General features: G+C 36.3%; 1 protein-coding gene across 1 annotated transcript; it reads right to left on the bottom strand.

The window, feature by feature from the left end:
* Positions 1–25030: 25030 nt before the first annotated feature.
* On the bottom strand, positions 25031–141934 carry ABCB5 (ATP binding cassette subfamily B member 5). Its single transcript, XM_026507252.1, has 27 exons — positions 141882–141934; positions 138455–138509; positions 136732–136882; positions 131606–131660; positions 123798–123989; positions 123540–123711; positions 121250–121374; positions 120992–121169; positions 119595–119708; positions 119177–119287; positions 109875–110000; positions 108269–108472; positions 99488–99658; positions 84330–84491; positions 79587–79721; positions 68570–68713; positions 67535–67639; positions 67280–67357; positions 60799–60882; positions 53722–53925; positions 50342–50442; positions 49335–49475; positions 38890–39046; positions 36157–36354; positions 32074–32280; positions 26927–27073; positions 25031–25228 (listed from the first exon to the last, which is right to left on the bottom strand). Exons 1-27 carry the CDS (start codon positions 141932–141934, stop codon positions 25031–25033), a joined length of 3768 nt encoding a protein of 1255 aa, XP_026363037.1.
* Between the last annotated feature and the right edge of the window lie 2245 nt (positions 141935–144179).

Raw genomic sequence — 144179 nt, 5'->3', positions numbered from 1 at the left:
ACAGCCACCAAAGAAAAGGAAGGTTAAACCTTAATCTATTTACTAGGCTATTGTTCATAGGTGTCAATGATGCCAATAAAAAAATATTGTCTTGTTATGTCTAAGTGCATTTAAGCAATGAGTGTTTCTTGAGCCATACTTTGAAACATAAAATACTTTAAATGTTGATTGATGTTATATCAAACTATTTCACTATTAGATTAATATTATTATTTTGAATCAAATTGAATAAAAAGTTAGTGTGTTCAGATTCTTCTAAGTTTAGCTTCTTTCTTTCTGTTTGCATTCTCTCCACCCCAAGTTCAGTCTTGGTGTACTTCTTGACCTGAAAAATTTCCATTGAAATTTCTATAAAGTCATTATTATCCATAGCAACAGAAGTGAAAATACAGAGTGCTATGAATATTGTAAACTCAGAAGAAAAAAAACTATTAGGGATAACAGATTTTAGAATAATGCAGTTTGTACCCTAGTAGCAGACTGCCTTAATCCTGTTGTCTCTGCAGGTACTTGAGACCTCCAGTCCCTATGGTTTTAGGCAAGCAAGGTTAGCCCTGATTCTTTGGTATACTATAGCTCTAAATAATGGTTTAAAAAAGTAAAATAGTCTCTTTCTGTCACTTTCTTCCTAGGAATAACACGCAGAACACAGTTTAAGTGTTGTTTCTTTTTTATTGAAAGTTGCAATGCTGAGGGATTCGGAGAAAGCGGCTCTGAAGGAGTTAAATGTAGTGGCAGGTAAGAGGAAAGCTGCTTGGTACATTTATAATATAAGTTGCATTACATACAGAATCACATTTGATTTCAGAAGTGGGTAATGACAAGGAGAGATATTGTCTGGAAGATGTCTTTTGGGGGTAGTTGAAGGGGGACAGCTTGCAAACTTTCACTTTTCTCCTTCCCCTCCTCCTCCCACTTCTAGCTCTGGTTTATTTTGTTTTGATGGTTATTGAGCAGTATTTCTAGAATCACTTTGTGGAGGGTGGGCACGGTTCCTTTCTGGGGATGAACATCCTCTTTTCGGAGGACAGAAGATAAGTTGCAAAATTGTGATTTCTCTCTGCTTTGTCTGTGGTAAAGCACTTCTTAAGAGTGCCTGAAGGCTCACACAAATGAAGCCTAAGGCTGGATCTCACTTTGAACCAAGAGACAAGCTTCCAGTCTTCAGATCAAGGTAGAGTTAAACTAGTTGTTGACCCAGAGGTCAGGCCAGCTTTATCAGTGCACCCTCCAGAGACTGGAACCGGGCTATGGCTCAACCCTCATTTCTGTGGATCTGTCTCATTTCTTCCCCAAACTTTCTTCCCTGCCTTGCTTTATCCTTTGCTGGTTCAATTTTTTTTTCTCTCTCTCTTTCTCTCTCTGATCTCCTTCATCTTAGGGACATGCCCGTGACTTGTTGAAATTGGACTATCAACAAAAATATTTTATGCTAGAAGCTTAATTTAAGCCAATGTGATGAGTTACTCTCCCTTATCAACTGATATTAGAAAAAGTTCTTGGATGGTTTTGCCTTCCTTCAACTTTATTCTTACCCCAATCTTGGTATAACTTCCCAACTGGGCTTCCCTTGGGAAGAGAATGCTGAAATTAAAAATTAAAGACAAGCAGGTGATGAGACTGTACTCCTGAGTGGGCAGATCGATAATTCTGCCATCAACATTTTCCTCTCCCTGCGGATTTTTGGTGAGATTACTGAATGGAACGTTACAGAAGTCCTGTGGAGGAATTTCTTTGAATTAAATATTTTATTTTGTAGGATTAGCTCAAAGGTCAGATGCTCTTTTAGGTTGGTAAATTAAGGCAGAAAATTTAGAGGAACAAAATTGTAGATGTGATTATTCTCTGGTTGCCTAAGGTGTTGGAGATAGATATTATAATGAAAGAAGTTCTACATTTTGCTCAATTTTTCATATGAATAGCCTCAAAGAGGGGTTAATTTGATGTAGGTATTTTGAAGAAACTGGGGTTTTTATATTCCTGCTGCTTTTTATGCTTCTGTCCAGACAGGCATTATTTCTCCCGGCACCCGTAAGAAAAACTCAGGTATGATCAACGCTTTCTTTTTTAAAAAATATGATTTCCACAGTTGCCTGCTTTTCTTTATTTAAAAAGTAACCCAGCAGATTAATTCTATCACTGTATCTAGAAAAAACAAAATTGTGTTAAGTAAGGAATGAGAAGGAGTGAGGTGTAGAGTAATGGTGTACTCATTTTTGAGTTAGGACTGTCTCTGGGTGGCATCTTTTGAGGACTTTGCTTGTTATACAATTGTTGCTGTTGTTTAAAAATAAGATTCAGAATTTGCTTGCGCCCTATTTGTTTCCTGCTTCCGGATTAAAGGAAAGCCGGTAATTCCTTGCTATCCTGGGCTTCGGCGGCTGCGGTTTAAGGGGATGCGCGTCAGTGGCCATCTCTTTAAGTTCACTGCATTCCCGGTGCGCAGAAGTGTTGATTTGCTATAGCGTGGGGGAGGGGAGGAAATCTATTTTCTTTGGTCCCTGGGCGCGTGTTTAATTTAATTTAATTTTCTGCAGAGTCTCCTGGCGGTGAGGAAGCAGCCTTATACACTTAGCTTTGGTTCCTAAGGACTGTCGGGGCTTCCAGAGCTCTAGGGACAGCGAGGAGAGCCTGGGGTGATTGAGAGCCAGTAATAAAGCGCCCGCTCAAAGCTGCCGCTTTTCACTGCTGTTCTAAAGCCATTCTTTCAAGCCCATCTAGGGGGGCTTCCTTTAAGCCCACTCCCTAACTTTGCTTCTCAGGCAAGCACTTCTTGCTGCGCGGGAGGGAACGGCGGAGGCGCCCTCTGCTTTCCTTGCAGGGCTCTTAGCTGAGGTCTGGGCTACCTAAAGTTTTCCTCATTCTCTTTTTCTGTGAACTCAGGGGGAGGTTTTGAACCCGGGAGAATTTCCCAGCCTTTCTGAACTCTACCTCCCCTTTCCTCCTCGCTCCTTGACGAGCCGGCTGCTCTCAGAAAGACCCCCTGAGATCCCCCGGAAAGGGCTTGGATCCGGCGAGCTACATCGTCCACTCCGGCGTTGCAGCGAAGGGTGGGGCCGCAGTCTGGGATCTCCCCGCGAGCCCCAGCCTCCGCCCGCTGTCCCCCGGGTGCTGCAGGCCGGAGCCGCCGGCGTAGCGCCGTTGCACACAAAGGCGTAGCGGGCGCCTCCGCTGGCTGCACGGACAACGAGCGCCACCAAGCGCCCCGGGCTCGCTCTGCAGCGCGCCGAGCGCCTGACTTGCCGTCCCGACTCCGCCGGCGCTTCCCGGAGCCTCTGGCCTTGCACGAACCGACCGTGGGAATCGCGGCGGTGAGACTCCCCGGAGCTCACCTCCCTGATCTCTAAAGGCGCTCGGGTCAGAGCGGGGTGGGGAATTGCCTTTCCTTTCCTTGCTTTCCAAATTCTCAGCATCCGCGAGCTCCTGGACCTCGCGGCCTTTCTGTCCCACCCCATCCCGGGGTGGCACGCCCTGCGCTGCGTCCTGCCAGTGCCACCAGGGCCTTCCGCGGCAAGGACGGGCCCGGGTCGTTCTAACCAGACTTGTTTGGATTTCTCTTAGCGACGTCTGCCTGACCTTCTTCACCTTCAGTGTTCTTTTCTTGGCCAAACTGCGGTACTCACTCGCACCCGCCCCCATCCCTCGCCGAGTTCTACAAAGTGCAGCATCCTCCTTCCTTGGGAAGTTTTAGTCTTGTCATTTTATTATTGGTTTGCCAGGCTCAAATCAAGGAACTCCGCACCTTTACCCATAATGTTACCATAAAGGAAGCAAAACCATGTCTGATTGGCTGTGGCAAAACAAAACAAAACAAAATGCCCTTTTTAATTTCGGGAGTCAAAGAACTCCTAGTATAGCCACCTCACTGACTACTTAGGGGGAACATTAGATAGATAGATAGATAGATAGATAGATAGATGATAGATAGATAGATAGATAGATAGATGATAGATGATAGATATAGAAATAGTTATAGCTATAGATTTAAAAATAGATCTATTGAAAGAGAGGGGGGAGAGAGAGAGAGAATCATTGTACCTGTTGAACAATACTCAACTTTTCTTTACCACTTTGCACCTAAAACCTAACAACTTCTCTCAGGATTTCTTCTCCCTCTTTGCCTCTTGACCCTTTGGGCAGCTAGATATTTGGGGAGTACTAGCAACATCCTCCAGGCCCTATATTTTGGTGACAACTGAAGGAAAGGAAGGACAAGAGCACCCTTTAAAGGGCTTTATTTGGAGAATGTACCTGCAGCTCCATGAGCAGCCTGAGGAAAAGAGCCTGCTCCTGGTAAACCTTTTACCGCTCCTCTCTTAGGCGCTTCTAGGGCTTGGACCCTCGTCTTGGAAGTTCATCCTACAGGTTTGGATCCATGTAGGCTGGAGGTATGCCAAGGATTAAACTTGGCACTTATCGATGGTTATGCATGCGCCATTTCTATGCATTTAAGGCACCCTGTGATGCTGCTGCTCCATAAACATCTTCCTCATCGCTTATATCCAGGGAGTTCTCAGAGCAGCACACCTGCGCATGATCTGGCTCCAGCCTCCTAGCGCCTGTGGTTAAATCCACCAACTCAGTTAACCAGTATCTCCGTAGCGGGTAAAGCAGGGGAAGACCTATCAGGTCTGCAGAGAGGGCCTCGAGTACCAAGCCCCTACAGCCTCCGATATAGAAGCATTCTGGCCGCCAGAAGCTCCAGGATATACTTGACGCGACCACCTCTGGAGCTGCCACTACCCTCCTCCCTCAAACTAGCCGGTGACTCGAGCCCATGTTCCCACCCCTCTCTCCGGGGTCCGGAAAGCCAGGAAGCGCTGGAATGCTTCGTTCTCTCACCCTATTGTGCCTAGGTGTTGCAAACCACTGGAGGACAGAGCTTTGCGCTTTGATCTCATGTCCCAGTCATTCTTTAGCACAGAGGGGTGAGTTTAAATTAAATTTCTTTCTTTACTGATAAGTTCTAATGGGCCTCAGAAGGTGAATAATTATGCAGTAACATTTCATGGGTTGTTGGAGTGGGAATTCCCACTGCGCTGTCACCAGGAACAGAACTTCCCGGTTTGCTCAATGCTAAATGAAGCTTCTCAAGTAAGCTACAAGTGTCTTTCAGATCTCGGGGCAAATGATAGCCCTTCCCTGCTCTCACCTTTCTTGCGCCTACAAAGCAGTTTGTCCTCACATTTTTCCATGTAAATTTATTTGTGATTTAAAAATACTTAAAAAAAAATCTCTACTAAAGATCTTATATTTTAAGGTTAGAAAATATTTACCTTGATGATTAAATATGTGTTCCTATTAAGACAAAGTTCACACTGATGAAAGCTGGGACCACATTTTCCAGGAAAGAGGGCAGATGAGCCACCTGGGACTTGTCTCCGAATATCTGAACTTAGTTTTGCCATTTCTCTTCACTTATTTTAGTGAATTAGGCTTTTTTTCCCCTTGAATCCTGAGAAAAAGGGTTAAACTTGGAGCTGCCCCAATCAGTGTTCTGAACCTATCTAGTTTGCAAGTTCAGAAATGGACTTTTCATGGGGGGGGGGGCGGGGGTAGGTTTAAAAAAAAACAAAACACCTTCACTACTTTATTCAAAATAGTCATCTACCTATTAGAAAATGTGAACTTAATTTTTAAGATTTTAGTTTTTAATTCCCCCTCAAGATATTGAGAAACAACATCAATGGTTTGAATATTTAAATGGATGATAGCATTTGATACTCAGAAGGAAATCAGACTCAAACTAAATCAAAGAAATCTAAATTTGTAATTTAAAAGCACAATGGAACTCTTTATTGTTTTGTTTTTTAAAGAAAATCCTTTCTACCCCATTCACATCAGTGTTTCATTGCATCGCATTTTCCGTGTTTACCTTTCTTCCCTTTAAATTTCTTTCTTTAAATGAATTAAGCTCCCACAAGCTTTAAGATTTCTAAATCAACACATAGAAATTGGAGCCTGCTTATCAAGTTTTCACTTTTCTTTTGGCAACTAATTTGAAAGGGCCCAAACAATGAGTTGATTTACATTATGCTCATTTCACTCTGTACTCTATGTGAATGTTGAAAAAAACCTCAATAATTCACCTAGGGTTATCTTTACGTCTTTGAGGGAACTGATCCTTCCAGCTTTAAGTTTTAGCCACTCCATTTTAAGCAATGAAATAGAAGAAAGAAAGTAGATGTTTTTCCCCCCTAGAGTTCAGATGATTGTGTAGTTCAGTTGAAAGTAAAGGATTTGTACTGTGCAATTTTGCACCCAATTTAATGTCCCTAATTATGCAGGTACCCTATCATCAGGTTTCCTATCATTTCAGGAAGTTTTGTGCTCATTCTTCTACACTGATCAATGCTTCATTTCTCTCCTACATACCTATCCCTTATTTTGGCTTTTTTTTTTTCCCCTTTCAATTTAACAAAGAATGGCCTTTGTAAGGGAGGGAGAACCTGGTGGCAGGTGGAAATGTATGTAAATGATATTCACATTGATTTAGTAATGTTTTAAAAATATTATGTTATAAAAATGCTCTTAAATAGAATTTGTCTATAGATATATAAAGTTTCTATTTAAAAAATAAAGTTTCTATTTTGGGGAAAATAATCCTTTTAATAACATTAAATTGTATCTCTCCCACTTTAATAAGGTTCTTGTAGGTAACAATTCAGTAGCTTTTGTACTGTGAGGAAAATTAAATTTGCTCTTTCTTCTAATAAATAACTATTTGGCTTAAAGCTGCAGTAGTTAAGTTTGAGTAAGGTACACATATATTTTATATCCTATGCCTTCAATAGTGACATATTTTAGCTCATTATCATAATTGAATGTTGTGATAGTAATGAACAGAGAGCAGTAAAATAACCTTGTAAATATTTTGGCAACAGAACATCATATATTCTTCAGTTGCATATACTTTGTAGAAAGCATATGATATAATTTGTTTAGTATATGATATAATTATTAAATGTGAACATACTTTGCTTAGTGATATGTTTACTTGAGTGTTTTAGTATGTATATCTAGGAAAATCAGAATCAGTGAAGTGTTCCGTTCTTAAAATTCCACCTGTTGTTTTGCAGAGAAAATTTTAGTTTCATAGGAGGAGTGTAATGGTGGCCCCTTTTGCAAAGAAATGGTATTTATATCTGTGAAGTTGTTTTGGAACTCCTCATATTATTTCATAGTCCTAAAGCAGTGGCATGGTTCTTTTTATTTCATTTATTAAACTTTCCATTTTGAAATAATTTTAGATTTATAGAAAAATTATAAAAATAGTACTGTGAGTTCTGGTAGTTTTCCCTATTGTTATCATTTTACATTACTATGGTATATTTGTCAAACCTAAGAAATCGATATTGGTATATAATTTTTTTAAAAATAAAGAATGAAAGTCAACAGATGTTTCAGGGCACATCAGTCTGGCAGATTGTGGTTTAGAAAAATGCTGACCTCTTTTTGGTCAGTTTGCCTATGCAGATGCTATGTAAGAGTAAGGTACATAGAAAGCTATTCCTCAGGGATATGCCTTTAAAGTATAGTTTCTTAGAATGAAAGTTTTTATGTCTTTCATGGTTAATTAAGATATAAGAAAACACAACTAGCTCAGTTTTTTTTTTTCATGTATGGAAGCATCAGATTAAATTTTGAATGTTTGACAGTTTTACTTCAGATTATCAAAAATTTATTCTTAGCAGTGTTTTATTTGTAGCCTAGACCTATTTTTTATTCTACAGTTTAGAATGATTTATTTACTCATTATTATTGTCCTTAATGTAGTAACTACAAAATACAAGTAATCTAATGATTCTATTTATTCCCACAATATTTTTCACGTTAAATTTTAGGGTTATTTTTGCTAAGGAACTAGTTTGTCATAGTATAGAAAGCTTTAAAACCTAATGGTTGTCTTTTTTCTTTTTTAAAACACAGATAAATGTATCTCCTACAGGAGCAATACATTTGCATGGGTTTTTGTCCTAAGTAAGATTATAAGGAGTTTCATTAAAAAAAAAAAAAGGAAAGTATTCTTTATTTAGAATGTATTTTTACTATACCTGGGGGTGCCAGATGAAATACGGGATACACAGTGAAATGTGAATTTTAGATAACAAATAATTTTTTAGTAGTCATATGCTCCATGCAATATTTGCAACACACTTATACTAAACATGATTTGTTGTTTTTTTGAAATTCAATTTAACTGGATGTCCTGATTTTTCATCTTTTCAAATGAAATGTATGTATCCATAAAGACAAAGCTAAAAAAAAAGACAATATAAAAAACAAAATAACTTGCGCCTATTCATGGAAATGCTAAGAACAAAATGAAATTAGGATTTACTTGTTACCTGCAGGGTGAAATTATAAAATCGATTTTCCTATTGCTCTTTTGTGTTTCTTATTTTTTAACTCATTTGGCTTCATTCTGAGTTATTCTTACACATTTAGAATACTATTACTATCCTGCGTTCTAAGATACTGTATTTAGCTAGCTTTCGAGAAAGTATTATTATGCTGATGTTTGCTGGTCATTATCTCCACACTTATTTGTAATATTAATACTACAAAAAAGGGGTTATCTTTAAAAATCCTAATTTCTACTCATTAGATCCTTGCAGTTGAGACCCTGTACTGAAGTTTTGCTCATGTAAGTTCTATTCCCTAGGTACTTTACGCCCATGTCCTGGTTTAACTCTGATTTAATTAAACTGCACAAACATGGACACCTATTATTTCTAGAAGTCATCTATAAGTCGTAGCAGCAATACTGTATATCAAATTCCCTTGCTAAGTATTCCATAAATTATAACTAAAGAATCAGAAGTTAAAGTTCTCTATCCTGGGAGGGTTTGTATTTCCTTCTGTGGAAGCATTGCTATAGGAAATAGAGGTAATATCCACGAATCTGTTCATGACATTTTCTCTTAATATAATAGTTTTCTTTCTTGTGGTTCAATTTTGCCATTAATTTTCCTAACAATTCCTTGTCTTTTGATAATTTTTTTATGATTATCCCCAGAAATGATGGCTAAAATTCTGTGTAGATTATATATAATAAAGGCTAATAAGGGGTGAGGAAGAGAACGATCCTGGCAACTAAGGTTTATCTATCTTGCCTTCACACAGCTCAGAAAGTAAAAACAATATTAACAGGCCATGTATAGCAATCAGATAAATCATTAAAAACAATATATATAGTCTTTTATCTATAAACAGGAAATTTATCAAGGACCCAGAGCTTAAAAAGTAGCCGCCTCTTAGATTCTGCTTTCACTAGGCAGCACAGTTATTACTTGTGAGGGTTCAGAGAAACTGTTAAGTGGGAAGTTTAGGAGAACTTATTTTGGAGGCTGCCTTGATGAGCATACCTTGGAAAATTAAATTGTTAGTAGGTTCCTACAAACCGTTCTACTTTTTTGTCCTTCTTCATTTTGTTTTATAAAGCCAATTCATTTTTTAAAATATAAAATATTTTAAAAAATATGATTACCTAATCTCTGAGTTCTAAGAGACGCAGTCACCAGCAAGTGCAAATTTGTCAAATCATATTACCTGCATTCTAATTCACATACTTTCCATTTCAATGAAATTTTTAAAATTCATTTCTTTGGAGACAGTTAGATGCTCACTGAAGATATTCGAGAAAGCACAAGAAATTGTGAAGCAGAGGAAACAAATAACCTTAACCCTACTTCTGAGATGTAACAATTGTCTTTTTTTATAATCTTTTTTCCTATGTGATTTTTTTTCTTACATATGTGTACCTTGCTTTTTTCCCTGCTAATATTAAAATAAATTTCCCTCACTATTAAAAATTTTGTGCAAACATAATTTTAAATGGTAGTAAAATACTGTATGGGTCGCATATATCAAAATTTTACCTGCTTCCCTAATACTGGGCATTTAGTTGTTTCCAAATGATTGAACATCCTTATGCACATTTTGTTCTAATTTCTGATTATTTCCTTAGGATACTAGAGGAGAAAGGAATTATTGAGGAATAAAAACATTTTAAAGGCTTTGGATAGAGGGATACCTGGCCAGCTCAGTTGGAAGAACATACAACTCTTGATCTGGGGGTTGTGAGTTCAAGCCCCACCCAAATGTAGCAATTACATACATAAATACATACATACATAAAAAAAAAATAAAGGTTCTAGATAGAGATTACCAGATTATTGTCCTGGAAGTATGTAGCAGTTTATACTCCAGGAAACGGGGGTTGAAAGAATCAGCCTTGAATGCACTGAATTTTTAAACTTTGTTCAATTAATAAGGAAGAGGGGTGCCTGGGTGGTGCAGCGGTTAAGCGTCTGCCTTCGGCTCAGGGCGTGATCCCAGCGTTGTGGGATTGAGCCCCACATCAGGCTCTTCCGCTGTGAGCCTGCTTCTTCCTCTCCCACTCCCCCTGCTTGTGTTCCCTCTCTCACTGGCTATCTCTATCTCTGTCAAATAAATAAATAAAATCTTAAAAAAAAAGAATTATAAAAAAATTAATAAGGAAGAAATAAATTTTATCATTGCTTTAATTTGCAAATTTTAGATTCCTAAACTTTTTTCCATGTGTTTATTTGCTATTTTAATTTCCTTTGTTATGAATTATCCTTCTTTTTTTTAAATTTTTTTTATTTTTTAAAGATTTTATTTATTTATGTGACAGAGAGACAGCCAGCGAGAGAGGGAACACAGCAGGGGGAGTGGGAGAGGAAGAAGCAGGCTCATAGCGGAAGAGCCTGATGTGGGACTCGATCCTGGATCACCAGGATCACGCCCTGAGCCGAAGGCAGACGCTTTAACGACTGCGCTACCCAGGCGCCCCTGAATTATCCTTCTATCTTTATACCCTTTTTTGTTTATTTTAAAGATTTTTGAGAGAGAGAAAGCACAAATGGGGGAAGGGGCAGAGGGAGAAGGAGAGGGACAAGCAGACTCTCCACTGAACATGGAACCCCACCTGGGGCTCCATCCCAGGACCTTGAGGTTGTGCAGAAGTCAGCCCCTTAACTGACTGAGCCACCCACGCACCCCCCCACGATTATACCCCTTTTTGAATGAGAGTCCACTTGACTGCAAAATGGGGCAGATGGTCTGGGCCAACGGAGAACATTCTGGGGGAAAAAGTGCTGGCTCTGGAAGCAGAAAGTCTCTTCAAGACTTCATACCATACAGTTTACTTAAACTAGGATTTGAAAATTGGTTTTCTTTTATTAGTACTAGATTAACAACAGGAAGTGGCAGAATGGAACCTTATTTATGCTATCATTTTACAGAAGAATTTTGGGAAAACAACCAGTTCTATTTCCCAACTACGAATGGACATTGGTTTGCACTGTCACGTGGTACAAAAATATAGTTTCAGTTGAACATGTTAGTTAGCTATAACTGGTTGAAAAGTAAAAACAGATTCAATCAATAAGTTTATAGTAGAGGGGCGCCTGGGTGGCTTAGTTGCTTACATGGCTGACTCTTGATTTCAGCACAGGTCATGATCTCAGAGTGGCAAATGGAGCCCTGCCTCAGTTGGGCTCCATGCTCAGTGGGGAGTCTGCTGGAGATTCTTTCTCTCCGCTTCCCCTGCCCCTTCCCTCTGCTTGTGTGCACTCTCTCTCTCTCTAAATAAATAAAATCTTCAAAAAAATAAGTTTATAGGATAACCAAAAAAATAGCTTAAGATTTTCATAGTTTATTAATTGAATTAGCCAGATGTTTTGGCCTCTGGATGCATGAAGCCAAAGAACTGACCTTTAAAGAGAGTTCCCTCATTCATGGTCATCATAGATAACCCTGATTCGAATGAGCTGTGATAGCTAGACAAAAAGATCTTTTTAAAAATTTTAATACTTTATGGACATTGGAGAAATAGTGTCCAAGATTAAAGTCTGTTTTACTCAATTACTTATTAATTCTAAGTTTTTAAAGTTTCTTACATAATTCTAAATGAGAGTTATTCTTTAGAAAGCTTGAAGTTTGGGGCGCCTGGGTGGCTCAGTCGTTAAGCGTCTGCCTTTGGCTCAGGGCGTGATCCCGGCGTTCTGGGATCGAGCCCTGCATCAGGCTCCTCCGCTGGTAGCCTGCTTCTTCCTCTCCCACTCCCCCTGCTTGTGTTCCCTCTCTTGCTGGCTGTCTCTCTGTCAAATAAATAAATAAAATCTTAAAAAAAAAAAAGAAAGAAAGCTTGAAGTTTCATAATACGTAGGTGACATGTACATTCACACTTGAAAGAAATGCTTAAATACAACCACTAACAAGTCTTTGACTCTTGAGGCACCTGGCTGGCTCAGTTGGTAGAGCATATGACTTGATCTCAACGATGTGAGTTCAAGCCTTATGCTGGGTGTAGAGATTACTTAAAAATAAAATCTTAAGAAAAAATAGTCTTAAACTCTTGAGTTCTTGGAGGAGGAAAGAAGAAGACGGTGAGTAGGTTGAACATACATCGTATCTCTAATACAGCTTCAACTTATAGTACAGATAACAGTATGTTATAGTGATATTTTAAATGATATATTTGCTTTTGTTCAAAAATTTAAAAAGTCAAATCAACAAATACTAAATGCCTACTTTGTGTTCTACTAGAACTTTGGGTTAAAAATAAGCTTTGAGCATGATCATGAATCATAGCCATAATTTGAGAACTTACTTATAATTGTAAAACAAAAGTAAAATATTCCTTGAGTTCTTTCTTTAAGGGAAAAATTATGATTTGAAAAAAAAAATCACCCCCTCACCCTGCCCTTATGACTCTAAAATTAACTATTTAAAAATTTAACAATATGTAGGCATTATAGAAAATGCTCAACGTGTATTAAAATAACTTAAACCTTGGTGTGTGAGTATATATGTATTTACCAGGAATTAAGCCCAATGTATTTGCATCTCAAATTGTTATGTGGGGACAGAGATTAATTTAGTTCGTTCTCTAATACAGTTTTTTTTTTTTTAAGATTATTTATTTATTTATCTGACAGAGAGAGAGACAGCAAGAGAGTGAACACAAGCAGGGGGAGTGGGAGAGGAAGAAGCAGGCCTCCCGCTGAGCCCAATGTGGGGTTGGATCCCAGGACCCTGGGAGCCAAAGGCAGATGCCTAAGGAGTGAGCTACCCAGGTGCTCCTGTCCTCCAAATAGTTACTTGATTATTAAGTAGATTTAAATATTCTGCTGTGTATAACAAACTAAGGGAGCTCACTGATGGTGCTGAATCAATTTAGAAAAGTAATAGCTCTTTCTTTTAACTATATACAGAAATTTCCAAACACACTAAAAAGAGACCAAAACGATGAGGACAAGAGAGTGTGCCTTTTTAAAACTGTAGTGCAATAGAGAAAGTAAGTTAACACTTACCGGACTCATTTAATTGTTCTCTCTATGCTCAAGCTTATAACTTTTATTCATGAATTCTATATATAAAAAGACTGGGGTTTTTTGGTCTGGAACAATGTTTTTCAACTTTTTTGTTGGTTGTTGTTTTTTGGTTAACTCCTTTGAGACTCTGATGTAGGCTATGGATCTTATCTTAAAAATATGCTCATCATACTTCTCTGATGCCTATAAATGGACCTTAAATTTAGAGTTAGAGGTATACTCTGACATCCTTAGTTTGTATGCTCTACTAAAATGTTACACATTTTAGGAAGAATTTCACTTGAGTAAATTAAAGAAAGTGTCTTTTATCTTTGGTTCTGTCATCAAGATTGATAAAAATTAACATGAAGAAAGGAGAAGGGTTGGGGGTTGGGGCGCCTGGGTGGCTCAGTCAGTGAAGCGTCTCCCTTTGGCTCAGGTCACGATGCGTGGCCCTGGGATTGCCCTGGGACTGAGTCCTGCATGGGGCTCCCTGCCCGGCAGGGAGCCTACTTCTCCCTCTTCCTCTGCCCCTCCCCCCTGCTCGTGTGCACTGTCAAATAAATAAATAAAATCTAAAAAAAAAAAAAGGAAGTGTTAACTGTTGCCTATCAGAATGTGGAGTTTCCATTTTACAATGTGAAGGTTCCAATTTTAACAAAGGAGCAACTTGAAATACATAAGAGGTGGGATGTGGTGTTGTCCCTCACGTTTCAGAAGTATACGATCAAAATTTTGTGATGTTTGTACTTCTCATGCTTGTTCTCTATATGCTGCGTTTGTGATATAATTTAGTAGTGAATCTCCAGATGTTTTAATTTTCTCTAAGTTCGTGTCATAAAGCCTGCCAATATGGAAATATATAGATTTTTATAGTTCGTCATTAAATTTAAATTTCAAAACCCCAGTTTTAAAACAATTCATTATTTGAGGCAGTAGTTATTTTAGAATATTTGCAAAGTCATTTGTATGAATAGCAGCCTGAGTATAGTTAAGCAAACCTGACCACTTTTAATGACTCCCCTTAGCCAACACTTTACTCAATGCATAGGTTATTACTTTTTTCAGTTACATTTGTAAATCTGTCTTGGTTTCTGCATGATACAGCTGTCAAGATCTTTTTTTATCTTAACCAAAGAAAGGAATGATGCATCAGCAAGTGGGTTGCAAGTGGAACAAAAGAGTTATGATAAACACCCTGAAAATAAAGATAGCAGGGATGATTCAACAATGAGAGACAATCTTTGTAGATACGAGGGCCTAATCTTCTCATACACTCTGTGTGTGTGTGTGTGTGTGTGTGTGTGTGTGTGTGTGTGTGGTGTGTATGGCGTGTGCAGGGGAAGACTGAAGGGTTGTGGGGAAAATGTGCTATTGCTGGAGCAGCTGTATTTCTAACTCTTCCAGTAATTGGGTTGTGTACAAGAATTTTTCAGAGTGTGGGTGGGCAGAAAAAATCCAGCTTCACATTAGAATGTTAACCAAAGAGGCACCACGTACCTTTGTATTTTTGTAGTGTAAGGAGGAGGCAAATAGCAAGTTTTTCCTATGCAAATAGTCAAAAGTACCTTACCATTTCCAATTCCATCTTAGCAGGATAACGAGCTAGCTGAGTGTGGGCTATGGAATCAGATTTTCTGGGCGGAATCCTCATTCTGTCACTTCATTGGTGTTTGACCTTGGGAAGGTTCCTTAATTACTCTGTGCCTCACTTTCCTTAGTAAAATTTGAATAATAATAGAACGTATCCTAGCGTCGGTAAGCTAATACCTTTAAGGCTCAACCACAGTGCCTGACAGAGGAGTGCTCAATGAATGTGAACTTCTTTTTAGTAGTTTTAGCTTACTTTGTTATTGATCTATTACTGTTACTACTAATAACAGGAGCATTTCATTTTATAATGGAAGACACTTACCTTCTCTTTGTTCTTTTGGAGGTTTTCTCCTTTCTCTATACTTGGGAATCCTGCTGACCTTGCTGTTCTTCTTGATGACTCCACTCTTGCTCCTGCGTTCCTTTGGTGTCCTTGTACAAACCATCTGTGAGAGCCAGGCCTTTTCTTTTTGGCTAATATGTCACTTATTAACCCTTCTCTTCTCAGGGCACTTAGCTCCAGGAAATCAGGGACTAAAGGAATTTATGAAACTAATGTAGGCAAAGGTATAATTCTGCCTGAACTGACGCTGTGGAACTAGGAATTTAATTGAAATTTGTACCTCTTTTTGTAGGTTTTCTGAGGATACGATGGTGGAATATTTTCCCCTTCCATTTCTAAGCTGGTCTCTAAGAGCATATTTCATTTTTTATCATTTGGGTGTTTTCAAATTTTTTTCTTCTTTCTTTAGTTTTTTCTTTTTCTTTCTCACTTTTTTTTTTTTTTTTTTTTTTTTGCTTCACAGTTGTCCAGAATGTTTTGGTAATTTAACAACGTCAAACCTTTTCTAAGAATCTTTTCTTGACTTTCAACTGGGCAGAAAATATTTTAGCCATGTATTATACTACTGTGATGTAGTAAAGTTGGTGATCAAACAAAATACCTCCATTCAATAACAAACTTTACTTGGCTTATAAAGAATAGCATTCCATCATTTATACCTACAGAAACACAGATCAGTTTACTTGACTATTCTTTCCGTCAGTCTAGTAATGGAACAGTAATTGCATTCATTATATTTTTTTACATCTAATGTCTAACTTTTGCTTTTCTGAAATTTCAATAAACTTCTTCTTTAAATAGATCCTCAAGCAGTTAAAAGGAAAAATATTTTAGTATGACTAAACTGAACCTTGATAATTGAGTATAAATCATTAAGAAAACATGCCCAACAAATTTAGTTACATTGGTGATGCCTTTTAACTTATTTCCACAGACACTATAATCAAAGATACTATGCTTTTGTCCAAGAAGAGTGTCTCTTAAAATTTTTTTTTTGCTTGGAATTCTAATATTTCTGTAATTTTGCCCAGGTAAAAAGCATCCAAATCCACAATACCTAGACATGTAAGTAAACACTAAAGGAAAAACAGATCTCATACGTTGGGCTGAATTCAGTGTTCTTCCAGTGGTGTGGACGTACAAAGTATTTTTAGGGTGTGGCTAGTTAATTTTATTAGACCATGTAACTGCTTGGGTCCTCACAATGACCCAATGTACTCCTGTGAGCAATGACTGCACACTCCATTCAGCTAGCCATCTTTCTGAATTAACTGTAGACAAAAGTCCTTGGGGCTGTGATTGAGACTTTAGACTCTGGAGTTAGACAAGGGTATGAATCCTAGAGTCTAAGACTCAACAAGTTACTTACTTTCTTTAAGCTTCTGTTTTCTTCTCTTTAAAGAGAGATAATAATAATAATCAATGCCATTATAGGGGCGCCTGGGTGGCTCAGTCGTTAAGCCTCTGCCTTCGGCTCAGGGCGTGATCCCGGCGTTATGGGATTGAGCCCCACATCAGGCTCCTCTGCTGGAAGCCTGCTTCTTCCTCTCCCACTCCCCCTGCTTGTGTTCCCTCTCTCGCTGGTTGTCTCTCTCCCTGTCAAATAAATAAATAAAAAATCTTAAAAAAAAATAATGCCATTATAAAATTGATATGAGGACTAATGAGATAACTAGTGCTTGTCCCATACCTATGTGAAAAATTTCAAAAAATGATAGCTCATGAGAAGCAGTAGTTTAAAATGGTTTTAGGAAAATTCAAAAGTGCACTGGGTCAAAAGTGTGTGAAAGCTCATATAGTTACAGTATGAAGGATGCTGTTTTTATTTGCTAGTGCATAAAGTTATTTAGTGGAAAGAGAATAAGGTTAAGAAAGTAGAACTTAGTATAAACTTCTATTTAATAAATCTAATCTTAGCATAAGAGGAAATAGCAGCAATAGCAGAATCCAGTAGCAAGAGTAAAGAGAGAAGGACAAACACATTCTAAATCCTGGACTAGCAATGAATATAGGTAGCATGCTGTGATGGAAAAAGCACAGTGCTTGGAGGCAAGATATGTGAGTTTCTGCTCTCTCATCAACACATAATGATGATGTTGGACTGGATGTTTTCAGGGTTTTATTCAAGCTGTTAATGTAAATCTGAAAAATTATATGTGGAACAAATGTTTAAATAGGCTATTTAAATGTTTAAATAGAGAGTTTAAATAGTAGGCTGAGTAATGGCCTCCCAAAAGTGCACACATCCTCATTCCTGGAAACTGTGAATGTCACAGGGGCTACCTTACATGTCAAAAGGGACTAGAATCTTGAGATGGGAACATTATCCTGGATTTTCTATATGTGCCCAACAAAATCACAAGGGACCTTATACGAGAGGAAGGTCAGAGACAGATGTGACAAAGGAAGCTCGAGATCAGAGAGAGGTAGTCCAAAAAACATGGGAAGCTTCTAGAAGTTGGAAAAGAACAAGGGACAGATTTGTCCCCAGAGCCCCAGAGACTGATTTTAGACTTTTGACTCTGGAACCATAAGATAGTAAATCCGTGTTATTTTAACAATAAGTTTATGGTAGTTTGTTATGGCAGCAGTAGGAAACAAGCAATGGAAAAGTAATACAAGCTTTATCAGTGTGGTTTTGCTAAAAGGAGGCAAATTGTGTTACTTGAGGTACTATGTAGAGACATTTGGTGATCTGTGTTTTTTATATATATTATAATTATGGCTTTTAAATGAACTTGTTGGTTTAATTTATTTAATTTTGAAATAATTTTTTTATTTTGTTTTTTTAAAGATTTTATTTATTTGAGCAAGAGGGAGAGCACGATTGGGAGTGGGGAAGGGCAGAGGGAGAGGGTGAAGCAGACTCTCTGCTGAGCAGGGAGCTGGATGTGCGGCTTAATCTCAGGACTCCGAGATCATGACCGGAACCAAAGGCAGACACTTAACTGACTGAGCCACCCAGGCGCCCCAATAATTTGATACTTGACTGTACAATTGCCAAATTCCTTTTCCTTGTGGGCCAAATTTCCCACAAGACGTTTATCTATATTACAACACATTCCCTAGTCTTGAGGACTTCCTGGTCTTAGGAAAACACTGATTTCTGCCAGCCATGATTCATAGCCTAAACTTATGCAGACTGACCTCAATCCAAACCTGGCTAAGCATCCTTGCCCTCTGCTTGTCTTTTACCTTTGGGATTGGATACAGTTACAAGAGATAAGAATGAAGCACTACTTTTGAAAGGGGTGGGGGCAGTACCTGTACATACCTGGCCTAGAAAGTCCTAAATGCAGTGAAGGCAACTGACCAGAGGTCAGGATCCATCAGAATCATCCTCTAAATGTTAGTATGTTACAGTAGCCCTCAGCCCTCACCACATTCTATCCTTTGTATCATCCTTCATTCCTAGGAGAGAGAGCTAGCTGTTCAGTGAGTCTTAAAAAAAACTGAAACACTAACGAGGGTACCCATGGAATACAAACAATTTAGCAAGGGTACAGTATGGCATAGATGCTACTGAAAAGAAAAAACACCATGTCACATCTGTTCTATAACTAACCCAACTGATCCACTTTATATCTTACCACTCCTTAAAATAAGCTATAGTGTGTTTTTATGTTAAGTCAACTTAGTTTTATGTTAAGTCAAATTGGGTCATAGCTAATAACCTGGTTTTTAGCTTACTCAATGTGTTAGTTTAATAGTATATACAGAGAGCTTTGGATATGACCTACTGTATGAAAATGTTTCCCATTAGTGTCCACCTATGTATTCATCGTTTCAATTCTGAGCTCTTATTCCAAAAGGTTTGTGAGGTGGAATCATTGGTTGATTAGAAAGTTCACTCATAAGAACAAGTCAAGGGAAGACACTGGGAGAACTTAAAGTGAAAGAATGAGGATAGAGTCATTGGGAGACAGTTTTCAAGCCTTTATTAATTTTTCTACCATTAATAATAATTACCAAATTATTTCAAAATTAAATAAATTAAACCAACTCATGTACCATAATAAAAGACTAAAATTAAGTAAAGTTAACTAAATTAAAATTAAAATTATCATATGAATGGAAATAAAATGTTTTTATGGACTTACACTAGCTTAGAATAGAAGTAAACTATCTAGTGGGTCACCAATGACTGAAAATACTCATGACAAGATGGCATGATGTGGTTGTCGAAGCAAAAACAATTTGCAGCCCACCAGGTCATCTTTTCAGTAAATGTGTGTGCCTCATTTTAGTATCAGTAATGCATACCTGTTTTGAAAGCTGTCTTCAAGAACTGAATCACCTAGCGTTTATTGTATCTAAGGCACTGTAAGAAGATAATGCATCTTAAATTTGCTGATTTGGTGCCCTGAATAATGTGGCATTCATTACTCAAAGACCTTAAATAAATGTCAAGTTGTGAACTACAAACCTAAACATATTATTATTTAATAATTAATTTATAAGGACTTTAATGAGTGATTTAAAATTTAAAAATTAGATTTGAATCTGCTGAAGTACCTTTTCTTTATTTTTTTAAAGATAAATTCTCAATCCCTAATTTAGCTTCTTTTTGTTATAGAACACCTGCTTTAAAATATAGGGATTAAATAGACTTATAAAATTGATAATGTATGTGTACATGATCATTCATTTTGAAAAAATTATTACAAGTGTCCCCAAAATCCTGAGCTCATCAAAGTAAAAAATTCTATAGCTGATTGGAATAATTTTGGGGACAAGGTGCTTTGAGTCCTTTAAAAGTAGTGTTTTAATTAAAATGATATATTTTAAAATCATTTAAAGAACAATACAGCAATTTTATACTTTTAAATTGTGTCAGTCCCCAAAAGCAGCTGATCTCTACTTACTTTCCACCTTTAATAGCTGATTACCCCACAGATCCTTATAAACTGTCTGGGACACCAATTCTTAGCATGGTTGCTGGTTCTGGTGAGGGAAGAGACTTTGAGAGAATGATGCCTATGGAGTGTCCTTTAAAATCCTTTGTAATAAAACATGAATAAAAATTAGGTGGGGCTATTAATTAGATAGGAAGGTGTTTTATTGACATCTGTAGGTATGACCATGGGATTGGTGTTGACAGGTTATAGGGGAAAGTAGGCATTGCATGTACAAGCATACCTTGGAGATATTGCAAATTTCATTCCAGATCACTGCAATAAAGCAAATGTCACAATAAAGTGAGTCAAATGAATTTTTTGGTTTCCCAGCACATATAAAAGTTATGTTAACACTACAATGTAGTCTATTAAATGTGCAATGGCATTATTTTTTAAAAAGCCCCACAATGTACATCCTTAATTTAAAAAATACTTTATTCCTAAAAAATGCTAGCCATCATTTGAGCTTTCAGCAAGGCATAATCTCTTTGCTGGCGGAGGGTTCTGCCTGGATGATGATGGCTGCTGACCGATCAGCCTGTGGTTGATGAAGTTGCGGTGGCTATGGCAATTTCTTAGAGTAAGACAATAGTGAAGTTTGCTGATTCAATGGACATTTCCTTTCATGAACAATTTCTCTGTAGCATGTGATGCTGTTTGATAGCATTTTACCCACAGAACTTCTTTCAAAATCGGAGTCAATCCTCTCAAATGCTGCAGTTTTATCAACAAAGTTTATGCAATATTTTAAAACCTTTCTTGTCATTTCAACAATCGTAGATTCCATCTCAAGAAACCGCTTTCTTTTCTTATCCATTTGAAGCAATTTCTCATCCATTCAAGTTTTATCATAAGATTGCAGCCATTCAGTCCCATCTTCAGGCTCCACATCTAGTTCTAGTTCTCTTGCTGTTTCCACCATATCTGCAGTTACTTCCTCCACTGAAGTCTTGAACCCCTCCACACAATGCATGAGGGCTGGAATCGACTTTTTCCAAACCCCTGTTCATGTTGATATTTTGACCTGTTCCCATGTATCACAAATGTTCTTAATAGAATCTAGAATGGTGAGTCCTTTTCAGAAGATTTTCCATTCACTTTGACCAGAATTATCAGAGGAAGCACTATGTATGGCAGCTACAGCCTTATGAAATGTATTTCTTAAATAATAAGACTTGAAAGTTGAAATTACTCCTTGCTCCATGGGGCTGCAGAATAGATGCTTTGTTAACAAACATGAAAACAACATTTATCTTATTGTACATCTCCATCAGAGCCCTTGGGTGACTAGGTGCATTGTCAGTGAGTGGTAATATTTTGAAAGAATTTTTTTTTCCCTAGCAGTAGGTCTCAACAGTGGGCTTAAAATATTCAGTAAACCATATTGTAGCCAGATGTTCTTGTCATCTAGGCTTTGTTATTCCACTTATGGAGCACAGGCAGAGTAGATTTGGCATAATTCTTATGGATCCTAGGATTTTCAAAATGGCAAATGAGCACTAACTTCAAGTCACCCATTAGCTTCGTTAGCCTCTAACAAGAGTCAGTCTGTGAAGCCAGCCTGTGAAGCCAGGCATTGACTTCTCTCTAGTCATGAAAGTCCTATATGGCGTGTTCTCCCAATATAAGGCCGTTTCATTTATATTAGAAATCTGTTGTTTAGTAGATACCTTCATTAATTATCTGAGCTAGAGCTTCTGGATAACTTGCTGTACATTCTATATTAGCCCTGCTGTTTCACCTTGCATTTTTTTCTCTTTTTTTTGAGAGAGAAAGAGAGAGAGAGAGCGCGTGCGAGAGAGAGAGAGAGAGAGAGAGAGAGAGAGAGAGGGAGAGAGAGAGGAGGGAGCAGGGAAAGGGCAGAGGGATAGCGAGAGAGAGAGTATCTTAAGCAGGCTCCATGCTCAGCATGGAGCCCAGTACAGGGCTTAATGTCAGGACCCTGAGATCATGACCTGAGCCAAAATCAAAATCAGACACTTAACCAACTGAGCCATCCAGTGACCCCTCACCTTGCAGTTTTGTGTTATAGAGAAAATCTTTTCTTTAAAGATTTTATTTATTTATTTGACAGAGAGAGAGACAGCCAGCTAGAGAGGGAACACAGTCAGGGGGAGTGGGAGAGGAAGAAGCAGGCTATCAGCGAAGGAGCCTGATGTGGGGCTCGATCCCAGAACGCCAGGATCACGCCCTGAGCCGAAGGCAGACGCTTAACGACTGAGCCACCCAGGTGCCCCCAAGATGGCCTCTTTTCTTAAGCCTCATGAACCAACAACCTCTGCTAGTTTCCAACTTCTTCTGCAGCTTCCTCAGGCTTCATAGAATTGAAGAGACTTAGGGCCTTGCTCTGGATTAGGCTCTGGTTTCAGGGAATGTTGTAGCTGGTGTGATCTTCTATCCAGAATACTAAAATTTCCTCTGTAAGTCTGTTTCACTTCTTTATCATTTGTGTGTTCATTGGAGTAGAACTTTTAATTTCCTTCAAGAATTTTTCCTTTGCATTCCCAACTTGGCTAACTGGTTCAAGAGGCCTAGCTTTTGGTCTTTCATAACTTTCAACATGTCTTCACTAAGCTTAATCATTTCTAGCTTTTGGTTTAGAGTGAGACATGGGTGACTTTTCCTTTCACTTGAACATTTATAGCCATTGTAGGGTTACTGGACTAATTTCAGTATTGTGTCTCAGGGATTAGGGGGGCTTGAGGAGAGGGAAAGAGATGGGGGAATGGCCAGTAGGTGAGGCAGTTAGAACACACACATCTATCAATTTAAATTTACCATCTTAATGCGTGTAGTTTGTGGTGACCCAAAACAATTACAATAGCAACATCAAAGATCACTGATCGCAGATTACCATAACAAATAATAATAATAATAATGATGATGATGATGATGATGATGATGAAAAAGTTTGAAATGTTTCGAGAATTACAAAAATGTGACTCAGAGACAGGAAGTGAGCAAACGCTATTAAAAAATGGCACTGATAGACTTGCTAAATGCAGGGTTGTCACAAATCTTCAGTTTGTAAGAAATGCAATATCGAGGGGTGCCTGGCTTGCTTAGTTGGTAGAACATATGACTCTTGATCTTAGGGTTGTGAGTTCAAGACCCACATTGGGCGTGGAGTCTACTTTAAAAAATGAATTGCAATATCGAAGTGCAATAAAGCAAAACTATAAAATAAGGTATGCCTGTATTTGCTAATCTAGGAGGGGTTACGGAATTGGAGCCTGAGGTTCTCCTGCTCTGAGGCTTTTAAGCATATCCATACAGCACTGTGCTTTTCCTCCTGCCCACCCTACTCTGGAAACAGAAACCACCAAGACCTCTATATCCATGTATGATAGCAAAGTAGCCATAACAGAAGACCTGAATAGGCTTTTATCTCCAAGAAGACATACAAATGGCCAAGAGACACATGAAAAGATGCTCAACATCACTCAGCATCAGGGAAATACAAATCAAAACCACAATGAGATACTACCTCACACTGGTTAGAATGGCTAAAATTAACAACTCAGGGATCAACAGATGTTGGCAAGGATGTGGAGAAAGGGGAACCCTCTTACACTGTTGGTAGGAATGGAAATTGGTGCAGCCACTCTGGAAAACAGTATGGAGGTTCCTCAAAAAGTAAAAAATAGAGCTACCCTATGACCCAGCAATTGTACTACTGGGTATTTATCCAAAGGATACAAGCATAATGATTTGAAGGGGCACATGCAACCCAATGTTTATAGCAGCAATGTCTACAATAGCCAAAGTATGGAAAAAGTCTAGATGTCCATCGACAGATGAATGGATAAAAAAGAGGTGGTACACACACACACACACACACACACACACACAGAGGAATATTACTCAGTTATCAAAAAGAATGAAATCTTGCCATTTGCAACAATGTGAATAGAAATAGAGGGTATTATGCCAGGTGAAATAAGTCAGTCAGAGAAAGACAAATACCATCTGATTTCACCCATACGTGGAATTTACACTGAAATTTTAGATAATATATTACATAAAATAAAATACATGTAAAATTTAAACAAATTACTTGATTGAATAACAGAAGATGGCTCTTTAAATTCACCAATAATAAAACTAGCTCTTATTTTAAGTAAGTGTTCATACACAAATATGCCTGTACTTTATTCTGCAAAACCTAAAGTTTGGAATAATGAAATCTTCTGGATGGATCATGTGAGGCATTTCACTTACTGGTAAATTGGAAGATAACTATCTAATTCTGCCAGAAATTTTACATTGTAATCCTCCCTATCCCCCTAATAAAGGGATATAATTGAATTTTGGGAAACAGTGGATATTCATTAAAAGAAACAGTGAGAGAGAGATTATAAGAGAAAGTCCTATGGTCTGAAGAATAAGACTTGATCAAAGTGCTTTAATATGTGTTACAAAATGCTGGAAGCTCCAAGGTAAAATCATTCTCCCTACAATGTCAGGCCCAACTACATCTCTCTCTTTACTAAAATCTTTCAATTTAGTTAATTGGATAATTTTTCTCTCTTGGAATATATTCCCAATTTTATAGCCGAAGTCGACAGGAAAATAGATTCATTTTGTAGAAAACTGCTTTACAAACACATGGGTCAGAACATTTTTACAAAGGAGGGATGCAGGCATTATCTCACTTATATGAGTTTAGCAAATTTTGTTTCCTTTAAAAAATCTGAAGAGAAGACGTTGTGTACACAAAACATGTCTGTACTTGAATAGCATGATTCCAGGTATAGATACATGTAATAAAAGAGATCAAAGCATGCCAAATAATTGCTAAGTACTTTCTTTGCATTACACGAAGATCAAAATATGTGCTAACTCCAACAGCATCACTGCACTGACTGTGCATTTACTAATTTAAAATACATATCTCGATTTCTCAGGAGTTCTTGATGAGTTCCCTGTTCCTTTATTTTCCCATTGTGCAGGACCACTATCAGATCTGCATTCTGTATTGTGGAGAGTCTGTGAGCAACCACTAGGCAAGTCCTTCCCTTTCTGGCCTTATTGAGAGCATACTGAACCACCTAGAAGAGAAAAGGAACTGTGATTGCTAGCTTGACTTAGATGCTAATAAACTTACCCAAATAAATTGATAAAGGTAATCTAATAAGAGTGTATTTGCTTATCCCCAAAGGCAATTGCCCTGCTTTGTGAAATATTCACCATACTCAATAGAAATCTAGAAAAAGTAATTATAGACACATTTAGACTTCTAATTAGAAAAGCTTTGTGATAATGAATAAAAATAAGATGGTTGTCTGTATGTAAGTAGGTGGTTCCAAACTCAGAGTCAGAAAATAATATTTCCACACCTAAGTAGAATGCTTAATTTACTTACTTAATTTCTTCTCATAGCATTTATTTATTTATTTAGGTAGAATTTAGCTATAAAATTGTCCTGGGTAACCTCTCAGCTATGGTAGGTTATAATGTTGTACAGAAAAAATGAGAGTGGAGGCTGAAAACCAATATTTGTTGACTATAAAAAATATTCATTCCAATAATGGGTATCTAATTTAAGTCCCTGCAATAACCCATAAGGTGGGGGATATTTTCATTTTTGTGATGAATAAACTGAGATTTGGAAAGTCCAGATCACTTGAGCAAGGTCATACTGCTAGTAATTGATGAATCCAGGATTACAGCTCAGGTATGTCTGATTCCAAAAATCATGTTTTTCTTTCATAACACACTGTGTCCTTAGGAGTCAAGAATGATAATCATCTACAAATAGCAACTGTGTGATGGTTAACCACATAAGATCTTAGCTCAGACACCCTCTATTAAAATTCAGAGAAATTACTTAACTTTTTAAAGCCTTAGTGTGCTAACCTATAAAACTCACATGGCTAATAAAATAAGCTAATTCATCAAGTTGTGAGGATTGAGATTATAGCATATAATGGACACTTGGTAAATTTTAAGGTTATCATTCATTCAACCAATGTTCATTTAACAAGTAAGTGCCTACTATGTGCAAGAAACTACTAGAGCACGAGGACATATAGCAAACTTAAACATCTGAAGGAGCTTGCAGTGTAGGTCTATTGTCACATCTCTTTGCTTCCTTGCTTTCTTCTCAAACAGAGCTAATTGTCTATAGAAGATGGAGTAACTAGTAGGCTCTGACACTGCAGTGTAGATTACTCTTTTATGCATGCAGATTGCCTTATTAATTTGTTTGGTATCGTAATAATAATAATAATAGAATAGTAAAGTTATTTTTCTTGGGCTTTTTCCTTGACTGGAGAAACATTTCAAGAATTGGGCCTTTCTGATAAATCAATTCAAATGAGAAAACCTTTCTAGAACATAAGATGCCCTGTGTCCCAACTCCCTCCTTCCCACCAGCCTCTAACTTTTTTTTTTTTAAAGATTTTATTTATTTATTTGACAGAGATACAGACAGCCAGCGAGAGAGGGAACACAAGCAGGGGGAGTGGGAGAGAAAGAAGCAGGCTCATAGCGGAAGAGCCTGATGTGGGGCTCGATCCCATAACGCCGGGATCACGCCCTGAGCCGAAGGCAGACGCTTAACCGCTGTGCCACCCAGGCGCCCCTCTAACTTTTTTTTTTAAAGGCCAAAACCTTAATTAGAACTTGTGACCCTATGACCATAATTCTCTCAGGTCTTTCTTGCCCCAGACTGACCTTCATTTCTTCCACAACACTCCACTCTCTTATTTGGTATAATATTCTGAGATGAAATAAGAGAATGTTACCTTTTCACTCTCATTATCAAGGGCTGAAGTGGCCTCATCCAACAGTAAAATTTTTGGTTTCCGGAGAAGAGCCCTTGCAATAGCTAGTCTTTGTTTCTGGCCTCCGGAAAGCAGAGTTCCTTTCAGTCCAACTTGTGTGTTGTATTTCTATTACAGGAACATGCAATTAAGAAAGCAAGTCTTGGTTATTTAAATTAGCATGGCAACTGTGGGCGAGAACCATCTAAATATTTCAAATTTTGCTACTCTCGAAAATTTGTATCCCAACAAGTGCTGAAATCTATTCTTGGGCTTTGCTGAAAATAAAAGCTAAACCAGCAGTAAACACTACCATCTCATTTACATATCTACACTGATCACAAACAGCAGACCTTTGCCATTATGCGTCTACAAAGGGATTGTTTGAATTAAAGCATAAGAAAAAAATTACTGGCGAAAGAAAGTTCTCAGTAAACACAAATCTTTTTGCATTAAATTCCATTACCTTCTATTTTCAGGTCAAAAAGAATTAAAGTATATAAAAACAAGGAAATCACTGGGTTTCTTCACTCTGGCTCTCACCAAACCTCTAGGGGCACATCTCTCCAGGGAGCGGGATTCTGTTCTCAGTTCTTCAGGTATCTTCCTGGCAGTAAATTAGGCTGGCATCTGGAGATAGTCTGTTCATCTTTTCAGGCCATAATAGTGACATTTAGCACTCCCAATGTTTCCATGGCCCTCCTACTTACTAATGACCTTTCCTCCAGTGTTTTCCTCCACAGAAGAATAAAGAAACTACTAGAGGAGTATCCTAAAGCTGCTGTAGTCTGCTAAATCATGACCGGTCATACAAGCAGGCTCCTCTTGCTTTCTAGATTGTCCCATTGACTCTACTTCCCTTCAAGGTTTCACACTGCTTTCTAGTACACAGTGCCAGTTGTCTAACAGGTATATGCTACTGATATCCAGATAAGAATGTGTGGATGGATTGACACCACCAGGAAAGCAAGTCTAATTATACAGCCTTCCAAAGGTGGATCCTGTAGCAGCATCACAGAGAAGATGCATGTGATTAATACGCTGTTTTGTCTTAGTGCCTTAGAGAAGCTTGAATTAATTGCCTTTTCCTCCACATCTGACTGCCTTGCCTTCGAGGGGTACTATTTGGGCAGAGCGGGTATCAAGAGAGCCTGTGACACAACCTTATGATAAATGCGTCTACTTCATCTTAAAGTTCATTTTTCAATTTAAGATGGACAGTTGTTTGCTTTATATAAAACAAAGGTATCTGAGTTACTAAAGCCCAGTAAAAGTGTCTTCTCTGAGGTGAATGCTCTCCAAAGAAAACAGACGTTATCTCCTCTGTGCTTTTATATAGGACTGCCAGCACGCTGGGCGCCTGACTTCTAAAATACATTTTATTAAGTTTGGAATCACAGGGCAGGATAATCAGATAAAACCATGTCATTCATTTCCACACACCACAAAGTTCCCATCTAAATTAGAGAATCCAACCCTGAAACGAAAATTGAGAGAGGACTGGGTGGAGGTAATAACGGTTTGTAGCACTTTTTTGCCAGTCTAGCTTAAATTGTACATGGATTGTTCTAGTGTAGCTGAAGAAGATAACAATACTAGCTTAGAAGTCACTTTGCATTTCTTGGCCTTCTCTGGATTGCAGGAAGATATTAGCATCAAGAATGAATTGGATGAAAATTAAATTCGGATGTTTTTGTCTATCATTAAGCAAAACAGATTATAAATGTGAATATATACATTGTCTCAATATCAACCTAAAAACATTTTCAGATACTGAAAGTGAAGGTTCTCATTTTTTAATGAAGAATTACAGGGGTACCTGGGTGGCTCAGTTAGTTAAGCATCTGCCTTTTGCTCGGGTCGTGGTCCCAGAGTCCTGGGATTGAGCCCCTCATCGGGCTCCCTGCTCAGTGGAAAGCCTGCTTCTCCCTCTGTGCCTCCCCCAGCTCATGCGCTCTCCCTTTCTCTCTCAAATAAATAAATTATATCTTAAAAAAAAAAGAAAAGAACTACAGAGTTTCATTTTCCTGCTTAAAGGTTTTCTTTATTTTTATGAGAGAGAGTGCACAAGCAGAGGAAGTAGCAGGCAGAGGCAGAGGGAAAAGCAGGCTCCCCGCTGAGCAGGGAGCCTGACTTGGGGCTCAATCCCAGGCCCCTGACATCATGACCTGAGCCAATGCTTAATCAACTGAGCCACCCAGGTGCCCCTCATTCTCCTGTTTAAACTGCAAATCTAAATCAATTTTCTGGCAAACATTGGGATGGATGGTGAGTGTCTTGAAATATGCAACCTGTTTATGACATCCTCAAGGAACAATGGCTCCTCAATATGAACCTAGGGCTAAAAGCCAGTTGGGTTCTAGAGGGAACATCAGAAAGAGTCTAATCCTAAACCAACTATATCCTAGAGAATCCCTGCAAGCCCTGGGGAGGAATTTAGGGTGGTTTCAGTGGTTGAAGTCATATTCCAGTAGCCATGATGTGGCTTGACTGAGAGCTGCATCTATACCTGGTATGTTTCCCAGAGGATCCTCAAGACCAAAGCGGTGTTGCTTCAACTCCCCTCCTAGGTGGATATTTCTGGATGTCTGCGGGTCATCTCCATGGCATATGGTATAAATGTGTTACCCTTATTGATGTCTTGCTATTCACCCTCTGAGTTTGAGTTGCCTGTCAGGTCCACAATCCCTTACCAGAAACCTTTAGGGCTCTATTTGTTTAAGAATTCTGTTTTTTGGGGTGCCTGGATGGCTCACTTAGTTAAGCATCTGACTCTTGATTTCAGCTCAGATTATGATCTCAGGGTCGTGAGATCGAGCCCCTCATTGGGCTCTGTGCTGGGTGTACAGCCTGCTTAAGATTCTCTTTCCTGCTTTGCCTCTCTGTCCCGCACTCTTTCTCTCTCTCTCTAAAAAAAAAAAAAAAAAATTATTTAGTAATCTCTATACCCAACATGGGGCTCTAACTCACAACCCTGAGATCAAGAGTCAGCTGCTCTACCAACTGAGCCAGCCAGGTGCCCCTGTTTGTTTGACTTTAGAAGAAAATACACCACAAATTGTATATACTACATATTATATATATTTAGTATGTGATATATAATAGCACCCCAGAAGTTCTGGGGAAGCAAGTGGTAATCATATGAATATTTGTGCAGAAATATTTGATTATTCATTCTAAGTAGGATTAATAAAGACTACATATGGCTTCACATCATTTTGGCCACCACACATACAAAATTTGTGTATAAGGGATGGAGTTTAACAGTTTTTGGAAATTGAAACTGAGGAACAGAAAATGTGGACCTGCATTGCTCTCATCCAGAATGTTGTAAAGCACCAGAGCTTGTCCTTTTAATGCCAATCTCTGCCATCACCAAAGGCCACAGTGCCTCTTGGATGAGCAAACAAAAGGCTGAGTTTCAGCAGCAATTTTTGCTTTAAAATCTGATCACATTATTTCTTTGCCTAAAAATGTCTAGTGGGACATTTCCATCCAATAGGATTGGAAATCCTATTTCCAATAAGACAGAATCCAAACTTCTTAGACTAGTATATCAGAACCTTCACATTTAGTTTCTGCTCATGTTTTGGCCTCTTTTCAATTCCTCATTTTATGCGTTATACTCAGGATTTTAAATTTATTTCCTTCCAAACACCTGAAACTCTTTTACATGTTTATGTTTCCATGTGAGCTTATTCTGTCTTCTAAGTATGGATTTGTCTCCTCTCTGCCTGGAGAATTCCTACTCATTCTTCAAAACCTGCTTTAAAACAGCATCTTCTGTGTGATTTTCTCTGAGCTCCCAGAGAATTTGTCATTCCTTCCTTTGTACTCTCATCACACACTCCGTGTGCTTTCATTCCAGCAGGCTGTCCAGTGTATCATACGCTTTCTTGCTCACTTTTCACAATCGTGAACCACATCTTGGCAATTCCACCTTTCCAATATCTTTTAAATCCTTTTCCTTGTTTTATTTTACTTTATAATTTCTAATTCAGGCATTCATAACACTGGAAATAGCTCCTAAGTCATCTCCCAACTCCCTGTCTTTTCCTCACTACAACAAATGGTCATTTACATTGCTGCTAGATGTGATGTCCAATGTCCTATTCCAAAATGATATCTTGGCACAGATTTCTTTATGGTGCTACATATTTTTTCAGTAATGGTGATATGAAGGCAAACTAAAGTTAAACTTAAAAATACTGAGAAACAAGTTATTCTTTTTTTTAGTAAATAACATCATCTTGATTTCCAAAGTTCATTGTAAAAAGTTAGCACACTGAGTCTCTGCAAAATGTAGTTTTGGGTAAAGCTGGGATATAGTACAACAAAAATAATGAAAGATAATAAACAATTTAAGTGTAAAAGTCAAATGGTATAAATATGTGGTAGGTGAAGGAGTGGTGGGAACTCTTCTAAGTAAGGTGGCCATGGAGGGTGTCTGCAAAGATGACATTTCAAGGAGCTTGAAGGTTAAAGAGCTGGCTCTGCAAAGAGCCAGAGGAAGGGAGGTCCTGGCTGAAGAAACGGCGAGTGTAAATGTCCTGAGGTAGGGAAAAACTTGGTGTGTTCATGAGATGAAAAGAGGACCCTGCGGCTGGAGCAGAATGAGCATATGGTGAGGAAGGAACTGGAGAGGTAAGTAGGATCGATCATAGAAAGCTTTGCCAGCCACATAAGAAATTTGGACTTTATTCTAAGTACAAAGGATGCCATTAGGAAGTTTGAAGCAGGAGGGACAGAATCTAATTTATGTTTTCAAAAGATCCCCCTAGTTACTGTGAAGAAGGAGAATTATAATTGGGCAGACGGGCAGCAGGGAGACAGACTAAGAAGCTACTGGAGTGGTCCGGGGGTGGGGGGAATGATGGTGGTATAGACATGAGTTGAGTGTATATGGATAAAAGGTAAAGAAACAAATAAGAAAACTAATTCGGTGAATATTAATACAGTTTGGTCTTGGGAAAACTAATCACAGAAAAATTTCAATCTTTGCTTTTTACATATAACTTTATATTAGATGTTAGCAAAAAATAAATTGTATGATTCAAGTAGCACATAAAAACAAACACTTAGGCTTACCTGGCAACTTTGCAATTCAAGATTTCAGATATTTTTCTTACCTCAGGGAGACCCTCAATAAAAGAATGAATATTTGCTGCTTTTGCTACTTCTTTTATTTCATCTAACGGCACAACACGGCTGTTATCACCATAGGCAATGTTGTCGGCAATGCTACAGTTGAAGAGTACAGGCTCTTGAGAAACAATTGCCATTTGGGAACGGAGCCATTGTACATTCAGTTCCTTTGCATCCACACCATCAAATAGCTGCCAAAAGCAAAATGGAGAACGGTATGTGAAGATCCAACAACTGTATCATGTCACAGTTCACTATATTCAAACATATAGAAATTATAACAAGAAGGGTAGGAATTCAAGCCTACCTTACACTAAAATGCTACCCAAGGATGGACTGTAAATCATATTGTATAGAAGCAGAGTGTAACTGACTAAAATGCCAACTCCTAAACTTACTTGACATTTCTACAAATGGCCACATAGTCTAGAGACTTGCCTGGAGTCTAGAGTAAAGCCTGGTGCTTTGTGCTGAAGTCAGATGGAAAATGAGCAACCTCTACTGTAATAGGACCCCACTTTTTTAAAGCCCAGAGAGAGAAGGTGTAGGCTGATACAGTAGTCACATATAAAGGTATGTCATTTTGTACACAGTCATGCTTATTCACATGAACATATAACAACATTCAACTGGCATTTGATGAGCATACCTACTAGCTGATGTGGACTCTTCAGGTACCAGGGAAATAGTGGTAAGCAGGACAAAGCTCTTGCCCTCCTGCAGTTTATATTCTAGTGGAGACAGGCAGGCAATAAACACACTAACAAATAATCAACTCAAAAAAGAAAGTGTCATGAAGACAGGAAAATGGGATTGAGAGTGACTGAGAATGTAGGGAGGATGTGGGAAACAGGTTGGTGAATGGATTATTTTCTACAGAGTAATCTAAGAAGCCCTACCTAAGAAGTAGCATTTAGATTGATATTTGAATGATAAGGAGTCAGCAAAGAGGTTGGAGCAAGAAAATTCCAAGCAGGAGAACAGCAAGAACGAAGGCCATAAGTGAGTTTAGAGAACATAAAGAAGCCAGTGAGACTGACACACAGTACACAAGGTGGGGAGTGATAGGAGTTTGGAGAGAGGCAGAGACCCGATCATGAAGGACCATGATTGATGGAATGGACTCTGTTTTATTCTAACTATGGTAGGAAATCATTGGAGGGTTTAAAGGAGGGGATATGCTATGTTATGTGCAAGTAGATGACTGTTACCTAATTTTGGACTAATTGTTAACTCATTGTTATCACTGGTAACAAGGGAGCCATTCTGGACCATTTTTTTTTGCAAATAGTCACTGAGAATCTGCGATGAGAAAAAAAACCCATGTAAATTGCAGGAGAATGAGGACTAATATGAGTCTTTGACTTTTAGGGGCTTAGGATTTTTGTGGGGAGGAGAAGGCAGAACAGGAAGGTGTATGTATGTGTGTGTGTGTATGTGATGTGATGCTGGCTGGGGGGAGAGGATAATTGAAAACCTGAATATAAGGAAGAGTAAGAAAGGTGCCATTTGAGAAAAAGTCATTGGAATTCTAAGGAGAGAGAGGTTGCATTTTTTTTTTTTTTTAGATCAGGTTGCAGGACTTAATGGAGCTGATTTATTGATTGATTGATTGATTTTAAAGATTTTTAATTTATTTATCTCAGACAGAGAAAGAGAGAGACAGCATGAACCAGGTGGGGGAGAGTCAGAGAGAGAAGCAGGCTCCCAGATGCGCAGGGAGCCCAATGCGGGGCTTGACCCTGGGATCATGACCTGAGTCGAAGGCAGACGCTTATTAACCTACTGAGCTGGCCAGGTGCCCCAACGGAGCTGATTTAGATAAGCCCTAACCATGCTTAAAATTTTGAGAGTTGGTGGGTGGAGAATGCCAGTGGGAATAGCAGGAAGCCTGAATCAGGGTGGCAGAGGAAATTTATCTCTGTCTTAAAACAAGAGGATAAAGGAAGAGCCTAGATACAGATATTAAACCCCTCCTCCAACACCTGTATCCTAAAAGAATTCCATGTCTTCATAAGATCAAAATTTCTTTTTTTCTTTTAGAATTTCAAATTTGTAGACTTTTAATTTTTCTTAGATTTAAAAAAATGTAAGTATAGTTGACACACAATATTACAATAGTTTCAGGTGTACAATATAGTGATTCAACTTCTCTATATATTATGCTATGCTCACCACAAGTGTAGCTACCATCTGTCACCATTCAAGGCTAGTACAATATTACTGGCCAAATTTCCTATGTTTTGCCCTTTATTCTCGTGACTTATTCATTCCATAACTGGAAGCATCTATCTCCTACTTATCCCCTTCATCCATTCTGCCCATCACCCCCTTCCCTCTGGCTACTATCAGTTTGTACCTCTGTGTTTATAGGTCTAATTCTGCTAGTTTATTTGCTTATTCATTTGTTTTGTTTTTTAGATTCCACATGAGTGAAATCATATGGTATTTGCCTTTCTCAGGCTGACTCATTTCACTTAGCATAATATGCTCTAGATCCATCCATGCTGTCACAAGTGGCAAGATCTCATCCTTTTTTATGGCTGAGTGATATTCCATTGCATATATATCCATTTGTCTTTCAGTGGACACTTAGTTTGCTTCCATATCTTGGTATTATAAATAATGCTGCAATAAACATAGTGGTGCATATATCTTTTCAAATTGGTGTTTTCGTTTTCTTTGGGTAAATATCCAGGAGTGGAATTATTGGATTATATGGTATTTCTATTTATAATTTTTTGACCACCTCCATATTCTTTTCCACAGTGGCTATATCAATTTATACCAACAGTGCATGAGGGTTCGTTTTTCTCCACATTTTTGCCAACATTTGTTATTTCTTGTCTTTTTGATTATAGTCATTCTGTCAGGTATAAGGTGATATCTCATTGTGGTTTTGATTCACATTTCCCTGATGATTAGTGATGTTGAGCATCTTTTTATGTGTCTGTTGGCCATATGTATGTCTTCTTTGGAAAAATATCTCTTCAGGTCCTTTATTTTTAAATTGTATTTTTTTTTCTTTTTGGTATTGAGCTGTAGAAGTTCTTTATATATTTTAGATATTAACCCTCATTGGAGATATCATTTGCAAATATACTCCCATTCAGTAGGCTGCCTTTTTTTTGTTGATGTTTTCCTTCACTATGCAAAAGCTTATTTTGATGTAGTCCCAATAGTTTATTTTTGCTTTCATTTCCCTTACCTTAGACATATCTAGAAAAATGTTGCTGTAGCCAATGTCAGAGAAATTACTGCCTGTGTTCTCTGCTAGGACTGTTGTAGTTTCAGGTCTCACATGTATGTATTTAATCTACTTTGAGTTGTTTTATGTATGATATTAGAAAGTGGTCCAGTTTCATCTTTTTGCATGGAACTGTCCAGTTTTCCTAGCACATTTATTGAAGAGACTCTCTTTGCCCTATTGTATATTCTTTCCTCTTTTGTCAAAGGTGTGGCTTTATTTCTGGACTCTGTATTATGTTCCATTGATCTATGTGTCTGTTTTTATGCCAGTACCATGTCATTTTGATTACTACAGCTTTGTAATATAACTTGAAGTCTGGAATTGTGATGCCTCCAGCTTTGCTTTTCTTTTTTAAGATTGTTTGAACTATTCAGGGTCTTTTGTGTTTCCCTAGAAATTTTAGGATTGTTCTAATTTTGTGAAAAATGCTGTTGGTATTTGATAGACATTGCATTAAATCCATAGCTTGTTTAGCGTAGTACAGACATTTTAACAATATTTGTTCTCCCAATTCATGAGCATGGAATATCTTTCCATTTGTTTGTGTTGTCTTCAATTTAAGACCAAAATTTCTGCCACCATCATGACTGAAGAATCTTTGAGTCTTTGTATTTTGTATTTAGCCTTAAAATCCTATCCATCATTTTTGTTATTGGTTTGCTTGTCCATTTAGTTAAGGGAGAGAGTTGTTTCCCCCCCCCTCCAAACTACTGCACTTTTTGCCCTATTCAAACCAGTAAGGATGATTAAGCCCAAGGGAATGTTTAAGAATAGCACCACTAAACTCTAGATAAGCAGAATTTAAAATCAGTCTTACCACTTGTCCTTTCACAGGGTCATAAAATCTCTGCAGAAGTTGGATAGAAGTGCTTTTTCCACAGCCACTGCTCCCAACAAATGCCACTGTCTTCCCTTTCTCAATACTGAGGGATAAGCCACAAAGAATGAGAACATCTTGGCGACATGGATAGAAAAAAGAGACCTCTCGAAACTCTATATTCCCTTCACATGTATCCTGGGAAAAAAAGTTGGCAGCGTTTAGAATGATAACTTAAAATGAGTATAACACATTATAGCACATTGGCTGAGTGCTTCCTGAAAATTATGCATGTTTCCACAACCATTTTATTTTAAACAGTATTCCTCTCTATAGAGCTGCTGACTGCATGATCATTTCTGTCACTTTTGTTTAGATTTTTACATCTGTACTTCTTGTCTTTGTTATTGGACTTCACCAAGTTCCTAAAAAGCACGGTTTCCTTTGGCTTCCCTACCAAGACATAGTCTAATCTGCAGACTAGCTGTTTGACCAAATGTTCTGAATAACTGTACATATCTTTAAAAATTTAGTTTGTGTTTTACAGACCTTTATTGCTTAATTCAGAATAGCTGGGGGTCCTCATAAACTATATATATAAATGTTATTTTTGCAAGTTGGACCATGTTTTAGAGTTAATATACATTATGCTTTGAATTTGGGCTTATCTTTGTTTTCAATTGATCATTATTTGGCAGTAATGCCTAAAAGTTTATTTTTCTCTCTATGCTTCAATCCTTCTGATAATTTTTAAACCAATACTTATATATACCAGGGGTGTTTATAAAAGACTTTCCGGAACTATCACTAAATGATTAACTTTCCCTTTATATATTTGGTTCTAAGATTTTGGGTTCTTTTGAACTTCATGTTTGCTTGCCCTCAATCAATTGCATTTTAAATAGTCAGGTTTAATAGTCATGCTCAGCATATTCTGAACCCAGCATACAGGCAGAAGGCAGGGGTAGGTGGAGAACAGGAGCATCAAAAAACGTTTGATAATGATACTCTATTGTCAAAAGAAAGAAATATTAGGATATATGCCAAAATGTTAAGTGCTGTAGTAGCCTATTTTTAGCTTATTCAGTGTTTCCTGCTTATCCCCACACTGAATATTATTTATGCAAAAATGCTTAACAAAATCAACCTGGAAACTACAGAGTAATGAAGAGTGCATTATTTTTGTGTACACTCTGTGCCTTTTGAAAAGGCATAGAGAGATCTTACACTACTAGACTTTAATACATTTTAAAATTTATTCTTACTATTTTAAACATTTTTTTAAAGATTCTTTATTTATCTGAGAGAGAAAGAGGAGAGCACGAGCAGGGGGAGGGGCAGAGGGAGAAGGAGAAGCAGACCAGGGAGCCTGATGAGGGGCTCAATTCCAGGACCCCAAGATCACGATCTGAGATGAAGGCAGACACTTAACCGACTGAACCACCCAGGCACCCCTATTTTAAATGTTTTGTTATGGAAAATTTCAAGCATCTACAAAAGTAGAGAGAAAAATGTAATGGATTATCTCCCAGCTGCAATAATTATCAACATTTGTCAGTTTTGTTTTCCCAGATTTTAATTGTTGAAAAGCACAGGGAGTGATATTTAGAAGTATTTGCATATTAAATAAAATGATTAAATAAATTAATTTTACAGTCTCTATGAGAAACATTTCCATATTCCATGCCACATAATGTAGTTATATGAAGATATTTATCTGTGAGATACTCAATCCCTTTACTGTAATGTTCTGAAAGAAATGAGTAGCAATGTAATTATACATCTAAATCCCAAGATTAAAAAAAAGTTTTCTACATCCTTTACTTTCTAAAAGACAAATATGAAATCTTATTTTGACTATGATGCATCTTTGAGCATTCTATTTTGAGAATTTCAAGATCTTTTCAAGATCTATAACTAAGGACTGGCATTCCTTTTAATAATTAGGTAGCTTTACGGATAATGTACTATTTTAAACTATCATACATATAAAATATCTACTGTTAAAATTCTAATTGGGAAATAATTTTAAGTGAAAAATTTCTTTTAAGTATATACCTAATGACTATCCTTACTTTTAAATTTAAGTTGTCTAGAAAAGTCTTAAAATTGAATATATATTTAATGTATAAGATACTATTAAGGGGCTTGTTTGTTTTAAATTATAAAATCTCACTATTATTTCTCTTTTAATATTCATGGTCTTTTAGAGTTTGTGTCTGTGTATGTGTGAATTTAATAAATATAGTTCCTTTTTCCCCCTCTTCTGATTGCGGATATATTTTCCATAAAATACGGTGTCTGAAACAGCAAGCATTATTCACTTTGTATAAATTATCAGAGAAAAAAATGAATTAACTCAAATGCAAATCTTCATCCAAGACTAAAGTTTCAGCTGTCTAAATAAAATTAAATATATAAATCAATTCTTTGTTCAAGAACATTCTCAAGGCATCAGGCAAATAAACTAGAAGTATATTATTTTTCATAAAATATATGTATGTTTCAGTAGCAGAGGTGAAAAATTGCTTAAGACAAGACCCCCTTCTCCCTTTGTAGCCGTGTTATTTTTTTAATTTTTAATTTTTTAATGTTTTTTATACAAGTTTTTAATTCTTTATAGCACTATCTTTTGCAAAGTTATCAAATAATGCCTTCATTTAAGTCTCTATATAGACAGCATTCATATGTATAATTAATAATGTGGACATTCAAAATCATAGTTGTGCTTACTGGTTTTTTCCCTTCTTGACTATAGCTGTCTATGGTTGGTTTCTTTTCCAGCAAAGCAAACAGATGTGCAGCCCCAGATTTGGCTCTTGAATATTCAGGTGCCAAAACAAGTGTTTCTCCAATGGCCATAGCTCCATATGCAATTGCAGTAAAAACTCTATCAAAAGATAAAGCATTTGAATCTTAGGTCCATTTTCAAACAATAGAACTCTAAAAAAAGTAGAGGAAAAAGCAGGCACAGGAATATAAATAACCTTTTCGTCCAAACAACACCACTAATGTTGAAGCCCCAACAATGATATCTCTTTTGTTTGTTTGTTTTTAATTAATTTATTCATTTTAGAAAGACAGAGAGAGGGAGAGAAATCTCAAGCAGATTCCCCGGTGAGTGCAGAGTCTGACATGGGGCTGTATCTCATGACCCTGAGATCATGATGGAGCCAAAACCGAGAGTCAGACACTTAACCAACTGAGCCACCCAGGTGCCCCATTGATATCTCTTTTATAATTTTCTACCACACAGTGATCATCCCTAGCGTTGTATACCCAAATAACCTTTGGAGCTCAGGTAATCTTAAAAGTTTCTCTTCCAATTAGAGACAAAGATCAAAGGCCCCAAACTAGTGAATAAAAAACTTCTTAGCCACCTTGATATAAGGCTCACTTGCTTGGAGATTTGACAGAGAATTCAACAGACAATGGGAAGAATGAGTCTCCAGTAGTGAGATCTGAATTTACACAGGAGATATGAATGGGTATTTTTCCCTCTTTTTTTGCATATAATGTAGTTAAAACAGACAATTGATGCCAGATGATTGGTTATCTGCTTGAAGTGCTACATGATTTAAAGACAGCAAAGCATGGAGATTGTACTTTGGTAAGGTCCTCGAAACAAAATCTGACTAAAATATACCTTAGCAAGCCTGGAAGAAGAGCTTTCATCTTTTGGGTTTGCTATGCAGATTATGATCTCAGTTTCAAAACACGTTTTAATTATAAAATAGTAAGTATGCAAATGATGTCTGAAAGCATACAGAATATTCACAGATATGTGGCATATCATGTGGCCACGGTCAAATATTTTTCTCTCATTTTCATTTTAGCCATGGAAACATTTTAATAGAATAAAAAATAATCTATCTCCATAGCAGAACTAAAAGTATAATTGAGCTAAGACTGGACAAGTTCCAGTGGTAATATTTGTTTATTTATTATTGAAGTATAGTTGACATACAATACTACATTAGTTTTAGGGGTACAGTATAGCATTTCAACATTTTTATACATTATAAAATGATCACCACTGTAAGTCTAGTTACATCTGTCTCCATATAGTTACTGTAATATTTCTGACTATATTCCCCGTGCTGCACTTTATATCCCCGTGGCTTACTTATTTTGTAACTGGAAGTTTGTATCTCATAGTCCCCTTTACCTATTTTGCCCATCCCCCTACCCCTCTCCCCTTACTGGCCAGTAAAAGGATACCACAGAACCCAGTTGCTTGTTTGCTGTGCTGGATCACAGCAAGGTAAACATATTCTGGTCTCCTTGTGAATTTCTCTGGAGATAGAACCTACCAAAGGGTGGACGTTGATGCAATCTCTTCAGTGACCTAAACCTTCAGATCCTGAATCTTGTTGTCTTTTCAAAGGTCAAGCACAATACAAAATAAAAAAACCAGTTTACATGGATATCTGATGCTTATTGTAGCCATTAGTTCTGTGATGTCAAGGCATTTTTAGTACTAATGTTTATGGAAATTGTTTAAAGCTCAAAATGCCATTCAAAATACTCAATACCCAGTTATAAATACCAGAAGGGATTACTGAGTTTAGGTAACACGTCAGAGGTTTGTTTGTTTGTTTGTTTGTTTGTTTTTATGCAAGGAAAAAATCTGACTGAATCAGACTTAAGCCTCAGTCTGATCCACGAGTCAGCAGGTGAGATGGGAAGATCACTGGATTATTAGTCAGGAGACCTGGATTCTAGTCCCACAGAGCTAGGCTTCTTAGAACAACAGAGAAAATACCTTCTTCCTCTGATTTCAGACATGACAAAATATCTACCTGTCCTAAAATTTCCACCACAAAATTCAGTTCAAGCATTAAGGATACATATACAGAGGGCAATGTCTTTGTTAGGTCCCTCTTTTTTTTTTTTTTAAAAGTATTTATTTATTTATTTATTTATTTATTTATTTATTTATTTCAGAGAGAGAGAGAGAGAGAGAGAGAGAACAGGGGAAGGAGCAGAGGGAGAGAATGAGAGAATCCCAAGACGACTCTGTGCTCAGTGTGGAGCCCAACGTGGACCTCTATCCCACAACCCTGAGATCATGACCTGAGCCGAAATCGAGAGTTGGATGCTCACCCGACTAAACCACCCAGGCGCCCTTGTTAAAATGTCCTTCTCTTAAAATGGAAGTTTACTGAGAAGGGGAGAAGGGCCTTCCATTTAGAACTTGTATCTGTGAGAGATAAATCACCTGAAGGATACACATTAGAGGAAGGAAATTTTCAGTAGAGAAGGGAGAGTATCAGCTATAAGCCCCAATGCTATCTTTCCTGTGTATGTGTTGAGGGGAGGATAAGTCCAGATGGGGGTTGATGTTAATGAGGATTATACTGAGGAACCTAATTTTGTTCAACTACCTGGGGGTTGAGTCAGAGACATTAATCTCTTATATATTTTTTTTCCTCACGTGGGTTTTGCATAAACACAGGCCAATGCTGGTGTGCTATAGAATGCGCCCTAGCTGACTCTGGCCCAATTAGCTAGGATGAACTAAACTGCAATTAACTTTACTCAAAACCTATTTATTGCACAACGAACAGTATTGCAGCTTTGTGGGTTGGCCAGGGTTGAGGGAGAATATTGAGCAGGAAGAGGTCTGGAAAGGATTTTCAGGTGCTGGGCTTCTTTTTCCCTAGTTTTATGGGTTCTCCATGGGTTCTTGGGGTGATTGTCATTTCATCCTCACCACAATGATTCTTTCAAGCATGTCCAAGCAATGGGGGAAAATCCCCTTGCCTATCACTGCTGCTGAAATCAAACTGGAATTTTACAAAGATTCTTTGTCTGGGAACAACCCAAAAAAGCACAGAAATGAATAATCCCAGTTTTAACCCAACTGATCCAAATAGGAATACCCTGAATAGTTATTGGTTCCAATCTATTTGTCTCCCCTTAATCTTGCTTCCATACCCAGTTTGTATACATTTGGTGACTTACTCTAAGAGTAAGTATACTGGAGGGTTCAGAGCCTGGCCTCTGAAGCCAGACCACTGGGACTACATCCAAACTCCACTGTTTATTTTTCAGCTGTGTGACCTTGGGCATGTTCTGTGCTTCTGTTTCCTTATTGGCAAACAGGAGATAATAGGACTATCCACATCTTACAGCATTGTTGTGAGAATTCAATACATTAATAATATAAAGTGCTTAGTACAGTGTTCAACAAATGTTTAAGTTATTATTATTACTCTCATGGAACTGAAAGTTTATGGGACACTTTCTGTTGGCAAATAAGCTCTCACACTTTTATAGAGATACATCAGCACACCAGGTCAAATCACAACTTCTGAAGTTGGCACTCAGTAAGTTTCTTCTTTTCGACTGGAAAGCAGAGTATTTTTCCTCACAGAAGTGGCCATTATAATTGTACCCATACTCATACTCTTTTCCCCTAACATCCATATAACACTCGAAAGATTCTTTTCTTCCCACCCTAAATCCTTTCCTCAACACATGGAAGAGAGAAAATACACAACTTGTATTTATTTGGTACTTTGGGTTTTAGAGAATGTTTTCATATATGCGACACTACTTGATCACCTAGGAGATAAGCAAGGCAGGAACTCTTACCCCTTCTTAACAAACGAGAAGACTTGAGCTCAGACAAATTATGCAATTTGTCCAGGATCACACAGTTATAAACCTGTAGGGCTGGGACCTGAACCTCCTTGTTCACTGTACTTTACCTTACACGGTGCTCCTTCCAGTGGAAAGCTGGCCTGAACTGTCTCTCCCTGCATGTTGGGGTTTGTTACCACTTTGTTTCCCATTTTAGAATCTTCAGAGGGTCCAAGATAATCAAATCTGCCTTGATTTGTCTCCTTCAGATCCCTTCAGTGGTTGATCACTCTATCTACTCTCCTTATCTTGTCTTCTTCTCTTGTAGATAATCCCTGAGGAGGAGCTGGGCACAAGTTGGGTGGCTGCCACAGCGGTGAACACTGAAAGAAGACTTTCCTGTTTTCCTTGTTCGGGCTAGTTAAGGCTGCTTTCCCAATTATAATGATGACACACACAGTTCTCCCATGGCTGCTTGGCCTACCAGAGCAAAGATGGTGGTGGAGGCCTAGCTTATCTCCTTCTATCCCTTAGCATTTCAAGGCATCAACCCACTTACGTTGATTATTATATGGCCAATAACCACATTTAATATTCAAAGTCCAAAGGATTTCTTTTATTTGGATTTTTGGAGGACTAGGCACTAGACAACATATGAAATGCCTGGTTCTGCTTCTCAGCAAGTTTTCAAATTTGTGGCTTTTATTATTACTGTACTGAAGGTTGCTGTGCCTGATTCTTTCTTACCTATCTGCTTCCTGCTAATATGTATAGCAAAGACGGAAGAAATAGAGACAGAGGGAAGTTCTGAAGTGGAGGTATGGAAAAAAAAAAACCTCTGCTTGGACACTAGTGCTTTCTGACCTATATTGCAAAAGGCAAGTCAGCTAGAATCTAACCTAAAGGTGCTAATGGAAAAGCAGACAGGAGAAAATAAACTTATTTTGTATTTTTCAAAATCTATACACTTATAGTGTACATTGAAAGTGTTGCCAGGGCTAACAAAGGCAGAGGGGGAGAGTTTTAATACACATAGGTGTGTAAAACCTAAAGAAGAGATTTTCTAAAGGCCTACCCAGTGCTGCAAGCCAGCAGAATGAAAATGTTATCACCTTTTTAAAATGCTTATCTCAGAGAAACTTCTATAGTAACAGAGATGGATGAAGACAACTTCTACCATTAGAAATGTCTGTTGCCTTTTTTTTTTTAAGAGGAAAAAGCTAAGGCTGATAGTAGCCTTACTGATAAACTAATATTATGAGCACATCAGAGGATTCTGCTGTTAAAATGTACATTTTCCTTTCCCAAGGCTCACTGTCATTTCTGACAGATAGCTCACCCATTCCTGTAGCTATAAATCATGAAAATACATTCACATTTATTGGCTGAATAAAACACCTTTATTTTTTAAACAATAAATTAAAATATGACTTCACCAATTTTTATATAATCCTAGGAAAGTTTCTGATAGTGGCCAAAAGAAAACCCTAAGGTTTTAAGCAGGTATGGAGAGCAGCCTGGCATTTAGTTCCCATGTTCATATTTCTTAAAGTGTGACCCTCAGATTCTGTGCCTCAGAATAATTTGGATGTTTGTAAAAATGTAGATTCCTGGCCCTATATCAAATCTACAAATCTCTGGATTAAGTTTGTGAGGTGAGACTCGGGTATCTGCACTTTTAACCAGCTCCTTGATTGTTGAATTGGGAAACCACTGATTAGAGAACAGCACAAAGTTCTTTTTACCTAAGGAGGGTTCTAATAGGAGGAAGTTTTCTTTGTAAACTTCTTCCATTCAATTGGTTGATTAGATAGAAAGCTGTCTGTCACCCTAGATTCTGGAAGGCACAGAGTCTAGTAGGCCAGGAATAATTTAGTGAGTCCAAAGGACAATTGTAAACACATTCATGGTAGCTGGGGGCCACAGTGAGTCTCTAGCTCAGACAGCTCCTTATTTCTTTCTTTCCTCAGGGTACTGGGAAATACCAGTGTGATACTGTTGTTCATTAACAATTGCCCTTATATTTATTAATAGTCCTACATATGTTCTGACAGCTAAAAATGCTTATGTCTTCAGAAATGACCCTTTTTAATGAATTTAATGAAAAGAGATTCACGAAGTATGGTAGGTTAGTAGGAGGAGTTTTTGTATTGGGGCCTTTCGATTCACCTATATTTTAGGGTCATAAAATAACATTAAACAAGTTACTTGTTCCATTTATGTTAAGAATCAGCCCAGCTCTGGGTATCCACATGTTGGAAAACTAAGAAAGAATTAAAACAAAATAATTTTACAGATCTATGAATGTTTTCTATAGAATTAGTGATAATAGGGGCGCCTGGGTGGCTCAGTCGTTAAGCGTCTGCCTTCGGCTCAGGGCGTGATCCTGGAGTTCTGGGATTGAGGCCCACATCAGGCTCCTCTGTTGGGAGCCTGCTTCTTCCTCTCCCACTCCCCCTGCTTGTGTTCCCTCTCTCGCTGGCTGTCTCTCTCTGTCAAATAAATAAATAAAATCTTAAAAAAAAAAGAATTAGTAATAATAATCATAATGACAATAATGATTAAAAAAAGGCTGCTAACAGCATCTCTGCCATCTTGAATTGTGACTGTGGGCAAGTTAGGTAACTTGAATCTTGAATCTTTTTTTATTTTTGTTTTTAAGTTTTTATATAAGTAATCTCTACGCCCAGCATGGGACTTGAACTCATGATCCTAAGATCAAGAGTTGCGTGCTCTTCTGACCGAGCCAGCCAGGCGCCCTGAGTTTTGAGTCTTAATTTTCCTCATCTGTAAACTGGGAATCATATTGCACATAGTAGTTGAGAAGATTAAGCAGATAATACATGACAAATCCCTAATATTAAGGACTCAATCCGGGTTTGCTCTTACAGTGATTATTGTATGAAACAGTATGATGTCAATTGCAGGCATGATTGTAATTAGCATGATTTTGAGGAAAAATAGGAGCCAGTCAAGGAAACAGAAGAGGAAGAGTCAATGACAAGGAAGAAAAGCCTAGAGAAAATGTTTCAGGAAGGAGAGTATCAAATGCTGCTAAGTGGTCAAATTAGGTAGATGGGAGAATGGACAGTGGATGACTGTCTGGGTGGGTGAGATGGAGGACAGTGGTGACTCTGATAACAAGTGGCATGGTGGGAATCAAGGCTTGACTGTAATGAATTTAGGAAAGACTGTGGAGATGAGATGGCATAGAGAACAAAAATAGGCAACTCTGGAATTTGTTTTGCTGCAAAGGAGAGCAGAGAGCCACTGGAAATAGGAGGAAGGGGACTTAGGGTCATGGAAGAGATTTCTTTATTAGACAGATGATTATAAAGCAAAAAAATAGTACTGACAGGAAAACTAATGTGAAGAGATGACTGCTGGAAATTGCTGGAACTCATCATAAATAGAGACAGTTACTTCTTCCACAGAGATGACAGGCATGATAGACCATGTGGTAGCCTGGTGAGTTTGGTGATGGAAAGATGAGGTGGTTCTCTCTCTCTTTCTCTCTCTCTCTCTCTTTTTTTTTTTTTGAGAGGGAGAGAAAGTGTGGAGAGAGGCAAAGGGAGAGAGAATCTTAGGCAGGCTCCATGCTTAGCCTGGAGCCCAATGCAGGGCTTGACCTCAAGACCCTGAGATCATGATCTGAGCTGAAATCAAGAGTTGGATGCTTAACCAACTGAGCCACTCAGGAGCCCCAAGGTGGTTCTCTCTTGACTGCTTTGTTATTCTACCTTCAGGTAAACTCATTAGAAATTAATTTGGTTTATAACAAGTTTTTCAATGTATTTATATTTATTTCTTTTTAAAGATTTATTTATTTATTTGAGAGCAAGAGGGAGAGAGAGCATGCCCCAGTGGAGTAAGGGGCAGAGGGAGAGAATATCCAAGCAGACTCCCGCTGAGTTCAGAGCCCACGCGATGTGGGGTCCATCTCATGAGCCATGAGATCAGGACCTGAGCCGAAACCAAGTCAGATGCTTAACTGACTGAGCCACCCAGGTGCACCTACAATGGTTTTTAAATATGAAAATTCTTCTTTGAGAACTGATAAAATCATTAGACGTCCTACATTAGTATGAATATATTTAATTGGCTAGCCTTCAACTAATACTAAAGACCATAACCCTGAATAAATGAGACCCTAGGGATTTAAAGATGGCTGCAGAAAGTTCAGAGTAAAATGAGGAAAATATGTTCTGAGTCAAACATTTGGCTTGCAAACAAACTTTTGGAATACAACCAACTTTTTTTTTTTTTTTAAAGATTTTATTTATTTATTTGACAGAGAGAGACAGCCAGCGAGAGAGGGAGCACAGCAGGGGGAGTGGGAGAGGAAGAAGCAGGCTCATAGCGGAGGAGCCCGATGTGGGACTCGATCCCGGAACGCCAGGATCACGCCCTGAGCCGAAGGCAGACGCTTAACGACTGTGCTACCCAGGCGCCTGGAATACAACCAACTTTTAAGCTTGTGATTGCCTGTATTACATTAGAACCAATGGAAAAACTTGCTAATTTAGTGCAGGCTGGTGAGCTGAATAAATTACTGTAAGTGATTCTACATTTGGCTTCTTATTAATCTAAGTAAATTAGTCTGTGTAATCAGAATGAAGCCCAATACTAAATGTTGTACTATGGTTTATGTATTCATACATGGAATACTGCACACTGTTTTAAAGTGTAGGAAAACCATATGATAATTGTCTTTCTCTGCTTGACTTATTTCACTTAGCATTATCTCTTCCAGTGCCATCCATGTTGCAGCATATGTTGAGAAATCGTTCTTTTTGATAGCTGAGTTATATTCCATTGTATATACGGACCACATCTTCTTAATCCAGTCATCTGTTGAAGGGCATCTCGGCTCCTTCCACGATTTAGCTATTGTGGACAATGCTGCTATGAACATTGGGGTGCATATGGCCCTTCTCTTCACTACGTCTGTATCTTTGGGGTAAACACCCAGTAGTGCAATGGCTGGATCATAGGGTAGCTCAATTTTTAACTTTTTAAGGGACCTCCACACTGTTTTCCAGAGTGGCTGTACCAACTTGCATTCCCACCAGCAATGTAGGAGGGATCCCCTTTCTCCACATCCTCTCCAACAATTGTTGTTTCTTGCCTTGTCAACTTTTGCCATTCTAACTAACATAATATAATAAAAAAATAAAGTGTAGGAAAACACAGAACAAGGAGGCTACAATTTCTGTTGAAATTTCAAATACAGATATTCCATTTTACAAGGAAATCTGCTTCCAGGAAACTGTTAAGGAGGCTTATAGTCATGTAAGATTCAGGAATACTGGATTGGTGAACTGTGGACTATTTTCTTCTGAGTGCCTAGCAAAAAAACTTCCTGGGAACCCAGTTAGTACTTGATAAATAAATAAATAAATAAATAAATAATCACATGAATAGAAACCAAAAATTATTGCAAATTATTCTGAAATTATTTGTCTTCGAATGACTTTTTTTTAAAAAAGATTTTATGTATTTATCTCAGAGAAAGAGAGTCAGCACGAGTGGGGGAGAGGGGCAGAGGGAGAAGGAGAAGCAGACTCCCCCCAACATGGGGCTATTTCCCAGGACCCCAGGATCATGACCTGAGCTGAAGGCAGATACTCAACTGACTGAGCCATCCAGGTGCCCGGGCTTCAAATGACTTTTTGTCATTTCCTCAAATTGAATATATCCTCAAAGTACAGCTATGTGCCATCACTGAGGAATTCAAAAGAATGTGCATGAGTCTTGGGAGGAAAATCCAAAAGGGGAGTTCCCAACATATTTTGCCAAATGACAGCATGTGTAGAACAGGTGTAATCTCCCAAGTCAGTATTCTGAAGAGGCTGATCCTTGCTTTGATGTGTATGTTTTGGTGGGCTTGTAAAAAAACATAACAGTACTCCTGTTGTATAGATTTCTCTAGCTCTAAATATTTAGCAGTGACATTTACGATACAGATTAGCAAAGTTCTGTCATCCTAGGGAGTCTTAGGAAGTTCAGAATTAACACTCAAAATTAATTTTTCTAATTTCAGAAGTTGAAGTTAGGTATTCCTAGAAAGTAAAGCAACTCTCTACCATGGTCAAACAAATGCCTTAAGGAGAGGCAGCTTCATTGGGATGCCATGATCAATTCCAAATGTTACTTTTCTAAATGGAAGCACTCATTTATATGTGTTTCTTCCGGAGCAATTTGCTTAGCAGGGAACTCAACCTCACAAATGTACAGTCTTATTTGATAATGCCATCTCCCCCTTGGGAGTTCCATGAAGTATTAAAAATTCTTGAAGGAATAGATGACAACAAGGCATATTTTACCCCTACATTCCCACATTCTAGTAAACTGAAGTAGGGAGAAATTCATCTGGAGTTTAACTCAGACTACTGATACTACACCAGTATCAGTTTACCAGGTAGACTGCACTTAGAGATATTAAATAACAAAGTAATATTTAAAAACTTTTTCAGCATGTATTTCCCACATATGTGATTTAAATGATCAATGAAGTATAAAGTAGGCATCCTTCTGGTTAGTTTAAGTACATCACTCATTTACAGGATTTAAATATTTGCACAACTTACACGAACATGCCCTCTGGGGTCACTCGTCCAGCTTGAATTAAATAGGCTCCAAATCGAAACCCCACTGCATAGGCAAAATATATAAAAGCATGGCTGAATGCATAAGAGCTTCCAAAGATCTGTGCTTTCTTCAAGGTATTTCTGAAATGCACAAAATTTACTAAGTAATGAGGCATAAGGTGTAGCAAGTTCATTTTAATAAATGTAGAGCAATGAATAAAGAAGACTAGACATGTTATCATTTAAGGAATATACATTTTTCTAAGAATAAAAGAGAAAGTGAGTTTTTAAAAATGAGAATTATTATAGAGAAAACAGACAATATAATGATTCTCTCTATAGTTCTATACTCTATAGTTCATTGCAAAGTTGCCTCTGTCTACTTTCAAATGAATGGATAAGGTCTGTGAATGAACAGCTAATGAAAGAGTTGAGGAGATTTGGTTTTGAAGTATTTAGAAATATTTTCTATCATAACCTTTCACTAGCACAATAAGTAGTGGAAATTAAAGGGTGGTATCAACCACAAGCATGAGTGTAAAAGAGTACAAAGCTATCTCTCTGATAAAGTAATACAAATAGTATCACTAAGTAAATGTGATAAGGAGGGCTAGCTTAAAATTAAAAGGAGTGACTACATTTGTCATATATACATTCATTTTAAAATGTGAACTATTTTAGAAATTCAATATAAAGGGCTGAGCAATCTTATTTTCTTTCTTGAATATGTTATTTCCTCAACTTTGTTTCAGGAAAGTAATAAAAAATGTGCATAGTTAGTAGTAGTTCATAGCAACATGGGAGAACTAAAATAGTCTACCTGTGGTTGTTCTCAATTGCTTTTTCTAGTCTTCTCTTCGTGAAGTCAAATGAGAAATTATGATATACCATTATTAGGAAAGATTCCAGAGCAAATGAATTGGCAGGCAAACCACTGCTGTTGTCCATGAAGACTGTCTTTACAGGGACAACTATAGTTAATGAAGTCAGTATGAATCTACAATCACCTGTGCTGCGTCTGAAGTCTCTCCTCATACGCTTGCTCAAAGGCTTTTTCTCTTGTTAATGACACTATAGTCCGAATATTTTCCACAGCTTCAGTCGCTATCTTATAAAATAGGACAATAAAATAAAGAAATAAAATTAGTAATGGTTAAACTCTGGTTGTGAATTCCAGTCATTTATACTGGGGGCATATTAAGTATAGCATTAAGTCAATCAGTTTTCCTGACAAATTTTCTTAGTTTCTTTTTTTCTTTCCCAAAAACAAGACAGGAAAATAACATTTTAGGATAATAAGCTCAAGAAAATTTATTTGGAAAAGATTTAGTCCACTAATCTAAATTCAGTCCCCTTGGAGTCTTCATTGAATTTCTATTTAAATTGGTTCCATAAGCAGGGAGATCAAACATTAGCATTATGTCCATATGTAATTATGCAAAGAAATTATGAGATAATTCAAGAACACAGCAGACAGAATCAAATAAGTAGTTATTTGATTCTAGCACAAAAATACAAATAGCAACCAAAAAAACCTCAGGAACACTGCAGTAAAGTAATACGGGTAAGGCTATTAAATGCTATATAAGTTACAGCCATTTCTCATTTTGATGTCTGTGAATTTAAAAAGATATTTAATTTAGGGGCACCTGGGTGGCGCAGTCGTTAAGCGTCTGCCTTTGGCTCAGGGCGTGATCCCGGTGTTCTGGGATCGAGCCCCACATCAGGCTCCTCTGCTGGAAGCCTGCTTCTTCCTCTCCCAACCCCCCTGCTTGTGTTCCCTCTCTCGCTAGCGGGCTGTTTCTCTCTGTCAAATTAATAAATAAAATCTTAAAAAAAAAATAAAAAAATAAAGATATTTAATTTAAATTTAATGTCCTCTTTCTTTCTTTCTCTCTCTCTCTCTCTCTCTCTCTCTCTTTCTTTCTTTCTTTCTTCTTTCTTTCTTTCTTTCTTTCTTTCTTTCTTTCTTGACAGAGAGAGAGCATGCATGAGCAGGGGGAGGGGCAAAGGGAGAGGGAGAGAAATAATCCTCAAGCAGACTCCCTTCTGAGTGCAGAGCCTGACTTGGAACTCAATCCCGGGACCCTAAGGTCATGACCTGAGCTGAAATCAAGAGTCAGCCACTTAATAGCTGACTGAGCCACCCAGGTGCCTGAATGCTTTTCCATATTTCTATAATTTTTGAAAAGAAGGAATAATCACATGAGAACTGAAATGGAGGACACTTTTGGCTTAGAATAACTTGTTGGACATGAGAACACATGTTGACTTGAAAGAGAAACTTCCTGCTTTTGCATTCTATTTCCACAATGCAGAGTAGACTGTGGGACAGAGCAAGACCTAGATGGTCATCACCCAGTGTTATTTAAGGAATAACTTGGGTTACAGGAGAGAACCAGATTTCTAGATGGTGGGCGGGACAGCTAGATTCTGCACTCAATTTTGACTTTGAGTTGTTCTAAATTCTCATTAATTTCAGAGTAAGCTCAAAGTAACCTCCATTTGTAACATACACTGTAGTATGCAAGAAAAATGGGTAAAAATGCTGAAACCTTGAGGGAAAAAATGAGCAAAAAAATATTTGTGATCATTTTTCACAATGGAGAAAGGACTAATATCATTATAGAATCCTAGAAAATAGTCTTCTGTAAAAAAACAAAAAACTAATACAGCTATTTTAAGTCTGAGAAGTAAAACAGTTGGTGATTTGTCCAAATCCACACATGCAACTGAAGAAGGACCAATATGTTTTATTGGACCCTATTCTAAGTTTTGGTGTTTGGTAAATAGATTAAAACCTACTTTGAGAAAGACACAGATTGTTTGATTAGAGTTACTGATTGTATAGTCTGGGGTTATTAAAATTATCCAAAAAGGAAAAATTGAAGGAAACATATACAATTAAAGCTCATGATATAAAAATTAAGATGAGTAAAATATAATTAGTTAGGGCCCCATTAATTTGGAGGTTGTGATAATTTGCACCACAGGGAGGGCCAAACAACTTTTCACGGTCTCTGAGGCAAATATATGCTAAATAGTTTAGTCTGTACTGCCCAAGCAGACATTCCAAGGGTCCTTATCTAGTCCAAGGAAGGTGGAAAGGTCCAAGGGTCACACAAACCAGATTTCAATGAGTCATGTGCTTGGTATCCCAATTTATGAATATTCATGGTACTTATAATGTTCCAACTGTGATAGTCACTGCGATATGGACCATAACTGGTATTAAAATCATTTTCAGATTCAGAGGGTGTTCACCCAAGTGATAAAAGTCTTTGAAACTATTTCATGAGAGGAATAGCTTAAAGACCTGTGGATAGATGACTAAGAGAAGACTTGGCAGTTAACATGATGCAGTTTCCTAAAGGCTGCTATGAGAAATAGGCTTTGGATCTCTATTGAGATGAAAGCCAAGAAAGGTAGGATAGAAGGCAACCAACAAACGGGCAAACAAACAAACACCAAAACCAAAAATTGCCTGCCATCCAAAGGCTATTCTAGGGTAGGCAGCATGAGAAAGTAATGCACTGCTTGCCACTGGAGGGAAAGGATGGGTAAAAGATGGACACTTTACAGGGATGTTGTTCAAGTGATTCTTTCTTTGGGTAAGCGGCTGGATCAAATGACATTTCTTTCAATTCTTAGGTGTTATGAAACTACAATACTAATGTCCCCTAAACCTCCAATACAATGACTTTTTAAATTATAAATATGATTGTTCCTGAGAAGCATTTTCCCAGTAATTAAAATGTTGTTCATTTTGGTCAATATAAAGATGGTCCTTATTTCTAAAACCTTATTTTAGGCACTGTCAGTAACAGCAAATTGCCTTATATTCACTAACTGTTTTATTTCCTGTACATTTTGAGAAATAAAATAAAATCATTAAAGAAAATTTAATTGTTCAACGATCAGAGAATGTGGAATCATGATGTTAGCAATTTCCCTCCTGATATGGTAATATGGCTGGCATTACGGAGTACATACTGTCTTCCAGACACTATTCTAAGTGTCTTGCATATAATAATGCTGAGTGTTTTGTGTAATACTTAGAAAAATCTGCAAGTGGTGTTATTATTATTCCCTTTACAGAGGAAGAAATTGAAGTCCAGAAAGGTTGACAACTTGCTCATATCACACATTTGTTAGTAATAGAATCTGAAATCTAATTCAGCCAATTTGACTCTAGAGCCTACACTCTACATCACAAATCCTATTACTATAGCATATCTACACCCCATCCTAAACTAGTTTGTACGCATTTCAATACATATACACCACTTTACAGATACCTAAGAAATTAAGTTAGCATACTGTAAAACTGGGAACTCTCATTGTTTTCCTCTTAAAATGTTATGATGGTAACAAGTCTTTATTTTACCTTCCCAGCATGCTTAAGTTCTTGCTTATCCTTGTTGGCAAATCCAGTCATAGCTGTGGCTTTAATCATTCCTGTCAGAGCAAGTACTGGAGCAATACTCAGAATCAAGAGTGTCATCTCCCACCCATATATGAAGGAAATGATAATTGACAGTCCCATGTTAGTTGCATTTTGTGTTAAGACACCAATCCTTGAACCTGTTGCCTATAGTAAGACAGATTTTGGGGAAAAAAGTCAATTAATTTTAAATTTATAAGAATTCCTATTATAGTTTCTTACAAAATGAGGCAGGCTTTCTTTTTTTAGGGTTTATACTTACATTTTTACTTTGAACTTGTACTTAGAAATTAAATAATACCCATATTTAAAAAACTGTCCTCTACTAAGGAGTCATTATGCTTTGTCTATTTTATTTATTTATTTTTTAAAAGATTATTTATTTTTTTGACAGAGAGACAGAGAGAGCACAAGCACGGGGAGTGGCCAGAGGGAGAAGCAAGCTCCCTCCTGAGCAGGGAGACTGATGTGATATGGGGCTGGATCCCAGGTCTCTGGGATCATGAACTTAGTCGAAGGCAGACGCTTAAGGGACTGAGTCACCCAGGAGCCCTGCTTTGTCTATCTATATTGGATGTTGTGCTTTGACATGTCCCTATCATTCTCTGAATATGTCCTTACTTTCTGACACAGAAAGATTCTCCAGGCTCTACCCCTGGAATCTATCATTTCTCCAAGGAGTCCTGGTTCCTCCTTTTGGTGGATAATATTATTTAGAAGTCAATATATGGTGTTAGTTGTGCTCATTATTAATGGCATATCAGTGGACAGAATTGGGGAAGTGTGTGTGTGTGTGTGTGCGTGTGTGTGTGTGTGTAGATGCAGGCACAAACTGAAATCTATACTTCTCTATTTATATGAATCATGAATTCACATTGATACCTCCAATTCCAATCCAACACCACGAAGTTATTTTCAACTTTCTTCCTTCTTATATTTGTTATCCCCTTCGCAACAGCGAGAAAATTGGCTCCCATTTTCTTTAATTGATTTATGTGATCAAACTCTCTGATATGACGGCCCCTGCTTCTCCCTGTATGGATACCCTTCTCCCTCTGCTCTGGCTTGGCTTTCCCACACCAGGCTGCCATCACACATGGATGTGCAACTCACCATAAGAGGGCTCTAAAACTCAACATTCCCCTTCCTTCTATACTCTTAGTAACTATACCTAGTAGTGCTGAATCGAATGATTGATACTATTCATTAAGGTGTATACTTTGATATCATATGTTGTATTTCATTTTCTGCATTTTATTTGGTTTCACTGACCAATGGTTTAAAGCAGCATTATCAAAATATATCAGAAAGGAGCTGGAAACATTATGGTATAAGGTAACTTAAAAGAAATTCTGAAAAATTCCCAAATAAGTAGAAATATCTTTATAACTATTTTATGAGAACTATATATTTTCTGAATCAACTTTCAGTGGGACACATGATAAGTAATAAACTGAAATGTTAAATTCCTTTAGTGCTCAGATAAAAAAATGAGACTCCATTTACCTAGAAAAACAGCTATAATCAATAACAATAGCAATTCACATTTTAAAATATTTATTTTGTTATGATCATGAAGATATGACCATTGGAAAAGGTTTTGATAATGTTAAAATTTACATCCTTCCAGACAAATACACATACACATTCAGATTAGGATTGCTGTGTGTATGTAGCTTTGTATCCTGCTTTTATCCCTTTACATTATACTGCAAGCTTTTTCCTGGTGATTAAATAGTCTTCAAAAAATATTTAGGTTGCTTCCAACTTTTCATTATTAAAAATAAAGATGTAATGAGCATCTTTGTGCAAAATCTTTATGCTCATCTTTTATTTCCTAATGTTAATTATCTAGACTAGAGTTGTATGTTAAAGGGTATATACTCTTACATGCTTGATAGATATTATCAAATTGCTTCTCTAGAAGGTTATATCAGATTTCACTAAAGTACCCTCAAGTTAGTATCATAATTAAAATAACAACAATAGGGAGCCTGGGTGGCTCAGTCAGTTAAGCGTCTGCTTTTGGTTCAGGTCATAATCCTGGGGTCCTGGGATTGAGTCCTGCATATTGGGCTCCCTGCTCAGTGGGGAGTCTGCTTCTCCCTCATGATCTCTCTCACACACTCTTTCTCTCAAATAAATAAGTAAAATTAAAAAAAATAACAATAATAAAAAGTCCCGTATCTCCCAAGGCTCTGCCTTATTACTAAAATATTTATCTGGCTTCAGCTTCAAGACTCATTTGGTATTCTGCTATTTCCAGTTTGGCTCTTGAAAGAGCTTCCAGGCTGGAGTGTAGGGTGAGCAAACTACAACAGAGCCCAACAGACTTCTTAAATTAAGTAGACAAAACTGAGAATCTAGGCCAGCTAAGGAAGCTAGAGTTTATAGCACAGAACACCAGAGAAGAGAGAGGCAAACAGAAAGAGAAATCTGGATATCTGCAGAGGGTCCTCCTTGAATTCAGCTGAGAGTGCTTGTGTGAGGGCTGGGAACAGTGCTCCCTCACACCAGCCAGACTGGAAAACCTCATGCCCTCAGGATATTGGGTAGAGTAGATACGGTTCTTTCCTCAGTAGTAGGCTCTAGTCCTGCCTAACAAACCCTAAAATTAAGACCCAAATGACTGAACTGTTCCCAGGTAACTTAACTGAATCCCAGAACAAAGCAAGAATGTTCATAGAAATACAAAAATATCCAGCACCCAAAAATGTTGTATTCACAATGTGTGACATCTAGTCAAAATTTAGTAGATATATCAAAAAGCAAAACAGGACCCATGATGGCTTAAAAATCAATCAATTGAAAAATAATGACAATAAAAGTTATCACTGGATAACATATTCAAAAAGTTAAGAGATAAGGAACATATAAAAAAGACCCACATTAAAATTTTACAAATGCAAATTTCAGGGTCCATAAAGTTTTACTTTAGTAAAACATAGTCACGCCCTTTCTTTACCTATTGTGAGTGGCTGTCTTAGAATTATAATGATAGAGCTGAGTAGTTGCTAGAGTAACCATATGTGCCACTGTCCTCACTTTGTACTGCTGCTCGGTGTGCTACAAATCTGTGATGCAATTGTAATTTGAGAGCATGTTTAGTGCCACATGAACTGCTGTACTATGACATTTTATTTCAGTTTAAAAAATTACCATTGTATACCCATCATCTAAAAATAAGAAATGAAGAGAAGAGTAGACCTTGAATGTCCTGCTTTTAAGGCATAGTGGACTGTGGATTACTTTTTCTGATGAGATGCACCATATTGTGTTTATTATGACACTATATAGCATATACAAAATAGGTCAAAATTTCCAGCTAGGCACTCATCACAATATTCTTAATTCACAGGAAAGCAACATTTAGAAAACTCAGAAAATTTAAAATGGAATATCTCATTTTAGTAGAATTTCTTCATTAAACTAAAAAGTGAAGATGAAGCTTAAACCAAAGTAAGTTTCTGAGTGGCTCATTCATTGGCTAAGCAAAGAAAATCATTTATGAATAGTGAGTTAATTAAATCATGTTTAATTGCAGCTGTGGAAGAAATGTGTTCAGACGATTAGCCCTGAGGTGAGAACAGTTGCTCAAATAGTTGACAACACTGCAGCAACACCAATAGTCAATCAAAAACCAGGTATATTTTTTTGAATAGTTTTCCACGGCTCTTGATGGATTGACATATGTTACTGATACTGCTCAGTTGTTGGTTTTGGAGGAGCCACTGCTGAATTTGAAGTGACTAAAATATTTGCTGCTATAAATGGTCTGTGTGGATCAACTATAGGTGATAATAATTCTAAGAAGTTGAATGAAAAGGAAGTCATTATAACCTGAAGTGGAATCTGCTAAGACATGTTACAACTAATGGTGATAAAAATATTTGTGGAGTAGAAAAAAAGGTTTACTTGGACAAATCTACAAAGTTTGTGAAAATGTAAGATGTTCAGAGCCTCGGTTTATTCCTTGTATTACTTATCAGCAAGTATTTTGTGGAAAATAATTTATCACATATTATTGGACCGGTATGGTCAATGATGAAGTTCATTTGGTCTTATAGACTTAACCATCTTTATTCCTATTTTTGTCAAAATTGGAAGCTGAATATCTTGACTTGTCTTACCACACAATATTTTAGGGTTTAGTAGTGATAGTTTCACTGCAATATTCTGAGTTCAGGGCTGACACCAAAATTTTCCTTTTCAAAAAGAATCACCTTTAGCCACTATGGCTCTGGATATTAGCTTTTGCTATAGACTTGTTAACGTTTCTTAATGAATTCAACCAAAAATGGTAAGGCAAAACAGCAATTACATGCCAAACTTATACTCTGGTAGAGTCATTTCGATAATGACTATCATTGTTTGAATCACAAGTAATATCAAACTGTTTTATACACTTCCCATGTCAAAAAGTTAAATCAGGAAATGAGGTCACCATTGTCCAGGTAATGATATCCTAGGTCTGGCTAGCATCCAATCAATTTATCTGGCTCTTGGAATTAAATGAAATTTTTATGATTTCTTGGGACAATATAATTATAGTTCTGATGAGAAGAATTCTTGGAACTAACATAGTATCTGTCAGTAGTATATCAAGTGTACACTATGGCATGAATAACACACTTTCTTGTGGACAAAAATGAGGTAACACTTTTGGGTGATGAAAAGGGGTTGCTAAAATATACAGAAATAATACCTTATAGTTTTGTGGAACCTAGTTTTCCAAGGAATCTAAAATTGCTTTGTACCCTTAATAACACTATATATTACATGGAAAACAGTCTGTTGACACATGTATGGCAGTAAGCCATTACTTGGGCTGAAATAATATCAGTTAAATTAGTTGTATTCAATCAAGTATTTCAGGAATCATGTTGTTCTATGACTTTATTTCACTAACATGTTTTCTCATGACTCTCAAAGTACCAGAGTTTCTAAAAATGGCTAAGGGTGTATATATTTTTTGGCCATTAGTAAAGGTTTCAAAGTAATATTTACTATTATTAAGGAGTTATTTTATGAACATTTATCCTAATACATTTGATAAAATAAAATTTAACTGAAATTGCATGATGAAGAAACTGAGATGGAATATGTCTTAAGTTGAAAAGATAGGAAATATGAACCCGAATTATTATTTCCTAATTCATCTCTAGTATGTTTTTGTGAGAAAATAAATAGCAGACAAAGAGAATTGGTAAATAGTTCTTCCTACAGTAAAAAGAGTATTCATTCAAGTTAGATATGAATCTGCGTTTATATTGCAAAGCAAGGGTTTATGTGAATTACATGCCAGTGGACATAGTCTCACCCTTGGAAATCTTTGCTTGTGCTGCTTTTTAAATTCAACAGCTTTAAAATTTCCCATCAGTATTTCAACCATTTAATATTTAGCTATTACTTTTCATTCAATGAAAATGATCTGACTTGTGCAGAAATTATTATGAGACCAACATTTACAAATTGCAACAAGAAACTTTCCAGTGATCAAATGGTTTTAGCCAGATGCTTGTAAGTTATCAGGCTGACAAATATTTCATTAATTTTTCTCAATGAGATGCAACACTATTTGTTAAAAACAACTAATGAATGCAAAGAGAGTAAGGTTGGCCTTTTAGTTCTAATTTGTTTTTTTTTGTCTGAAGTAAATACTTGCTAAAAGAGATGTCCTACAAATCTAACATAACTGCTAGTAGGAATGCCTATTTTACTGGAATTTTAAAAAATTTGAATGATAGGTAGAAAGAGAAAAATATCAGCATGGTAAAGAAAAAAGCACTACATCAAATACTTACGATGTATTATAAGCTGGCTAACTGAACATAATAAAAAAAAGCAGCAAATTTTGTGGAATGGAGATTCAACTGGAATTATAGGGATATTTCTCCCTAAGGGAGTGAACCTTGTCATTCCTAAACACGGAAATTGTCATTCAGATAATTCTATTGTGCTATGGAAGATTAATGCTATGCTCATTACTTGACTATTAAGTGAAATTTTATACATCATTTTCCCACTTATGCCAGTAAAATTGATCTCCTCAGCCCTATTTTATTTTTTAATTTTTTAATTAATTATTTTTTAAAGAGCTTTTTTATTTATTTGACAGAGAGATAGAGACAACCAGAGAGCACAAGCAGAGGAAATGGCAGAGGGAGAGGGAGAAGCAGGCTCCCCACTGAGCAGGGAGCCCAATACAGGGCTCCATCCCAGGACTCCGGGATCCTGACCTGAGCCGAAGGCAGATGCTTTGACCATCTGAGCCACCCAGGCGCCCCTCCTCAGCCCTATTTTAAAATTTAAATTCTGTCTAATAAATTTAGAACCTTACCTTCCAAATCATGAAAAGGAGTTTCAGGAAGAAATGAAGATGATGCCACTTTTCCTCTTGAGCTTTTTTCTACATCATAAAATTGTTTTGCAAACCATTATGGATGCTTGTGAATATTCACAAATGTAACCAACTTGTTCTATTCTCTGGTAAGACAAATTTATCCTTAGAAGGAAAAACTACACTTTCTTCTTTTATTAAAACTTCTAAATTGTGTGTATGTTTTCATTTGGCTACCTTTTCTTTTCTTACTATTCAATTCTGAGCTCTTTGACTCACTCTTGGTATCTTCTTTAGTCTTCTGGTTATCCAATAAATGTGCTAAATCTTTTTTCCCCTTTTTTATTATTTTTTATATTCCTATATAGTTGACATACAAAGTTACATTAGTTTCAGGTGTACAGTGTAGTGATTCAATAAAATTTCTCTCTCCTTTTTTTTTTTTTTGTGTTAAAAATATCCAGAACTGAAAGCTTCCTTATATCTTTCATTGAGAGCTCCCAGTTAGCCCTGAGACTTACCTGGTCTCTTTAAGGATGTGAGTCATCTTAGTATAGCTTACAAACATGCACAGGTAAGTGTGTGTACATACATACACACTACATAATACACCATTTAAGAATAAAAGCAAAAAAAACCACAAAAAATAAAAACAACACCCAAGAAAGCAATATACATACTCCTTGGATTTGTGCTATATCTATGGCTAATATTGTTGTCAAGGCTCCTGTGCTGTTTTCCTTATCATCAAACCAGGAAATATCCTAGAGAAGAAGTAGAATTAAAACCATTAAAATGGTTATCAAAAACAAAACAAAACAAACAAAAAACAAACAGCAAAAAAACCAAACCAAACCAAAAATGAACATATGGTTACCAAAAAGATTCTTTTCTGACTTGTGATTCTGTTGTACTAGGTCAGAAGCTATTTACCCGCCCCTTCACTCCCAGGTATTTAATTCTTATAAATACTATGGATCAAATGACTTTTGTTTCTTACTTCACAAAGATTTATACTTAGATACAAAATGAAGAACATAAGCCCAATAGCTTGGAACCATTACCAATGCTACAATATTGCACAATAATCAACATCAAAAATGGTCATTTTGAACCACCAAGTAAGTTGCAATTTTACTCCACAAGTAATTTGTGAAGAGCAGACTATTTAAAAAGTTATGCACAAAACAATTTAGAAATATTTTCAAACAAAACAAATATTGTTAAAATGTCTATATTTGTAGATTTGTAGATGTGTAGATGTCCAAAGCAATCTACACATTTAATGCAATCCCTATCAAAATACCACCAGCATTTTTCACAGACTTGGAACAAACAATCCTAAAATTTGTATGGAACCACAAAAGACCCCAAATAGCCAAAGCAACCTTGAAAAATAAAAGCAAAGCTGGAAGCATCATAATTCCAGACTTCAAGTTGTATTACAAGATAATATGGTACTGGCATCTAGACAATATAGTACTGGCAATAAACAGACACATAGATCAGTGGGACAGAATAGAAAACCCAGAAATGGACCCACAACCATATGGTCAACTAATAATCTTCAACGAAGCAGAAAAGAATATCCAATGGAAAAACGTCTCTTCAACAAATGGTGTTGGAAAAACTGGACAGCAACATGCAGACGAATGAAATTGGAACACCGTCTTACTCCATACACAAAAATAAATTCAAAATGTATGAAAGACCTAAATGTGATTAGGAAACCATCAAAATCTTAGAGAAGAACACAGGCAGCAACCTCTTTGACACTGACTATAGCAATTTCTTACTAGACATGTCTCTGGAGACAAGGAAAACAAAAGCAAAAATGAATGACTGGGACTTCATCAAGATAAAACCTTCTTCACAGCAAAGGAAACAATCAATAAAACTAAGAGAAAACCTATGGAATGAGAGAAGATATTTGCAAATGACATATCTGATAAAGGGTTAGTATCCAAAAATCTTTAAAGAATTTATCAAACTCAACACCCCAAAAATAAATAATCCAGTCAAGAAATGGGCAGAAGACATGAACAGACATTTTTTCCAAAGAAGACACACAGATGGCTAATAGACACATGAAAAGGGGCTCAACATCACTCATCATCAGGGAAATACAAATCAAAATCACGATGAGACACCACCTCACACCTGTTGAAATGGCTAAAATTAACAACATAGGAGACAGCAGATGTTGGTGAGGATGTGGAGAAAGGGGAACCCTCTTACACTGTTGGTGGGAATGCCACTGTGGAAAACATTATGGAGCTTCCTCAAAAAGTTAAAAATAGAACTAATCTATGACCCAGCGTTTACACTGCTAGGTATATATCCAAAGAATACAAACATACTGATTCTGAGGGGCACATGCACCTCAATGTTTATAGCAGCATTATCAACAATAGCAAATTATGGAAAGAGCCCAAATGTCCATTGACAGATGAATGGATAAAGAAGATGTGGTACAATGGAATATTACTCAGCCATCAAAAAGAATGAAATCTTGCCATTTATAATGACGGGGATGGAGCTAAAGTGTATTAAGCTAAGTGAAGTAAGTCAGAGAAAGACAAATATCATATGATTTCACTCATATGTGGAAATTAAGAAACAAAACATACAAACATAGGGGGAGGGAAAAAAAGAGAGAGGGAAGCAAACCATAAGAGACTCTTAACTATCGAGAACAAACAGGGTTGATGGAGGGTGGGGAATGGGCTAAATGGGTGATGAGTATTGTGGAGGGCACTTGTGATCAGTACTGGGTGTTGTAAGTGATGAATCACTAAATTCTACACCTGAAACCAATATGTTAACTAACTAGAATTTAAATAAAAACTTGAAATTAAAAAAAATATTTCCAAACCTTTCTGTCTAAACTGATTAATGATAAAAAGTCTATCTCCTTCTCTTTAGGATAGATAGGCAAGATTTTCCCTGACACTTCATATTACTCCCTAGATCTTATAAACACTGGGCACTGTGAGAGGCTAAAGAGGCAAAAAAGCCAATGTAAAACCCCTGTGGCCAAGAAGCATGTGATCTGAAGGAGATAGGTCAAAAATATAAGCAATAAAAGCATTATGTTATAACCACTTTCATTTTCTTTTTTCTTTTCTTTTCTTTTCTTTTTTTTTTTTAAATATTTTATTTATTTATTTGACAGAGATAGAGACAGCCAGCGAGAGAGGGAACACAAGCAGGGGGAGTGGGAGAGGAAGAAGCAGGCTCATAGCGGAGGAGCCTGATGTGGGGCTTGATCCCACAACACCGGGATCACGCCCTGAGCCGAAGGCAGACGCTTAACCGCTGTGCCACCCAGGCGCCCCACCACTTTCATTTTCAACAGTAAATAGAGATAGCACTTCTTAGTACTTCTCAGCCTGAGGAATTCTGATTTCCTTTTATTAGCTATTGAATGTTTCCTCCCACTCACTCAAACCACTAATATCTCTTGTGGATTAAAATCATGTGGAGCCTGTCTGAAAAATGACTTATTTTTAGTAAGTGAAGAGCAAAAGAATTGTTGGCTTACAACTCAGCCAGGGCCCTGACATCCAGGTTACATGTTTCTGCAAACTAAGTAAACAGAAGCATAACAGAGAGAGGGCTGTGCATTAATCATACAGTTGTGTGAGAAGAGAGCTCCCATGGAGGAATATGGCAAGAGAAGGGTGGGTACAACCCCAGTATGACAGCACTACTCTGTAAGCCCCTGCATTGGGAAGGTGTTCCAAAGAGTTGAGGATCCACGATACCCAAAGGGCATCCCACAGAGATCACAATTAGCACTACCAATCATAATTTTGAAAACAAAACCCCACTCAAGAGCCTAACATATTGTAAACACACATCAGCAATGATAATAACTATAGCATTCTTGACCTGGAAGACATTACCTGTTTTTTTTATTATATGCTCAAAAAAATTAAGATAAACTTTACATTTTCTAATTATTTGTATATTTCAACATGGCATGGAATGCACAAAGAAATTTTAGATACAATATAAAGTAAAAATCTTGAAAGGATAATTTAATATGGAATATTACATTCTTGATTCTAGAGTAACTTGTATAACACACTAGGTGTAGGATATACATGTGACAAGTCTTAGTCATTATCTGATGTTCAATCAGCAAGATGTCCAAAATTACTTTCCAACAAGTCAGCAATGTGTACTCTAGGGACTGTATTCCAGCATAGGCAATATATGCTAAAACACTTAGAGTTTCTGGAACATAGCTGGTGTTAAGTAAAAATTAGCTTGCTTTTACTTTTCCTGATGGTAAAATGATTGTAAGTAAGACTATCAGGTTTTTTGATACTAGTAAACCCATTTTTTTCCTGTCAATAATTATACTAGAAGTAAAAAAAAAAATACAGTAACACTATGATGTATACATATTTGGTATGTATCTTCTCAATTATTATCATAACTGTATGAGGTAGGTACTATGACTATCCATGTTTTATAAATGAGGAAGCCAAGGTACTGCAGGATTAAATAACTTGTCCAAGGCCACATAGCTGGCAAGTACTGAGGTCAGGATTTGAACCTAGGCAACCAGATGCCAGAGTTTTTAATCAACTATCATGTTCTACCTCCCATTTAACTGAAGCATTATAGTTGAGTCTCATTACCTGTTTCTCTTGCTTCAGGACTTGCTACCTCAAATCCTTTTGGAAGTAGCTTTTTGAGATCCCTTAGTGATCACCATTAATTCTATCATCTCATGATTTAGAGACCCCCAAAGAAGCCCTAGCCAATCTAATTTAAAGAGAAATAAGCAAAAATACATATTTGTTCAGAAATCCAACAGATCTTTAGGTCAATATTTACCATTAAGAAATATAAATTTAGTTTTGAGCAATGAATTATTTACAACCACTGAAGTCAGCAACACTTAGAACATTCTTTTCAACTGGAAGGATGTCAAGTAATCAAATAAAATACAGATTTTATACCTACAAAAAGACCACACCTGATTCCATAAATACCTCTACCTGAAATGAGGTTTCAAAATAGTTATAAAAAACAGTGCAAGTCTCAGCATGCTTTCTAAGCCTTAAAAAGTCAGGACAAAAACCAGGTAATAAGAGTCAGGCAAAAGTACACATTAGGAGTCCCTTACAATAGACAAAACTGAAATTGGGAAGGTATTTATAAAGAAAAGGCCAAATATCCTACTCTTCTTTTTCTCCAATTTGAAAAAGCAAAGATATGAAGCAAAAAGAATGCTAAAGCATGAAGAGGAAAAACAAACAATGAGCTGAAAGGGAATGAGTTGAATTTATGGGGGAATTTAATAGCATCTGCTGAATAGCAGAGAGTTTCTGTGTGTATCTTTGAATGTGTGTGTTTTTTGGAGGATCAGAGTTTTGGGGCATTCTTATGGGCAGAAGCTACTTTATTCAAGAATGTTACTGTCCAGCTATTCACATGGCTAGTTGTAGGCAGAGCATTCACGTCTAGTATTAGTCTTCAGGATATTGGATTAATGCTAACCACTGGGTAAACTGGCTCCTGGACTTAAGACTCCACCAAAAGCACGCTGTGAACCTCTAGAGACAAAGTTCAAAGCAATGTTTGGAAAAGTTATATATGTTCTTTTGTTCAAAACATTCAGACATTCAGGGTACACTATCAAAAATTCCTGGAAATTGAAAAGAGTAAATTTCCTTGAATGTGGAAAAACAGAAATTCATACAGAAAAACAAAAATGAGCCGAAATTATCAGTAAGTGTGAAATACAGTATTAGTTAAAATCCCACCTAATTTCACCAAAGATTTAAGGAAAGGACATAAAGTGTTCATAAATAAAAAACAAAATTAAAGTATAAATTTAACTTGAGTGAGCTGTGCAGGCATTAAATGGTTTTATGATCCATCAAGTATATTTTTGATTTTCTGGATTAAGGAGAGTCTCCAATTATCTCTGACAGACCTTTGAGCAGAGAATGTCAGGCACCAACTGCTTCAGAACATCAAGTTGCTATGAGAAACCTTGCACTTGCTTTACTGAATTCTGTAACTTGTAGTTCCCCAAGAGCAAAAAGGCCTAGGAATTTTGTTACACGGCAGCAGTGACTACTGCTAAATGTCACAAGATGTAAAAACTGGCTTTGACGACTCAGGTAAAGTGACAGTAATTCTATTTCTTTCTTTCTTTCTTTCTTTTCTTTTTTTTTTTTTTTAAAGATTTTATTTATTTATTTGACAGAGATAGAGACAGCCAGCAAGAGAGGGAACACAAGCGGGGGGAGTGGGAGAGGAAGAAGCAGGCTCATAGCAGAGGAGCCTGATGTGGGGCTTGATCCCATAACGCCGGGATCACGCCCTGAGCCGAAGGCAGACACTTAACCGCTGTGCCACCCAGGCGTCCCAGTAATTCTATTTCTGACAAGAAATGACCTTGGCAGGAAGCTATTTGCTCCTGCACAGGGAGCTCTGGTGACAGAAAGTATGGTGAATGGCTTCAAATCAATTATTGGCTTTCAGGGAACCCAATATACCTCAGCTTCTGAAAGAATTTTAGAAGTGCTGATCTGGGACATTCCTGCCATTTGCCCGCAAGATTCACCTCTCAAGATTACTACTTGATCTACCCAGTTTTAGTTATTTCACAGGAGTGATTGATCATCTGTGCATGGCAGGCCAACCTGTCAGCGAGCCTACTACCTGAATTCAGGACTTTTCTGATGAGGACAGAGAGACTGGCTGGTTACAGAAGCATGGGGTGAAAAAACTTGCACATGGATGAGAACTAGAGGAATTAACTCCTCCTTTTAAAATATGTTCTGTGAGATATTATAGCTCTTAATTCTCAGTTTTTATTTATTTGGTCTTTCAATCTGATCCTAGAACACTACATTATACATGTAAAAAAAAAAGATTCAAGGAAAAAGAAATGGACTCTAAATTCTGTTTTCTATTAAGTTGTATTTTCAAACATAACAATCTTGAACTTGCTTCCATTAGAAAAATATACCGTAAGAATTCTGATGTTAAATGCTGCTTAGAACACAAAAAGCATGCTTTTAAGGGATCAAAGGAAAGATTATGTCAAGAAATTGACTTGAAAAACTACAGGTTGGAATATTTAAAAACACACTTTAAATAAAATAAGAAAAAAATCAACTAAACACTGACCTGATATAACATGGCTTTAAATGCCAAATGTCTTAATCTCATGGTTAAAATTTCCCCTGCTCTGCCATAAAATAATCCCTGGAAAATAAAAAGAAAATCTATATTTATTCTTAATTCTCTTTTCTATTTCTTTGTAATATTTAGTCACTACATTTATTTATTTATATTTTATTTATTATATTGTTATTATTTTTAAATCAGAGGATGATATAAAAATGATCCTGTTCAAGCTTATTTAATTCATTAAAAACTTACCTGAATGAAATAACCGACAAAGCAAGTAACACCCAAAATGACAAATATTATGGAATACATCTCAGCATCACGCTTTAATGTGGTTTTATCATCATCTTCAAACACCTGAAAAGGAATAGATAAAAATATGATATAAAAATATCAAGTGATCGGAAGAAAATATAAAAGAAAGAGAAAAAATTGAAATGTCTATCAGAAATTTTTGAATGGATTTCAACATAAGAATAAGACTATACATTTTTGGGGAAAAGAAGTGCACCATTATTCTATCCGGTACATTCATTACATATGATAAAAAATGATTTGTTGTCAAATTTCTCACTTAAGCTATGTAAATATGAGATCAGACAATGAGTCTTCCATCTGCTATTATTATCACAGTATATTTTCAAAGAAACCACCAGTTTATTTGAATTCTATTTTTAATAATTGCTACTAACTTAGGTTTCTTAATATTCTTCTATTTAAGGTACTACCTGCAATGTGAGACCTTTATACATGTCCCTAGAAATTGTTCCTAAAATTAGTAATTATACATATATTGGCATCTATGTTGAAAAAATGTAGCTGTGCTAATCTGGGAGACTGAAGACTTAACATGACTTTGTTCTTGGATCCATCAACTCTCCTGAGTCCCTTGGCACAATCCCAAGCTCTTGTTATTTCCTCTCCTTGAGCTGGCTGGTAATAAAAAATGGCCATTGTTGGGACTAGTTGAAAGAAGAGTAGTTGTATTTGTCTATTTTATTGCCTCAGTGCTTTGGAATGCTGATACGGCACTGGAGTCAAAATTAGAAAACAAAGTAATTTCTTTACTGATTGCCCAGTCAACAAGGCCCAGCCAAGACTTCACAATAGAGGCTGGCTTATCCCCTGAGAACATTAGTTAACCTTCCTATCATGGATCCTACGTTATGGGTGACCCACTGCAAGTTCCAGTTTCCCCATTGCTGGGTCAAAGTACAACAGGTCTGTTCTCTCAGGCTATATTTTGTTTAAAATTGTTAAAAATATTAGCAAATTAGCTTTACTTACAGTTACGATTTTTGCAAAGATGATGGAAAATACTGGATGAACAGTTCCATTTAGAACAGCAGCCAATGTCCCCAGAACCACAGAAAGCCATTCAGACTTGATTAATTTAAAAATTTTAAACAGAGAAACTTCAGGAAGACTTGTCTATGAATAAAATACTTTGGTTAATACCTCAGTTTGAGAGCATAATGGAACCTAGAGAAGTTAACCAATTCTAAACAGATTTATAATGTAAAATATCAAATATAATAGGTGGCAGGGTAAAAGTAGAATATTTCTTAGAAAAATTTCACCACCCATATTACTTGATGTCCTCAACATGTAAAAGAATCTTACCCCAGAGTGACTATTTGTGCAATTTATCCTTTTGGTATTTCATTGTTACTGTCATTTAAAAAGTACAGATTAACTCAAAAAATCTGACAGCTAGTACTCACAGAATAAATGACAGGCATATTTTCTTTATTCCTGTTAACCTAGATGGAATATTGTACCCTAGGATAAGACAAAAGGAACTAAGCATAGACAGAAAGTAAAAATCTTAGTAGCATTTCAAGCTTGAAAGTTTTCCAGTTTCATGACTTATTTACAGAAACATTTTTTCTAACATCTTAGTTTAAAGCTTGTTTTGGGGTTCCCATTTATAAGAAAAATGCTGCAATATCTGAGCATATTACTTAAAGTCACCAAGCCTCAGTTTCTTCATCTTTCCAAGGGGGATGAAGTTCCTATCAGATTACTACATTTGTATATACTTTGGGGTATATACCCAGTAGTGCAATTGCTGGTTCGTAGGGTAGCTCTATTTTCAAGTTTTTGAGGAACCTCCATACTGTTTTCCAGGGTGGCTGCACCAGCTTGCATACCCACCAACAGTGTAGGAGGGTTCCCCTTTCTCCACATCCTCGTCAACATCTGTCGCTTCCTGACTTGTTAATTTTAGCCATTCTGACCAGTGTGAGATGGTATTTCATTGCGGTTTTGATTTGTATTTCTCCGATGCTGAATGATGTTGAGCACTTTTTCATGTGTCTGTTGGCCATTTGGATGACTTCTTTGCAGAAATGTCTGTTCGTGTCTTCTGCCCATTTCTTGATTGGATTATTTGTTCCTTGGGTGTTGAGTCTGATAGGTTCTTAATAGATTTTGGATACTAGCCCTTTATCTGATATGTCATTTGCAATATCTTCTCCCTGTTGGCTGTCTTTTGGTTTTGTTGACTGTTTCCTTTACTGCGCAAGAGCTTTTTATCTTGATGAAGTCCCAATCATTCATTTTTGCCCTTGCTTCCCTTGCCTTTGGCGATGTGTCTAGGAAGACGTTGTTGTGGCTGAGGTTGAAGAGGTTGCTGCCTGTTCTCAAGGATTTTGATGGATTCCTGTCTCACATTTAGGTATTTATCCATTTTGAGTCTATTTTTGTGTATGGAGTAGGGAAATGGTCCAGTTTAATTCTTCTGCATATGGCTGGCCAATTTTTCTAACACCATTTGTTGAAGAGACTGTCTTTTTTCCATTGGATAGTCTTTCCTGCTTTGTTGAAGATTAGTTGACCATGGAGTTGAGGGTCCATTTCTGAGTTCTCTATTCTGTTCTATTGATCCATGTGTCTGTTTTTGTGCCAGTACCATACTGTCTTGATGATTACAGCTTTGTAATAGAGCTTTAAGTCCAGAATTGTGATGCCACGAGCTTTGGTTTTCTTTTTCAACATTCCTCTGGCTATTCGGGGTCTTTCCTGGTTCCATACAAATCTTAGGATTATTTGTTCCATTTCTGTGAAAAAAAGTTGATGGTATTTTGATAGGGATTGAATTAAATGTGTAGATTGCTCTAGGTAGCACAGACATTTTAATAATATTTGTTCTTCCAATCCATGGGCATGGAATGTTTTTTCCATTTCTTTGTATCTTCCTCACTTTCTTTCATGAGTATTTTATAGTTTTCTGAGTATAGATTCTTTTTCTTTTTTTTTCTCCCTGATCTGCCACTTGTTCGGCCCCTACTTGAAGAGCAGTGGCCTGATGACTGTGCCTTGGATCACGGTTTATGGCAACCCCGAGCTGAAAGCCCACTCCTCAGGATCACTCTTTGCAGCCTGCTTCCCCGCGTTGATACCTGGGAGCTCTGCGGCACTTAGGCACCCTCAGTCTTTCTGTGATCCCAAGGGTCCTGAGACCACACTGTTCCAGCAAACCCCCTCTTAGCCACCAGAGCGACGTCCCTCACGGGACCAGACTTATAAAAGTTCTGATTTTGTGCTCCGCTGCTCTATCACTTGCCAGTAGCCGCCTAACGGAGGCTCCTTCCCCTGTGCGGTCTATCTTCCCATATCGCCTCAGATTCACTTCTCCACATGTCCTACCTTGCAGAAAGTGGTTGCTTTTCTGTTCATAGAGTTGCTGCTATTCTTTTCTTCGACCTCCTGTTGAATTCATAGGTGTTCAGAATGGTTTGATAGCTATCTAGCTGAATTCCTGGAACCAGATGAGATTTAGGTCTCCTACTACTCCACCACACCCCCCTCGATGATACTGAATCTTCTTATTCATGTACATGGTGTATTCTTCAATTTATTTAGGTCTCCTTTCATTTTCCTTAGTGATATTTTATGTATTTTGGTGTGTGGATCTTATAATTTTTGCTTATCCAATTTATTCCCAAGTATTTCATATTTTTGATACTACTATATATGACATTATTTTTAAAATTTCAATCCTATTTTTGATTTTTATATATTGATCATGTATTCTGCCACCTTGCTAAGCTCAATTACCTGTTTTAGTACCTTTTTTGGGGTACATTCCATAGGATTGTTTACATAAATAATCATGTTATCTCTGAATAAAGACAGTTTTATATCTTTCTTTCCTATCTGGATACCTTTTTTTTTTCTGGCCTTATTGCACAGGCTGGAACTTGGCACAATGTTGACTAGAAGTGGTGAAAAGTGTACATCCTTGCCTTGTTCTTAATCTTAGTCTCTCACCATTGAGAATGATTTTAGCTGTAGATTTTTTGTTGATGCCCTTTATCAGATTGAGACAATTTCTTTCAATTCCTAGTTTTCTGAGAGTTATCAGGAATAGACAGTGCGTTCTGTCAAATGAATTTTCTGCAGTGATTGAGATGATTAGACAGTATTTTTCTTTTAATTTTTTTTAATTAGAGGAGTTATGTTAATTTCTTAATGTTAAACCAAGCTTGTACATCTTAGATAAATCCTACTTGGTGATGATGTATTATTCTTTTTTATATAGTATTCATTAGATTTACTAAAATTTTGTTAAGAATTTTTCCGTCTATGTTCATTGTTGGATATTTATCTATAATTTTGCTTTATTGTAACATCTTTGCTAATTTTAATACCAGAGTAATATTGGTCTCGTAAAATAAGAGCTCCTTCCTCTTCACTTTACTGTTTGGTAGAATTCACCAGTTAAGCCAACTGGGCCTGACATTTCTTTGGGGAAAATGTTTTCATTACAAATTCAATTTCCTTTTAATAGATGTAAGATTATTCAAGCTATTAATTTACTCTTTTTTAAATTAATTTATTCTTGAGTGGGCTTTGGTAGTTTGTGCCTTTCAAAGAATTTGTCCATTTCATCTGAGTTGAAGGATTTATTTTCATTAATGTTTTCATAAGATTATCTAATTATTCTTTTAATATCTGTAGAACCTGTAGTGATGTTACCATTCTCATTCTTGATATTGGTATTTGTGTGTTTTTTCTTAATTTGTTCAGTCAGTCCAGTGGTTTTTCAGTTTATTGATGCTTTCAGAGAACCAGCTTTGGATTTCATTGATTTTTTTTTTATAATTATATTCTCCCTTTTCGTTTCTTAAGGGGTAAGTTTATTAATTTGAGGTCTTTCCTTTTTATATAATATAGGGGTTTAGTTATATAAATTTCTTTCTCAATACTACTTTAACTCTCATCTTATACATTTTTTTAAAACTCGAGTTATTTTTTTAAAGTTTTAATTTAAATTCCAGTTGGTGTACAATATAGTGTTTCAACACTTTCATACATCACCTGGTGCTCATCATGACAAGTGCACTCTTTAATCCCCATCACCTATTTAATCCATCCCCCCAGCCATCTCCTCCCTGGTAATCCTCAGTTTGTTCTCTGTAGTTAAGAGTTTGTTTCTTGGTTTGCTTCTCTCTCTCTTTTTTACTCTTTGCTTATTTGTTTTGTTTCTTAAATTCCACATATGAATGAAATCATACAGTATTTGTCTTTCTCTGACTTACTTCGCTTAGCATAATACTCTAGCTCCATCCGTGTCATTGCAAATGGCAAGATTTCATTCTTTTTTATGGCTGAGTAATATTCCTTTGTGTATATTTACCACATCTTCTTTATTCATTCATCAGTTGATGGACACTTGGGATGTTTCCATAATTTGGTTATTGTAGATAATGCTGCTATAAACAGCTGGGTGCATGTATCCCTTTGAATTAGTACTTTTGTATTCTTTGGGTAAATACCTAGTAGTACAATTGCTGGACCACAGGGCACATTTTAATTATGTTTGGTTTCATTTTCATTTAGTTCAAAATACTTTTGAATTTTTCCTTTGATTTCTTCTTTGATCCATGCATTATTTAGAAGTGAGTTGCTTAGCTTCCAAGTATTTCAAGATTTCCAGGCCACTTTATGTTCTTGATTTCTTTTCTTTTTCTTAACAATTTTATTTTTAACTAATCTATACACCCAATGTGGGGTTTGAACCTACAACTCTGAGATCAAGAGTTGCACGATCTACCAACTGAGCCAGCCAGCTGTCCCTCTGTTTTTGATTTCTGATGTAATTCTACTTTGGTTAAGTAATATACTTTGCATTATTTGAATTTTTTTTTTTTAAAGATTTTATTTATTTATTCGACAGAGAGAGAGACAGCCAGCGAGAGAGGGAACACAAGCAGGGGGAGTGGGAGAGGAAGAAGCAGGCTCATAGCGGAGGAGCCTGATGTGGGGCTCGATCCCAGAACGCCGGGATCACGCCCTGAGCCGAAGGCAGACGCTTAACCGCTGTGCCACCCAGGCGCCCCTCATTATTTGAATTTTTAAAAATATATGGAGACCTGTGTTATGACTTAGAATATGGTCTATCTTGATAAACGTTTCGGATGCATTTGAGAAAATGTGTATTTTTCTCCTTATAGGTGGAGTCTTATAAGTGTCTATTAGGTTAAGCTGGTTGAGAGTGCTATTAAAGTCATCTATATCCCTGCTGAATATTTGTCTCCTTGTTTTAGCAATAGTTAAGAGAGGTTTTAAAATCTCTAATAAAATTGTGAATTTTTATTGCTCTTTTTGGTTCTTGATAAATTGATCTTTCAAAAATTATGAAAAAAAAAAACCCTCTTTATTCCTGGTTTGTTTGTTTGTTTGTTTTGCTCTGAAATCAACTTCGACTACTATTTTTTTTTTTTAACTTTGACTACTATTAACATCACAGTCTACCTTCAAGTAATACTGCATATCATTTAGGAACCTTAAAATAGAATATTTCCATTTCTCCTTGCTAGTCATTTGGCTATTGTTTTTACACATTTTTACTTATATTTCTGTTATAAACCTTACACCATAATGTTATTTTTTTCTTAGAAAAGTAAATTATTGGGGCGCCTGGGTGGCACAGCGGTTAAGCGTCTGCCTTCAGCTCAGGGCGTGATCCCAGTGTTCTGGGATCGAGCCCCACATCAGGCTCCTCCGCTATGAGCCTGCTTCTTCCTCTCCCACTCCCCCTGCTTGTGTTCCCTCTCTCGCTGGCTGTCTCTATCTCTGTCGAATAAATAAATAAAAAATCTTTAAAAAAAAAAAAGAAAAGTAAATTATTTTAAACACATACTTAAAAAAACAGTATTGGGGTACCTGGCTGGCTTAGTCAGTAGAGCATGAGACTCTTGATCTCAGGGTCATGAGTTCAAGGCCCATGCTGGGCATGAAGCCTACTTAAATTAATCACTATTAACCATTATTATATTAACACATCTATTTACTATTTTTGATATTTTTCATTCCTTTGTGTAGATTCAGATTTCCATTTGGTATCATTTTCCTTCTGCCTGAAGGCCTTCTTTTAACATTTCTGGTAGTGTAGGTCTCCTGGTGATAAATTATTTCAGCCTTTTTTTCCCCTGAAAAATTCTGTACTTTGCCTTCAATTTTGAGAAATATTTTTCTGCATGCAGCATTTTAATTTGAGCTTTTTTTCATTTTAGTAGTTTAAATATATCACTTTATTGTCTTCTTGTTTGCACTGTTTCTTTTTTTTTTTTTTTAATGATTTTTTATTATATTATGTTAGTCACCATACAGTACATCCCCGGTTTCCGATGTAAAGCTTGATGATACATTAGTTGCGTATAACACCCAGTGCACCATGCAATACGTGCCCTCCTTACTACCCATCACCGGTCTATCCCATTCCCCCACCCCTCCCCTCTGAGGCCCTCAGTTTGTTTCTCATAGTCCATAGTCTCTCGTGTTTCATTCCCCCTTCTGATTACCCCCCCTTCTTTATCCCTTTCTTCCCCTACCGATCATCCTAGTTCTTATGTTCCATAGATGAGAGAAATCATATGATAGTTGTCTTTCTCTGCTTGACTTATTTCATTTAGCATTATCTCCTCCAGTGCCGTCCATGTTGCAGCAAATGTTTGCACTGTTTCTAATGAGAAGTTAGTGATTTTCTTATTTTTTCCCCTTTATACATATTATGCTGATTTTCTCTGGCTGTTTTAAATTTTTCTTCTTATTACAGGTTTTAAGCAATTTTATTATGACGTGCCTTCACATAGTGTACCTTATGTGTCTTGCATTTGGAATTTATTAATAAGCTTCTTGGATCTGTGAGTTTTTTGTTTTCACCAAATTTGGGGAAAAATTTCACTGTTCATTCAAATGTTTTTGCCTTTCCTTTGGGAACATATAAAATATAATCATAATAACTGTTTATTATTCCTACTAATTCTACCAAGTGTGTCACTTCTGGGTCTATTTCTGTTGATTTAGTTTCTCTTCATTTTGGGAACTATTTTCCTCCTTCTTTACTTGTCTGGTGATTTTTTATTCGATGCCAGACACTAAATTTTACTCACTGGGTTTTTTTTTTAATTCTCTCCTTCTTTTTTTAAGATTTTATTTCTTTTAAAAGATTTTAGTTATTTATTTGAGAGAGAGAGAGAGAGTGCGCACACACAGGTGTAAGTGGTGGAGGGGCAGAGGGTCAAGAAGACTTGCTGCTGAGCGAGGAATCCTATGCAGGGCTTGATCCCAGGACCCCAAGATCATGATCTGAGCTAAAGTCAGACGCTTAACCAACTGATGCACCAAAATTTTATTTTTTAAGTAATCTCTACACCCAATATGGGCCTCAAATTACAACCCTGAAATCAAGAGTTGCATGCTCTACCAACTGAGGTAGCCAGGTGCCCAGTGTTTTTGAATTCTTACATATATTATTGAGCTTTGTACTGGAACACATTTAAATTACTTGGAAATAGTCTGATCGTTTTGAGGTTTGCTTTTAGGCTTTGTTAGTTGGGCTCAGAACTGCATTTAGCAGGGGGGTATTTCTACCCCCTTGCCCCCACCTCCCAGGGTAATATTTTCCTTAATATCCAACTCAACAACCCATTAATTTAGCGACTGCTCATTCTGGCTGGTTTAATAATTACTCTTAAACTGATGGTTACCAGAGGGAAGGGGATGGGTTAAATAGGTGATGGGGATTAAGGATTGCACTTGTTCTGATGAGCACCGGGTGATGTATGGAAGTGTTGAATCACTGTATTGTATACCTGAAACTAATATAACGCTGTATGTTAACTAACTGGAATTAAAATAAAAACTTAAAAAAGAATAAGAACTATTCCTGACCCTTTGTGAACCTGTGTGAAAGGACTGTTCCTTTCATCCTTTCGGGTAGATCTTTCCTCTGTCTTTATCAGTTTTCTGCTGATCAGTACTCAGATGAAAACTCAATGGAGAACTTATGGAAATTGCTGGAACTCTGAGAAGCTCTCTTTTTCATTCTTTGCTCTGGGGATGCTCACTATTTTGGCTTCCTGGGTTCTGCATGGGTTTTCTGTCCTAGCTCTGAGGCTTAGAAACAACCCAGGCAGTAACCTGGAGCAATGATAAGATTCTCCTCATTTGTTTCCCTTTCCTCAGAGATCATAATCTTGTTCTGCCCGATGTCCAATGTTAGAAAACTGTTTCACATGTTTTGTTCCATTTCTTAGGTGTTTCAAGCCAAAAGGTAAATCCAGTCCCTGTTAACCTACCTTGGTTGGAAGCAGAAATCTCTAATTTCATCTGGTTTTCACAGCAATTGACACAAATGATCTCTTGCTTTTTTGTAACACTTTTCTTTTTTTTTAATTTATTTTTTATTTTTTATATTTTTAAAGATTTTATTTATTTATTCAACAGAGAGAGAGACAGCCAGCAAGAGAGGGAACACAAGCAGGGGGAGTGGGAGAGGAAGAAGCAGGCTCATAGCGGAGGAGCCTGATGTGGGGCTCGATCCCATAACACCAGGATCATGCCCTGAGCCGAAGGCAGACACTTAACCGCTGTGCCATCCAGGAGCCCCGTTTTTAAAAAAATTTTTTAGGAAACAAGGGAAAATTAAATTTATTTATTTATTTATTTAAAAGGTTATTTTATTTAAATTCAATTAATTATCATATAGTGTGTTATTAGTTTCAGAGGTAGAGTTCAGTGATTCATCAGTTGCATATAACACCCAATGTTCATTACATCATGTGCCCTCCTTAATGCCCATCACCCATTTACCCCTCCTCTCTGGTAACCCTCGGTTTGTTTCCTATAGCTGTAACAGTTTTCTTTGTTAGCCTCTGTGATACCACACTCTCTTGGCTTTTCTTTTATTTTCCAGTTATTCTTTAGGCTCCTTTGTTGGTTACTGCTTTCCTACCTAAATTAAAATTTTTCCTATCCTAGTTGCTTCTCCATCTATAATTGATTTTTCATTAGATAGCTTTAATCAGGTCCATCAGGTCTATTACTTAACCAGCATCATCTCTTCCCTGCCCTGTTGTCCTTGATCCCACTCTGGTTCCCAAACACCATTCTCCACACAGCAGTCAAATCAGATAAATCAGTTCATGCACTCTTCTGAATAAGACCCTCTTAATGCAATAGTTCTCAGCCTGCTTTGTGTCATGAACCCTTTGGAAGACTGGTGAAGTCTGAGGATTCCTTATGAGAAGAATTTGTAACAATGGGCTAAATAACCCATAGGTCTCAAAGAAAACCAACTGATCGAAATATAGTATTCAAAATATTTAACAAAAAATTCAAAGTTGTGATAGTTATGCTTGTGTTTCATTATTAGCACATTAAATAACAAGATATAATAGTGATGATTGTAACATATCTATAGCAACTGTAATGCGATATCAAAATTTCTGTGATTTTTAGGGGTGCCTGGGTGGCTCAGTCGGTTAAGCATGTGACTCTTGAGTTTGACTCAGGTCATGATCTCAGGGTCATGAGATCGAGCCCAACATTGGCTCTGAGCTCAGTGGGGGAGTCTGCTTGAGATTCTCTCTCTCCCTGTCTCTCTGCTGTTCCCCTGCTCATGTATACTGTCTGTCAAATAAATGAGTAAATCTTTAAAAAAAAATTGTGTGATTTTCATTGGTGACATCATAGGCACTGGTAATACTAATGTAGTTTGTTATTTATATTCATAATAAAATTAAATTTTTATCAATAATAGGTGGGGAAAAAGTTATGATTTTTTTTATATTCAGGATAGTTGCCTCTGAATTCTATCCAGATTTTCCTTGTGGGTCATGGATTATTGGTTAAAAACCCCTGATGACTTTCTGTTAGAGTAAGAAAAGAATCTAAAACCGATATTATGGTCTACAAGGTGCTGTAAGATCTGGTCCCTGAGTGTCTCACACAACTCTCTGCCCATCCCTCTCTTCTTAGTCACTGATACCCCCAACTCCAGGCCCTTATATTAGCTATTCCCCCTATTTAAAATAATACCATCTTTGTCCTGGTTACTGATTTATTACCTCTTGGGTCCAAATTCACCCTTTTGCCTTATAAATATTTTTCTTTTACCAGTTAGTAAGATGTCAAGCCCTGTCTGTTGAAGGTACTGGGAAAAAATTGCAGGAGGAGGGAATTTTACTTCCTGCTCTTTCTGGTGGTTTTCTGGGAAGGCTCCTCCAGGATAAGCTTTTCTCTCTGCTGCTCTGCTTATACAGTTTTGTCAGAGTAGGTGCCTGCTGAGTACAGTTTTCTCTTATGTTTGGCCACCAAGTGCTTTCTCCAGCTCTTGGCTTGGCCAGGAGAGGTGTAACCAGGGGACCCAGACAGCATCAGCCTGTATTTTATTCAGGTCATTAATGCCTGCACCCACCTACACATGGTACTGTACTTGACTCCTACAGAGGGCAACCTCTCCAGCTCCTGGTTTCAACAGTGCCCTGTAGCTTCTCCTGGTACCTAGTAGGTTCTGGCATGCAACAGGACAGATTTCCAGCAAACCCCACCAGTGAGGTACCTTAGCAACTTCACTGCCATCCAGTGAACCAAAGCTGTGCCCTCTGAAGTAAGGCATGAATCTCAGCCTTGACTGGGGGAGAAGGATTAGGGCTCTTCCTTGGGCCTCTATTTCAACCTCAGTAGTGGTTGCTACTTTTATCTGCTACCTCTGCATTCTTAAGAGTTCTCTTAATTTTTACTAGCCAAATCCTATTATGCCTAAAGGAACTAGAAAAAGAACAAGCCCATTCTTAAGAATTTTCTTGCCCCCAAATGACCTGTGACATAAATGGTCTTATTTGAGGGCCACTTTCTTAGAGCATCACAGTGATACTATAGTGAAGTCTGGGAAAGACTTATGCTTTAATGTTATAGTTATATTTTATTGTAAATTCTAAATATTACAAGAATTAAATAAAAATTAATTGGAGAACATGTGGATAAAACTTGTTGATAGTTAAACCATTACCTCTTTATATTGGATGGATTCTTCAGACTTGTCAGGAAGGTCTGACTTGATGGTATTCAGAGAGCACAGAGGAGCTGAGTTGATACTTTTTTCAGTAGACATTGATTCCATCTGTTCATCAGCTTTTTTAATATCCTTAAGTGAAGAATATACATGTTACTATTAGAATAATGTTTTCAGAATTCGAAAGACTTTTATTGAGCATCCTTCTAAAACTGTATTGCTTCTGATACTGAAAGTGATATATTCTTGTGCAGCTCTTGCTGAAGTTTTCAGGCTTGATAGAGAGCTAGTAAGTCCAACTTATACTAAAATGTTAGTGGGTGACAATAGCTTATTATGCCTTCTTTTCAAAAGACTTGTATAATTAACTGGAGAAAACAATGCCTTAGTTCAAAACAATTATTCCACTAGTAGGGACAGATTTTAGTAAAAAGAGCTTTGTGAGGGAGATGACTCAAAGATACTCTTTCTGACTCTTTTTTCGTAGCCTTTTATGGAGCTTATAAATTTATAATGTCTAGCTAGGCACTTAAATGTGATGTTGGCCCTGGGCCTGAGAGATATCTCAGGAGACTTTCCAGGCCTGCAACTGCTGCCCATTCCAAACTGTTCAGAAAGCAAAATCAGTAGGACCAGCTCCTAGAGAATAAGAAATTCCAGAGTCATCAAGTTAACTTAAAAAACAAAAACAAAAAAAAACTGTTTAAATTACAGGATAGGATGAAGTTCTAAACCAGATTGCTCTAAGTCTAGTTTTTGTTTTTTTCGCTACTCAGAGATATGAGACCAAATTTAGTGAAATAAAGGAACTACATATTTTCTGCTCATCTGAATCTGGTGTGAATAAATTTGTGGCTTCCCCATGAAGAGATGGGGAGGGAGACAAGACAGAAATGAACAGCTCAATTTGGATGATGGTGTCCCAGACCAGGGTGTGGAGCAGAGACAGAAAGCCTTAGGTGGATTTAGGTGCAAAGGAGAATATGCACATGGAAGGCTATCCAGTGACTGTGATTCTTTGACAAGCTTAACAACTGTTAATCAGGCATTTCAAAGTACAGTACACTTTAACCAGCCTTATAGTATCCTTTTTTTTAAATAGTAATATTTTTTTATTATATTATGTTAGTCACCATACAGTACAGCCCTGGTTTTTGATGTAAAGTTCGATGATTCATTAGTTGCGTATAACACCCAGTGCACCATGCAATACGTGCCCTCAAGCCTTATAGTATCCTAACATCTTCAATCAGACATTCTTCTATGCTATCACTTTCTCTTTTTTCTATAAATTTATCTACCACGAAAGAAATCTTTTATTTGGCTTTTTTCAGGAGCTATTTACTTAGTGGCAAGTTTAAAATAAAATTTTGATCCCTTCTCAAAATAAATTTATCTAAGATGGTTCTTTAACAAGTCAAAGACAAGTTCTTTGACAAAATAATGATGACAGGAAGTTTTGGTATGTGTCTGTCTCTACCTGTTTTTATTTATTTTTCACGTGAAAAGGAATAGGTCTGAAAATAATCATGTATGTTCAAGATAAATAATTACAGCATTAATCTTCACGGTTTGAACTTTTATAAAAAGTTTGATTGGATAATGGTAATATTAATAATATAATAAAATTTAGTATGCCAACAATAAAATTTAGTAAGCACTTTATATCAATCACTTATTTAATACTCACAGTAATTCATAAATAAGTTACTATTATTTTCCTCATGTTAAAGGTTAGAAAACTGAGGCACAGTGAATTTAAAGAACTCACCTAAGGTCCTAAAACTATTAAGCGGCAGAATCAAGATTTCAAATTAACAGTTTCTCCAGAGCCCACAATCCTAACCACTGCTATACTGTTTCTTGGGATTGATTCTCTTAGTACTTATGATCATCATGGATTCTAATAAACTGATTCATTTGGACAATATAGGCATAGTGGCAAATAAGCACTTCTAGAGTTTCAGAAATGAGTTACTGTCTATGTAAATATCATGGATGTTATATTTACTATGCACTACCTAGAATATTGTAGTTGTTCATTGAATATTAAAAATGGTATTGTTTTATCAGAATGAACATTATTTTAGGTAATGAGAGACTACTAATCCATTTTGAACAAGGTGTTTTAAATATTTATACATTTATACCACAAACACTCCATTTTTATTTTCCTTACATTGTGAAACTCTTTTACCTAAGACCTAATAGAGTTTTTGTTTAATTATAATGAAAAATAAAGACATATTACTTCAAAGAAAGATTTGAGTGTAGTGGTTTAAAAAAAAAATCTCAAAACAGGGTTAATTTAACCATAGCTATTTTCTTTTATTATTATACTTACTAGTTTGAAAATATTGAACTTCATAATTTCATAAATTATTAAGTCTACTGTGGAATGAAAATCATGCAAATTCAACTGCCATATAACAGCTAACTCTTATTTTTAAAGGAAAATGTGGCCTAATGTGAAATAAAATTGGAGCTAGCAGTTTTTGAATCAATATAAGATTATATTTTCAAATTTTTTTTATTATCACTGCTTTATAGCAGATGTTTAAAAATAATTCATTCTAGATTGTGGAGAAAGCTAGGGTTTTAAATGTGAAGTTTTAAGTTTGATGAGGAGATGGAGGGTCATAACTTTCTAAATTTCCTAATTTGTGAAATAATATTATTTCTTAAGTTTTAAATTTTAATTCCAGTATAGTTAACATACAGTGTTATATTAGTTTCACATATACAATATAGTGATTCAACAATTCTATACATTACTCAGTGCTGGTGATGATAAGTGTACTCTTTAATCCCCATGACCTATTTAATTTACCCTCCCCTCCCCCCCCACCTCCCCTCTGGTAATCATCAGTTTGTTCTTTAAAAGTTTGAGTCTCTTTCTTGGTTTCTCTCTCTCTCTTTTTTCCTTTGTTTATTTGTTTCTTAAATTCCACATATGAGTGAAATGGTATTTGTCTTTCTCTGACTGAACTATTTCACTGAGCATTATACTCTCTAGCTCCATTCATGTTGTCGCCAATGACAAAATTTCATTATTTTTATGGCTGAATAATATTCCATTGTATATATACACCACATCTTCTTTATCCATTTTTCAATCAATGGACACTTGTGTTGCTTCCACAATTTGGCTATTGTAACTAAAGCTGCAATAAACATAGGGGTGCATGTTTCCCTTTGATTAGTGTTTTTGTATTTTTCGGGTAAATATCAAGTAGTGCAATTACTGGGTCAGAGGGTAGTTCTATTTTTAACTTTTTGAGGACCCTGCACACGGTTTTCCACAGTGGCTCCACCAGTTTGCATTCCCACCAATAGTGCATGAAGATTCCTTTTTCTCCACATACATCTTCACCAACACTTGTTGTTTCTTATGTTTTTTATTTTAGCCATTATGACAGGTGTGAGGTGATTTCTTATTGTAGTTTTGATTTGCATTTCCCTGATGATGAGTAATGTTGAGCAGCTTTTCATGTTGGCCGTCTGAATGTTTTCTTTGGATAAATGTCTATTTATGTCTTCTGCCCATTTCTAATTGGATTTTTTTTTTTTTTTTGGTGTTGAGTTGTATAAGTTCTTTATATATGAAATAAATATTGACATCAAAAATATAATCAGAAAGTTGCAGAAGTAAAATAAACTGCAAAGGGGTGAGATTTGTTGTCTGTACATGAGCCCTTGAAAAAAAGACTGTCTTCCAGGTCAAGAGAAGCCTGGGCCAGAAGGAGGAAGTTATCTACAGCCTAATTCCTATAATTTACATTAATGTGTCCTAATGAAAAAACTATGTGAGATCACCTGGCATGCAGAAATGTGAATCCTAAAAAAGGAAATTTGCAAGAGTGCCTCCAGCATTATCATGCCTTCTTTTGATTGGCTACCATAAGCTTTCTGGTCTACCTGAGAAGATGTGGTTTATATACATATACATTTGTGTGTACATTCCTTCATTCAGCAGGCATTTATTGAATGCCCACTGTGTGTCAGGCACTGTGTTAGGTGATTCTGACACAGTAAGGTAAGTCAGAGTGGAAGAAAAAAAAACAACAAAACTCTTCTGCCTGGTTCCTTAGAACTTCCATGACTTGGCTTTCTAATACAACTGTTTTTGATTATTCTCCCAACAATCATCTTTACTCATGGAAGGAAGGCTGATCTTTCTGTTTGTTGCACACCAAGTTCCTTCTTACCTCTGTGGTGCTGTTCCACCTACGCAGACTTCTCCTTTTCTAACTCACACCTTCTAGTCTTCAAGGCCTCTTCATGAAACCTTCCATGGGTAATCTAGCTCCCCTTATCCCCACCAACTTTGGTTACTTCTATATTTTGTAACATCCATATGCAGGATTCTTCATTTTGCCTCTGTAGCTAAGTTTTCAGTATTTAAGTGGGGATTGTGTGTTAAATTTGTGTTCTAATGAAAAGATGACAGTATATAGAGTTATACTGTTCTGGATCTGCCATGTACAAACTTTGAAGCCTATCTGCAGTGTGCCTGGCAACTATTAGGTGTTATGTACTCATTAATTCTTTCATTTTCACCATATTATCTAGCACAATGCTGAGGATATTAGTCACACTGAATCTCTTCATTAAGGAATTATAAATAAACCTTGGTTACTTTGTGAAAACTAAGATTATGATTCAGGACATCTGTGGTATGATCTCTGAAAAGTTAAAAAAAAACCTCTGCTAACATAGCATTATGTCACATAAACATACCTGTGACATTGCAAGCGAATAATATAGACCTTGCTTTGCCATTAGTTCAGCATGTTTTCCTTTTTCCACCACCATTCCATCTTTCATAGTCACAATGAGATCTGCACTTCGAATAGTGGAAAGTCGGTGTGCTATGACAATTGTAGTTCGACCTTTGCTTGCCTACCAAACAGTAAATATAGAAAATAAATATGAAATTAATACAAATAACAAACAGCAATATTCAAGAAAGGTTATTGAAGTATTATTTTATTTCTTTTTAAAGATTTATTTATTTGAGAGAAAGAGAGAGAGAGAGTGCACACACAAGTAGGAGGGAGGGGCAGAGGAAGAGGGAGAGAGAGAATCTCAAGCAGACTCCCCATGAGTTGCAGAGCCTGACACTGGGCTTGATCTCACGAACCTGAGATCATGACCTGAGCCAAAATCAAGAGTCGGATGCTCAACCAACTAAGCCAGTCAGGTGCCCCTGTAGTATTATTTTAAATATCAAGGAAACTTATCTGTGAATATAGAAATTTGAACTTTAATAGATTAGGAAGGCTAATAAAAATTAGAATAAAAGGAAAATCAGAAAGTTAATTAGATTCTAATTTGGTGGATTTATAAAATTATAGTATCTTGAACTAGACAGAAAACTAAAGATCATTTAATTTGAGCTATGTAATAGTTGGCTGGCTATTAGTAACTAAAAGTAATTCAGTAACAAACTCACTATTTTCTTCCTCTCTAAAACGGGGATATTACTTAACTAGTTGGGTATGAATTCAAGGTAATACATGTCTTTAACTTTTTCACAAGTATCTTACAGATATGGAAAAGTACACATAAATGTATAGATAATGCATTTTGACAAACCAAATACATCTAGATGCATAGTATCCAGATTAAAAAAAGGTCATTACCAGCACTCTGAAACTCTCTTCAGGCTCTCTTCAATCATTGTTACCGCTCATCCACACAAACGGTAATCACTATCCTGACTTCAAACAGCATAGATTAGTTTTGATTTTCTGTTGTTGGTAATCACTATCCTGACTAAAGAGCATAGATTAGGTTGATTTTCTGTTGTATTTTATACAAGTGGAACCATGCAATATATACCCTTCTATGTCTGTGAAGTTTTGTTCAAATTATGTTTTTTGATATTCATCCATTTTGTTGTATATAGTTGTAGATCATTCATTCTTATTACTGAGCAAAATTCCATTGTATATACCAAAATTTATTTATCCATACTATTGCTGACTGGCATTTGGATAGTTCCAGGTTTTTTTCTGTTATGAACAGATTCCTATACATGTTTATTGGATGAACATATGTAGAGAATTCTACTAGATACATACTGAGGAGAAGAACTGCTCAGCATTTTTAGATTCTGCCAAACAACTTTTTAAAGTGGTTTTCCCATTTATAAACTCCCAAAAGTGCAGGAGAATTATGGCTACTCTATATTCTCACTAACACTTGGTACTTTCTGTCTTTGTCTGGTAGGTGGGTACTATCATATTGTGGCTTTATTTGCATTTCCCTTATGACTGATAAAGTTGAACAACTTTTCATATGGTTGGTGACAATTTGGATATTCTCTGTTGTGAATTGTTAGATTTTGTTTGGTTTTCTGTTGGAACTGTCTTATTCTTGTCAATTTCAGGACTTATTTATTCTATATATGAGGACTTAGTCACATAATACTACAATGATTTCCCCCCCAAATGGCTGTCTTTTCACTCTCTTAATAATGTCTTACTGAATAGAATTTAAAAAAATTTTAGTGAAGTATAATTTATCAACTTTTTGTATAATTTATGTTTTTTGTGTCCTATTTTAAAAAATCTTTATCTAATGTCACATAGATGTTTTCCTATCTTTTATCTTACTATGTTATCATTTTGATTTTCATATTTAGATCTATAATTTATCTGGAACTGACTTCTGTGTGTGATGTAAAGTAAGAGTCAATGTACATTTTCCCATACAGCTAAACAAATGCCCCAACAGCATTTCTGAGAAGACCATCCTTACTTTATTGCACTGCAGAGTTGTCTTTGTCATTAAATCAGGTGACCATTACTTTGTGTCTGTTTTTGTATTCTGTATACTGTTCTACAATTCAGTTTGTCTATTATTGCACCAACTACTACAGATTTAAAATAGGCCTCGATATCCGTTAATCTGAGTCTTCCAGCTTTATTGCTCCTCTACAAGACTGTCTTGACTATTCTTGAAATAATGTACTTTCTATAAATGCCTAGCACAATAATGGATACTTTTGGCATACTACAGGCACACTAAAAATTTTCTGTTGCTCAAGAACTGATAGCTAATATTATTACTATTAGTAGTACTGCTATATTACTGCTATTTACTTTTATGGCTCTCACTTTTATGCTTATCTATTACAGAAAAGGAAATTGGGAGTTCAGAAAAGTTAAGAAGCTTGCTCAAGCCTCAGCCAGTCACTGGAAGGACTGGTACTAGAATCTGGTATGGTGTTCTTTAGTCTCTGAAAGGGGTGGCTCCATGCAGATGTACTTGATAAAGCATATGAGTATTTCTTTCAAATTCTATTCCAAGTCTATAAGAGAAGAAAACTTTTCAGAACAAGTTATTAAGATTAAATAATAATGTGGAAAAAGAGTAATGATAAAATATTATATGGAATTTATGTATCATGTTATAACTATGTTAAAAAATTCATCCACAGATAACACCTATATAAAAATATACCAAAATACTCTGAGTGCCTGTATTTAATTACTGGGCCTATGGATTGTATTCTTTTTGTCTCCATTTTCTTAATTTTATTTAACATAAATGCATTTCATTTTTGCTTAAAAGCAATAAAACTAAATAAATAAAAATAGAAGCAAGAAAGCTAAAACAAGTCCATAATAACAATTAAATAATTCAATACCCCTTTTTCAGTAATTTATGGAAGTAAATAGAGAATCTGTAAGGATAAGGAAGACTTGATTAATACTATTAACCAACTTGATATAATTGATGTTTATAGAACATTCTACCCAACAACAGCAAAATGCACATTACTTCCAAGTCAACACAAAATATTTACAAAGATAGATCATATTCTGTGCCATAAAACAAGTCTTAATAAAATTAAAAGGATTCAAGTCATACAAAGTATGTTCTCTGACCACAGTGGAATTATATTAGAAATTAATATAGAAATATTTCTGGAAACCCCCAATACTTGGAAACCAAATAATAATTCTCAAGTAAATGACCTTAGATTCAGCCTAAGAAAACAGCAACAAAAGAGCAAGTTAAACTCAAAATAAGCAGAAGACAGGAAATAAAGATCCAAGCAGAAACCAATTAGATACAGAAGATGAAAATAAGCCATAAAGAGACAAATACATCAATATAACAGAACAGAGAGTCCAGAAAAAGACCTACACATATGTGGAAAATTCAATTTTTCACAAAGGTGCAAAGGCAATTCAGCAGAGAAAAGACATTTTGCTCAGCAAATGGTGCTGGAACAACTGCAAGTTTATATGCAAACAAAACAAACAACAATAAAACAAACTTCAAACCATATCTGGTACAGTGGACAGAAATTAACACAAAATTGATCCCAAACCTAAATGTAAGAACTAAAACTATAATACTTCTAGAAAAAAATGTAGGGAGTAATCTTTGTGACCTTGGATTTGACAAAAGTTTCTTAAATAGAACACTAAAAGCTTGATTTATAAAAGAAAAAATTATAAATAAAACTTCCCCAAACTAAAAAGTTCTGTTCTTTGGATGATACTCTTAAGTGAATGGAAAGACAAGTCTCAGATGGGAAGAAATATTTTCCAATCTTTTTTCTGATAAAATAGTTGTATCCAGAAATATAAAGAATATATAAAGAACTCTCGGAACTCTGTGATAAGAAAACAAATGACCCAATTAAAAAATGGGCACAACATCTGAACAGACACATTAACAAAGAAGAGATACTGATAGTCAAGAAGCACATAAAAATGTTCAACATCATTAGTCATCACGATAATGCAAATTAAACCAATAATGAAATACCACTACACATTTATTCTGAAGGCTAACATTAAAATCCTGGTTATCCCAAGTGTTGGCAAGTATGTGGAGTAGCTGTAATTCTCATATATTTTAGGAATGTAAAAGGAAAATAATTTGGTAGTTCATTTAAAATTTAAATCTATGTTCTACCCATTTAAATTCTAGATATTTACCCAAGAGAAATAAAAGTGCATATCCACAGAAAGACTTACATATGAATGTTTAGAGCAACCTTATATGTAATATCCGAAAACTGCAAACAAACTAAATAACTTTAATGGGCATCAATACCAATGAGCTCAAACAGTGGTACATCCATACAATGGAATACTATTCACCAATAAAGAGGAACTCTTGATACATTTCACAACATGAACAGGTCCAAAAACAATTATGCTGAGTGCAAGAAGTCAGGCAGGACAGAATACATAATGGTATGATTCCATTTATACAAGTTCTAGAAAATACATGGTAATCTATACTGGCAGTAAACAAATTAGTGGCTGACAAGAGTGGGGCAGGGCTGGGAGAGGGAGGGTTGGGATGGAGTGTTTACAAAAAGCACGTGAAAATTTTGGGAAGTGATTGGTTCACTATGTTGATTGTGGTGGTTTCACAGGTGCACATGTATGCCCAAACTCTTCTAATTGTATACTTTCATATGTGCAGTTTAAGTTAATTAAATCTCAAAAAAGCTGTTAAAAAATGTCAAACAAAAGAAGCATCCGTATTTATAGCACCCAAGTTGGCCATTCTTGAAGTTCTCTACAAACCCTAACTGGGATTAAGGTATTTTAATGAATTTTATGCAAATGTAATGAGAAAGTGGATTGAGGAGCAACTAACTGTATTTTAGGTAGGAAGATTTATTTTTCTTAATTGCTGCAAGGTCTGATAATGTACACATAATTATGTTGTTAATTGGCACTTACAAGCATATGTGAGTTTCTCTAGATTTTATTTATGTGTAACATAGTCCGCAGAAAAGAGGTCAAAACACTAAAAACTTAGTGCTTCCTTTATTTTTCATATTGCCAAATATATAGACATTTTATTAAACTAACGAGTGAAAGATAGTTGGGAAGAGAGTTTTTATTGTTTGCTTTTTGTTTTCCTCAGTTTCCTATTTACTTGTATGTGGTAATTCTAAGCGTTGCTATATAAAAACATCCCAATGAATGGTACAATAAAATTGGTAAAAAGATTTTTGCTTTACTTTTTTATTTTTATTTATTATTTATTTAAACAATTTTATTCATTCACCCGACAGAGAAAGACAGCGAGAGAGGGAACATGAGCAGGGGGAGTGGGAGAGGGAGAAGCAGGCTCCCCGCCTAGCAGGGAGCCCGATGTGGGGCTCGATCCCAGGACCCTGAGGATCATGACCTGAGCCGAAGGCAGACGTCCAAAGACTGAGCCACCCAGGCGCCCCTGCTTTAGTTTTTTTTTTTTTTAAATAACTTTTATTTTAGAATAGTTTTAGATTTAGGGAAAATTTGCAAAGATACTACAGTGTTCATGTACCCTTCACACAATATCCCCCAGTGTCAACATCTGACATTTCTATGGTGCATTTGTTACAATAAATGAACCAGTATCAATACATTATTAGCTGAACTCCAAACTTTATTCAGATTTCCTTAATTTTTACTTACTATTCTTTGTCTGCTCCCAGATCCCCCTCTCAATACATTACATTTAGCCATCATGTCTCCTCAGGCTCCTCTTGGCTGTGACAATTTCTCAGACATTCCTTATTTTTTATGAACTTGATAGTTTTGAGGAATACCAGTCAGATACTCTGTAGAATGTCCCTCAATTAGGATTAGTCTGATGGGCCTAGTTTTTAGAGGTAAGACATTGAGCCTATACCAATCTCACTTTTCCCATTCAAACTTCTAGTTTAATTGTATTCTGGGTCTTGGAGACCTTGAGACTGGCCTCCAGCACCTTAAAGGGGAATGAACATAAGGATGGGGTTGTTGAGTAGGCATGCATTAGGACTACAAGTGCAAAGGTGAAAACACTCAGATACTCAGGCTCCTGGCCTGTATCTCTCTCATTTATTCAATTACATTCCCTCGAGGTGAAAAACGTTATTTTCTAAAAGCAACCAGATCTCAAACCTTATTGATGAGGCAGTAAGATGTTACCAATTAGCTTAATGATTTCATAATACTATTAAACACTTCTCAAAGCAAATTAATATGTATGGAATTTACTTAAAAATATTAAAGTAAACATATAACACAGATACTCTAGGGGGAATGTAGGGAAAAGGATGTTGTAAAATCAATTAGGAGACTGCAATTAGAAAAGATTTGAGAATGGTGTGCAGCCTCATGACATAATCAGAATTATGAAGTTTCCTGATGCAAGTTGTATTATTCTAGACCTTTTCTTCATGGAAGGCCCCCTTCACAGGCATTTTTGTAGACCTCTCTTCTAATATTTCTTGACTTCTTAGCCATTACATATAGAACAAGTTTACTTATTTTGCAAAAGTTCATGCTATTGTCTGACATCTGAAAACTGACAGTAAGAGATGACATTTCTGCAGTTGTGCCTTAGTGAGCATTAATGTTTCTGCAGACTGGAATGGCCTGCATTTACCCATCTGTACCATCTTTACTCTGCCAGGCTCATGGTCTAAACTATATTTAGTTAAGGTATATATTATATTACAGTTAATCTATTATAGCATGAATTAGTGTCCGAGTCTTTCAAATCACAAAAATGCCTAATACTTTAAAAGGGAAAAAACTAGGGGTCCCTGGCTGGCTCAGTCAGTAGAGCATTTCAGTCTTGATCTTGTGGTTTTAAGTTTGAGTCTCACATTGTGAGTAGAGGTCATTTAAAAAAATTACAAAATAAAAAGGGAAAAAAATTATGTTCTGAAAAACCTATAAAATGGGCTTCCAATTATCTTACACACTTAAGGTACTATAAAGTGCACTACAAAAATACAGCTCCACTACATCATCCCAAATGTGACCTAAAACTGATGTACTGGCCGTAGGAAACAACACTAATTGTTTCAGACTTAAAACATAGGAGAAATTTTGGAAGTCAAGACCTCCTAGAAAACTGGTCAAAGAAATTTGAGCTGATGCTTTGTTTCCTAACAAGAAGTACTGTAAAAATAAGGGAGGTAGTAGAATCCATTCCACTGATTTTTCAGATGTCTCAGAGAAGCTGTGGTAGATTTTCAGTATGTCTTTTTTGCTATTAATTCTCCTAGAGAGTACCAATTTGAAAGAAACTTCCTAGTATCTTCTTCTTTATAGTTTAAACAAAGCTAAAAGCCAGACAATTAGGTATTTAACCAGAAAAAGGTCAACAGGAAGGTACGTCTCTACTTGACACTTTGCAGGCATTTTTTTAGATTACTTTGCAATGCCATGCACAACAATAAATCACCAGGTAATTAGCTTGCACTTTGAAATAGAGGGTGTTTTAAAACATACCTCATGGAAATGCTAGGACAGAGATAAGGGCCTGAGGAGGCTAGCTAGCTTTTCACCAGTGGTGGTCATGTGCCTTGAATAAAGGTGGGCAGAAGGAAAAGAAAGAACAATGTAAAGCTGTGAGCATTTGAGAGGGCCTGAATTTGACTGGTGGGTCAATTAACAGGGGTAATGTACTCTCTGAAGAAGCCTGTAAACACAGAGTTCTCATGTCCCACAGCAAACAAGGCATGGGAAACCTATGGAAGGCAAGTTCCCACTGACTGCCTCCTAGCAGGTTTGCTCAGGTGAACTTGGGGCTCACTGATGACATATACTCTATGATGCAATAGAGTCTTGTGGTCTTCAGATTCTTTTTTTTTTAAGCTGCAAAATCCTTTTATCAAATAAAAGCACATGTGGAAACTTAATAGCTTTAAATTAACCATACAGATTAATGGTTAGTTGCCATTTGAATTTTTGGGGTGGTGCTGCTCATCCACCCTATCTCTCTACCTTCCTCCACTCCTCAAGAGGCCCTTGGAGGGGCACCTGGGTGGCTCAAGTAAGTTAAGCTTCTGACTTCCGGTAGAGGTCATGATCTCAGGGTCCTGGGATCGAGCCCCACATCGAGCTCCCTGCTCAGTGGGGAGTCTGCTTCTCCCTCTGCCCCTCCCCCTGCTCGTGCACTCTCTTGCTCTCTCTAATAAATAAATAAAATCTTAAAAGAAAGAAGCTCCTGGAAAACCCTAGTACCTTAGAACTCCAAGAATATGGTCCAAAAAACTTCTCGTTACTGTTTTACAAATTTCCATCTCTTTGAGCTACTGAATTTTAATTGACCATAAAGACCTATAAGAAGGTCTTTATGGTAGTTTTATGGAAACACAGGATTTTTGGTGTCTTAACTACCTTGTTATGATGTTGAAAGCCAATTGGCATGCCATTCTTCTGAGTCAACACTGATTCCATAGCTGAACAATGTAGAATTATTGTCAGGTCACTTCACCTGTCCGAAAATGCTTTCTCTTTTGTAAAATGGAGTGGCAAATAGCAAAATATCAGCCTCTTAGAAGCCATATTTAATAAGTTACTTACCTCCTACTCAACCTCTTCTTTTCAGTTTGCAGGGATCTACTCAATTGTGTATACACACACACACACACACACACACACTTAGGTTAAGACTCCTTAGAGAGTAAAACACATTCAAAATCTAAACTCTTTGATGAGATGAGGCCACATGTACTACCTAATTAGGAATATGGAATAGTACTCAATAGTATAATGTTTTCTTTTTATAATCTGAAATATCTCCATTTTCCCTTAATAATTGATAATAATAAATAATAATAAAATTATTCATAGCCATTTAATACCTTTCTCTTTCACTTAACTTTATCAAGCAAATATCTGTGGAGAAATTACAACAAAAAGTAAATGAAGTAAATGGTGGGCAAGAAGAGAAAATGCTACAATAATCAGTTCATCTTTCTTCAAAGAGGGAATAATATCTTATCTAGACCAGAACACTGACCAATAAATAATATATTAGAGATACCTTATTTGGTAGCAATTAGAAAAATTAATATCTTATATAGAAGGTCTTCTTATTTGTGGGGGAGGACAAGGCTTAGGAATAATTTAAATTTACAGAAATCACCAAGATACTTACTTGTATCATGGAAAAGTATTTTGTTACATTTTTAAGGCTTTTTATTGTATTTTTTTTTAAAGATTTTATTTATTTATTTGACAGAGAGACAGCCAGTGAGAGAGGGAACACAAGCAGGGGGAGTGGGAGAGGAAGAAGCAGGCTCCCAGTGGAGGAGCCTGATGTGGGGCTCGATCCCAAAACGCTGGGATCACGCCCTGAGCTGAAGGCAGACGCTTAATGACTGCGCCACCCAGGAGCCCCTATTGTATTTTTTTTAAAGACTCTGAAATGTCCTGCTAATAATGATTTAAACCCATTTGTGAAAGAAAAACCCACGAGCTATATATACAACAGGATCAAATAAGCAGCTTAAGGGGACAAAAGTGAGTCTGTTATATGCTGACATGGGAGCCTCAATTTGGGGTATGGTTTGTTTCTTTCCCAAGGAAGCAATGTTTGTTTTTCTGTTTTTTTTTTAAGCTCTGGTAAAAATATACATAACATGAAATTTACTATTCTAACCATTTTTAAGGGTTGGGTCCTCCTGGATCAGAGAGGCCAATTCCTTCTGTGTCACTATTCTTTTACATTCAGGCTTAGATTGTTATTCTTTTTTTTTTTTTTTTAGTGGTAAAATATACATAAAATTTTAACCAGTTTCAACCATTTTAAAGTGTACAATTTAGTGGCATTAAGTACATTCATATTGTTGTGCAACCATCACCACTATCTAACTCCAGAACTTTTTTTTCATCCCATAGTGGAACTCTATACCCCTTTAAACCATAACTTCCCATTCCTCCCCTTCCCTTAGCCCCTGGTAACCTCCATTTTACTTTATGTCTATGAACATGACTATTCTAAGTATCTCATATAAATGCAATCACACACACATTTGTCCTTTTGCATCTCTCAGCATAGTATCTTCTAGGGTCATCCATGTTGTAGTGTGTCAGAATTTCCTTCCTTTCTAAGGTTTAGTACTATTCCATTGTATATATATATGTTTTGTTTATCCATTCATTTGTCAATGAGCATTTAGATTGTTTCTACCTTTTGGCTATTGTGAATGATGTTGCTGTGAAGACTAGCATACAAATATCTATTTTAATTCCTTTTTAAATTTTTGTTGGATATATGCCCAGAAGGGGAATTATTGGATCATATGGTAATTCTATCTTTAATAAGAGGCTAGTTTTGAAGAGTGATCTGGATTAAGATTTAGTTTAAGTCCCTAGCAGATGTATAATCTTGGGGCAATATAGCATGGTGGCTATGTGAATGAGCTAAAGAAACATGTCTGGGTCCACGTTTTGGCTTCACTGTTGCCTAGCTGTTATTCAACCTCTCTGTGCTTCAGTGTGCAAATCTGTAAAATAGGTAAATAAGCGTTCTTCTCTCATTGGGTTCTTATAAGGATTAGCTACTATCACCCATTTGTTCCTTTATTATACCTATAGCAATGACTCATGAATGGCCTCAGGGGGTCTATAAACCCCTCAATATATATTATACATCAATATTTGTGTACAAGTGCATTTGTAGATTTTTCTGAGGAGTTACAATGGTTTATTTTTCCCTTTCTTAGTCAGATTCTCAAAGGTGACCTGATCTATCAAAAGGGGAGAAGCACTACCCTAAAATAAATTAGTGGTCTATAATTTAACACCAAGCCTAACAAATGTGAGCTTGATTAGGAAGGCTTATAAAATATTCCATGATGCTTTTAGAATGAGATATTCTCTATGCTACCTTTGTTCTTCTGGCTAAATTCCAGCCAAAGAAATCCCCTTGCAGAAATTCCCTTTCTGTTCTCAACTATGATAATGTTGCTACAAATGGTTTAAAAAAAAAAAAAGAAAGAAAGAAAGGAGAAAAAAATGAATAAATCCCCAATTCTACATATAACAAGCAAGATATTTAATTGACAAAGATGCACCAAAATGTGTAATAATTAACCTATCTTTAACTTTGGATAACCACTTCTTTGGGCTTAATTTAACAAAGTAGCCCACAGCTTAATGCAGTATACCAATTTTCTTATTGTTCAGTTCCCCAAGTAATATAAATATGTTAAGGCGCCTCTGGGGAAGATCAACAGAATGCATCACAGTGAGAAAGAGCAGTATTGATAAAGAAAAGCCCATGAGGGCTGCAACAAAGCGGCTCTGCCTCTTCAAAGAATAAAATTGCAATGGAAACCCTTCCCTCATAATTAGCAAAGGGTTTTTTTAAAGGTTCTCCATTGATGTGGTGTAGCTGACCCTCCCTTAGTAATAATTATCCCTAGATTTGCATACCACTTTTAACATTTCAAAGAGCTTTCACAGGCTTTATCCTAAAGTCAGTGTGGGCTTCCTCTGCTCCCCCAGGGGCCTACAGGTGTTTACTGCCATTCCTCCTCTACTGGGAGTGAATGGAAGCCTGCTGCCTTGGCCTGCTGGGTCCAAACCAGTAGCAGAGCGGAACCACATAGCCTTTAGCATAAATCTTTATCCACTGACCCTAGGTCCTCCTCATGAACAATATAAGCGAAACAAAACTACTTTGCAGCAAGCCTAACTTAAGAAATCCAGAAAATAGAACTTCAGGCCTTGAAACTATTCTGTAGCACACTCATACATTTAACAAATGCTTACTGGCCATCAACTAAGGACCAGTCATCATTTTAGTGCTGAAGACACTGCAGTTAACCAATCAAAGCCTTTGCCACCACTGAGTTTACATTCCAGTGGGGGAAAGAGAGACAACAAAATAAACAAATACACACATAGTACGTTAGCTGCTAAGAAGTGCTATGGCATGTTTAAAGAGCAGCCAATGTTGGGGGGAGCAGTGGGATGTGAGGTTCCAAAAGGAGTTTGGAGACTGACTCCACAGAACCTTGTAGCATATTGTACAGAATTTGGATTTTACTCAGAGTGAGTTAAGAAGCCATTGGAGGATTTGAAGCAGAAGCATGACATATTCACATTTACATTTTAGTAGCATCACCTGACTGCTGTGTTAAAACAGATTGCATGGGCATGGGCTGAGGCAAGAAGTTAGCTACTGCAATAATCCAAATGAGGACAAGAGTGATAGATCCCTGATGCTCTTTTAGTCAAAATTTACCCTCTGCTCCAGGAACTACTGATTTGATTTCTTTTCTTCCTTTCTTCCTTCCTTCCTTCCTTTTTTTTAGATTTATTTGTTTTTATTTTAGAGAGAGAGAGAGCGCACGTGGGGTGGGGAAGTGCACAGGGAGAAGGAGAGAAAGAATCTCAAACAGACTCTCCACTGGGCGGGGAGCCCGATGTGGGGCTTGATCTCATGACCTTGAGATCATGACCTGAGCTGAAATCAAGAGTTGGATGCTTCAGTGACTGCTTTTAGATAAGTGACTGCTTTAGATAGGATAACTAATCACTACAGATTAGTTTTACTGGTTCTAGAACTTGATGTAAGTGGAAGACAATGGGGGTAATGGAGAGGATGGGCTGGAACAGGTGAAGGCTGGGTCCCGAAGTAGGTGCATACAGCATTCACCAACAAGAAGGGATACATTCTATTGTTCCCTCTTTATTTGGTTAGTAGTTTACAAGATTATTTTGAGCTATAAAAATCTACTAACTGTTGTACGTTAGGCCACATTATGTAGCAGGTCTGAGAATTCTTAGATGAGCAGAAATGAGATCTGCTGCATGCCCTCCCTTCTTAGGTAGGGACCTCTCCAAAGGTTTGATTCCACAACTGCCCTTTGTGTGGTATGTATGGAAGACTCTCATGGCACTGGAGTTACCTTGACTATATTTTAATTCTCCTCTTTGCTGTGAGTCATTTTCCAATCAACTGAGGCATATATAATTACTCAGTTTACTTTGCTACTTGTAACCCCACTTGTTACCATTTACCTTCATCCCACAAAAGACCAGCAAAACCTACTTAAAGCAGTTTTACACCTATACATCTCCACAATGTTGATAATCCCCTAACCTTAAAAAAATGAAAAACAATATAGTAAATGAATTTTAGAAAACTTTAATTCCCTCATAATTCTGCCATACAACTGTTGGTATTTTCATATATATTGTCTTCATTTTTGTGCACATGCACACCTATTGTATGTAACTGTAATCATAGTTTACATTTTGTGTTGTTCTTTTTTTATTATGATATAGATTTCATTTTAACCAGTAGTAAAAAAACAAAACAAAACAACTTTTATTAATTTATTATGTTACCAAGCAACTATTATTTTAAAAGTTTGAACAAGTTTTGATTGCCTGATGTGATTAACACATTGGATGAAAAGACAATGGGCACTTAACCTCTAAACAACGCTGGAGCCTATTACAATATGTTTTTAAAAATCTTATATATATGTTAATTATATCTCAATAAAACAAAAGCAAATCTTATGTAAGTTAAAAGATGGTTATGTTAAGTGTAATAATTTTTTGTACATTCAAGCCCTAAGTAATTAAGCATCACCACTGAACACAATTTGAGTGCATTCTACAGATAGAGCCTGGTCCTAGTTACTAAATATATAAAAATGAATAAAGCATCAGTCATGCCCTAGAGGGTATCATTGTTTCTTCTTCACCAAAAAGAACCAAACTGGCAAAGTGTCTACGATAAACATAGACTTTCATATCGCTTGTTTACTTTATGGAAATAAGAAATATCATGAGCAACATGTGGCACTCTTACCATGGGATGGAAACAAGGGTAAAAACTTATACTCTGACTTACAAGTGATAATAGTAACTAATAGATTATTCAATAAGCATGGGCACTCTGGCTGCCAGTATCCATTTCTGGTTGCACAAAGTTAGTATTTAAAAAGAAAAAGCCCATCATTTTCTTAGGCAGAAAAACACATTTTCAAACAAGCTCAAAGTAATATGTGTCATTAAACCTTCTGAAGGGTCTGAAGGCCATGATTTAAAAAAGGGGTTGGGGGTGCCTGGGTGGCTCAGTTAGTTAAAAGTTTACCCTTAATTTCAGCTCAGGTCATGCTCTCAAGGTTTTGAGATTGAGCCCTGTGTCAGGCTCCATACTCAGCAGGGAGTCTGCTTGAGATTCTCTCTCTCCCTCTCCCGCTGCCCATTTTCCTGCTCACTCTCTCTCTCTCAAATAACTAAATTAAAAAAAAAAAAAAAGTAAAAGTAGGGTTGCCCAATGAAAAAAGTATTCGATGGTTTTCATATCACTGCCAACTACTCTCCCAAATGCAATGAAATTTGGTAAAGGACCCTCCCTGCGCTGTGGTCCTGAAGCATGTCAGTAGCATGCAGTAAGCAGGAAGTTAGTGTGAGGTTAGAGGGTCTAGGGCTCTTAGAGAAGGATGGTTCAAGGGCAGGACAAACCAGACTGTATGCTTCTCCACTGGAGGTGAAATTAAGTTAAAAACTCTTTGGGGTTGCCCTAAAGAGGAAAAGTGGTCACAGAAGAGAACCCATAGGTGGGTATAGAAGAGACTAAGGGTGGATGTGGTTGTAGCTGTGATGGTGGTGGTGGTGTGGTGTTATTATGGGGAGGTATACAGTGCAGACCTATTGGAAAAGAGGCACATATAGGATGATTGCTTGGATATCAGTCACCTATATGTTTTTAGCACCAACTATGGCATCTTCTCTCATCCAAATCACTACCATCATGTAGTAGTTTTTATAAACTCTGCATCAATACCTTTTTTTTTTTTTTTAAGATTTTATTTATTTATTTGACAGAGACAGAGACAGCCAGCGAGAGAGGGAACACAAGCAGGGGGAGTGGGAGAGGAAGAAGCAGGCTCATAGCGGAGGAGCCTGACGTGGGGCTCGATCCCATAACGCCGGGATCACGCCCTGAGCCGAAGGCAGACGCTTAACCGCTGCGCCACCCAGGCGCCCCTCTGCATCAATACCTTAAAGATGGCTCTGAACTCAAGAAATAATCTACTGCAGAGCCAAACTTTCTTGTGTTAAAAACAGTGTTGAACCAGGAATATGGAAATAAGAAATGATCTGCTCACTTACCTTCTCCAGTGCAGCTTGAACAACTGATTCACTTTCTGTATCTAGGGCAGATGTAGCCTCATCCAAGATCAGGACCTTTGGGTTTCGAACTAAAGCCCGAGCAATAGCGATTCTCTGTTTCTGTCCTCCACTCATTTGTGCTCCTTTTTCTCCTACTAATGTATTAAATTTCTAATGAAAAATAGGAAAGAGCACAGAAACAGAAGGCAGCATGATCAAATAATTTGAACAGGAAATGACAATCACAGTTGTGTTTTTAATACCAGCTTAATCACCACTTCAGCCTGGCTGCTTTTGACCTTTGATTTGTTCTTTGTAAAAACAAACTATATGAAAAAAAGGAGTCTAGTAAAGAGAGGACCTAAGAAAAATTTGGCTAGGACTAAAAGAAATGAGAACAGGGACACCTGGGTGGCTCAGTCGGTTAATTGTCTGCCTTCGGCTCAGGTCATGATCCCAGGGTCCAGGATCCCAGGATGGAGTTCCACGTCAGGTTCCCTGCTCAGCGGGGAGCCTACTTCTCCCTCTCTCCCTCTGCCTGCCACTCCCCCTGCTTGTGCTCTCTCTCTCTCTGACAAATAAATAAATAAAATCTTAAAAAAAAATGAGAATTTATGATCATCAAGGATTTTTAGATTAACAATAATTTGAACCAATTTTCAAAGTTTTTAAAGACAGTTTTAGAATGCACTGGTATCTTTAAAAGAACCACAGTAATACAACTACATTCTTAACTTTTATTTGAAAGGTTTACTAGCAATTTAATATATTACCTACAATTTCCTTCCTGGATATTCTGAAAAAAAGTATGAGACGATAAATGCAAAAACAAACTTCTCAAAATATTTTTCCATCTTGGAACACTTTTTAGGCCTTCTTTTGCTTATTTTATTTTTTATATTTTGGGATATACATCTTTAACAGAGTAGATATCATTAGATATTTGATGTTGGAGGAAATTTCTAGAACTGATGAAACATAGTAATATTGTATTGGATTAGGTCCATGACCCAAAGCTCATTTCTTCAAGGATATAAATTTAAATAGCCTTTCTAAAACTTTGATTATTCTAGAGTCTGACCTTCAGATATTTTAAAAACATAAACCTTATTGAGAAATAATTTATACACAATAAAACTCACACATTTTAAGGATATGGCTCTATGAATTTTGACAATGAGTATAGTCATGTTATCACCACCCCACTAAAGATACAGAATATTTCCATCACCCTAGTTAGTTCCCTCATGAATCTTTCCAGTCCAAATCCACACATTGATTTGATTTTTATCACTATAAATTAATTTCACTTGTTCCAGAACTTCAAATAAACAGAATCATACAGTGCATGCCTTCTTCAAATTTGACTTATTTTTTAAGAGCCGTTTTAGGTTCATAGTACAATTGAGAAGAAGGTATAGAGATTTCCCATATACCTTAGCCACACACATTCCACACACATGCGATGTCCCCCATTCCACAGGATGTCCCCTCATCCAACATCCTCCACAAGAGTGGTACATTTGTTATAACTGATGAACCTACATTGACACATCATAATCACCCAAATCCATAGGTTACATTAGGATTCACTCTTGGTGTTGTACATTTTATGAGTTTGGACAAATGTTTAATGACATGTATCCAATTGTTATAGTATCATACACAGTATTTTCACTACCCTAAAAATCCTCTGTGCTCTGTCTATTCTTCCCCACCTCCACTTCAAACTTTGACAACCACTCATCTTTTTTACTGTTTCCATAGTTTTGCCTTTTCAAGAATGTCATATAGTTGAAATCATACAGTATGTAGCTTTTTCCAACTGGTTTCTTCCACTTAGTAATATGCATTTAGGATTTTTCCATGTTTTCATGGCTTGATTGATCATTCTTTTTAGCACTGAATAACATCCCATTGTCTGGACATACCACTGTTTATTTATCCATTCACCTACTGAAAGACATCTTGGTTGCTTCCAAGCTTTGGTGATACAAATAAAGCTGCTATAAACATCTGTGTGTAGGTTTTTGTGTGAACCTAAGTTTTCAACTCCTTTGGGTGAATACCAAGGAGCATGATTACTAGATAATATAAGAATGTTTAGTTTTAAAAGAAACCAAAAAAACTGTCTTCCCAAATGTTCTTACCAATTTGTATTCCCAGCAGCAATGAATGGGAGTTCTTGTTGCTCCACATCCTGGTCAGCATATGGTATTGTCAAGTGTTTTGGATTTTGGCTATTCTAAAAGGCATGTAGTAGTATCTCATTGTTTTATTTTGCATTTCCCTGATGACATATGATGTGGAACATCTTTTCACACACTTATTTGCCATCAGCATATCTCCTTTGGTGAAGTGTCTTTGAAGATCTTTTGCCTATTTTTTAAATCAGGGTGTTTTCTTATTGTTGAATTTTAAGATCTGTTTATATATTTTTGGATAATAGTCTTTTATTGGATTTGTGTTTTGCAAATGTTTTCACCCAGTCTGTGGCTTATCTTCTCATGCTTTTCACATTGTCTTCTGCAGAGCAGAAGTTTTAATTTTAATGAAGCTCAGCTTATCAAAGACTTCTTTCATGGTTTGTGCCTTTGATGTTGTATCTAAAAAATCTTGCCATACCCAAAGCATCTTGGTTTTCTTGTACTTTATCTCTAGGAGTTTTATCATTTTGTATTTCATATTTAGGTCTCTGATTGATTTTAATTTTTGTGAAGGTATAAGTTCTGTGTCTAGATTTATTTTTTTTACATGTGCATGTCTAGTTGTTCCATTTGTTCATTAAAATGAGCAATAATACATATTGTATGTGCTCTGTTGTATTGCCTATGCGCTTTTGTCATAGACTAGCTGATTATATTTATGTGAGTCTGTTTCTAAACTCTGTATTCTGTTCCATTGATCTATTTGCCTATTCTTTCACCAGTACCACACTGTCTTGATTACTGTAGCTTTATAATAAGTTTTAAAGTTAGATAGTATTGTCCTTTAACTTTGATCTTCTTCAATATTGTGTTGTCTATTGTGGGTCTTTTACCCATCCATATAGACATTAGAATTGGTTTGTTGATATCCACAAAATAACTTGCTAGGATTTTGATTGGAATTGCATTGAATCTATAGATCAAGTTGGGAAGAACTGACATCTGGCAATATTGAGTCTTTCTCTCCACAAACATGGAATATCTATTTAAAAAATTCTTCTTTGACTTCATTCATCAGAGTCTTGTAGTCTTCTTTATATAGTTCTTGTACATTGTTAGATTTAAACCTAAGTAATTCATTTTTTTGGTTGCTAATATAAATAGTATTGTGCTTTTAATGTCAGATTCCACTTGTTCATTGCTGATATATAGGAAAATGACTGACTTTTGTATATTAACCTTGTATCCTGCAGCCTTGCTACAATTCCAGTGTGTACTTTTTTGTTCTGTCCTAGCTAACATAATATTTTTGAGATTCATCCCCGTTGTGTGCATCAGCAATTCCCTCCTATTTATTTTTGAGTAGTGCTTCAACAATGTGAATCTACCTTGGCTTACCAAATTCAACAAAAACAAATAAAAACAAAAAACCATGGAGCTCAGTTAATTTTGATTTTCAGTTAGCAGTGAATACTTCTTTAGCATAAGTATATCACATACAATATTTAGGATATACTTATGCTACAATTATTCATTGTTTATCTGAAATTCAAAATGTACTGAAAATCTTGAATTTCATCTAACAATCATATATCGATTACAATTTGTTTATCTATTCAGCTGCTGATGAACATCTGGATTATTTCCAACTTTTCAATAGTATGAATAAAGCTGCTACAAACATTCATGTACATAATATTCTTGTGGTCATATTTTTATTTCTTTTGTTGGAAAAATACGTGGGAATAGAATGCTGAGTCTTAAATGTATGTTTAACATTATAATAAAGTGCCAAATTTATTTCTAAAATAACTGTACCAATTCACTTTATTCAGAATGAATAAGAGATTTAATTGTTTTACATCGTCATCAAAAGTTATTATTGTTATTCTTTTTCGTTTTGGCCATTCTAGCAAGTGTGGAATGCTATCTAACTGAGGTTTAACTTTGGATTTCCCTGTTGACTAATAATGTCGAATATTTTTCATATGTATATTTATGGGTGTCTGAAATATCTGTTCAAGTTTGTACTTTACTTTTGGTTTTATTATTGGGTTATAAGAGTTATATCTATCTATCTATCTATCTATCTATCATCTATCTATCTATCATCTATCTATCTATCTCCTGGGTGCGTGTCCTTTGTCAGATCTGTGTATTGTGAATATTTTCTTTCATTCTGTCTTGTCTTTTTACCTTCTAAATAGTGTATTTTAAAAGGTTTTAATTTCAATAAAGTTCAATTTATCATTTTTTTAAATAGTAAATGCTTTTCTATCTAAGAAATCCTCGGCTACTTCAAAGTCACAAAGGTTTTTCACCCAAGTTTTTATTTTTGAAGTTCGATACTTTAAGTTTTTTTTTTTTTTAAGTTTAATTTATTTTTAGAGAGAGACAGCGTGAGCATAAGTGGGAAGAGGGGCAGAGGGAAAGAATCTCAAGCAGACTCCTTGTTGAGTGGGGAGACTTACTTGGGGCTCAATCACATGACCCTGAGATCATGACCTGAGCTGAAATCAAGAGTTGGACGCTCAACTGACTGAGCCACCCTGGCGTCCCTTGATAGTTTAAGTTTTTACATATGATCTAAAATCCATGGCAAATTAATATGTGTGTATGGGGTGAGGTAAGGGCCACATTTAATTTGTTTTTCTCATATGAATATCCAATTTTTCCAGCACCATTTGTTGAAAAAACTTTCCTTTCCCCCAAAGAATTAATACTGGCCTTGCCAAAAATCATTTGACTAGATATGTGTGGGTCTATTTCTGGACTCTATTCTATTCTACTGATCTACATGTCCATTGTTGTGCCATTTCCTCTGCTTTAATTGCTGTCTTAAAATTAGATATTGTATGTCTTTCAGCTTTGCTGGTTTTTTTTCTGTAATTGTTTTGCCTATTTTTGGTCCTTTAAATTTTCAAATAAATTCTGGAAGCAGCAGGTCAATTTCTAGACACACACACACAAAAAGACTACTGGGATTTTGATTGGTATTTGATTTTTGGGAGAACACATATCTTTAAAAATACGGCATCTCTAAATCAATGGAATAAGTTACATTCTATTTATTTAGATCTTTAGTTTCTCTCAGAAACATTTCATATTTTTCCCATAGAAGATTTACACCTTACATTAAATTTGTTCTATTTTAATATATTTTGATGCTACTTTGAATGCCACTTGTAATTTTATTTTCATTTGTAACTGTTGCCACTATTTAGAAATCTAGTCAACTCTAGGTCTTACTAAGATTATCTACTTCTTTATGACTGAGTTTTGGTAGTTTGTGTCTCTCAATAAATTGACCCTCAACTAAGTTGACAAATTCATAGTCATAGCTTTACTCATACTTTTCCTGTAATATTTTAATCTCCTTGAGATCATTAGTGATGTACTACTATCTTTCATTCCTGATATTGGTAATTTCTCTTCTCTTTTTTGATTCTTTATCAGCCTTGCTATCGTTTTACTGATTTCATTAATCTTCTCAAGCAAACAGCTTTTGATTTTAATGATTGTTTCTAATGTTTTTCTGTTTTTGCTTTCACTGATTTTTGCTCGAATCTTGATTATTTCCCTTCTGCTTTCTTTGGGTTCAACTTGCTCTTCTTACTCTAGTTTCTCAAATTAGAAGCTTCATTTACAAATTTTGGATCTTTTTTCTTTCTAAAAGAAGAATTTAATGCTGTAACTTTATCCTAAAGCAGTTCTTTAACTGTATTCTACAAGTACTGATACACAGCAGTTTCATTTTCATTTAGTTAAAAATAGTCATTAATTTTCCTTGAAATGCCCTCATTTAGCCATAAATTATCTAGAAGTGAGTTATTTAATTTTCATATATTTGTGGATTTTCCAGTCTATGGCCATACCACCCTGAACGCGCCCAAGCTCATCAGATGTTTGTGGATTTTCCAGATATATTTCTGTTACTGATTTCTACACTTTAATTCTGTTATCATCTGAGAACATTTTTTGTATGTTTTCTTTGAACTTGCAAAGTTTCTTTTTAAAAAATGGCCCAGAATATTGTTTATCTCAGTGAATGTTCCATGTGTACTTGAAAAGAATGTATTCTGTTATTATTGGTGGAGTGTTCTATATATGTCAGTTAGATCTAGTTGGTTGATAACATTGTGCAGGTCATCTATAGCCTTATTGATTTTCTGCCTAGTTGTTCTATCAAGTACCGAAGGCTTCAATAAAACTGTGGGTTTGTCTATTTCTCCTTTCAGGTGTTAGCAGTTTCTACTTCATGCATTTTGAAGCATAAACATTTAGATTATGATTTCTTGCTTACGGGTCATAGTTTCCTGTTTCTTTGTATATCTAATTGTTGAAGAATATATGCTGAATTCTGTACATGTTATGTTGGAGAAACTCTGAATTCTGTTTTCTCTTGAAAACAAAGTTGATTTTTGTTCTAGTAAGCAATTCAATCCTGACTGATCATTTCAAGCTTGTGTAATCCTGGTTTTATGCATTGCTGGGGTGAATATGTAGAAAATCTCTAAATTTGGCAGGACCCAACCTATAAGTTTTATCTCCTCTAGGGATCTTGCCATGGCTTGATTTTAGAATTTGTTAGGGCAGGTCTAGAGTCAGCATACTCTAAGGTATGGACTTTACTCTTAAGGTGTGGCCTTTTTCGGTGTCTCAGCTATATGCTTGAGGTATTAAAAAGGTGTTAATGTTCTCTCTCCACTCTGGCTGGGCTGTGCTTTACATCCCCATCACACTCCTTGACTTGTAGTATCTCTGTTCTACTCAGCTTTGTAGCAGCTGCTCCCTGGTAATCCCTGGGAAGTCTTATGCTCAGATATGGATTCCCAAGGGGTGCCTGCAGGGACTTCTACCCCTGTACCTTAACTCCACAGCTCTTTCATTTTCTCTCCAGTTGCTTAATTTCTCCCTGAAATTCTATCTCTGCCTTTCAGTTTAGTGGAGTGCCATGTTCTGTCTTGATTCTAGTTGACAGAGATGGGGTCGGAGATTTGTTCCTATGCGGAATACTGCAAATTCATGGACTTTCCTCATGAGTTTCCTTTCTCTCAGGGATCAAAGTTTTGTGTTACCTCTTGTCCAATACTTGGAAACAATATCTTTAAGAGTTACATTAAATTTACAGCAAGGGACATCTTTGTGTAAATACTGGCCTTTTACTAAAAGCAAGTAGTAACTTACAGGGTATGATTTAAGAGGTTCCAGAAAACTCCCTAATTCCAAGTGGGAAACTGAAGAGCCTTGGTGTTTGAGGAAAAGAAGTCATCGAAAGTGCCAAAAGGTCAAAGAAAGAAAGTCTGTTTTCCAAAACTACAAGGCAAAGTATGACCTCAAGCCCTTAATGAGTTTGCTATTCCAATTATGAACCTAAATAATGGGGATAAAAGGTAATTATTAACATAACGGAAGTTTTTATTAAAAGAAACAAAAGGAAGAACAAAATTATTATGACCCATGGAGTATATATATCCACCGAAAAATATATCCACTGAAATAAACTTTTTTGTTACTGTTGCCTTTTGATATAATAGAATTTTATTCTGTATTTTATTTTTTAAAGATTTATTTATTTATTTTAGTGAGACAGAGAGAGGGAGATATGTGCACGTGGTGGGGAGGTGCAGAGGGAGTGGGAGAGAGAGTATCTCAAGCAGACTCCCTGCTGAGCACAGAGCCCACCACAGGGCTTGATCTCAGGACCCTGAGATCATGACCTGAGCTGAAACCAAGAGTCAGATGCTTAACTGACTGCACCACCCAGGCACCCCTTATTCTGTATTTTAATTTCAAATCTCATCCCTTTGTAATTTACAGGGTGCTCCCCACAACAGTTTCAGGTGATACTGATGAATGAATACTTCGGGAAATGTAAATATGGTTTTATAGCCATCACTTCTAAATATCCATTAGGATCTGATATATCCCAATATCAAGAGTTTTAGTTTATTCTATCTCTTTCCAAATATGATTTTACATTTCTTGTCCGATTTTGGCTTCTTGTGCTTCTAAAAAATGATCCTAGTTTTCCTTTTGCCTTATCATAGAACCAATCTCAACACTGTGACATTCCCACATTTAGCCACAAGATGGCCTTACAAATCAACATTTTGCAGACACAGCAATTCTCAGCTTGGACTGCTGATTTAATCTCATATTTCTTTGTTATATTTTAATATATCCTTCATTTATTTTTCTTTTCCAGTTGCAGTGAGAACGAATAAGAACTAAATATGATTTTTAAAAACTGACCTTTCAAGGATGCATTTCTTCTTTTGGTTGCTGCCATGCTTTCTCATTTATAGACGTTTCATCTAGGACAATCCAACAATTTATTCACACTCTCCCTACTCTGTAAAAGTTATTGTTTTGTTATCTTATTTTTGGAATATTGCACTGCTTTAGTTCTTTTTTTTTTAAAGATTTTATTCATTTATTTGAGAAAGAGAGAGAAAGCACAAGAGGCGGAGGGTCAGAGGGAGAAGCAGACTTCCTGCTGAGCAGGAAGACTGATGCAGGACTCAAGGATCAGGACCTGAGCCAAAGGCAGATGCTTAACTGACTGAGCCACCCAGGTGCCCTGCACTACTTTAGTTCTAAGCTAAGACCACAGGCTACATAGTGTACTTACATTGGGAAATGCCATTATAAAATCATAAGCATTTGCTTCCTTTGCTGCTTTCTCAACCTCTTCATCAGTCACTCCATCTCGTCCATATTTAATATTGTTATTAATGGTGGTCTCAAACAAAACAGGCTCTTGGCTAACCACTCCAATATGTTCTCGATAATGGTGCACATTTAAAGTTCTGATGTCATTCCCATCCACCGTGATCTGCCAAACCAAAGGAATGAATCATGTTGTGATGCCTTATACTGCATTGGGTTTAGAGTCTTTTTTACTAGTTCAAACCATAAGCTGAGAAGCAGGGTGTTTCAGGGATCAAAGACTTATTTTGATAAAATATTTATAGTATGTATATTGTCAGCAGACTTTTTCTGATAGACGGGAACCAATAAAATGTCAAAACCTGGCTTAAAATCTTGTTAAACCACCTGAATATCTTAACTCTAAGAAAAACAAATTAGTTACTATGTAGATAACATGCTACAGGAGCCACAAATGTTACAATGTCAACACATGCAACAAACTTCAGTTTTGTTATTTTAAGACTGATGTGACCTTTGCATATTTTTCTAGGAAATACACTTTCTTTTTCTTTTTTTTTTAAGTTTTATTTCCCATGTGGGGCTCAAACTCACAACCCTGAGATCAAGAGTCACATGCTCACATGCTCTTCTAATTCAGCCAGTCAGGTGACTCTAGGAAATATCCTTTCTTCTCTTCAACACCCCACTTCACTGCAAAAGGTAAAAATGTCTTCTATTCATTTATATAAATAATAGTAAATGAACACAGTCTTCTTCATAGATAGTGCCATTACCCATTACTCCAAATATGCCAATGGCAGAGCCAAGGTTTGATAATTATAACTCACAGAGCTTATCTTTCTTACCTACTTTGGTATTCTCTCTGGGCATGGGTATTCTATACAACTGCTTTATGTATGGAATGCTTATCCAATAACTTATTTATTTAATATTAGTATGAATACATGAGTCTAATATACTCCAAATGAAGACTTAGGAAGTCAAATTTAAATGAAACCAGGCTCTAGCAGAGGAGATTTTAAATAGCTGAAAATCTGAATAGAAGCATTAAGAATTATGCTTCTGTGACTATCATAGTCTTATTCTCTATGCTATTTCAAGGGTAACAAAGTCGAGTGCAACATTATGGATGATAGAAAAAATTAGAGACTATATTTTCTACAGATATTATTCTGGGATGTTTTGAGAAACTGATAATCTTGTAAATTCTGGGTACTACAAATTATGTTATTTTTCTCCACAGCTTTCATCACCTTCTAACATATTATATGGTTTACTTATTTTATTTGTCGGTCTCTACTTATTATAGTATAAATTTGATGATGGCAAAGGTTTTTATGCTTTGCTCATCAATGTTCCCCAGGACCCAGAACAGTGCCTAGCACACAGTAGGTGTTCAAAAAATATTTGGTGAATGAATGAATATGCAGGAAAGAAAGTGAATTGGCTTTTCTCAGCTCCACTGTTAAAAATTAAAAATTGATATAGCTGTAAGCTTTCTATTATAGGTGGTACTTCCAAATTTCATCATATGGACTACGAATGATTTTGCTAGGTGCACTTACAAAGCCGTCGTCAGGATCATATAACCTTTGTAGAAGCTGGACTGTAGTACTCTTTCCACTGCCGCTGGGGCCAACCAAGGCTACTGACTCTCCAGACTTAATTCTGAGATTCAGATTTTTCAAAATCTATTGGGATGTAGGGGAAAAATTCTATAAAAGTAGGTAAGTGAGAATATGATTCACATATTTTCAGAAATTTAATGTATAATTATAAAAGAAAATGAATTCTTCTGTGACACTTAAAAACAGATTTAGATCTTGTTTTGTTTCAGGTACATGTATAATAAAAACTTACATAATTTTGGAAAATGTTATTTAAAAATCTCTCTATATAAAAAGGAGATGGTAACATCTCTCTATATAAAAAGGAGATCTAGATTAAGAGAACTCATAGAATATTAACTAGCCATAGCAAACTGATCCCATTTTCAATTTATATCAGTTTAGGGACTACCAAGTTAGTGAAAGCTTTTATCTTCTAATTTGCAACAATTTTTTTTTAAAGATTTTATTTATTTATTTGACAGCCAGCCAGCGAGAGAGGGAACACAAGCAGGGGGAGTGGGAGAGGAAGAAGCAGGCTCCCAGCGTAGGAGCCTGATGTGGGGCTCGATCCCAGAATGCCGGGATCATGACCTGAGCCAAAGGCAGAGGCCTAACGACTGAGCCACCCAGGCATCCCTAATTTGCAACAACTGAATGAAATCTTCCCACGGGTTATTTAAGGAAATTCTTTCTTAAAAAATATATTTAACATTATCACAAAATATATTGCAAGTAAAGCAACCAGCAAGACTCCCTAGGTGCTCCCATGAACGGGATTCCACCATTAGAAACCCTCCTTTTTTAGTAGATCTCATGGGGACATTTCAACTCTGGGTAGAACTTTAAAAGTTTTATCAATAACTGAGGGTTGCTACCAGCTTTTAGTGTCCTATAGACTTGCGATTTGAAAGAAGCCTGACAAATAATTTCCCTACCAAAACGACAATAGCAATCAAACCCTCACCTATCTTTGCTTGCGTTTGCATGTACTCAGCCAGAAAACCTAGGAATCTCTACTTGAACTCTCTCACTTTGATCTCCCCATTTGTAAAGAAACAGACACTTTAAATAAGCTAAACAAAACCTTCAAATAGCCAAGCAGAGAATTCTGTAAAGGAGGTGAGAAACTGGGGAGTCCTGGTGGGAGTACGCCCTCTCCCATCTGCAATTCCACTCTGGAGTTGGTTTCTGTACTTTCCTTGGAAGAATCTGTGTTTTTGTTTTGTTTTTTTAAGGTTTTATTTATTTATTTGTCAGGGAGATAGAGAGCACAAGCGGGGGGAACGGCGGGCAAAGGGAGAAGCAGGTTCCCCACTGAGCAAGGAGCCCAAAGTGGAACTTGATCCCAGAACACTGGGATCATGACCTGAGCCGAAGGCAGGTGCTTAACCGACCGAGCCACCCAGGCATCCCAAGAATCTGTGTTTTGTTTACTTAAAGTGGTAGACTTTTTCTTTGTTTAAAATTATTCATTCTTTAGCTTAAAAAAAAGGGCCATATTTCAAAAGTTCACTTAAAAATAGTTGTTTAAAACCCAGAGAGAACTTTACCATGCGATATAATGGCAAATTGGTACTTAAGTCTTCAAGAACCAACCCAAATGAAGTTGCAAATGCTGTGCTTATGTTAAGAAAAATGTAGAAGACAACACTATTCCAGTAATGGTCATTAAGTAACAAAAATTTAAAAAAATAAAGAGCTCTGAAAAGAGAATTTCGATCAAGAAGTTAGAGAAAAATAAGGAAGTAGGAGTAGATAGATCTCTTCTAGATGCAAATTATGTAGGGGGCATGTGGGCACTTTAAACGGTATTAAAGGTTGATTGCATTAGTAATTTTTATCAATTCTAATTAAAATCATAGTCTCCTTTTTCTTTTTCTTTCTTTTTTTTTTTTTTTTTTAAAGGTTTTATCTATGAGAGGGAGACAGCTAGCAGGGAGAGGAGCAGAGGGAGAGGGACAAGCAGACTGCATGCTGAGCACGGAGCCCAACACGGGGCTCAATCTCAGACTCCTGAGATCATAACCTGAGCCAAAACCAAGAGTCAGACACTAAAGGACTGAGTCACCCAGATACCCCACGGTCTCCTTTTTCTATGAAATAGGTGTTTTATTAGTAATTACTCTTTGCAATTTTTAGCTGCAACTACTTTTTTGGATAAATACACAAAATGAAAAGAAAAAGAAAAGACAGATAAGTATTTTCACAAGAACTTGTCAAAAACTAAATGATGGGTACCCATGGTAGTTAAGATGGCAGAGGAGTAGGGGACCCCTTTTTCAGCTGGTCCCCTCAGTTGAGCTGGATAGGTACCAGACCAGCCTGAACATCCACAGAATCAGCCTGAGACGCAGGTAGATACATCTGGACCTCTACAAATGAACATCTCCAGCGCTGAGTATTGAGGTACGAAGCAGGAAGCGGTGAAACCATGCACAGATATCGGAAGATAAACGGAAGGGGGAGGGAGGTGCCGCATTCGGGCGCCGGGAAGCGGTAGCCACCTACATAGGGGAGCGGGCGGACTCGCGGACCGGCACCCGCGAGACAGCAGACTGAGACCGTGAGCCGGGGAACGCGCGCCACCAGACTGAAAACCGGAGCTCCGGTGTGCTCACTGGAACCAGACTGAGATTGGGAGCTCCGGGAGCGCGCGGGGGCAGCTGGCGGCTGGTGGTGTTAGAAACACAAAGGACAGAGATGAGCTGGCCCTGGAAGTGAGGGCTGGGACGCCGGGTGTGGGGAGCACATGCCAGGATGCTGCAGGGTTGAGCAGCACCAACAGAAACAGAGTTAAAGTGGCCAGAACATCAGTGGAGAACGGTCCGCGATCCCTCTGTTCTGAGACAGAGGCTGAGATTCGGCCACTGCTGCTCTGACTCTCAGAAGAGGCACAGCAAGCCACAAGGGAAAGTCGCCAGAGAACAAAAGCCTGGAAATACTGGCTCACAGTGTGCCCATCCCCATCCCCCCTCGCAGAGGACATGGAGACTCTACCCAAACAGGGTTGCCTGAGTATCGGCACGGCAGGTCCCTCCCCCAGAAGGCAGGCTGAAAAATCAAGAAGCCCACATCCCTAAGATCCCTATAAAACAAGGGCGCACAGCCTGGGGCCCGGTCACTAATTTGGGCTCTGGACAACCCCACAACCTCTCCTCATCAGAATGACGAGAAGGAGAAATCCCCCCAGCAAAGAAAAGACAATGAGTCTGTGGCCTCTGCCATAGAACTAATGGATATGGATATAACCAAATTATCAGACATGGAATTCAGAGTAACAATGGTCAAGATGATGTGTAGACATGAAAAAAGTATTAACGAATATGTTAATGAGGATACAGAATCTCTAAGGGCAGAAATGAGAGTGAATCTGGCAGAAATTAAAAATTCTATGAGCCAAATGCAGTCAAAACTAGAGGCTCTGACGGCCAGGGTGAATGAGGCAGAAGAACATATCAGCGAATTGGAGGATGGGTTAGTAGAAGAGAAAGCTAAAACAGAATCTGGACTCAAAAAAATCCACGCTCAAGAATGTAGGTTACGGGAGATTACTGACTCAATGAAACGTTCCAATGTCAGAATCATCGGCATCCCCGAGGGGGTGGAGAAAAACAGAGGTCTAGAAGAGATATTTGAACAAATTGTAGCTGAAAACTTCCCTAATCTAGCAAGGGAAACAAACATTCGTGTCCAAGAGGCAGAGAGGACCCCTCCCAAGCTCAACCATGACAAACCTACGCCATGTCACGTCATAGTGCATTTCGCAAATATTAGATCCAAGGATACAGTATTGAAAGTGGCCAGGGCAAAGAAATCTCTCACGTACCAAGGCAAAGGCATCAGAATTACGTCAGACCTGTCTACACAGACCTGGAATTAGAGAAAGGGTGGGGGGGCATTTTTAAAGCTCTTTCAGAGAAAAACATGCAGCCAAGGATCCTTTATCCAGCAAGGCTGTCATTCAGAATTGATGGAGAAATAAAGACCTTCCCGAATCGCCAGTCATTGACCAATTTCGTAACCACGAAACCAGCCCTACAGGAGATATTAAGGGTGGTTCTATAAAAGTAAAAAGGCCCCAAGAGTGATACAGAACAGAAAGTCACAATCTATAGAAACAAAGACTTTACTGGCAACATGCCATCATTAAAATCATATCTCTCAATAATCAGTCTCAATGTAAATGGCCTAAATGCTCCCATAAATGCCACAGGGTTGTAGATTGGATAAAAAGACATGACCCATCCATTTGCCGTCTACAAGAGACTCATTTTGAACCTAAAGATACATTTAGACTGAAAGTAAAGGGATGGAATACCATCTTTCACGCCAATGGACCTCAAAAGAAAGCTGGGGTAGCAATTCTCATATCAGACAGATTGGATTTTAAACTAAAGACTATAGTTAGAGACACAGAAGGGCACTATATTATTCTTAAAGGATGTATCCAACAAGTGGATATGACAATTATAAATACATATGCCCCCAACAGGGGAGCAGCAAGATACACAAACCAACTCTTAACCAGAATAAAGAGACATATAGATAAAAATACGTTAATAGGAGGGGACCTCAACACTCCACTACCAGAAATAGACAGAGCACCCATGCAGAAAATCGACAAAGAAACAAGGGCTTTGAATGCCATACTCGATGAGTTGGACCTCATAGATATATATAGAACACTACACCCCAGAACCAAAGAATACTCATTCTATTCTAATGCCCATGGAACATTCTCAAGAATAGACCATGTTCTGGGTCACAAAGCAGGTTTCAAACAATACCAAAAGACTGAAATTATTCCCTGCATATTCTCAGACCACAACGCTTTGAAATTGGAACTCAACCACAAGGAAAAATTTGGAAGAAACTCAAACACTTGGAGACTAAGAACCATGCTCAGGAATGATTCGATAAACCAGGAAATCAAAAATCAATTTAAACAATTTATGGAGACCAATGAGAATGAAAACACAACGGTCCAAAACCTATGGGCTACTGCAAAGGCAGTCCTAAGGGGGAAATACATAGCCATTGAAGCCTTACTCAAAAAAGTAGAAAAATCTAAAATGCAGTTTTTATATTCTCACCTCAAGAAGCTGGAACAGCAACAGAGGGACAGGCCTAATCCACGCACGAGGAAGCAGTTGACCAAGATTAGAGCTGAAATCAATGAATTAGAAACCAGGAGTACAGTAGAGCAGATCAACAGAACTAGAAGCTGGTTCTTTGAGAGAATTAATAAAATTGACAGACCACTGGCAAGACTTATCCAAAAGAATAGAGAAAGGACCCAAATTAATAAAATTATGAATGAAAAAGGAGAGGTCACAAGCAACACCAATGAAATTAGAAGGATTATTAGAAACTTTTATCAACGGCTTTATGCCAATAAATTAAGCAATCTGGAAGAGATGGAGGCCTTCCTGGAAACCTATAAACTACCAAGACTGAAACAGGAAGAAATTGATTTTTTAAACAGGCCAATCAATTATGAAGAGATTGAGTCAGTGATAAACAACCTTCCAAAAAACAAAACTCCAGACCCAGACGGTTTTCCTGGGGAATGCTAACAAACATTAAAAGAAGAAATAATACCTATTCTCCTAAAGCTATTTCAAAAAAATAGAAACAGAAGGGAAGCTACCAAACTCATTCTACGAGGCCAATATTACCTTGATCCCCAAACCAGGCAAAGACCCCATCAAAAAGGAGAATTACAGACCAATTTCCCTAATGAATATGGAGGCCAAAATCCTCAACAAGATCCTGGCTAATAGAATCCAACAGTACATTAAAAGGATTATCCATCATGACCAAGTGGGATTCATCCCTTGGATGCAAGGGTGGTTCAACATTCACAAATCTATCAGTGTCTTAGATTTTATCCGGAAAGAAAAATTCAAAAATCATATGATTCTCTCAGTAGATGCAGAAAAAGCATTTGACAAAATACAGCATCCTTTCCTGATTAAAACCCTTCAGAGTGTAGGGATAGAGGGTACATTCCTCAATCTCATAAAAACCATCTATGAAAAGCCTACAGAAAATATCATTCTCAATGGGGCAAAGCTGGAAGCCTTTCCCTTAAGATTAGGAACACGACGAGGATGCCCACTCTCGCCACTATTATTCAACATAGTACTAGAAGTCCTTGCAACAGCAATCAGACAACAAAAAGGGATAAAAAGTATCCAAATCCCCAAAGAAGAAGTCAAACTGTCTCTCTTCGCAGATGACATGATACTCTATATGGAAAACCCAAAAGAATCCACTCCCAAACTATTAGAAGTTATAGAGCAATTCAGTAATGTGGCGGGATACAAAATCAATTCTCAGAAATCAGTTGCATTTCTATACACGAACAATGAGACTGAAGAAAGAGAAATTAGGGAATCCATTCCATTTACAATAGCACCAAAAATCATATGTTATCTCGGAATTAACTTAACCAGAGACGTAAAGGATCTATATTCTAGAAACTACAGATCACTCATGAAAGACATTAAAAGAAAACACAAAAAGATGGAAAACTATTCCATGCTCATGGATCAGAAGAATAAACACAGTTAAAATGTCTATGCTACCCAGAGCAATCTACACTTTCAATGCTATCCCGATCAAAATACCGATGACATATTTCAAAGAACTGGAACAAATAGTCCTTAAATTTGTATGGAACCAGAAAAGGCCCCGAATCGCCAAGGAATTGTTGAAAAGGAAAAACAAAGCTGGGTGCATCACAATGCCGGATTTCGAGCTGTACCACAAAGCTGTGATCACAAAGACAGCATGGTACTGGCACAAAAACAGACACATAGACCAATGGAACAGAATAGAGAGCCCAGAAATGGACCCTCGGCTCTTTGGGCAACTAATATTTGATAAAGCAGGAAAAAACATCCAGTGGAAAAAAAGACAGTCTCTTCAATAAATGGTGCTGGGAAAATTGGACAGCTACATGCAAAAGAATGAAACTTGACCACTCTCTCCCACCATACCCAAAGATAAACTCCAAATGGATGAAAGACCTCGATATGAGACAGGAATCCATCAAAATCCTGGAGGAGATCATAGGCAGCAACCTCTACGACATCGGCCAAAGCAACCTTTTTCATGACATATCTCCAAAGGCAAGAGAAACAAAAGATAAAATGAACTTGTGGGACTTCATCAAGATTCTGCACAGCCAAGGAAACAGTCAAAAAAACTAAGAGGCAGCCCACGGAACGGGAGAATATATTTGCAAATGATGCTACAGAGAAAAGCCTGGTATCCAAGATCTACAAAGAACTTCTCAAACTCAATACGCGAGAAACAAATAAACAAATCATAAAATGGGCAGAAGATATGAACAGACACTTTTCCAATGATGACATACAAATGGCTAATAGACACATGAAAAAATGTTCAAAATCATTAGCCATTAGGGAAATTCAAATCAAATCCACACTAAGATACTTACGCCAGTTAGAATGGCAAAAATTGACAAGGCAAGAAACAACAATTGCTGGAGAGAATGTGGAGAAAGGGGATCCCTCCTACATTGTTGGTGGGAATGCAAGTTGGTACAGCCACTTTGGAAAACAGTGTGGAGGTCCCTTAAAAAGTTAAAAATTGAGCTACCCTATGACCCAGCCATTGCACTACTGGGTATTTACCCCGAAGATACAGACGTAATGAAGAGAAGGGCCATATGCACCCCAATGTTCATAGCAGCATTGTCCACAATAGCTAAATCGTGGAAGGAACCGAGATGCCTTTCAACAGATGACTGGATTAAGAAGTTGTGTTCCATATATACAATGGAATATTACTCAGCTATCAGAAAGAACGAGTTCTCAACATTTGCTGCAATATGGACGGCACTGGAGGAGATAATGCTAAGTGAAATAAGTCAAGCAGAGAAAGACAATTATCATATGATTTCTCTAATCTATGGAACATAAGAACTAGGATGATCGGTAGGGGAAGAAAGGGATGAAGAAAGGGGGATTATGAAGCATGAGAGACTATGGACTCTGAGAAAGAAACTGAGGGCCTCAGAGGGGAGGGGGGTGGGGGAATGGGATAGGCTGGTGATGGGTAGTAGGGAGGGCACGTATTCCATGGTGCACTGGGTGTTATACGCAACTAATGAAACATCGAACTTTACATCAGCAACCAGGGATGTACTGTATGGTGACTAACATAATATAATTAAAAAACATTAAAGTTAAAAAAAAAAGACTAAATGATGGAGGGTGGAAAAACTCCGTGCTGCATATGTGCCTGCGCACACACGAGTGTGTATATGTATCTAAAAGTGAGGAAGAAAGTACCTGAGACACAAATGCTGGTGCAGTAAAGCTCTTAGGAAAGCGAGGAGGGAAAGGCACAACATGTGCATAATTCCTCCAGGTTAGAGACTAGAAGGTTAAAATGAGATATCACTGTTGAATGGGATAATATCCAGGGACCACCAATAGGTGATGCCATGAATCCAAGACATTTTGATGTGCTCCCAAATGCAGAGTAAAGGAATTTTAGGGAGTTGAAAATGTTTTAGTCAGTTGAATGTAGAAAAGATGCTGCAAAATGTTAACTAGCCCTTCAAGAGTTTTTGGTCCATTACTGATCTATCTTTTCTTCCCTCCTACTCTCCTTCCCTTCCCGCTTTCTCTTTCCCTCCCTCCTTCCTTTCTTCCTTTCTCTTTCTTTCTTTCTTTCTTTCTTTCTTTCTTTCTTTCTTTTTCTTTCTTTCTTTCTTTCTTTCTTTCTTTCTTTCTTTCTTTCTTTCTCTTTTTCTTTTCTTTCTCTCTCTTTCTTTCTTTCCTCTTCCTTCCTTCCTTCCTTCTTTCCTTCCTTCCTTCCTTCCTTCCTTCCTTCCTTCCTTCCTTCCTTCCTTCCTTCCTTCTTCCCTCCCTCCACTTCTTTCTTTCTTTCTTTCTTTCTTTCTTTCTTTCTTTCTTTCTTTCTTTCTTCCTCTTTTCCTTTCTTTCTTTCTTTCTTTCTTTCTTTCTTTCTTTCTTTCTTTCTTTCTTTCTCTTTTCCTTTCTCTCTTTCTTTCTCTCTTTCTTTCTCTCTTTCTTTCTTTCTTTCTTTCTTTCTTTCTTTCTTTCTTTCTTTCTTTCTTTCTCTTTCTCTCCTGAAGTCTCAAAGAAAAGTAGCAAAATCTTGGTCAAAAGGATCCTAAATAATCTCTTAAGAAGAGATCTTAGCCAGCATAAGATAATATCAGAAAATATCACAATTCTATAATTAAATTAAGCTACCTTGACAGATGGTCTTGATGGATAACTGAAAGAAACATTTTTAAATTCCACAGTTCCTTTTATGCATTCTGGTTTATATCCTGTTGTTGAGAAGTTATCTATTGCAGGTTTCTTGGAAAAACAAAGAGAATGTTACAAATCTTCAATGCACTAAGTTGACACTACATCCTAAAAATAGTTTAAAGACGGTTTTCTTTTACAATGTTTTCTTTGCTGTTTCAGAAGTATATTGAGTTAGACATGAAGGTTTCAATAAAACACAATGTCCCTGTAGAAGAGTTAAAAAATCTCTTTCCATAGCCAATTGCCCAACATGGATTTTGCCCACCTTTCTGTTTTAGTGAAATAAGTGCATCAATTTTTTGGTTTCTTTCTCACAGTAATGGTAGTTATCTTTCAAAGCAGTTTGAAGTCTTACCTTATCAATAACCTGGAAAATATTAAAGGCAGCTCCTCTGGCTATAGTGAAGGTTTCAAAGTTAGGGGCTGCAGTTCCAATGCAGTAACTACTATAGATTACACTAAAAAAAACCTATAGGAAAAAGAAAATAATATTTACCCTCCTCAATTATGTAAGAGAGACAATAGAATGAAGTGTATACTTGGTTGACATCAGAGAGATATTAGAGAAATTAGGCGGGAAGGAATGGAAGCTGCTGTCTAAACATAAAGGAAATACAAATTAATTCAAGTATGATAGCTTTTTTAATGTGGAACAACTTTTGATTGTTCCATAAACTTCTTATTACCTGCTGGGAATATCTGCTTACTGAACAGTGCTTACTGGTTGAGGGGGAGGTGAGTTGCACTTCTTCCTTGCTGGTCAATCCCTTAAACTTTACAGAGAAGGATGTCACAGATTGTCACTAGTTTAGAAACATTGTATTATTTCTGTCCAAACTTCTCTGAATTCTTGTATTATTGGACATCTTTCATTTTCAGACAGATACATGTTTGCAAAAAGTGAAATAAGGAAAGAACCCCATAAGCCAGGTGCATTTTCCCTATCTTACAAGTGAGGAAGCTAAGGTTTAGCAAGTCATTTTTCCAAAGTCACACATAAATTGAGAAGTAAGGATGTGCCCCAAATTCCTCATGCTCAAGTTTCATTTCCATAAAAGTTTTAATGATGAAAGTATCAAATCCAAAAGATAACTTTAGCTGACAGAAAAGAAATCTACGTAGAATGGGAAGGCCAAATGAGAACTGAATATATAGACCAGGTCAGTTCAGTTCAGCAAGACAAATTGTTTTTAATCCTGAACTGAACTGTTTATTGTTGAAACTTGGGAGGATAACTGAATAAATTAAAATTTAATGCAAAACTAAGAGTTTTAAGAAAATCTCTAAATTGTGATGTTGGACAGAGCTGTAGATAGTCTGTCTTTAACATTACTATATGCTGAAAGGACAGAGGAAGGGCAGGGAAGTTTAATCTACAGAATATTTCCAGAGGGAAGACATTCAACAAGGTGAATATAGAGTGCCATCTTACCTCAGCAAGTTTGAAAGGAAAAAGTCTTACTAGAGACTGGTCTTTTTGACTGCTGGATTAAGAAAACTCTACATCCCAGTGGAGAATTCATTTATGATTCTTCTAAAAGCATGGTGGTTTTAAAGATACACTGGATGAATAAATCCTGCCAATTCATTACTATAATTTAAAGGTATATACAAATCATTTGATGGAAACAAGTATTTGTTAAAACCATTCATTTTTGGATATTCATGGTCATTCAAAGACAAATTTTTACTAAACTCTAGATAAGAAAAGACTGTATAAGCCAGTTACCTTTGCTCTCAAACAAGACTTACAGCAAGAACAGTTCCGATGGTATAACCAGGTTCTCCACTAAGAATCAAGGAGGTTCCATACCAAAAACCAAGTCCATGGGTTCCATTCAAAAAAAAGTACACTGCACCAAGAGAGAGTTTTGAAGCTATAGCCTTTCTTATGCCAATATCCTTTGCATATTTTAGATTCTGTGTATACCTTAAAAAGACAAAATGCAATGTAACAGACTTTGGGAAAAATAAAACCAAGCAAATATTGTCGTAATTAAAGGAACAGACCTTTGAATTTCTTTTTCCTGGGCCCCAAAGGCTACAACTGTTCGGATTGATGACAAGACTTCTTCTGCCACAGCCCCAGCTTTGGAATAGGCATTTAATTCCTTAGTGGTCAATGAGATGATTATCTGTAACAAACCATGACCACAGTTAACCAAAAAAATGACCGTGAGGCAGTAACAACTTGCAAAGAATATAATTCAGGTAGAATCTAGAACAGCAGAATTTTATTATTGAAAAGCTGCTTAAGATCATTTGATCTAACTTTCTCAGTTTGCAAATGAGGAAAGCAATGGCCAGAGATATTAACTGACTTTTTAAAGTTTCACAGTAGTGAAAGAGCTGAGTGATGTAATCTTCAATCTAAATCTCTATTTTGCCTTCTACAAGTAGAATTTCACTGTTCCCTCCCCATAGTTTTAAAACCTTAGAACATGGGTACTTACATTAATAAAATTGGGAAAGACTTGATTTGGAGATGGGTATTAGGGACACAATCCTTTTTGGGTGCAACTGGTAAGCCTAATTTGACTTGATTTGTTATTATGTAAAAAAGCAAGTCTTCCAGAGGCCATGGGTCACAGAAGCAGGAAGAGGAAGATGATCCTGCATATGTCCGGAGTGTGACCCCTGAAGCTATTACTGCATAATACAGGCTACCTAGTAAATGCTATATCTCTAACAGTAAGAGGTGAGATTTAAGAGACAGAGAGGAAGGATAATATGCTTGTTGATATTAGGCAGGTTTACCTGATTTTTCAAAATTTTAAAATCAGAATGTGCCTTTTTCTCTATTATACATCTGACTTCCTACTCCTTTAATAGTAAAAGATTTCATTTAGTTTAGCACAATGGGTCAGTGAAATGGAAAAGGAAGAAAACTGTCCTCTGAGCTGTGAGTCTTTATTGCCTACTCACATAATAAATTTCATTTTCAAAACACATTCTACATAATTGGAGATGATTTTACATAAGACACACTTGGACAGTTGTTAAAGTCAGAAGGTGGCATAAACTGAGTAATACTAATTATTTTCTGAATTCATGTATATATCACTGGAGAGGAAGCTGCACCTAGCAAAAAGGCTTGTAAATAGCAAATGTTTAATAAATGAATCAAAGTAAGCTAGAAACCACCCACCATGGCTTCTTTAGTTATTTGGATAACTTTGACCTTTGTTTGCTTCTTCTTTACAACCAGTTAATAAAATAGCTGAGCTTAGATTTCCCACTGTTGTTCCTTTTAAACTTCTTATCCACTTTACTTTTCTGGGCAGTTAAGTTTAAGCTCTGATCTCAGCAATATAGAGAGTAATCTTCCTATTGAGGGGGTTCTCATTTCACATATGCTTGGGGATGAAGATTTTTACAAGGGTTATAAGGTCAATACTAGGAAGTCTCATTAAATAAAGATTTCTTGTCTAAACATTGAAGCCTGTTAAAAAATTATTCAGCCATAGAATATTTTTATTGCTGCAAATTCTTTTTTGGTTAAACTTGTATAATGTTAGCAAATAAACTCAGTGAATTTTATGGATTTGATTTCCATAAAGAACAATTAGCTTTGCAAAATTAAAAACCTCATCCATCCCTAAGAATGCACTGAGCCTCCAATCTAGGAGATGGATATATACATTGGTAGAATTGCCAGACTTGATTTGGAGAGAGATATTAGGGATATACTGGTTGTTTTTGGGCTTAACAAAGAACATTAGTTTCAAATCCAGGTTATAAATAGATTAATATCTTGTGCTATACTCACAATAGTGCTAGAAATATAATTTAAAATGAAAATACATATCTGTTTAAAAAATTGAAACAGATTTCTAAAGTACATAAAAGTAGACATTAGCAGACATTTGCAATGTAATTCAAGAGCCTTATAAAAAATATAAACTTGAAATGGCTGACATGGAAGTGTTTACAGTTTTAGGATTTTCTTATTGTGTTCTAGTGAAATGAATTGCACAAATTTTTCTGGAAATTTAGAACACATAAGGCTTTCCCATAATTCTCTATCCATGCTATCATTTGAAGTTGCACTAAGCTACTAAATGAAGAGGAGTTTTTTTAATGTTAGTAAGATATTAAAATTAACTTCATTGTGGCCAAATAACTTGAAGACAAAAAAGTGATTAATAGTGAACAAAATCAAAAGTGTTGGTGATGTTTAATATCCCTTTCCATTTTTAGATATAGGAAATGAATAGAAATGCTTTTTTTGACAAACTTAGTAAAAAACCTACTTCACATTCCTGTTTCCAGTCAACACTGCGTTAGTCATCTAGCTTACCCGAGAAAACATGGCTGCTGAAGCAATTATAAGAGGTGATATGGAGAGAGTCACCAGGGTGAGTTTCCAACCCTTGACCAAACCAATTGTCAGGCCAATAGAAAAAGTAGATATGTTTTGAAACAACAGAGCAATCTTCTCTCCAATACCATCGCTGATTTTGTTGATGTCACTGAAACAAGTAAATAAATGCAGTTAAGTCACTGACATAACATATATGGAAAACAAAGTCAATATACTACACATCCATCCTCTTACTCAGTCATGCGAGTGTTAAGTTCACCAATGTCACAACCATCAAACCATCTGATGTCCTGTGCCAAAACTGAATGGAAAAACTGTTTTCGAATTCTTTTGGTCTGTCGTGCTGCTGTCATAACCCAAAAGGAAATCTGCATGTAGCCAAAAACCAAGGCAGTAACTCCTATTCCAATATAAGACAGAGTCAACCTGAAAAAAGATTATCGGAAATGTTAGTGAGACTCAAGTGCAGTTTTCCCCTTTGTTATAAAAAAAAAAGAAATTTATCATAATATTTGATTGAGAGAATTTGTGCTAGAACATATAAAATAACTAAAAATAAACCTCCATGAGAAATAAAGTACATTGAACACAAAAATCTAGGTTTCCCTAGTCTAGAGTATGTCTCTTTTACATTACTAGTAGAAACTACTATCTTAAAACATTTGCTATTTATATATTCTTTCAATAATTTTTAATACTTTCGTTTGAAAAGTTACATTGAAGTAATTAAGATAGCTGTACATGGAACAGGTGGATGAAGAAATGATAGTAGTCAAAAGCACTGTACAAAATACTTTAAAAAATATATATTATTAAATACAAAATTCAACTTAAGTAATTTGCCTTAAGGAAATATGTAAAAAGATTAATCTAGCTGGATGGTCATGGTAGTTAACAATAAAAAAGAAAAGCTGAAAATAATCTAACAGGAGACCAGATAAATGGAATCATTTAAAAAACGTATGCTGGGTACCCACTATGTGTGAGGTTTTAGAGATATAGTCATGAGCAAGATAATAAGGCCCTCCCTATTCATGAAGAGTTTGCATTCTGATGGGAGGAGACAGACAATACACACAGAAGGAGAATTGCAGGTTGTTCTATGAGGGAAGTAAACAGGGTGATAAGTCACAGAATTAACAGTGAGTAAATGTGGGTTGGGAGAGTTAGTGCAGATAGAGTGGTTAAGAAAAACTTTCTTGAGGAAAGTTCCAAAAGGTAAAATGGAGCCAGCCATAAAAAGAGCAAGAAAAGTGTATTCTAGGGAGACAGAAAAATAATAAGGTCTGAGGCAGGAAAAGGCTTAGCATGTTCCAGGAACAAAAGAACTCCAAAGTGGTATGAAATGATTAAGTCAGAGAATTTAGCTAATATTGTAGGGCAGCCATGGTGCATTGCACAGACTTTATTTTAAGAAAAAAATGTAGACCATCGGAAAATCTAAGTATGGGATGACCTTATCAGTTCAACTTTTAAAAAGATCACTCTGGCTCTTCTATGGAGAATGAATGGAAGTGAAACCAATGGAAGCAGGCAGTTTAGTTAGGAGGCTCTTGCAAAAGCCAGTGTGAGGATAGGAACTTGGATGAAGATGGTGGCAGTTGACGTACAAAGAAATGGACAGATTCTAGTTATATTTTGGAAATACAGCAAACTGAAATTGCCAATGTATTGACTGTGAGGAATGCAGGAAGGGGAGAAATTAAGGATAACTCCTTAGATTTTGATTTGAGCAACTGGGTGAATGGTGTGCCATGTACAGCTGTGGGCAAATGGGAATGGAATAGATTTGTAGGAGATAATCAACTGTTTTGATTAAATACATTAAGACCAAGATGCCTATTAAATATCAAAGTGGGGATCAAGTAAGAAGCTGAAAATGAGAGTCTGAAATGGTTGGAGCAGGGTCTAGGCTAGAGATGTAAATTTGAAAGTCATCAGCTTATAGGTGGTAATTAAAGGACTGGCTGAGACTACCCACAGAGAGAGAAAATTAAGTGTAGATAAAAAAGATAGAGGACCAAGGAATGAGCTCAGGTAGACACGTTAGAGTTTGGGATGAAGAGAAAGAACTTGCAAAGCAAGCTGAGGACTGGCCAACACGGTAGGTAGAAAGCCATGAAAGTGAAGTATCAAGGAAAATACAGAGGAACATACAATTGCTCCCCATTATTCCCAGATTCTGTTGGCAAATCTGCTTGCTCACTAAAGTTTATTTTTAACCCCCAAATCAATACTCAGATGTTTTCATTGTTACTCATGGACATGCACAGAGTGTAAAAAATCTGAGTTGCCCAACAAAGATGTTCCCAGCTGAGGTTGAACAAGGCAACACTGTCTTCTTGTTTCAGCTCTCTCATTATAAACAAGTGTCATTTTTGTGGTATGTGTAGTGCCACCTTTTTCTGATTTTTGTGTTTTTGTCTAATTTTAGATGATTCCACTGTTTAAAATGACTCTTAGGCAGCATGCTTAAGTGCTGTCCAGTATTCCTAAGTGTAAGAAAGCTGTGATGTGACCTATGGAGAAAATATATGTATTAAATAGGTGTCATTCAGGCATGAGTTATAGTGCTATTGACTATGAGTTCAATGTTAATGAATCAACAATATATATTAAATAAGTTGTCTTTAAATGGAAATATATACAAAATGACATTATGTGTTGAATGATGAAAATGTTGTGACCAGAGGCTCACAGGAACCTAACCCTGTATTTACTCTAGTAACAATGGCTTAATATTTGCTTATTCAGTATTCATGACAACTTTAATAAAATAAAACTATTGCAAATAAGAGTTGACTGTTTTCTAATGTTTACAATATTGTAAGAGGAAAATGGGTTATAAAAGCAAATCAAAAGAAGAAATGCAAGATTTGAACACTGAACTATAAAACACTGTTGGGAGAAATTAAAGAAGATCTAAATAAATGGAGAGGTAATCCATGTTTATGGGTTGGAAGACTCAATGTCATTAAGATGAAAATATCCTCAAATTGATGTATAGATTCAATACAGTCCCTATCAAAAATCCCAATAGACTTTTTGGCAGAAATTGGCAAGATGATTCTAAAATGTACATAGAAATGAACAGAAGTCAGAAGAGCCAAAATAATTTTTAAGAAGAACAAATTTGGAGGACTTACAATTCCTGATTTTATTTATTTATTTTCTAAAACTACACTAATCAAGACAGTATGATAGTAGCATAAGAATAGATATATCAATAAATGCAACAAAATTGAAAGAAGAGAAACTAATCCTTATATTTGGACAACTGATTTTTAGCAAAGGTGCAAAGGCAAAGGAGAAAGGAGAATAGTTAATTTTTTCAAGGAATAGTACCAGGACAAATGGATATAGCCATATGCAAAAAAGTTAAAACCTTGCCTCATAACAATCACAAAAATAAACTCAAAATGGATTATAGACCTAAGTGTAAGAGCTAAAATGTTCAAAGTCCTAGAAGAAAATGTAGGAGAAAATCTTTATGATCTTGGTTTAGGCAAAGAATTCTTACATCCAACGGCACAATCCATAAAAGAAAAACTTGATAAATTGTACATCATCATCAAAACTCAAAACTTTTGTGCTTCAAAAGAAACCTTTAATAAAATGAAAAGACTAGCTACAGACTAGAAGAAAGTATTTGCCAATCACACATATGGCAAAGAACTTGTATCTAGAATTTATAAAATAGAATTCTCATAATTCTGTAATAAGACAAATGACACAATTAAAAAGTAGGCGAAATATTTGAATAAATATTTAACCAAAGAAAATATATGAACTCCTAAAAAGTAATGAAAAAAGTGCTCAATATTAGTCACTGGAGAAATGCAAGTTAAAGCCACAATATGATACCACTCCACACCTACTACCATGATTATAATAAAAAAGACAGACAATAAATAAATGTTGACAAGGATATGGAGAAATTGGTGAGATTTGTTGGTGAAAAAGTAAAATGGTGTAGCCACTTTGGAAAAGCAGTTTGGCAGTTTCTTAAAAAGACAAACATAACTTACCATATGACCCAGCAATTCCACTCCTAGGTATCTACCCAAGAGATTAAAAACGTATGTATACACAAAGACTTCCATATTGACGTTCATAGAAGCATTATTTTTAAGTAGCCAAAACCCAGAAACAATCCAAATATCCATCAACTAGTGAACAGAGAAACACTGCAGGTGTACCCCTGCAATGGATTACTACTAAGCAATAAAAAGCAATAAACTACTGACACATGTTACAACATCGATGAAACTCAAAAACATTATGCTAATAAATCAAAGATGCCAGATACCCTACGTATTATATGTTTCCATACACATGCAAAGTCCAGGTGATGGAAATCTTTTAGTGACAGAAAACAGATAAGTGGTTGCCTGGGGGCTGAGTGTGGGAATCGGGACTGACTACAAAGGAGGGATCTCTGTAGAGTAATGGAAGTGGGCTAAAAATGGATTGTGGTGATGGTTGTACAACTCTGTCAGTTTACTAAAAATCATTGAATTGTACAGTTGAAACTGCTGAGCTTTATGATAAGCAAATTATGCCTCAATAAAGCTGTTAAAATCATATGAACAGTATAATTCCAATTATATTAAAATTATATATGCCCACTCATACATGTAAAAAAGTTGTAATAATATAAACCAAAACTAATGTTTATTATCTATTGGTGACAGGATTATAAGTGATTTAATTTTCTTTGTGCATTTTATCTTTTTACACTATGTACAATGAAAATATTAAGCATTTAATCAGAAAAAGTAATTAAAATAATTTTTACAGAAACACTGATGCACTTTTTAAGAGACTATTCCTTAAAACAAAGAAAACAACACATTCAATTTATTTCAAATGAAAGACACTATACTTATTAACTCCTCATTTATCTAGTAATCAGACTTCCAAACTACCTGGGACCTAGGAGAAGAAACCCCAGTAGTCTCAGAGCCTGGGTATTTTATTTTGCATCAGGAAATGAAACTACCTTCATGGTCTAAGTCTTCTGATTCAAAATTGCATGCAAAGTAAGGTTGATTTAATGGCTTCATTTATTGAGCATTTATTTTGTGTTAAATATTATGTCAGGCCCTTGACATACCTGAGTATCACTGAATCTTCAGGAAGTATAAACATCACATTTTACAGATGAAGAAACTGAAGCTTACAGAAGTTACCCAACAGCTTCTATAATTAAAAAGTGGCAGAGCCCAAGATCTGAATCCTGAATCCATGATCTGAATTCTGAACTTATAATCTGAATCACTTTAGCAATATTTTTGAGGGGAAAGGGTTCTCAAGAAGATTTGGGAAACCCTGTATACCTATCATTATTCCTCATTGGAAACTGATAATATACATGAACATATCAAAATATCAAAAAGTAAAGAAATTGTTTAATTTTGTTCAACTCTTTTGTTCAACTCAACTCAATTGTCTCAGACCAATTAACTATGAACATCCACCGCCTTTTACAACGTATCACCTATTAACAGTCCCACTGTACACAGTCCGGGAATTATTCGAGGCCACTACTTGATGCAGCAAAAACTGCTATCAGCCAATATCTGATTTTATCTTCTTCCTAAATAAGAGAACCTCCATTTTATTTGAGGGGCAATATGCCCAGCTCAAATGGATGTGGTCATAGGACCACAAAGACAGAAGGTACCAACTCCCTAATGGCTTTTGAGCCTTATTTCATACTTAGAGTACCTACTTTCAGATATTTATATGTGAGAGAAATAATTTCTATCATGGTTAAACAACTATTATAATGGATTTTACATTAAATGCAATTGAACTAAATCTAACACAGCTATGGTCGTATAGTTCACCCCTTCATTTTCAAGTAGATTATGAAAGATATATCAGAAGTAGCAAAAGGGAGGGAACAAGTTGCTTAGAAATTCATATGGAATTAATCAATTAAGAAAAGGAGACATCATATTTACCAGCAATTACCTTTTTTTTTTGAAGATTTTATTTATTTATTTGACAGAGAGAGAGGCAGCGAGAGAGGGAACGCAAGCAGGGGGAGTGAGAGAGGGAGAAGCAGGCTTCCCGCTGAGCAGGGAGCCCGATGTGGGGCTCGATCCCAGAACCCTGGGATCATGACCTGAGCTGAAGTCAGACGCTTAACGACTGAGTCACCCAGGCGCCCCTACCAGCAATTATCTTGGGACTATTTAGTCATTATGATTTGGATTCAACAAGAAAATACTCAATTATTTTCAGAATATTTGGTAAATAAAACAAGGATACAGGTTGAACATTAAAATGTTAAACTTACAGAAAGCTATGAGTCATTGTCTTTGGAAAATAACATGGGTGGAATAAAATTCTTTGGTTCCTGATGATTATAGCTGAAAGAGGTATTATCTTATGCTTAACAAAAAAGAAGATATAAAGCAATGATTCCCATAAATGTGTTCATTAAAACATTAGTTTCACAGGATGTTACCAGGTGTTTGGGGAAAAAATTAGGTTTTATAGTCAAATAGGTTTTAATAACTTGGAGTAAATGGAGTTTTACTACAATTATCTGTCCTGTATGTATCCAAGAGGGGGCTGCCAGATATAACACTTTCAAAACCAGTTTGATCACAGAACAGTTTTTTTCTTCATGTATCTCCAATATTCCAAAACAGAACACCAGTTTGAGAAACAATAGCATAACAAATACTATAGTATAAATGTTAAGAATTTTTTTTGGCAAATGTTGTAACCTTCTAATAATTGTACACAGACGTATCTTTTCATTTTCTTCTTCTTTTTTTTTTTAAACTGTTCTCTAAATGGATGGTCCTATTTTTAAAAGTTCCAAACTTCTTTGTAAGGAACTCAAACTTCGTAATTATACATCAGAACCCTGGTTTGACATTGTAGGAACAGAATTCAGTAGAAGGCAATACACTGGATTTCAATTAGGAATTTTCAGATGAACCAATATAAAGAAATTTTACATAGAATTTGCTAAAAACCAGAACTGTCTCTCAAAGAAAGTTGAGGCTGCAGCAAAGTACAACTGGAGAGGGCGCCATTTACATTGCATGGAACAGTGCTGCACAATAAAACTTTCTGTGATGAAGAAAACATTCCATATCTGTGACATTCAAGGTGGCACCAGCCAGATGTGGCTACTGAACAGTTGAAATGTGACTGTTAATGAGGAACTAAATACTTAAGTTTTACTCAGTTTTAATTAATTCAAATTTAAATAACCATATGTAGCTGTGGCTAACAAATTGGACAGTGCAGGTCAAGAATTAAGGCCCAGAGAGTTTCACTGCAATGTGATAGGTGTCCCTTAGGTTGTGCAACATGCAGGCTTCACTTTTGGGAGAAAAATGAGGGATCTCTTAGGTCGGTAGCAAAAACTCTCATAATTTCAGTGAGACACTACAAAAGTCCAGTGCCTATACTCAGTAAGGCAGCATCTAACAAACTTAACACATGACAAAGGAAACGATACTGTTTAATACATAAACTGAATGTCCTTATAAGTTATTTACTTCAGATTTCACAATTTTTAGTTTGAATACATTACCATAATAGGATGAAAATTAGTCTTCAAAATTGTCCATAAAACTTTAACTGTTTTAATTTTTTATATTATTTTATTATTTTTACTATTTGTTGCACATGACTTTTTGGTTTTTAAAGTATAGAAGTAAGGTTTGTAAGGAAAATAATTTGAAAAAAAGGAAAAACAAATTCTTCAGGCCTTTAGGATATGTACCTTCAATTCTAGAAGGCAAAATTGGCCTAAAAATGCAAATCCCAAAATGAATTTTCTATTGACGAAAATTCTGTCAAATACAACCTAAAGCATATGAGCCTATATACCTTTCGAATCAAAGAAAAAATTATGTAATAGTTATATTTTATATATCTAATGAAAGAAAAGGACTCGTTTGCTTTAATCATTTACATGTGATATTCATGTTCAAACCTGTTTTTTCCTTGTAAGTACTGAATAAAACAGCATGCAACAAACATGATATTAACATTTTATTTGGACTTACTTAATCATATCTTCATTCAGCTTCTCTTGAGACTGAGTACAGTTCTGGTAATTTGCTGTAAAACAGTGTTTTAAATCATGAAAGCAATTAATTTATAATTGGCCACACTGTTTCATACATAGCCCTCAAAACCAAATATAATACATTCTCAAGAATATGGACTTAATATCTTAGATTTATAATAATTTTAACTTTCTATTCTTTAAACTAAAATTTGAAACAGTTATCTCTGGTCTCAAAAAGAACTCATGCAATGTGAAAAATTACAAGGAAATATTAACCATGTAGCTCATACCTGGAAAAAAATTCTTTAGGACATCTATGAATCCAGGAAACAGTTGTGTAAGTAATAGTAATAGAACTCACTTTTCCTGCTGAGATTATGCATTTAGAATTCAGTTTGAGATACCCCAGGGAATAATTTAGAAAGTCCAAGAAAAGCAAGAACACATAGGAAAGTTCTAGAAGTAATAGTCATAGCAAAAATTTAAGTGAAGCTCATTGAAATATGTTGGGTATAACAAGGACAGCAACATAATAAAACAGTATTTAAAATAATCTTTGGGTTGTAAGTTTTATATGCAAACTTTTCTATATATCTTCTACTAAAAAATATACCATACATGAGTTATTATATCAAGGTCATGATTTCACAAGCAGCACAAAACAGTGGTCAGTGTCCACTATCATAATTTGCTTTCTTAAACCTCTATAATAAACTTTTTTTCCAGATTTATTTATTTATTTTAGATGGAGAGAGTGAGTGTAAGCAGAGTGAGAGACAGAATCTCAAGCAGACTCCATGCTCACTGTGGAGCCTGATACGGGGCTCCATCTCATGACCCTGAGATTATGACCTGAGCCTAAATCAAGAGTTGGGTGCTTAACTGACTGAGCCACCCAGGTACCCCAAAACCACTATAATGAACATTTGAAATGAATTCCGATCCCTTGTCTATTCTTTCACATAACCACAACGACATCACATATGATAATGTCTACGATATTTATTTATATGCAAACAATTTTTCCCTTATTCCATTCATGGAATTATGGTAGGAAAAAATTTTAAAGCAGTTTATTCCATATATTACAATTAACACAGAAGTACTAAACTGTAGTGGAAAGTTTTAATGAGATTAACTGAGCTAATAAAGAGAATAAACATTGTTTCCGAAAATGGTACCTAAAAATCACATGAAAATGGCATATTCTCATTTTGGAGATTATATTAACAGAGGTAGTATGTGCAAAAGTTCAGTGCTGGCACAAAAATGAGCCCCTGATCAGTGACAGCAATTATTCATATTTCCATATGTAGAAGCAAATAATCCTCCTCTACATTCCTCCAGAAAATCAATGCTAAGTCGAAGGTGTATTTGATGTCCTCACTTCTCTTTAATAATATGTCATGATAAATCAATAATATCAATGTATTTATCTAAACCTTTATCAAGCCTTTTTACATGCTCTCCACATTTGGCAGACTACGTAATGAAATTCAAAAAACCTGGAGAAGCCTTAAACAAAATCAAAAATTAAAATCAAAGCAATATCAGTTGCTATGTACTGCCCATCCTATCTAAAGCTGGTAAAAGAATCAATTATAGAGCAGCTCTAACAAAAGGAATGGTCCCAAGCATATTGACTTAGGTTGCTAGGTTTTTTCTTCCCTCCTTCTTTCACTCATTAATTTGAAGAGAGGGGCACAGTTGGCAGTCAATAAATATTTACTTAGTGAATTAGTGGCTCCATTTGTTTAATAAACAGAATATCATCCTTAATTTACTTTCTATCATTAAAATATTAAAAATTAGTAACTCTGTAGACAGGAGATTGTCACATGAAAGGACCTACAGGTGGAAGTGATGGATTTATTCTGCTCAAACAAGACTGGGACACTTCAAATATTAGCCTTCAGATGGAAAACAAGAGGATATAAATTAGTATTTAAAGTTAAATAGGACACAGAGGGGGGTATGGTATATAAAGCTAGGCTTATGTCTAAAAGACAATCCAGGTTTTTAAAAAAAATTATTAAATCCAATTTAATTAACATATAGTTTATTATTTTCAGGGGTAGAATTTAGAGATTCATCAGTTGCATATAACACCCAGTGCTCATTACATCAAGGGCCCTCCCTTAATGCCCATCACCCAGTTACCCCATCCCCCGACCCACCTCCCCTCCAGCAACCCTCATTTGTTTCCTACAGTTAAGAGTCTCTACGGGTTGTTTCCCTCTCTGCTTTTGTCTTATTTTATTTTTCCTTCCCTTCCCCTATGTTCATCTGTTTTGTTTCTTAAATTGCAATATGAGTGAAATCAGATGGTATTTGTCTTTCTCTGACTGACTTATTTCACTTGGCATAATACCCTCTAGTTCCATCCACGTCATTGCAAATGGCACGATTTCATTCTTTTTGATGGCTGAGTAATAGTCCTAAATATCTATATCTATATCTATATCTATATCTATATCTATATCAATATGCCACTTCATCTTTATCCATTCGTCTGTTGCTGGACATCTGGGCTTTTTCCATAGTTTGGCTATGTGGACATTACTGCTATAAACACCCTTTGAATCAGCACTTTTGTATCCTTTGGATAAATAAATATCTAGTAGTGCATTTGCTGGCCGTAGGGTGGCTCTATTTTTAACTTTTTGAGGAACCACCATATTGTTTTCCACAGTGGCTGTATCAGGTTGCATTCCCATCAACAGTGTAAGAGGGTTCCAATTTCCTCCCCATTCTTGCTAACACCTGTTGTTTCCTCAGTTGTTAATTTTAGCCATTCTGACGAGTCTGAGGTGGTCTCTCATTAGGGCTTTGACTAGTATTTCCCTGATGCCGAGTGATGTTGAGCATCTTTTCATATGTCTGTTGGCCATCTGCATGTCTTCTTTGGAGAAATGACTGTTCATGTCTTCTGCCCACTTCTTGACCAGATTTTTTGGTTTTTGGGTGTTGAGTCTGGTAAGTTCTTTATATATAGATTTTGAAGACTAGCCCTTTATCTGATATGTCACTTTTGAGTATCTTCTCCCATTCTGTAGGTCGCCTTTGGGTTTTGTTGATTGTTTCCTTTTTTGTGCAAAAGCTTTTTACCCTGATGAAGTCCCAATAGTCCATTTTTACTTTTGTTTTCCTTGCTTCTGGAGACATGTCTAGCAAGAAGTTGCTGTGGCTGAGATCAAAGAGGTTGCTGCCTCTAGGATTTTGATGGATTCATCTCACATTTAGGTCTTTCATCCTTTTTGAGTTTATTTTCGTGTATGGTATAAGAAAGTGGTCCAATTTCATTCTTCTGCATGTGGCTGTCCAATTTTCCCAACACCATTTGTTGAAGAGACTATCTTTTTCCACTGGATATTCTTTCCTGCTTTGCCAAAGGTTAGTTGACCATAGAGTTGAGGGTCCGTTTCTGGGTTCTCTATTCTGTTCCATTGATCTATGCATCTATTTTTGTGCCCGTGCCATACTGTCTTGATGTTTACAGCTTTGTAATACAGCTCGAAGTCTGGAATTGTGATGCCTCCAGGTTTGGTTTTCTTTTTTAACATTACATTGGTTATTTGGGGGTTTTTTCTGGTTCCATACAAATTTTAGGATTGTTTGTTCCAGGTCTGTGAAAAATGCTGGTGGTATTTTGATAGGGATTGCACTGAATGTGTAGATTACTCCAGGTAGCATAGACATTTGAATAATATTTGTTCTTCCAGTCCACGAGCATGGAATATTTTTCCATTTCTTTGTGTCTTCCTCAATTTCTTTCATAAGTATTCTACAGCTTTTAGAGTACAGATCTTTTACTTCTTCGGTTAGGTTTATTCCTAGGTATCTTATGGTTTTTGGTGCAATTGTAAATGGGATCGATTCCTTAATTTCTCTTTCTGGTGCTTGTTAGCGTACAGAAATGCAACAGACTTTTGTGCACTGATTTTATATCTTGTGACTTTGCTGAATTCCTTTATCAGTTCTACAAATTTTTTGGTGGAGTCTTTCTGGTTTTCTACATAGAGTATCATGTTATCTGCAAAGAGTGAAAGTTTGACTTCTTCTTTGCTGATCTGGATGCTTTTTATTTATTTTTTTGTTTAAGGCTAGGACTTCCAGTACTATATTGAACAACAATGGTGAAAGTGGACCATCCCAAGACAGTCCAGGTTTTAATAACACATTTATCTCAGTCATAATAAATAGCTATAAGGATGCTTTCTACTGTGTAATTTGGAGAAAAACATATAAAACCAGGGAATTACTAATATTTTTAATATTCATCAGATCAAAAAAGACTATGGATACTCAGCATGTCAGTGCATAGATTTGCTGGATTTGCATCTAAAGAATGTTACCTTTAAGGACATGATCCTGAAACAGGATACTACAAAGGTAATGATATATGAAGGACATTTATTAATTATGGGAAAACAGAACCCTTTTTCCCCCATACCTGATTGTTAGGTTCCCCTCCTATCTTTATTCAGGATTTTTGTCTCTAGTACCATAATTTTCTGTATATTCATTTTGGCTTCCTTGCTGTATTATGTTCTACAATGCCATGCATGTCTATATGCTATTAACGAAACTCTAAGCAGCTGAGAGATTTTGTTATTCTTGCCTTCTCCTTTTTAAAGGGTGAATTATAGATTAATGCCCAGGAATGGCCCAAGCCTTTGGTTAAATCATGATATAATCACCACTTCTGATGAAAATTATTTAATTTCCTAGACAGAAAAGTTGAGGTACACTCAGTATCAGATGATTTTTATATACCATGAGCAGTTCACTCCTGGGTCTCCAGCCTACTGGCCCACCCTGAAGATTTTGGACACATCAGCTTCCATAATGGCATGAGCCAATTCCTTAAGATAAATTTCTTTCTCTCTGTCTCTATCTCTATACACACACACACACACACACTCACATCTTATTGATTTGTTTCTTTGACAAATGTTAATACAAATTTTGGTTCTTCAGTCCCTGGCAATATAGAAGAATAAATGACTAATATACATATTATGTAGATACTGCTTGATAACACAAAAATCTGTATTATGAGCTGTTTTATTTAATGCTTTTGATTCCCCAGAAATACAGAAAAGTAAATATTGTACTCACTTGTGTTGGTTTTGCCTAGACATGCACTAATAAGGTCATCACTCATTTCTCCTAAAATCAGTGACATTAGAGGAAGACAGGCTCCATTTACCAGTGATGCCAGTAATCCCAAGATCATGAGTGTGATGTCCAGTCCATCAGCAAAACGGAACTGAGAAAAACAAAACATGGTGGCATTATAGCTATAAAACACAAAACTAAAACGAACCTACAGTTTTTGCCATCAAGTAAATGTTATTTGATAAATTAAGAGACTAAATAAATGTATAAAATCATGGAAAAGTATTTATAAATAAAGTAAAAATAAATCCCTGATCTTAAAGACTTACAGTGTATTTTGAAGAACTGTTGAAAAATATAAGTAGAAAAATCAGTACAAATTATACATTTGCAACAACATCTGTGACACAGGTCAGATCAGATGTGGGTATGAATTAGGTTGATTCTGGAATAAATATATTTTGAAAAATTGCATTGACAGTATCTTGGCTTATGGACAGCTGAACTTCAAACTCTCAATTCCTTAGGCTTATCAGCATCATAGCAACGATACAACTAAGTGCAGTGAACAGTAATCATGTAGTAAAAATTAGTTCATCAAATGTAATAAATTATATTTTTCATTATTATTTTAAATTACTTGGATTTTTTTCTACCCAGGACAACATCTATTCTTTAATTAAGGGTCTGTAATAATTTGCAAGGCTGTTCAGAAAAATAACTGAAAGCCAAATACTGATTGCTTTATATTCTATTCTATAGCAGATCCCAACAATGTTATTCCAAAACAAAAACATGAACAAAACTTGAAAATGTGGGTTATTTAACTTACTGAGAAGTCAAGATAAAATGTATAATGGTACTGAAATGAAATTAGATTTGTATAAAGCAAGAGGAACTTAGTACATATTATATGAGTAAAGACTGGAAAAATTTAATGTTTTTTCATTTATTCATGTGATTGCTAATAAATATTTATGAAGTAATTGCCAGAATATTGTACTTGGTATTCCAGATGATAAGAGGGTATCTGCTTCTCCACCTTTCCCCAGAATAGTGTGTTATCTCCTTGATAAAGTTTGTCATGTTCTGCTACGTCCCATGTTTTTTTAGAATTTGACTTCTGAAAAATGAGGTACTATTTCATGTGAATTTCTAATGACACCGACAGCCAGGCTAACACAGAGATTAGAGTAGGTAGAGGAGTTGTTTTGGGAACACATTCCTGAAAATGCTCCTTAAACATAATCCTAAAGAAATGTGCTCATATACTTTTTTATGTATAGGTTTTACAAAACATTCAGATAATTATTTTCTATTTCAAAAGAATTTATACGCTTAAAAAATAACAAAGCAACTTATATCAATGTATTCTCATTAGGAAATACTGAAATATAAACATAAAATAGTAAAAGTCACTCATAATTCCCCACCTCTTAGAAATAGACTCTGATAACATTTATGCCTCATATACACATACACACTTTTTTTTTTTTTTTCAAAATTGGGATCATTGTATAAATACTGTGCTTCTTTTCTTATTACTATTATGGGACTGTTGCGTTGATTATGTTTTTTCCTATTGGAGATAATATTTTGATTAATTACTTTTTAAATTTCCCTTTACCCCTCAATAGAGGGGTATACTATCAATCATTTTATGTACTATTGACAATTTCCTAAAATTTTTGGATACACATACTTTCTAATTGATTTCACTTACTATCTCAATAGGTCCAACAACTTGTTTTCTTACTTTGGGAAGTTCTTGTGGTTTCCTGGAAAATAAATGTTGAAGATGGAAAGATTACAATGTAAATATAATTTGCAAAATTTTCCGATTAAAATTGTTTTGAAGTAAAAAAAAATTGTTTTGAAGTATCAAACTTCACTCTTAGCAAATCTGCATCAACACTGAAATTTTAAAAACACACTTAATGATACACAGTACAAATATTTTTATTATAATCAACGGGAAAGTAAGTTGTCACTGGCTGTCTCTACATTAGTTAGGGTAACAACTGAAGGCATACCTCTGAAGTAGAATTTTTAAATTGTGGTAAAATACATGTAACATAGAATTCACCATCTTAACTAATTTTAAGTGTACAGTTCGTTGGTATTAAGTACATTCATATTGTGCTACCATCACCACCATCCATCCATAGAACTCTTCATCTTTTGAAAAACTGGTTCTGTACCCTTTAAACAGTAATCCTCCTTCTTCTCTCTTGCCTTCAGCTTCAGGAAACTATCATTCTATTTTCTATCTCTGTGAATCTACCTTAGGTGTCTCATGTAAGTGGAACCATATAGTATTTTGTTCTTTTCTGTTGGGTTTATTTCACTTAGCATAGTATCTTCAATGTTCAGCTATGTTGCAGGGCATGTCAGAAGTTTTCTCCTTTTTAAGGCTCATTATTATTCCACTGTATATACATACCACTTTTGTTTATCCATCCATCCATTCATTCATCAGTCAATGAACACTTCAGAGTGTTCCCGCTTTTTGGCTACTGTGAGTAATGCTGCTATTAATATGGGTATATAAATATCTTTTCAAGTCCCTGCTTTCAATTATTTTGAGTATACGGGAATTGTTGGATCACATGATAATTCCATTTTTAATTTTCTGAGGAACCATCATACTGTTTTCCACAGCAGCCACACCATTTCATATGCCTATCAACCATGGACATGGTTTCTCTACATCATCACGACCACTTGCTATTTTCTATTTTATTTTAATAGCATCCACCTTAATGGGTAAAAGGTGGTGGATTAGAATTTTTAAGCTTTTGTAACAAATTGCTCAAAAGCAACTGTAAGCTTTAAATGAAAGAAGTCCTAGTAAGTATACATTAAGTAAATATACTGTGAATTTTGTCCACCACTGAAAATTTCATTTCTTAGCTCACATTTCAAGAAAGTTGAGATGAAAAATGTAAATTGTATTCACTGATTTCAGGGAAATCTGTCAATTAAATACACACACACACACACACGATTCTTTTTTGTTTGTATTTTGTTATCCCTATGTCTTATGGGTGTACATTTAAAAATTTTTAAATTAAATTCAATTTAGTTAACATATAGTGTATTATTAGTTTCAAGGGTAGAATTCAGTGATTCATCAGTTGCATATAACACCCAGTGCTCATTACATCAAGGGCCCTCCCTTAATGTCCATCACCCAGTTACCCCATCCTCCCACCCATTTCCCCTCCAACAACCCTCAGTTTGTTTCCTATAGTTAAGAATCTCTGGGGTGCCTGGGTGGCTCAGATGGTTAAGCTTCTGCCTTAAGCTCAGGTCATGATCTCCAGGTCCTGGAATCAAGCCCTGCATAGGGCTCCCAGCTCGGCAGGGAGTCTGCTTCTTCCTCTCCCTCTGCCTCTCCCCTTGCTCATGCTCTCTCTCTGTATCTTTCTGTCTCATATGAATAAATAAAATCTTAAAAAAACCTATTAAGATAAAGAGTCTCTATGGGCTGCCTCTCTCTCTCTGTTTTTGTCTTATTTTATTTTCCTTCCCTTCCCCCATCTAAAACTTGTTTCTTAAATTCTACCTATGAGTGAAATCAGATGGTATTTGTCTTTCTCAGACTGACTTATTTCATTTGGCATAATACCCTCTAGTTCCAACCACGTCATTGCAAAAAACACGATTCCATTCTTTTTGATGGCTGAGTAATATTCCTGTGTGTGTGTGTGTGTGTGTGTGTGTGTGTGTGTGTGTGTATCACTTCATCTTTATCCATTCATGTGTTGCTGGACATCTGGGCTTTTTCCATAGTTTGGCTATTGTGGACATTACTGCTATAAACACTGGGGTGCATGTACCCCTTGGAATCAGCACTTTTGTATCCTTTGGATAAATAAATACCTAGCAGTGCAATTGCTGGGCCATAGGGCAGCTCTATTTTTAACTTTTTGAGGAACCGCCATACTGTTTTCCACAGTGGCTGCACCAGTTTGCATTCCCACCAACAGCACAAACACGAAAGATTCTTAAACATTAATGGAAGACTGGAGGTCATCAGATTAAGTTTTCTAAAAAAGACACCACAGAAAGATGAACTTCTGACTCGTCTCTCCAGCTTTATCACATATTGTTCTGTCAGCTTTGATAAATGACAAGTCACTTAATTTTATTCCCTCTGAGGTTAATAATTTACTTAAGTACTGGGCAAATCTGCTCTGAGATGTTTCACAGATGACAAGTGCTTTAAGATTGTATAGTCCTTCCATTATTCCAAATGATGATTTTAAAGTTTTTTTATTTTATTATTTAAGTAATCTCTACACCTGATGGGGCACTTGAACTCATGACCCCTGATATGTATGCTCCTCCAACTGAGCCAGCCATGTGTCCCCCAAATGCTGATTTTAAAGAGTAAGACTCACTATGCTCTCTTTTGATAAATTTTGTTTCAGGGAAACATTTCTGTCACCCATTGACCTTTATGAAAAGCCTTGGAAGGAAGGCTCAGGTGGTCTTTTGAAAGTCTCTCTTCTATCAGAGTTGAAAGTAGAGAAGAGTACATGGGCAGATACAGTGGGAAATCCCTTTCTGGCTATTTGCAGCCCTGCATTAATGAAACAGGCGATCAAAAGGGGTCTCTTGAATTTTTCAGCTTATATAACTAAATGTAACACAATTATTATAGTAAAAGTGAAACTAAAATAGACTTTAAACCATCTCAATTTTAAATCTTTAAATTAATGGATTATAGGTATAGAAAATTTTTATAACATATACACATACATACATACACAGACATCCATTTAGTGAAAAAATGATCAGAATCCAGTATTTTCTTTCATTAACTGTACCACATGGAATAAATGTTCCATAGAGAATTGAACTGAAAATATTCAGGTATTTCTCCTCTCATATTGGTAAGGTACAAGAAATTCAGAAGAGAGATCTGAAGAACTAAAAGTACTAAATCAATAAATCCTATAGTTATTACACTTCCTAAAGTTACTTTTAAGCCAGTTGTAACAGTGATTAAGATGAGGTCCAGAAAAATGCAAATAGCACTGTATTTTTGGAAAAAAATTATAAACATTTTTGCTACAGCTTTGAAAAGGATAGGTATATTTGAAGTTGCAGAACATTTTTTGTAGAATTTAGGCAAAGCTTACCCATTTCTCTGATAATTTTCTTGCATCTCTTCAGCTCTTTCAGAATTTGCCATCATATTTACAATTCAATTCTTCTGAAATATTAAGAAATATATCATGACTGTGTAAAATGTCATCATGTAGTTGATATAAAGCATTCTTAAATCCCTAAGAGCTTCTGAAAAAGTATGCTACTGAGTTTCACCTTGTCTTTCTACTCTGCACCCTAAATGAAGTTTCTGGTTAGGAAGCTCATTTTTTCAGATGTTATCATTGAATTTATAATTTTGTTTCTTCATTCTGGGCTTAGATTTGGAGCTAATAAAAATTCTAGAAACGAAATAAAAGGAAAGCCAGATTCCGTGGACAATGCGTGTTTTTCAGGACACTGGATTTTATTCCTATTCTGCCACTGATTTGATTGTAATTGATGAAACTTTTAAACTTCTCATGCTTATTTTTCTCTATAAAAAGTTGATGCAATAGTTTCTGTTAGTCAGCAATTTGAGCAAGTAGGGCTTTCTAATTTACCAAATATAAGCAAGTTAGAGCTTATATCATGTATAAATAGCTGTCAAAAAAGTAGAATATTTTGAAAACCCATTGATCATTAAAATTATATTAAGAATAATTTATTCTTCCTTTGGATGACACTTCAGAATCCTAGCTTGTCTTAAGATTGCAATTACGTACATAAATTTTCATTTTCACTGCAAATGTTAAAATATTTTGATTCAATCTCATTTGTTAGGCAATATAACATTACTAATATTGAGATGATTATAAATAATATGGATTTAAACTCTAGAGTAGAATTACTGATTAATGAAATACTACCCAAGTATCAAAAACAACAACAACAACAACAACAACAAACCAACCCCCTATACTTTTAAATAGTAAGTTTCTCCATGAAGGAATGAATCTCAATGGGTCAGTTTTTAGTGGCTGAGAAATAAAGTGTGATATGAATACACTGGCATATTATGTCTTTTTCAGAAATCAATGATCATAACTTCATATATATAAGAAATCTATACAATTGATATACTGACTTTACATTATCTCCAGTTATTTGGCATATGTGTAAGGAAAGTAATAAAACAGACTCTACTGATTATTTGCATTTATAGAAATTAACAATTATATAATAAAACTCACAAATTCATAAAAAGAAATCAAAACAATTAAGGTTTACCTCAGTCACACTGCATGGTATATTCATTTACACCAAAATCATATGTGGTTTCTCTCCTCAACAAATAACTAACTGTACTTTCATGCTGTGCTTTATTAAGCTTATTTTCTGACCATGCTGTAATATCAGATTACAACAAGTGAATTTCCAGGTAAAGCACACTATGTTCTTCATGCCATACTGCACATGGGAAACAAAGTGAGCAAAAAACCTCACTGATCCAAAGAAACACTTTTTGAAGACCTGTAGTGTCTCTGATTTTCTTTTGGGCTTTTCTCATTATCTATATCATGTTCATTGACACATTCCATCTTATATTACAATTCTTAGTTACCCTATTTGATTGTATTTCTTTATCTATTTCTTCATAAATTCACTGAAAAAGGTATTGAGCTTGTATTACGTATCACCTGTTAGTTTACAAAAATAGAAAGACATGGTCCCTTCTCCTGAGAAACTCACACAAATCCTCCCCATCCTCCACTGACTCTTTTCCTCTATACTATAGTCTTGTTACTCAGTGTGGTCCCAAGACTGGCAGCATCAGCAACACTTGGAACTTTATTAGACATGCAGAATTATTATTTTTTAATTGTGGCAGAATATGCATAAAATAAAATTTAACATTTTAACCATGTTTAAATTACCATTCAGTGGCATTAAGTACATATATAATGTTGTGCAAGCAACACCAGTACAAAACTTTTTCATCATTCTAAATTGAAACTCTGTACCCTTAAACAATAACTTCCATTCCTTCCTCTCCCCAGTCCCCAGTGACTACCAATCTACTTTCTGCCTCTATGAAGTTGCCTATTCTAGGTATCTCAGATAAGTAGAATGGTATAATATTTGCCATTTGTGTCAGGCTTATTTCACTCAGCATGTTTTCAAGGTTCATCCATGATATGGCATGTACCAAAGTTTCATTCCTTTTTAACGCTAATAGTATTTCATCAATTATATATACCACATTTTGTTTATCCATTCATCTGTTGATGGACATTTGGACTGTTCCCACCTATTGGTGACTGTGAATAGTACTACTATGGAATTGGTATATAAGTATCAGAGACCTTCTCTCAATTCTTTCGGAATTGAAGTGGAAATTGTGGATCATA

The sequence above is a fragment of the Ursus arctos genome, unplaced genomic scaffold, assembly GCF_023065955.2.
Source record: "Ursus arctos isolate Adak ecotype North America unplaced genomic scaffold, UrsArc2.0 scaffold_3, whole genome shotgun sequence".
Taxonomy (NCBI): domain Eukaryota; kingdom Metazoa; phylum Chordata; class Mammalia; order Carnivora; family Ursidae; genus Ursus; species Ursus arctos.
The sequence above is the reverse complement of the archived record's forward strand: the minus strand, read 5'-3'. Positions and strand labels throughout refer to the sequence as shown.

Excerpts from the sequence above, each read along its gene's own strand:
- ABCB5 (XM_026507252.1), bottom strand. The coding sequence starts at position 141,934 with ATGGCAAATTCTGAAAGAGCTGAAGAGATGCAAGAAAATTATCAGAGA. Across the intron at positions 67,358-67,534 it reads TTGTCGGTTATTTCATTCAG|GGATTATTTTATGGCAGAGC; the intron begins GTAAGTTTTTAA and ends TTTATTTTCCAG. Across the intron at positions 60,883-67,279 it reads TTAAAGCCATGTTATATCAG|GATATTTCCTGGTTTGATGA; the intron begins GTCAGTGTTTAG and ends CTTCTTCTCTAG.